The sequence below is a fragment of the Falco peregrinus genome, chromosome 7, assembly GCF_023634155.1.
Source record: "Falco peregrinus isolate bFalPer1 chromosome 7, bFalPer1.pri, whole genome shotgun sequence".
In the NCBI taxonomy this organism is placed as follows: domain Eukaryota; kingdom Metazoa; phylum Chordata; class Aves; order Falconiformes; family Falconidae; genus Falco; species Falco peregrinus.
The window spans coordinates 37,632,849-37,776,329 of NC_073727.1; the positions used below are offsets into that span (position 1 = coordinate 37,632,849).

Sequence of the window (143,481 nt, forward strand, 5' to 3'; positions counted from 1 at the left end):
ATGGAGACATTCCCTCTCCTTGTTCCCAGATGGCACCACAGCAGTTTCTGTAAAAGTAGTGAAAGAAAAAAATATATCATTTTGCTGATGTGTGTATAGGCTGAAGACTGATCCAAGGAACATTAAAGTCCCTCTGGCAGGACTGCCAGTGCCTGCAGTGGGCTTTGGATCAGGCTCCGTGGGATACTCAAAAGCACTCAAAAGGAAATTATTTTCCCCTATCATGCCCTCCTCGCAGCAGTTCCCACAAAGCGCACAGCTCACTGCCTATTTTGACAGAAGCCCTGGAAACAGCATGTATAGTATTAGAAAGCCAGATGACAGAAGGCGCTGTATTTTGCCCTTTGATACATTTCCAGTAGAAATGTGTTGGTTCCTTTCCCCTAAATGTTTTTGGATCAATTTCATGCAGAACTGGGGGCCTTTACAGGGGCAAGCAGCCCCTCTCCCTTTACACCGAAGGTGCTACAGCAGGACGCTGTGCTGAGCTCTGCTGAGAAAGGTGGTGGATGGTGCCGCAGGGACAAAGGCTGTGTGATGGCAGGGGCCGGGAGGTGCAAACTGCAACTCCACCCAGGAGTTCTAGAGACTCCCAGTGACTTAGATCAGAACACGACTGCCTCAGAGAAAGAGGAAAATAAGGTGGATGTAAAGAAGAGAGGGAAACTTAGATGCAGGCTGGCTTGCATGGGGGCCCCCAGCACATGAATACAAGAATTCCACTGGCCTTGTGATGTTTTGAAAAGTAAACTATGGAAGAAAGACTAGAAACTTCAAAGAAATTCCTGATTTGGAAATTGTCTGATGTAAAAGGTGTTAGCATAGAGGAGGGTAGAGAAATAGCCTGTTCTCAAAGTCACTCTACAAGAGGTCAAATGTTGGTCTGGCTCATATGGCCATTCTTTCCAGTTGTACAGTATATTGTGTAAACTAAATATAATGTAAAGATGCAAAAGCTTCCAGAAATGTCATCTTACAGACATTTGCTTGGATGCAATCCATGATTATGTGAAAACATTTACTTTGAGATCTAAAAGCCATGGGTTACGTGGGTGTTCTGTACATTTTGCATTGGAACTTACGCTATAGAGCCAGAAAAGGCTGAGAGTCTTAATTTGAAATTACTTGCATTGGTATACTGCCCTGTGCTGTACCCCAATGTAAATGCAGGTGAGTATACGTGACAAAAAAAGAGGATAGTTCTTGACTTATTCAAAAGAACTGACAGAAATCTTTACATGGACCTCAGTCAAATGTCTGCTGCCAATCTCATGCTTGCAATTGCCCCCAAGAATGGGTTACTAAAAACATCTCTAAAGTAAGAAGATATGGGTAGATTTTTCAAAAAGGTTGATAGTTTTTGTCTGACTTTTGAGCTGGGTTTGCCAGTAAGTTCTCACATGATAGGGCATGCACGACATTAGGCTCAGATAAGGTCGTGCCTTTTGAAGAACAGAGGCTAGAAAATGCCTTCTTAGTGACCACAAATGAATAGCAGAGTTATTCTATTAAATCATTACCTTGCAGCTCCTGTAACAAGCACCAAAACAACCTGGGGTGCAGGCTTTGCTGTTTCTCAGTCTTGAGCATATACCTGTGATAGGCTGGACCAAGCAGCCGTGCTGCAGGGGCAGCAGGTTGCAGACAGCGATGTACATATGTGTCAGGACTTAGTGACTCATCTGGCTGTACTCTTGAGACTATTGAATTTTTCACTTATAAAGGTATCTCACTATCCCTTTACTGTTTATAATTCACTTTATATTTAACAAAAGAGAAAAGTTAAGGAGCTATCCTCCCCATGCAGTCAATACAGAGATGTCCTAGAGCTGACTGTACTAGTTCCAGAATTGCAAACTTAATAGCCACATCTTTTAAAGCTCAGCTAAATAGATTATGCTGTCATGGTTAAACATACTCTCTGGGGACCTCATCTAGTGTGATTATACAGAGTTGTACTGTTCTAGGTAATGAAACAGTTCTCTTGTAGCCAGCTAGAGAATCTAGAGCACCAGGTGTAAAGGTGCCCTGAAACGTACTCAGTAGTCTTCAGCGACAGCCAAAAACTTGTCCTTTATTCTCCCAGTGCTTTTGGATCTCAAATATTCTTACTATAATCATTTGAACAGATCATCTGTGCAAATCCTGAGAAGTCTGCTCCAATGAGTGAGAGTACAATGGGTTTGAAGCCAGTTTGCATCTCCCTGTCATCCTGAATGAATATCAGAGGCACTGGGGAAAGAGAGGTTATCTTCTAGTAAAATGTATTTCATCATTATACCCTTAGCCTGAAAACAGGCTGGATTGCTGTGAAGTCACTGTACCCAGCTGTGACGTAGAGAAGTAAGAGTTTAGGGTACTGGAAGTTTTTTGAAAGGCTTAAAATATAAATAGAATTCCCAGAACACGGATTTTGGGTGTGAAATGAGCACAATAGTAATTATTGAAAATTTAAAACAGTGAAAGAATTGAATTAATAAACACCCATAAAACCCCCAGAAATCTCATTTGGATGAGGTTTTGCAACCCTTAGTGCTGGTGCCAGTGCAGCTGCACGTGGGATAAGCTGCTACATAAATGGAACCCAGGGGCTGTGTCCTGGCCCTTGGCTATCTGCATTCACAGGGCCATGAAGTTTTAGCAAGATTCAGACTCCTCCAGGCATCTGGATACAAAACAGATTTAAAAACTGCAGTCTCAATATCCTGATAATCAAAACATGAAAGAGGTCACATTTAAGCTATTTATAGCAATAATCATCTAAAAAGGTCAGGAATAAATTTTGGCTCTCTTCTAGTCAAAAGATTCTTACCATTTGTGTTAGTAGATAAGGATTCACAGAAGGAACTTACTTCAATTTAAGAAAGTCAGTCACATGGCTTGGCCAGTGTATACTCTTTTTCTTAGTACTGTTTATGCCAAAACAAGAATCAGACAGTTAGAAACAGAAATGTATGCATTTTGTTTCTTTCAACATCAGAAAACATTTTTTCAAAGCAAAACCTGAAAGCCTAAAGAATATAAAATCAATGAGTCAATATCTTTCCTGATGTCATAGCTAGAATTTATGTTAGAGGTATGGATTTAGCCAAATAGCTTTTCTCAAGCTGATGAAATAAATTAAATGGCATGTGACATAGCAGAGAACTTTACTGCATAAAAATTGATCACCTCTTCAAATGCTGGTTGTCAAGAATTCCTAATCATGTCTTACTTTTCCCTTAAAAAAAAGCCACTGCATCACAGATCTCATGAAAGGCACCTCTGCACTTACTGGCAGTGCCTGTACTGTATTACAGATATCTGTCTGTGGACAAGAAGGTCAGAGTTAATTCAAACCCCAAAACCATCGCTTTAATGTGTTAACCACTTATCTTTGCAACACGCTGGGATGAAGTAAAATGCACATTTTTTACTTCACATCCTCAGAAACGGGTTCTGGATTTCCACTGGAGGCTGTGTGAAGATTTAATCATAACTGTGAAAACTGGCAGTGTAGGTGTACACTTGCATTTAGTGAATATATTTGTGACAGCGAACGGGATAAAATGGACCCAATTAGCACAAGTGAATGTTTTGATCTCCCATTATACTCAGGCATATATGGATTCGGTTTCTAGTAGAGCAGGCTAAAACTTGTACTGAGGCCTTTGGTTTATGTTCACTTTAACATTTTGAGCCAACATTAGTTGAGGTCACCACTGAAAATAACAGTACTGTTCTACTTGTTCATGCCCCAAGAGCATCTTCATGTTCTGCACCAAAGATGCAACAGAAATCTAAACAAAATCAAAACTTTTTGTTTGTTTGTTTATCAAGCAGTAGAGACAGGGCAGCACAGAACTGCTGGCTTCTGTGGTTGTTCTAGCTTGGTTTGGTTTGGTGTATATGCAGCCAGAGCCTCTGTTACACCAACCTGAAATCCCTTGCTGTCACAGTGCCTGCAGGGTACTCTCATTTGCTGCACATTCAGGTAATGACCCCTCCTATTTCAGGAATGGATGGCTGCTTCTCAAAATGGATATTTTCTGTGGAAAAGGTTCTACTTGGGGGGGTGGGGAAGGGAGAAATTACCTCTAGAAATTAAGAAATTCATGAATACCTGAAGCGCTCACTCATTCCCTGCAAGGAAAATGGGAAGCTGAGAAGTTTATCATTTGGACTGACACTAGCAACACTGCTGATAGACATAAATCTCAGGTGGAAGTTGCTGCACCTCCACGTCTAGTTGGCACCACTAGTAGAAACACAGGAAACAGCAGGGGGAAGTGGCTGTAATTAAAACCTTGATTAGTTGAGGGTTTGTTTAGTTTCAGTTTTCCAAAATCATGACCCACACTTAGCTTTGAAATTGCATCTGGATCTCAGTTCTGTGTAAGTTCATCGCTTCTCAATGGTGCCAACCTTGTGTTTTCACTACCTGTGTTGCAAAGCTTGGTACTGTTATCAAAACCCCGATCCTAGAGATAGCTTGCAATAAAAGCAGCTTTCATTAACTCTAACCAAAATGATACTTACAGTGGCAAAGAGTAATTTGTAAGTAAAATCTATCTTTGAGGCTCAAAGACCTCAAAGTACAAAAGGCAATGCCATCTAGTTATGACAGCCAAATTCCCTATACAATATAACTCCCCAAATAACTAGTAATGATTCCAAACTGGATTTTCTTCCTAATTTAAAAGGGGAGTAGAAAAATTACTCTTTATTTTGCAGTTTACCCTCTTAAATCCTAATAATTAGGCATTTTACAGTTTATTTTATAGTTATGTATAAACACTACTAGCTTGTGCTTTTAATGATCTCTTTGTAGTTTCTATATTTTCGTGCACTTTACAATTATAAGCTTTCATTCCTGGCATTTCCATCTGCTTCCAGACATACACTTCTAATACCAATGTTAATAAATCTTTCTTCTCCCACTGACAACGTGGAAAGAGGGCCAACCCAAGATGCATGAACCACTTCTGTTCCCTCATTTTAAGGAAGGTTTATAGGTTATGTTGTCTCGCTTTCTGCCTTGTCCCTCTGCCTAACATTTAGATCCACACCTAAAACAGTGCAAAAAGGCTGCATTCGTATCAGTCAGTGCAATCCCACCTGTGTCCGCACTGGCTGATGTATGTAAATGTTCCCTTTCTACGATGGCATCGTTTTGCTACAGAAACCCCCCCCAGGCTTCTTTCTTACTTACTCAGTTACAGATCTAGACATAGCTTATTGCAGGCTACTCAGCTGTGAGAGGTCTCTGAAAGAATGACTAGGCTATAAACTAAGCAACGCCTGAGAAATGAGGCTCCTGACCATCCATACTGCTTAATTGCTTGCTCAATCCGTAATTTTGGTTTTAGACTGCTCCAGCAAGCTTCCTCCTGGACTGTGCCCGGGTACAGTTGTGTCAGCTCTTCACTCCAGGGACCACTCCTAAATGCTTCAAGATGTACCATGTCTGTCCTCCCGTTCATGGTCTAAAGCACCAGGTTAGGTGGCCATCACAATACTTTGGACATCTGAAATTAAAAAGCCTATACAAAAGGACATTTGTATTTTAGGGCCATAGAGGACCCACAGAACTGTTACGTCACGGGGATGTGGTCAGTCTACTCCAGAGCAAGGAACTCTGAGCAGGGCAGACACAAGTCTGCTCATACTGCTCAGATCCCTGACCCTCTTTTACTTAGCGACATAGGTACAGCCTGCACGGTTCAGTGCTGAAGCTCTCACCTTGGATATCTGCGGCATTAAGAACTAAGATTTTTTTCTGTACCCCATGAGAAAACCTGTGGAGTTTTTTTCATTTCACTATTTTTTCCAAATAGAAAATCTCTCTATCTATATACTTACTACTCTTCTACTCCAAACGCTTTGTTCCCATTACTCTGATGGATCATGGTTTTTTCAGCTCTTTCCTGAGTTTCTGTCTTATCAGGCTTCAGTGCAGGTCATTAGTCTCTAATGAATTTTATAGGTATTCTGGAGAATGTTTCTAATATGTTACAAAGATTCTGATAAGCTCTTTATTCATTATCCATCCCAAAGCGTGACTCTCTGGGGGTGAAACCACTTCTCAGGGTCGTTAGGTTGTTTAATGGCCATGTATTTATTTCTTAAAGGTCAATAAGAGCAAACTAGCTAGGCTGTAAAGAAGTAACATAATTGTACCCATTGTTTAAAACCTGATGCAGTAGTGAGGGTAGTCAACAGAAAGATGGAAAATGCCAGTCCTTTTTTGCTGAAGATATTCTGAGAACAATCATGAGGACATGGAGCTTCACATAGTTACTGCGCTCTTTTCAAAGAGATTTTCACTTCCTTGTGTTACATGCTGTACAAAATGGACTGAAGCAGTTAAACAATCCAAATGACAATAGGTGATTTTTCCCTGTGTATTATTTTTCCCCAGAACAATCTACATCGAAGTGGAGCAGCACCACTTTTTTTTTCACCCTATCCAAGAAGATTTCTCTACGACTTTCCCCCCTCCCCCCGCCCCCCCCACCCCCCCACTCCCAATGTTCTGAAGCTTGGAGCTGTGAACTGGGGTAAAATATAATAGCAACAAAGAGTCTCTAACTGATCCTTGCTGGAAAAGGAAAAGTTTTTCAGAGTTCGTTCTAGTGAGACATCTAGCTGCTTTTCTGTGCTAGTATCAGTGCGAAACAGAAATAAAATGGTTGCATCCAGAGCTGAAAGATTCAGCTGCAATTAGGCATAATTATATTTTTATTTATCAGTATGAGTACACGGAATAATTACATCCCTGTTGGGGGCCCTTGTAGTCTAATACTTGCCTAAATTCAAATGCACAGGTTCTAGCAAAAATAATCAGGTTATTCTCATCCTTAAGAGTTAAGTGCTTTTCTGGAGTAGAATCTGTGTAAGAGAAAAAGGGCCAAGTCTATCCAGCTGCAAGCCTAGTGAGCTTACGCCAGGTTTGAATCTGGTCCAGGAAAGATAAATGGCTGCATATCCATAATTTACAGGACTATAAATATCAAGAACGCTGCTGATGTCATACCAGGGTGCGCAGCCCTCCATCAGGTAACATTTCCGTTGGCTATGAGATGAGTGCCTTTCAGAAAAGGACTACAGGACTGAGCTGTCACAGCCAATTTTAAAATTTTCTCCTTCAGACCCCGTATATCCCAGTTACTATAATTTTTTCCATTGATGGGGTTTGGTTTTTTAGCACTGGTTTTTTTATTACATGGTGGGACTGTATCAGTTTTAGCATTGGAAAGATTAAATGCTGTCTATCATGTTACCCACGTAAGTCTTTGCACTGGAGTCTTTATTGAGACTGCCAAGGGCTAAATTTTGGGCTGACCCATGCAGTTGTTGGGCTCAAAACAGAAGAGTGGCACCTGGAGGGGAAGAGAGACACAAGAGGGGCAAAGGGGCAAGTACTCATTCATGGTCTGAAGTTACTAAATCTTAATAGTTAACAACTGCTTTGGTTCCAGTTCTTAGCATGTTCAATCTGTGCCTCCAAAAGAGAATATAAAAGGTCAAAAACCTAGACACTGCTTCTTCATTATAAAGACAAAGTTTTAAAAAGTCCAGGGCTTTTATTCTGAAATTTATTATGCATTCTTTATTTTGGCAGGTCTGAGATAAACCAGCAAACATACTAATGAAGACAAGAACTGTCCTGAGGAAATACTTCCTATTAGTTAATAAGCAGAATAGTGGCCTGGATTAGGAAGGAACATGACAACATTGTTGAAAATGAAGATGTGTATCCTAAGTGAAGCCAATGGGTTCACAGAAGCCAGGACTGTAACCTGCTGCTGCACATCAAGATTCCGGGAGAGGAAATGAACATTAAGCGTGGTAAGAACAATAATACACCAGGGTGAGATAAATTCACTTCTTAACTGCATTACATCTCAGAAATTTTAAAGTAGCATTTCTGTACTGAGAGAGACTCCAGAAGATCGGCTGTCTGATGCAACGCTGCCTTCCAAATGGAAAGATGATTGTCAGCTCTCTGGTTCACTAGCTTTTATCTTTGCTGATAAATGAATGTTAAGTGGTCAGTTGTTGACAAAAGCCCTCTTTTTAATTGGATACGTGAACTGGACCTTACATAACCTGGCAACGTCCTATCATCCCTGGACCTTATCACTCAGATAAAACCATCCTGGCTTATTCAGGAATGTGGGTGTTCAGCATCTACATTTTTTGCTATTTGGAGGGGAAGATAATAGATGTATATGCTCTGATATAAAGAGAGAAAATCTTCCAAAGTTTTGGTTCAGTAGAAATTTTCCCAAAATAGGCAATAACCAAGAGAAACCACATTTGAACCCAACTAGATAAAGTTATTTAGCTCACGCTTTGTCCCACTGGAACTGATTTGCCCTCAGGTCTGGAGGAAGATATGATCAAGCACACTGAGAGCTGTTTGTGAGAGACCAGGGAAAGGCCAAGAAGCCCCTTAGCTGAGGAACACTGCTGTCACTCCATTTCTCCATGGGCCTCCTGGGGAAAAGTTGTTCAGGATACCACTGAAGAGACTATGCTAACAGCTGCCCAATCTTTCTTCACTTGTGGTGGGTCCACTAGTAAAAGGAACTTGCCAGCATTGTCTCTTTTTTGAACAGAGCTCCAAGATATATTCTAAGAGAATCTCAGCTGCTGTGAAAGCTCGAGTTCATGAACTGCATATTTTTTCTTCCTTTTTGTTTTGTCTTCTGGATTTCTTATTAGCTGCTGATTTATCTCTTGCTGGGAAATCTCCCAGTCTTTTTAAATACTTAAATTTTTGTTGTGGAATTGCTGCAGGTCTGTATGAGGTCAGTCAAAGTCTCCATCATAACAGATAATACTGCAGACACTCCTCCTTCAGCCTCAGGACAGCTTCAGCTGTTCTCTACAGAGATGACAGTTCCAACCTAGTCCCAAGTCCTTGCCATCACCCCACTGCTACCAGTGCTGTTCTACACAGGAGATGGCAGGCTGACCAGTGAACTCTCCTCACCCAGAATTACACAGGACAGCCAAAATAAAATTGGTGGTTTCACATATATGTCATTGCTAACTTAGCCCATTTCATGGGAAGTGCTCACACAAGATGGGTTACCAGAAGACCTGAAAGAAGCCTATCTTCTAGGAGAACGGTGATAAGCAGCAGGGGGACAGCAAGGGCAGATTCCATCTCCCTTAACATAGCTGGAACTGGAAAGGACCTTTCTCCATGGACAAATTGTCCCTCCATTTGAAACAATCCTAAGCATTCACTAGAGAATGAGGTCAGCCTGCCCCTCACTCACAACATGCTGTTGCCTTCTCATGCCTCGTCATGACGCTTTTGAGCGTCTTGGTCTTTTATCAGAAAGATAAACTTCCAATTTGAGAAGGACTGAAATAGGACCTGGTTTATGGTTTATGTTAATAGTCCATGGAACTCTGAAAAGACAGCTTCTGGGAAAGAAAAGTGACCAAATTCTGCTCATCAAGAGTGCTCTCCTGGTGTCTGTTGTGTAATACCATTGCTTGATGCCGTTCCAGATGACAAAATCATCATAACCAGAACAGAGTTCAAAGAAGAGAGACTGATAATTGGCCTGGTCTTGATTTGATAGCTGCATTGCTTAATTCCTAATTTATTTTGATGTTAGTTTTAATGGTCCAGACTGAGTGATAGTCTGGGAGTTCTTTCCTGGGTGTTAATGGATTTAAGTTGCTGGGTTTTTCTTTTTGTTCTTTTTATCTATTTTGCTATATTTCAGCTTGTTTTACAAACATAAAAAAGTTATTAATAAAGTAAATAATTTCTGTCATTGAACAAAACAGTCCAGAACCTTTAAAGAACTGAATAGATATTATCCAGCCAACTTAAAAGCTTATATTTAAATCTTACTTTGTCAACTCAATTAAATCACATGTTCTTACATGTTCTATTGCTTGAAAGTTGTTTCCTTTGAAACTTTCCTTTTTATGCTTCCATGCAGGAAATACGATAAACTTGTTTATTTCATTTGTCAGTTTTACATTTCTGAATTTCTTCATCAAATCTGTTATCTCCCTTAAGTAACCAATCCTTGCCCAAGTTAAGTACAGAGTGGGGAGTGGTTTTACTGCTGTACTTGCAGTGCCGGAAAGCAAGACAAGCAAAGAGCAAGCAGAGATGCTGGCTTCTGAGAACTACAGGAAAAAGAAGACATTAAATGAGCATTTTATTTTTGAGTCTATTCTGCAGAATGAGAAAGCCCAATATTTTTAGGATCATGGGATAATTCAGGTTGGAACAGACCTCCAGAGGTCAAATGGCTCAATTTTTCCAGTCCAGTGATGCACCACAGTCAAATAATTGCTTATCGCTTACTACTTTTCCTGGCCTTTTATTTCTTCATTAAATCTACCTTCTATCGCTTCTTAAATTGAACTGGTCTTGGCAAGTCATTAGCATTTGCATAACAGGAGTAAACTTTATTTATCGGTGAATTGGAAGCAGCTTATAAGAAACAAACAATCTGTAGGCTGGAGATCTGCTGAAATCAGCAGAAGGATAATTTTTTTAACGTGTTTGTGAAGGGGACCCTGACACATGTGGAAGCCTCTCTTTCTTTGAGCAGTGTGGGGTTTTTCAAACTCTTCAGCATTCACAGAGGGGAAGGCAGTGGTAGGACTCAGGCAGTAACAAGTCCAGATGAAGAAGAGCAACAACAGCTTTCCACAGCTCCAGTCTGAAGGGGAAGGAAGGCTGGAAATCCCCAGGATCTCTTCAAGTAAGAAGAGTTATGTAAAGAAAAAGTAGGTGATAACTGGTTGAGAAAAACACAATTTCAGGATGTTTTTATCATGCCATCATTTTCTAGCAATGAATCTCTCCACTTATTACCCTGAAGAGGAGAGACATTTTCTACTATGGAAATGCTGGTAGGGCTATCCATACCTTTTGTTCTTTGGAAAAGACAAGAAACTCTATGTATAGATTCAAAAAATTTTTTTGCTAATGCCTGGTTTTCATCATGCGTAGATGTCTTTTCCAAGGTCTACTTTGCTGGCATAATTTCTTCTGCTGTAATGCCTCTGGTGAGTTTTCAGAGATGAATACCAAAGTTTTCTCCATTTTCATTAAAGTAGCAGGGAGTGGGCACAACTATAGTGTAAATGAAGTTACTGAACTTATTACTGACCAATGCTAGGAAGAAACCTCCCAGAAAGTCTGTGCCCAAGCAGTCCATGAGCAGATGAAAGGTACAAGAAGTGTTCAACAACATGCACTGACCACCAACTAGTTAGTGAAGCAAGGCTGTCAAGCAAAACTGGGCAAACTGCAGCCCCATTGTTTTTTTTAGTATTGTGTAGGTAAGCCTTGGTGTTTCTGTTTATGTGGCTGCCAGCCAAAAGTGTTTAAACGGCCTTTTCAGACTGTAGCAAGGAAAAATATTTCCTTCCCTGCTTGAACTTGGGGGTCTAACAGATTTGCCCTTTCTATTTAGATGGCAGAAAAATTGGGATTAGGACTTCCCATTTCCTTAGCGCTTGCACAGTTTATATCACAAATACACACTGATTAATGCCTAGGACTCTACACACAGAACAAGTCCAGATTTCATAAAGATTGTAACAGGATTTTATCAGTCATTAACCATGAGTATTTCTTCCTACTATAAGTTTTCTTTCCCATGCAAAACATACATACACGTGAATGCATTTTTAAGGAGTTGGGAACTATTCAAAACAAAAGTTATTTTGAGGGTTAGGAAATAGCTTGTCTTGCAGCTGCCAAGTGATTTTGGAATAACTCTTTACATGATGGAGTGGAGAGAAAAATGAAGACAAAAACATCAGCCCTTTAGTTCAAGGAGACTAGATGCTTGGGGGTTGGGGGAAGAGAAGGGGGAGGGGATAGAAAAAGAAAGAGAGAGAGAGAAGATGAGAGGGAGAAAGCTTTTCGTCTTACGCTTCTGCATCCAGATCCCCCTTTATTTTCCATTCTGAAGCTGGGCAGAGGAGCTCCAGCCCATTCTGACTGTGCCCCTTGGCAGGCTAGACGAAAAAGGCGGGCAGCCCTTCTCCTGGATCTTCCCTTCCTCCACCTTGAGCAGATTTGACAGAGAGAAGGAACATGTTCGATGATGGGCATGTGGAAACGTCATTACTCATATTTAGATGTTTATTAATGTACAAAGTAGCTCTCAGTGCCAGACACAGGGCTGAGGTGAAACATTTGAGCTTCATTCAAAACTAGGGACCTTCAGCTGGTATAAATCAGGTATAGTGATACATCCCAGCTGAGGCTGCAGTGCCAGGACTCATCTCCAGAATGTGTAAAGTTCGTGACTTATATTTAGGATATTATAAAATGTTCATAAATAGCTGCAATATGTGAGCATTGAATAACACTGAAATAAAACTTTTCCTTTGATTTATTTTGTGCTTATTTTGTATTTTAAAAGAGGAAAAAAGGATCCTTCTCTTTACATTCAGCACACTACTGTTCTTTCTCTATAGGGTGAGTAGCTATCAAATTCCTCACAGGGACAAATGAGAGATGGAAACCCTTAGAATGGGCATAGCCATCCATGCTGAACACTTACTGTCTCCAGCCTTGCACCATGTGAATGTTGCATGCAGATATGAAAGTTTTTACAAGCCTCGATGCTGCTTTGCTGTAATATCTTGGACTACACTAGGGGATAAATCAACAAAAACAAGGCATCACTCTTCCTTTCCTTCTTCCCCTTAAAAACCAACAGGCATTTTTTAGAGGAGTAAGGATAAAACTTCTGCTTTAGTGGTGCTTACCTGAGGCCAGAACACCACACTGGAACTTCCTCAGAATAGTATCTTCATCTTACAGCACCTAAAAAAATATAAAAGATTAGACATTAATAGTTAACAGTATTACAGTATAAAATTGTTAAAAGTCAGTGTCACACTGTCTGTAAGTCTTCAGCTTTCCAAATATTATTATGTAAGCTGAACACCCTCCAAAACTTGGTGACTTTTTATCATCTCCCAAAATTATTCTTTTCCCCAGAACATTAGATTATACTTTCTGGAGGTGGATGATACATAATACATTTAGGATGGTTAAGCTGAGCAATCCTGTGGACGGGTTAATTTTTATGTATTTAGGCAGTCAGAGAAATTGGTTTTGAAAATACTTTCTTTTCTTTTCCTAAGCTTAGCAGGAAAATTAAGCTCTGGGATAAAGCTTATCAGTGTAAAGTTTACAGAGGAAAAAGGGAAGAGAAGGAAGGAGAAAGAGTACGGGAGTAAAAGAAAAACAAGGAATGAAGCCTTTTAAAATTGCTTGAGTATAAGGTGAATAGCCACTACTTCTTAAGCCAAACAACACCAGTCATCTCTACTCCTCCTTGATATCAGGACACACAGCTTATGGTGAAAATAACTCCTTTGCTTTACCCTTAATGTGAAACATCTTACTTGGGTGTTGCTGTAGAGCCAAAAGTCAGGGAGAAGAGATATATTCTGCAAGCAGGGAGGAAGAGGCACTTAGGGCTTGTCCTCAAAAGAAATCTCACCAAGTGCCTTCACCTTGGCATTGTCAGGCCAGCAGGAGATGCTACACTGTGGGAAGCCTGCTGTGTGGCATTTCATGTTATCAAAACCAGTCCCCACGTGTGATATCTGACCTGTGACAGACAAAGCCTTGTCAAAAATGGTGGGGACAGTAAGTGTGGGGTCTTGTTCAGGCCCAGCCTGCTGCTTACACAGTGAAGCACTCCTAACCCTAGCAGCTGCAGCCGATTTTCACAAATATCTGACAAGTTTCTTTGGCTCCCTGCCAGTTTGAGATGTACCCAACACTTCTTCTGTCCTTCCCCTAGCTCCACAATCCTTTCTAACTGCTGCTTAAAACTTAGACACGTACCAAATGAGGCTTCTTTCCTCCCCTCAATGTGCAGACATCCCACCCCAATTAATTAACCCACCAGTGGCTTCATCCCTACGAAGCTTGACTTCCCACACTTTATCCCCCTCACTCAGCTTAAAGACATCAGCACATTCCTGATTTCATCGCTTGTTAACTCCCTTTTGCTAATACCCAGTGCATCCTCTCTCACTGGCCTGCTCTGATTTGATATGACTTGAACTATCATGCAAAAAGTCTTGAAGGCTGTTTATGTGCTCGACTGCCATTATGGCATATAAAAATGTTTAAAGTTATGTCTTAGCACTGCTTCTGTATGCAGAATTGAGAGGCTTTCAGACCTTCTCAGGTTGTGTTGTTATGGTGTTCATCTTGTAAGCACCTGGTAAGTAGCTGCAAAGCCTGAGAGCAAGACCTCTGCTGTTTTGTGTTTGATTACCAAAAATTAATCCTTTGGCAAAGTGCCAGAGGAATTAATGACAGTGGCAACAGCATCATTATACAAAAACATCAGGCAAAAAGTGCTCTTCAGCAGCTATTAAAAAAAAAAAAAAAAAATAATCCCATGCAATGTAGCAGAATGAAGCATCTCCAAAAAGATGGTTAGCTATGCTACCAAACTCTAGAAATTATGATACTTTAACAAAAAATATGGGTTTAACTCTTTATTTAAATTTTTGAATGACAGAGAGTATTTCAAGAATCAAAGGGTTCTCCAGAGATCATCTGCAACATTCCCCTGCCTAAGTACAGATTCAGTTAAATCTGTTTCATTCCAGACACTTGCTTGTTCAACAGGTCCTTAAAAACTGTCACTGATGAGGATCCCCCGGTCTTCTTTTGACGTAAGTCTCTCCTTTTCTTGAAATAGGTTGCAAAGTGTTTGGCATTGCATTCATTAGAGAGAATTTAAGCTCTTTACTCCAAGAAGCTAGTGTAGAGGTAGACAGATAGCCGCAATAGCTGCCTAGAAAAGAAGTCTGGAGGACAGGAAGCTAGGAAACAGTAAAACCGTCAAACACTGAAAAAATCAAGGTAATAATATTCTACAAAGTGTCAGGCATACCCAGCCTGGAAATTCTCAGGAAGCAGCCAAATGTCTAGATGTTCATTTGACTTCAAACTTTTTTGATTAAAAGTACTTAGACGATCAGACAATAACAAGCATTCCCATAAGATTTTTTTAAGCAATCTTCACATTCAACTATAATAAAAATTACTTCACCTGAAGTAATATAAACTCAAGTTCCTGGATTCAGGAATGTTTTAAGGTAAAATGAGTTCTTGATCCTTTTCACGCTATGCAAAAATATTCCAATCATTTCTTCAACTGGTAAAATCAAACAAATTGTGCTCTGACTTAACATCTACATGATGCTATTCTGGCTGATTTTTTCACTTGTTCATAGGAAACTCTGAAGAAGTCAGTATTTGTTTCTAAATCAATAACCTTGAGTTGTTGAGTTAGCACAGCTATCCAACCCCATAGTCATTGATGGCCGCACTTAAACAAAATGTTTGCTTATCTCATTTTATCTTCTTACAGAACTAATTATATTCACACTTTAAAGTCACTTCAAAATCAATTGAATAAACAGCTTTTTAAAGCTGTTGCTAGACCTTATGTTTAATAAATATTTCAGTATATGATCCTTTCCTCTCCAAACCAAATGGTCCACACCACTCCAGTGCTTTTCATCACTCCCAAAGTTTAAAGGACTCTAAAGGACTCTTCGTTTCATGTGACATCATTCACTGTATTTCTTGGGTCTCGATATTTATTGCAATTTTACAGGTATTTATCATATCAATGTCACCAGCCCAAGTTGGTATTGTTATTAGCCTTCTTTTCTGCTGTGGGCTTTCTAGGCTGCTTGAGGGGGAAAAAATTGACTCTGAATAGGATCACCTCAAGCCATTCCCTTTCTTTTCTTTAAGCCTTAGTTTCTGCCAAGGGCTGGATCGGAAGGAGGAAGAAATACATATGGGAAAGCTAGCAGTCCTGCCTGCTGGTTGCTAAGACATCAGCAGACAACTGTAAATTAGAGCAGCCTCTGCCTGTTACATTTTACAGCAATGTTCCTTTGAGCAAGCCAAAACCCGAAGATGTGAAGTTGCTGCTCACTTTGGGTTGTGAATAGAGGGGCACCACAGAGCTTTAACACAAAGATCCTAAGCAATATTTTTTTTTCTCCCTTCTTTCTCGATAAAAGAATGCCAGGACAAAGCTGTGAGAGCCAAGTGATAAATATTTACACCTTTCACTCTGAAATGCCCTCCATTTCTAGCATCTGCTGTGACCTTTCTCAGAAATGATCACACTCACGCTGCCACCAGTTGTGACTGGAACTAGGACTGCAGGAATGGGTCAGCAGCTGCCATGCAGTTTGGGGAAAGCTTTTGAAATGGAGAAGATATGTCCAGGCTGAAGTCCACATCTCATCTCCTAAACACTAGTTTTCAGATGTTGAATGTGGATCAACTTTGTTTTACACTCCAGGCAGCCAAGGCATTTATCCCTCCAGCCATTTCCCTTTTGAACTGCTGCAACAATCAATTCTGTATGTAGAAAGAGCTGTTGCTAAAATCATATTTTTCATTAAACACTGCAGAGAGCACCAGCCAGAAAGCTTTTACTGACAGGCGTTTCACATCTACAGAGTGAAAATGAAGCCTATGCCTGCAAAATACTTACTTACGGTCTAGCTAGATTTTGCCATATGAACAGTCTTTCACATTTGTATTTCCTCTTGCTTCCTTTGAAACCAACACCAAAACTTCCAACTAAATGAGGGTTGTATACTGTTCATAACTTGTTGTGTGCTCACTGTCAGAAACCATTGTACTCAACAGTAAGAAAAGCTTTCAACATACCTGTAACTGACACATTTGTTAGAAAGCAAAACATGTGGTTGACTTCTGATGGTCAGTGTGTTGCCTCTTCATTGTAAAATATAAGTAACAATAACATAAACCAGCCTTGTTTAAACTCTTGTTTATAAAATTCAAGTAGTATTACTTCTTTTTTTTAATAGCTGTCCTAGAATAAGCATTAAAGTAGCTTTCATACAACTCATAATGCCAAAAAATAAATGCAATTCTGCACATTCTTTCCTAAGAGCATCCACAAATGACGTGCAAGGCACACACATTGGCTGGAGGCCATAAGCAAAAGCATTGTGTTAAAACTTTGTATGACATCAAGCCAAAAAACTACTTAGCATTTGTATCTCAGATCTCAATTGAAATATGAATTAAATAATCAAATCAAAACAAAAAGCATAAAGCATGCTACATCACACGACTTTAGTTACACACACACACACACGTGTAAGTGGTGTGGATCTGTGGTGACAGATACAACCTCGATGCGCATGTGTGTGCACATGCACACACAAATGTAGGACAGAGAGAGAGAGAAAAAGAAATATTTTGAGAATATGTTCAGAATAAAGCACATCCCTTTGCCAATATGTGGATGATATCCCAGATGGACTCCCTCTGGTGTTGAGAAGATAATGTATTTCCCCATTCAACCATATTTATTTGTGTCTATCAATAAGGGTGTTAAAAAGTGCCAAATGTAATCATGGCATTATGGTGGCAGAGTCCTTATTTTGCATAGGCCCTTGTGGATGGGATAGTATAGCTTTTCTATTATGTCTCATTCAGTGTTCATGAATACTATACATGACATATGCATACATATTTATATGTCATGTATACACACATTTATATGTATATGTAAATATGTACAGTTTATTATACTCAAACAGCTTTCCGTGCATGTAGAGATCACTTCTAACCCTGAGAGACACCGAAATGTCATAATGTGAAACTTGCCACCCATAAGTCAGCCATGTAACTATTTAGTTACAGATGAGCAATGAAATGCCCAGAGAGTGGCAGGCCTCCCAGCCGCCAGGACCTGAATCTCCATTGTGTGCAGCATTTTTATAACGCCTCTTAAGCTCAAATCATGCCAAGACTCTTGCTGAGACCTGTGCACTTGTGACAGTCCAGCCTAGGAATCATGTGTGGGACCCCAGCAAATGGGGGGATACCCAGTTATCTATTTAACTACTAGATTCTGGATTTTGGAAACCTAGGACCCACATTACTTAGGAGCATTGTGGCACAGGCAATGGGGTGGAATGGTTTTTGCCATGAACATTAACTATGCTTTTTAACCCTGATCTTCTTCCACTTTATTTGCCACCCATTTATATTAGCTTCTGCTACACTTAAGGCAGTCGTCCTGTAGACTAATCCCCTCCTGTGCTGCACAACTACCATTCAATCTGACAGTGCATGTACCATCCTTTTCCATTATTTCCCTGATGGCAAATGCTTAACTTTGTCACCTGGATGCCCTTTTGACATAAGTCTGTTTGTTTTTCGTGCAATCCCTTCCTTGGAAAAACATCACCTCCCTTCTTGTCCCGAGATGCCAGGAGGTGGAAGCAGGGTGACCCCAGCTTGGCTGGCTGGAAAAGCGTGACCCCCTTGCAGCCACAGCACACTTCTCCCAGGCTGAAGTTTGCTGTAGAGCTGGGACACATTTTGCAGAATGAAAACAGAAGGGAGAAGGAGACAAGAAACACACATCTCCAGTGGTTCTTCACAGGTGTTTACTGACAGCAGATGAGCAAGGAGATCAGCCTCAGCTCCCAGCCCAAGAGTATGTCTTCATGGTCCCAGACCTCTGATCCTGCTCCCAGTGTGCCCAGCTTCCCTGTCCTCCTTCTCAGATCCTGCAAGCCCTCCCTCTCCATTTTGTTCTTCCCTTCCAGCCCATAGCTCATTTATTGCCACCTATGCCCTGGCTCCTACCTCCATCCTCATACCCTGCACTAATATGTGCAATTATATAGATTTATATATATTTTTTGATGATGATGAGATCATTATTAAAAATAAATAAATACAAATATATTAAAAATATAGCAATACAATGCTTGGGCCAGATTCCAGGCCTGGTAAAAGCAGGAGAAAAACTCACATTCACTCTAGTGGCCTTCTTGGACCAGGTCCTGAATGCACAAAAGCAAAGCTGGTGTTAATTTTCCTTTCCCTCGGACAGCGCTGTTAGAGTTGGCACATTCTTCGACCGGTGAAATAAGAAGTGGGGGGTGGGAGCTGGGGGAGCAGGAGCAGGGGAAGAACAGAAAGTATACGTAAAAAGGAGAAATGATTGCACACATGTGCTGTGAATTCTTTAGCTCAGATTAATGTTTTCCTGTGAATTTAATTGGCTGCTTTCTGGTTTCGGCCAGATGACCAGTTACATTTCAGGACAGCTATAAAATTGAACATAAATGAAATATTTGGACAATGGGAACCAATGTCTGTGAACTATTCCAGAAAATTATTAAATAAACAAAAAACACTGGAACTTCTAACTGCAAAGCATAATAGTTATTATTGTTCATTCACATGTTATATTAATTCCTACTGCGTAAACTTGACTGACAAAAAAAGCCCCAAACCATCCCATTGTGACTTCAAAAAGTAAGTTGTCCTTGCATCCCCATCACATGGATGGCAACACAGCATTTCCAAATGAATGATCTAGCATAATTAGTTGGAACATCTAAAAGGTTGCACTGCAAATTAGCTAGATAAAAATTTGCTTGTTATTTCAATGTTCTCCTTCCCCAGCACCATGCTGTTGTCAAGTGGCACTGAAAGAAAACAGACTGTGCTAGTGGTTAGATTGGTAGGACTATATCTGAGTCCCAAAGGTGACAATAGACTTTTCACTGTTGTCTTCACTTGGATGTGGATTTAGTCCTTTTCACCGGTCTGTCTGCTCAGTTATGCAGGTGGATTAGCTCCGATATAGCCAGTTTGTCTTCATGGGATTTTCAGCATGATCCGCCTATGGGCCAGGTTCTCCCCTTCCCACCCCCCATGTGGGCTGATCTTAAATAGCTACCAAGTATTCATCATCCGCAAAGGAAAACTCCCAGCTGGCATCAGCCCAGCACAGCTCCCTCCTAGGCCAACTACTCTCCTTGCTCTGCGTGGGAGAGGACACATGGCACAGGGCATTTTCTCATGCCTTGCCAGTTCTTCACTGGCTTGTGGCACAATCCACCAGGGAAAACTTCCCTGATCCAACTCACAGTCTGTCCTGGCCTCATGAGCTAGCAGGAACACAGGAGAGTAATGCAAAACGCAGCTCTTCCTGCATGGGGACAACTATACATGGGAGTAAAGAGCTCTGAATGCCTACTCCTGTGTCTGGTATGAAACATCCTACCTACCCTGCATGCTAGGTCTCCAGAGATCTAGCAACCAGGGCAAGGCAACTGATGCCTGACAGCATTTTTGTCCCCACTCTGACCCTCCAAGACTCTGGTTTTTTTGATTAGGAAAATAGACTAGGAGAAGGGGTAGTGCCATAAGGAGTTATGGAGTTATGTTTCACCACTTAAATATTCTCACTACTGTCCTCTGAACATGTGTCTTCAGTTTCCAGACTCACCTCTCCCGGTGGAAGATGCACCAGTGCCTATAGCAGAAACGAGTTCAGGGATCAAGCGCACATGCTTTGTCCTTTCTCCTGGTCTTTGACCTTTGATTCCCTCTTTTTTTCAGATTTGTCAAGATCTTCCCATTCAAAGACTCTTAAAGTACGAAGTCTGAAGAAAAACTCAGGATACTCTTCTCAGAGCCAGTTCAGTTTCTGTTACAAAAATGACACACTGCAGGCTCAAAACTTTCTAGTCTTCCTTTCAACTCATCTGAAGACAGAAAGAAAGGAGACTTCCCACAGAGGTGATTAGCCAGCTCAGTCATCAGGCAGTGCAGGGCTAGATAAATCCCAGATTTCCCAGATTACAGGGAAAAAAAAAAAAAACCACCTGAGTATTTGTGATCAAAGGGGACAAGGCTCAGGAGAGAAGTTCTTGGTGAAAAAGATGCTGGCAGTAGCCAAATCCACAGCTGAGGAGCAGAGGCCAGGGAGCATAACAATAACTAGGCAATAAAAATATTGTCTGCAACCAGAAAATGAAAATATTATAAGTAATCAGACCAGAAAGCATCACCTGAAGTAAATGTGGTTCAATTATGGTGGATGTTCCCCTGGAAAAGGTAAAGTTACAGAATACTGTCAGAGAAAACAATTAAAAAGGCAGATTGTGGCTACTTGGCTGTACTTTATCATTTCAGTCTAGCTCTGCCATCTTTCCATGTTCCCCTGGGTCTGGACAGTGTTTGACAGAGCATCCTCTGGAAAGTGGTCATCACATCACAGAAACATCTTGTAATACCGTGAAAACACCTTTCAGAAACAGATCTTAAGTCCTTTTATCAGCTGTAATTCACAAGTTCGTAGCATCAAAAGTATGATAACTGAATTCACTTTGGCCTCTTATGCCTCTCTTTGCAAATAAAATATTTTGTTTTAAATCAGTTGACAACAATGGCATGTGTGGGTCCTCAGCAATTCTGCATAGCAAGCCACTTCTCATTTAAAAATTCGCCCAGTGACCCTTAAAAGCATCTAGTGGGAGTTACGTTTCCACAGGTATTGGAAAATCATATGCCTGTAATTCAAATGGCAGCAAATGTAAACAGTTGTATTTGGAATGATAACAAATTTTAATCTATTTCTCAGAAAACCTTTACGTGACTCTGTTCAGACTCTATTTCTGCTCAGGAGGCAAGCTGACTGAAAATATCTCTAAGTGATATATATGTGCCTAATTACTGCCCCATTCTCTGAGCTGACTCTTGATGGAAATCTAGGGTTACAAAGGCACAGCAAGGACAAGAACCAACAGCTGTGAACTGAAGCTCAGCAAACCTAAAGTGAAGTACGATGGAAATTTTCTAATACATGGGGTAACTGACCATAAGAACAGCCAAGGAGAGTTGTGATGAATTCTCTCCACCACTCACAATTCTTAAAGCAGGACTGGATGTTTTTCCAGTAGATAGACCAAACAAGAATTAAGTCAGAGAAAGCTAATGGCCTGGGTTGTAGCAGAGGTCAGACGAGAGGATACCAAAGGCCTCTCTCGGCCTTATAGTCTTTAAGTCTCCTAAATAAAAAGTTCAGGGTTTGCAGACCGTAGCATAAATCCTATTCTATTTCTGGCTGCTTTCAAACTTAAGCAACGAAATAAGAAGGAAAATAAACAGATGCTGCAAGACAAAATCATCCGTGTGATGAACAAAAAGCCCTATCCATGCATCAAGTGTGGCAGAACATCTTCCCAGGGGTCTGTCTTATCAGTGATCTGGTTTACTTTGGCCTATTTGTCAGTGGCAGAAAAAGAAAACAGCCCCAAATCCTGATAACTATATAGGACTGATTGTATCATGCAGTGAATTTGAATAGCTTTATTAGAAGAGCAGTGTGGCCTGAAATATTCCTCCCCTTTTCAGGGGTGGTGGCTTTTCTGGGTTGCCCCTTATCTGACAGAAGGGTGTTTTTCCAGGGCACGAATACTTTAAAAACAGAGAAGTGTTGTGGGATTCCTTCCTTGCTTGATAGGGGTTACTTCCCCTATTGGTTGTGCCAAATCAATGGCTGAACTCCAAACCAGACCTGGGGAATGGTCTGATTTTTAAAAGATGCAAGAAAAGAGACATCTTTCTTCGTTGTTTTGAAAGCAGGCACTATGACAAATCTGGTTGGGAGCACAGCCACCCAAACAGTTGACTCATCACAGCGGAGCAGACCATGAACTCCAGTGCAGCAGGGAGGAGGATGGGAAGGAGCAGCCAAGGTGAAGAGGGTGGTGAGGATCTCTTTGAGTGGGTCCACCACCACAGGGTTCAGCATATGGAAGAACCATGTCCAGGATTGCAAAATGCACCATTTTATAAGGGCTTCCTCGGCGGAGGGCTCATTTTCAAATTTTTTGGAGCCTTAAAAGCTGATGGCTTATGGCCCATTTCATTTGTTGTTGTTTTCCTGTCATAAATTTCCTGTCATGCATTTTCTGAATGAGAAGGACTTGCTCACATATGTTAAAAAGGCCAGGAGAAGATGTGGATGTTTCACCCGGCTCCCTGACATTCCCTGTTGTTCTGCCTCTTGCGCTCCCATCTCCACACCACCAGCATGCACAGCAAGGAACTGTGACATTTGTGGGGGTGTTTGGAAGGGGAGCTCTTGGAAGACAGATTTCAGAATGTCCCTTAAGTACCTGCTAGAAGATAAGAAGAAGAAAGAAGGAGACTGAATTTTACACTATTTGGAACTGCATTTTCAGAATCCTTTTCACTATTTCAATCCCCAAACATAGTGTATTCTTTGAACAGTGATGACATTCAGTAGGTTGGTGCCACAAACAGGCCAGGAGTACCTCTGAAAGTCTTGTAAAAGTCAAAATTAAATCCATTGATTGCATTGGAGAGTTTTGCATAAGTAAACCCAAAAAAAATTCAGGTTGCAAGCTGTGTCTTTGTGTCAGATATTGTATAAAATTACTGTAAGAGTCCTCATCTCGACAAGCTAAGATGGAATGGATGGGACAGAAAGATACTGGATGAATGAAAACCTATTCTTACACTCATTTTGAGGGGGGAAGCTAATGTATAATGCAGCTACGCATGATTTGTTTGTGATCGCATTGCAAATGTCCGGGCATTAGGGCATGAACCTATTGTTCCTTAAGTGACAACATAGTGCCAGAACCACAGCACTCACATTCAGAAAACTTTTGAGGGATGGTAGATTGACCTCATTACATTTTCGTTGCAAAAATGACAAATTACAACCCACTATTGGCACTAAACCTTCAGACATGTCTACATGAAGTTTGAGTTCCCATCAAACATTTGAAATACTGCCATGGTCTTTGGTGGGAGTAGACACAAGCAAATAGTCTAGTACCCTGTGTCTAATGGTGTCCTGTCTCTTAGGTGTCAGAAGAAGGATTAAAACCACTTATCAAATAGCTAGCCAATTATCCAGTCTTTCCTGTGTTCCAAAGGGGGTTTATTCTATGCTGTAAAATACAAGGCTGGATTACCATTATCATGATCTTCGTTTGCATAGTTACAGATGTTGCTAATGGTAATAAAATTATCTAGCTCTTTTAAGAGGCCAGCCACAGTATATTATCTTGATGACCACTTATGGCAGTGAACTCCACAGATTAGTTAAATGTTGGGGAAAGTGGGGATTTTCTTTTATAGGGACAAAATTTACTACCTTTTAATTTTATTGGGCAGGGGTATATACCTCTCACAGTTTAGATTACATGAAAAGGTATGTCTCATTTCTCTGCTGGATCAAAAATAGTTTCAGAAACCATAAATGCAGTTTGATACTTATCAGACTAAAACCTGCATTCATTTCCCGAAGTACAAACCAGAATGAGACTTAAAGCTCCTCACATCCTGGTGGCCTCCTGGAATGGGTTTGCATCTCCAACACCACAGCCCCCCTTCCCTCTCCCCTTCACCACCCCCCGCCTTCAACCTTTTGCTTGTCAGCACTAAGCTCTGTCCAATTATTCACCTTTTCAAAAGTGATTTATTTTCAGGATAACATAATAATGGCAAAACCCACACTGTTATGCTCTGTCACCCACCAGGATGGACCAGAAGGAAGGGGGCAACCATACTGATTCACTTTGCCTTGCACTTTTTACTTGACAGGCTGATGAATTGTACAGCCAACAACTTAGAAATCATTTGGTCAATTTATCGTAAACAACTCCCTTCTACTCCTTCACACTTCCTAATAACATCGCTCTACAGCAGTTGCAGGACTGTTCCCTACCTCCTGTTTCAGAGGTAATTATTTTTTTCATGCAATTCCATCTCTGCTGGTAAGGCATTATACAAGCTGGCTAACATTTTGTGCCACTGAAGCAATTAGGTGGAGTTTGTGAGATTGTTTGTTTGTCTTCCAAAGGTTTTTTTTACAAAAATGAGAGCCCTTTTGGAAAATTCTTCTCTTTCATCTTACAAAGGACTGGTTGAGTCTCAACTGTAAGACATGCAAAGTGGGAGTTTTACTTCCTAAAGAGGTATTTCAGGAAAATCGAGGGCTTGCGGAGACATGATGCTTTCTCTGCCCCTATTTTCTTCCTTGGAAGGAATAACTTCCACCACTGGCACAATCTCTGTCCATGTGTACCACATGCGTTACCTGGCTGATGTTGTCAGAACCTAACTCAAGGCTGTTTACTTCTCCTTTCTCCCTTTCTCTTTTTTTTTTGGCCAGTGCCCACCCAGTTGTTGAAGGGTCAGCTGCAGCACAAATGATGCAGCTTGTGCTCCCTCTGCTCATTTCCCACTTCAAATGTGGCACATGGAGGAAACTCTCGCTCTTCCTCTGCTCATGCCTGTGATAAAACCAGGCAAGACTCTGCACAAAGATGTGTGTTGCTTTTAAAAAAAATTTAACTGCATCTGAAAGAAGGGCTGGGAAAACTTGGTAATGTTACACTCATTTATATATACAAGCAAAATCTCATGAACTCTTGTTCCCTGACTTTGTTAATTCCTCCTTTGCTGTAACAGCCAGTTCACACAGTGGCAAGAGTGTCCTTAAGGCTGCATGGATATAAAGGCTTGCAGCTCCTGGAGAACATGGAGACATCCCTGTGCTCTGTTTTAAGTAGGAGTCAGCAGATGACTTGGGATAATCTAATTTGTGCAAGGAATATATTTCATTTACATTTTGCTCTCAGAAAAAGCGAGAGCACAGTAAACAACATTTTATCTATACTCATATATTCAGCTCAATTCCATGGAGTTTTGCCATTGACTCAATTGGAACAAGATCAGTCCTTAATCATTAAAAAAACACATTTTTACTCTTGTTCTCCTGCACTTTATGCAATATATTATGTTGGAATGGAAGAGAGTTTTTTAAGAAGTGAACAAGCACTCTGGCATATTCTGCAGGATTTTGGATGACAAATTTCCAGTGCAATAAATTGCCCACTCTATAGTAAAGTCTTACATGCAGTCATTTTGTAAAAATTTATTTTATGGTTGGTTTTTTTCAGTCAGAGACAAAAGAATATTTGTATCCTGGCATTCTCAGTATATTTTTTTAAAAAAGAGATTGAAAGGAGTAAAAAAATCAGCTGTTCCATTTGTTAAATTCATGAGGAAAATTTTAAAATATAAATTTTCTTAAATAAAATTTTAATTGCAATACAATTATAGGGACCCGAAATGAGACCTTCTTTTTTTAGCCTTGCACTTATCTTCATTAAACTTACACAAAAGGTAGGATTACCTATTTTATATAAGTAAATAATCTCAGCTGTTTTCTTCAATTGTCATCCTGGACATATTGCCCATGTTATGTATTAAAAGTCTAAATGAGGAAATAAGCACCTAAAATGTCACTTTAAAAGAGTGTTTATTTTCAGTCCTTTCTGAAGAGCTGCTTCTCATGTATCACATATGATGATTAAGAAAGCCTATTACATTGCAATACATTAATATAATTTGCTTAATATCACATAAAGTGTATGAACAGTCAGAGAACACAAATAAAACCAAAAGCAGAATGGGATGAAATGCCAAACCAAGAAGTTCCCAACCAAATTCCAACCACCAATCCACTTCTTATTGCCAACATGATTCCCTAAACAAGTGATGAGGAACCATCACAAATTAAATGCTTCTGTCTTTTTGTTTGCACAGAAATGATACCAAAACCTGCTTTTTAATTAACCGTTTTACCCAGAACTGGATCCTGATGCACTCACTTACACCCTATCACTGAAAGATGCTTCTTAATTTTATTAGGCCTTTGTATTAGGTATTAGCCTATCTGAAGATGTGTCACCCATCTGATCAGCATGAACGCATTGGGTCGGGTTAAATTATTCTTTCTCTCTCTTTGCTGAACTGTGAGAAGAGGTATCTGCCCAGCAGCCTGTTAACCTAACATAAATTATCGGATGAGGCTACCACGACGGGAAGAGGAAGCTGAGGAAATGTGTGGGTTAGCAATCACCAAGCCTATTAAACTGCTCCGAAATCCCACCCTTCGTATTCACAATTTCTCATGTTTTGGCTTGACCAAAAGGCAGGTTGGTGAAGCAAGAGGATCTGGGGGGGGTGTGAAAGGGATGACCCTGGAAACAAAATATTGGTTTTACATCGCAGGGTATCCGTTACAGGAGAATTTCCTCTGGCGCCAGCAGGTATTTGAGTAGGCATCTGGATGGATCCCAAAGGGGGGAAGGAAATGGAGATGGAAGTTTTTAGAGGGGATCAAGATGTTAAGCCTTAGAATTGTTTGAATGACCCACAGTGACTAACCTGCAAGGTTTATCTGTGTGATGACTTTGGGGGAGTGGGGCAGGGGGGGGGTAGGGTTGATTTCTTTTTTTTTTTTCTTTTATTTTCTTTTTTTTTTTTCCTTTTTTGTGTTGGTAGGGAGTTCCAGCCAAAAGTGCAGAAGGGCACTAGTAAAGGAATGCAAAGTTCATCCCCGATCACTGATGAGGAAAATTGTCTGATCCATAGAGCCTTCCTTTTCTCTGCACTGGACACACTGATCATGCAGCTGATCCTAAGAGCTCTTTGCTGCATTCCCAGTGGTTTGTAAAACAGTTAGTGGTATTGGTAACTGCAATCACAAAATATCATCAGTGGATTGATAGAGTTTTACCCTGGAAGCAAATTTTGGCACTTATTTGTTCCCCTTGGGCTTGGGAAAGAAAATCTTCCTTGGGGGTCTGAAGGCTGATTCATTAAATCTGAGCTGTCTGCTGAAGTGCTCAGTAAAAGTGACTCTGATTTATTTGGATTTGTCACTATAAAGGTCTCTGGAGACAGCTATTTATCCTATGGGATTCTTGACAAATTGGCCGATGGTCTGGGCAGTACAGAGGGAGGATGGTCTTCTCTGACCCCTCACATGGCCAAAGAACAGGTAATCACTCCCCCGATCACAAACACGCACAGAAATCACGTCCAAGCCTTCCCTAACCACACAGAAGCTGGTTATCCATGGCTTAGACGAGGACCCAAATCTATGCTTTATCTCACTGAAAGGCAAGTCTGAGATGAAAGGATAGTTTATAGCGATAGGAATAGGCAGGTAATGAAGAGCTCATGGGATGGATTTATGCTGACGAGGGTACGTCCTGCTGAATGTAAGGAGCCTGGCAAAATGTATTTTAACACCCTCCCAGCAATGCAGACTCATCAGGCAACCTTCTAACTACAAAAGAGATTGAGTATGGCAAAAAGAGGAGGAGGGAATCTGCTGCTGTTTTCTTACGATCCCAGCTTTTGTGACTTTCCCTATACCATAGTGTATAAGGTGGTGTAGTGTCTAGTGTCAGTTCTTTCCTTTAATTATTTGCTAGCCTGGCTGAGAGCTGTATAAACACATTACAGTCACTTGGCAGCAACAGATACTGCAACTGCATCCATCTTTCCCTTTTAACTCTTTCTGTCTGTCCTGTCTTTTGTGCTCCTCTGAATTTTATCAAACAGTTCCGTGATGTGCACTTCAGTCCAGTGTCTTTGGACTGACAAGCTACTGATACGTTTATAGTTGTTACAGTGAAATTCCATCACACTGTGTCACGGTGAAACAATTGTCACACCTTCAGGGCATGATCAAGGCCACTGAAGATGGTTGCCTCTCAGATGTAGATGGATGCAGGATGCCATGTCCAGAAGCATTGTTCCAAATGACTGGAATGGAGATGATGGGAAAAATACAACTAAAGGGAAGTGCAAGAAAAGCCTGAGAGAATGACAGCCTGCCTCGGAGTTAGCTTGCCGTTACTTAGAGATTTTCTCCTCTCAGCAAACAGTTCTCCCCATTCACACCCGTGAGGTGAAAGACAGATTTGGCTGATGCCACTGTAGTAGTGCAGGACTGAAATGTTCAAACTAGAGGAAACCAAGTTCAGTGGCAGCTGAAAGTAAGTTTGGGGAGGGTTAAACACAGTACGAGGGGGAATTCTGTGGCAGTGACTGTCATTTGCAAAGGATGCACGCTGATGACCTCGTCTCAGCCTGTCTAACAGTGGAGAATTCAGGCCCCAAATGAATAATTCCAGGTTGCATTCAGCATAAAAACGGTGTGAAAGTAGCTGAAGTTCATCTTATAACCTCAGGAAGAAACACCATAGACCTTTAAGAGGCACTTGGGGTGGGGGCGAGTCCTGGAAAGGTAACAGCACTGGTCTCTTTACTTGGTGGTTGGATGACTTCAACCCAGGGGTTTTGCCTGGCAATCTGTCTTGCTAAAAGTCAGGGTAAGATAAACTGTACTCTGTCTCTGATTTCTGCAAGAAAGAAAACAATTGAACGACTGGTCATTCATCACTGAGACACCCTCCCCCCTCTCCAACACCTTGTATAGGGTTGTATATCCTGGAGCTGTTTAGCTTTCCTCATCCATTTCTTAAAAAGAAAACAAAAAAATTAAATTACCCAGATATGTATTTTACAACTTTCCTGTAACAAAAATAGTTCAGAACTGGGACATATCAATAATGAAACTACTTGGCTATTGTTACAGTTAATATATTCTGAACTTGTATCATCACATGCCCTTATGTTAAAGTAAGTTTAGTATCAAAGGACCGCCTTTCTTAGCCCTGCCCCTACAATTGTGCTCACAAACACATTTACATCTTCATAAAAATTTGCATTCATTTTTGTGTACTAAGGAGCTCAAATTCAGCTCAGATGTAGTTTATGGACCTACAAATGTGTGTTTTTACCATTCAGCTGTGGAAAGCAGAGAATATTATTTGAGAAGTCCCTTTAGCAGTTTGAGTTAAACCAGCTACTTAAACCACTGAGAAACAACCCTGGACAGAACAAACTGCAAAAATTATAAATCTGCTGCAAGACAAGCAGACTGAAAAGTGGAAGGGTGGCATCCAAAGGTGGGAAACAAAAGTAGTCAAGATATATGGCTGTAGGAAAAAGCAGTACCTTGGGTGAGAAGAAACAGCTAGGCTTGCTTGGAAGAGCTGAGTGTATGATGCTAATCTCTCAGGGAAGGAAATGAAGCTGTACTCCTAACAAATCCAGCTTCATGCTGCTTGCGGTACAAAGTACTCTGCTTTGGGTGCTGAGCCTGACTGGCTGCTTCCCACACCCTTGCAAAGAGATGCTTCAGAGCACGTTGTCCTGCAAACGGGTAAGTACTGAGGGAGTCTTACAAACCAGTGAGGTGGAGCGGAGGAAATAAAAAAGAGAACACTGAAAAGAAGATGGGTCTAAAAGACGACTTCTCTGCAGCCCCATGGCACGCTGAGAGTCTGCATTAGCTCATGATCCAAGGAATTAAGACCCTTCATGGAAGAGACAATTAGTTACAAAAAGGCATAAAGCAGTCTAGTAATGGATTTTAACTCTCCTAAGGGAATCCTGTGTTTTTACTGAGGAAGGATTACAGGAAACAAAAGTAACGCTTTATTTTTCTTCACGGAGAGCTTGGGGACTTCGGAGTAATTTAGTCAATGGTGATTTGCTACTTGTGCTATAGTGTTACCAATGATGGTACTCGTCATCTGTTTATTAAACTTTTGGCTTGTCACTCATCACTAACAGGATCAAAACTCATTGTTTTTCTTCCTATAAAAGCAACTTTTCTATCTTTCAGAATTACTATGAGGTTGAGGGATGAGTGCTTTCATCTAAAATCAAAGTCAGGCAAGTATCCATTTTGTAGAACACGTGAGCATAAAAATGTGCCAATGTAAACATCAGGTATCTGAGTGAAAAATGTTAATTGGCATTTCAAGAAATGGGGAGACATCACAAAGATATTTTAGGCTTTCAACGTATTTGTAGTATCCCAACATCAATCATTTTCTTGCAACTAACTATCAGGTTATTTATCTTAGCTACCCTTGGTATCCATTACCATAGTGCCTACACCTCTCATAATGGGGCAGGGAAGTGTTCTCATCCCCTTTTTTACCACTGAGGAACTGGAGCAGAAAGGATCCCCCTTTTGTGGCCACCTAGAAAGCCTTTAACATAGCAGAAAATCAGCTCACATACCCCAGGTTTCTGGCTACCCCCTTAAAGAAAAGTCTGTCTCTTTTAAATTAGCCCAGTTTGCACTTCATTAATTTGTATCATAAATTGTACAAGCAAGGCTGTGTTGCACATATCACTGAGCCATTAGCTATAAGACTAGTTCCACCAACACTTAGAAACATAGGAACAATCCAGGGCTTGCAGCCCAAAAAGTGCTGTGGCTACGTGCTGCCAAGGAGAGGTAGAAGACTACAGTGAGCCAGGGCATGGGGAGGAGAAAAAGGAAGATGATGTGGTATATTGCTGTGGGTGCTGCACCAGGCAGTTCACAGAGACTTTCCCTGGAATTGCTTGTTCTTCAGGACAGAACACGGCTCCCATCCTGGGAAGCCCAAGCTGGCCCCAGAAGTCCTGTGTGCATTGGCACCCTATGGAATTTTGCATTGTGACTCCCCTTGCACCAGGCCCCTGTGCTCGAACAGCTTGGCTGAGCAGCTCCTCAGTGAGGGTTTTGTATATGCAGAAACCCTTTCTGAGGAATTCATTGGCAGTGTTGAGAGAAAACTTGTTGATGCTATGTCACACATATATGGCACCTTTTCCACTCTGTGGAAATTTCAGTCTACAGCGATCACACGTACATCTTTGTTCAGTCCTTACAGAGCACACATCACACCAAATTGTGCTATATGGTAAATGGCGTGGTATATGATGTCTGGCAAATTTGCTATGTAATCCAAATGGCCTGTGTGACAAAGACAGACCTGCCTTACTTTGGTGTAAAATTTGGCTAATAGAGATTTATTGTGCAGGGTAGAACAAGCTGAAATGATACAGAGGTTGAAATAATGCATCAAAATGAAAATCCTTCAGCTAGCCACAAAATCCTTACTGTTTTAGTTCAGGAGGTTCTGAATAACATATCTCTCTTCACACCACCCTCAGCCATCATCCCACCTGATCTTAAAACATAAGCAGATACATATCTGAGTCTCATATTATTCCTTCTGAAAAACAGGCTGCTTTAGTGGTTGGTCCCTTGGAATAGAGGCCTTATCTTGCCAGCGGTTTTTAAAAATTTGGCCTTTCTGCTTTGGATGGACTCAAAGCAGCTGTTAGGTGTTTTCCATTTCCCCTCACCAAACTGCACTAGCACGCAGGGCCTGCTAGTGCTGGCTAGCAGAAGGTCTGATGGCTCGTCTGCTTTCCTCCTTTAACCAGCTTTCCTTCTGAGTTAGTCACACCCCCAGTTAAGAACAAAATATTACACAGTCTGAGCATCACCCTGGATCTACACACACAAAGAAAAAGAGAGGATCAGGGAGGGGAAAGAGAGCAAGACTGCCTTCAGTCTTTTTCTCCCCTCACTTTTGTAGTTTCAGTTCTTTGGTCCTTTCTCGGTCTCGTGGGACTCCACTGCAACCCAGGTTTATGCTCTTCTTGTTCATTCTTGAAGCTATTTATTTCGTCCAAATCACTTAAACAGACTTTTATTATGTGCTTTTGCAATACCACTTTCTAAAACAACACCATTTTCTATATGTATCATGAACTATGATACGCACCATAAAACCAGAGGACTGCACTGTGGCAAAGTGCCATGACCCCACTTTGGGGATGTTCCAGGAGCTCTCAGAGTCACAGTTTGTGAGACATGTATAAGACCTGTCAGAGTCAAAAGAAATGCACAGTGACTGTGGTCTTTCCATGTCACTTGAGTGGGATGTGTAATCTGCTTTCTCCTTTGCCTTGCCAGCTAATGTTCCCATTTAAGACTTATACACAACACATACCATCCTCAGCTAACTACTGTGTTGGGTGAATCCCTATGTGGAACCACACATATGGATAGCTGAATATTACCAGTTTGATGTTTTATTATATCGGTATTTTTGGCCCAAATATTTTTCCAGCTATGTACAGCCACTCCTTTTGATGTCACTGCAGTCAGGTACGTGCACTTAAATGTTTAAATGGGGGCATAGTATAGCTGGTAAAATGCAAAGCCCCCATAACAAATGGAGTTCAGAGAGTCCAATATCACAAACAGTGGCCAACTCGATCTGTAATAGCACGAAGCAGCCACAAAGAGTCTGGGTCCCAGCATGCGATGTTTCATTTGGATGGGAACAGAGGACATAGGCTGACCTACTGCATTTAATGATGGATGCTGTGGGAACCCAACTGTCAGAAGCTGTGAGCACTTTAAGTGAACAGGAATTTCAGAAAATCTGTGTCTACATGCATGTGTATCATGCCATAAACTGTACAAGTAATAAAAGCTCACCAGAATAGCTGACATTCTTCCTGCCACTCCCCTACAAAGTGTTCTTCTTTTCCAAATTTCTCTCTCAAGCAAAAATCTCCTACTTTCCAAAACTTTATCCAATGCGCTAATTATTGGAAGGCAAAAGAGAACTTATTTCTTATCGACAAATTTCATCATGTCTTAAAGCCACAAAAATGCAAAGGATTAGCCAACAAAGAACCATCATGGAAAGAAATATTCAAAATAAAATAGTATGTCTGCACTTTAATCCTTCACCGATAATTTTGCATAAGACAGCAATAATTTTGCATAACATATATTGGCTTTTTTGCATATTTCTCTTTTGACTACTTCATAAAAGAGTCTGCAGTTTACAATGTCAACTAACTAGTAATATTTCAGAGATGCATCCTGAAAGCAGTGGATAGTAATAGTCCCAGCAGTAGAGATGGAAGAGGATACCTCTCCTCACTGTCTGTGAGTCTCCTTTTGTATAGGAATAAACATGCATTATAAAACAAACATGACTCCACCACTTAGGTTTGCTTCCTACGAGCATCCAGCAAAAGCAAATTCACTTGCATGTCTGTGAAAAATTAATTGAAAGTTTGAGCTCAGTGCTCACATCGAGGATTAGCTGTCTTGTTTCTGCTTCAATAACTTCTACAGCTTACATGCTTCTTGTTTCTGGTGTACTCAGGTTCTAGCTGACAGATCCTTTGCAAGACATTGCGTAACACAGCAGCAGTACCAGAAACCCTCATCAGAGACCTGGCATAGAAGAAGGAAGTGAGTTACACAAGGATTTGATGCATCCTTCATGATTAGGACATTGAACTTGTGGTCAGTATTGCTTTTAGGCATTAGGATATGTAATCATGACTCCATTTCTACAGAGGCAGCTTTTACCATTCTTGTTCGTATAGTGTGTCTTACTATGTGAGCAGCCCTGCTGATTTTTGTGAAGATACTCAAAGGAAAAGGTACTGGATGGCATAAATCAGTGGTAGAAATCATCCAGTTATTACATATACTGGTACTCCCTACAGCAGACAAGAGCACTATTTGTATGTGTCACAGATTTTATCATCAATGTGAAAAAAAGAATTAAAACATAAAATCTGAAACAAAATAATTTGAGTTTCATAAAACGTTTTTTTCAATATCCACTAAAAAAATTTTTTTGGAACTCCATTTCCCATTCTCAGAGTTTCAATGGTTTGGGGTCTGTGACATTTCAAGGTTTAAAAAGTCACGTGAAGTGGAATTATGGCTGCTGCATAACTTTCTACATAAATTTTCTTGAAACTGCAGTTTGTTTCTTTTTAAATATTCTGATCTATAATCAGTAAGACTGATTTTTTTTTTATTCTAGGTATCTGCAAAACTTTCAGGTGTTTGTAAATGAGAATAGAAGGAAATACTGTTAGATTTTTTCCCCACACTAAACTATTCTAGAAAGCAGTTTCTCAAAAAGCTCTAATTTCTTGGGGCTTTGAAGCAAGACACTGGGATTTCTTGGGGAGAGGTAGTGATGCTGGTATCACATACAAGTATGTACCTCTTGGGCCAGTTCTCCAGGATAGCCTTTTTACTGTCTTGGCAATTACATTATTTTTTTCTCTTTGTGTATTGCTTTATGTTATGTATCACAATGTGCCTTACCTTTCAAACCCAAACTGTGACCAGAAACAGATAGCACTGGAAAGGAGCCATGGGAGGGTTTCAGTGCCCTGGCCCTTCTGAAAAGCTACACCACTGTTAAAAACAATTTGGATCCATTTCCTCAGCACTGCCTGCCCCCTACAATGGACAAGACAGAATCCTATCACAAAAATATCACAGGTTTATTATATTGTTATAAGTATTAGTATTATATTATTAGTATTAGTTAGTATTAATCATATATAATAGTATATTGTTCATATTATTTCACTGAAGGTATGTAAAAGTATGCCCCTGAAGTCCCTCCACCATTTTACATAGTTTCCAGGTGGGACCAAGAATGAGCAAGAGAAACCTCAGTGCAACCAGATATTTTTTTAAAAAGTTGCAACCTGAAAACAGTAATCTGGTTGTACTTTTATTCCTGGCTATTCTCAAACCTGACTTAACTTGATTCATGATCAGGTGGCTGCATGTGGGTGACTTCCTTGGTTATTCTACAAATAATAGGAAAACACCTGTGTTATACTTGGGCGAGGAATTTTAAAACCAGCTACTGACTATGTTTTCCCCAGTTGTGGGTGATCTGACATTTTTCTTGGGTGGCTGTTCAATGCACGGTGAAAATATGGTGCCTTGACAAATGACACAGAACATAAAAGAAAAACAAAAAAAACCCACCAAAAACAAAAACAAAAAAACCCCACCAAGACATGCACGCAAAAACATGAGACACTTGCAGAAATCTTGGCCTCAAGTTCCAAAGCTGTTCTCAAATTACTGTGTTATTCCAGCCCAGGGGAGGGAAGGTTGAAGGCTTAAAAAATGGGGCTTTTTTTTCCAGGACATCTGTAACTTGCTATAGGCCAGCACAAGCCTGTGTGTGGCATGTCCCCCATCTGACACCCTTAAGACCGGCATCCCAAATCTCTGCCCCTAGCACCCCTGGCATGTCCTAAATGGCCTCATGGCTTAATGGGTCTCAATCAGAAGTAAAAAAGAGATACACTTTCCTGTGTAGCCAAAGCAATGCAGAGGAGTCATCTACAGAGCAAAACCACAGATTCATGATGATGTTCCCCATAACAGCATTTCAACTTCATTTTTAAAATATGAATGAAGAAGTGAATGTGCTGGAAAGGCCAAAAGGACTTTAGCTCCATCTGTCTTTCCCAACTAGCTATTAACCCAGTGGCTGGTCTGTTGTCCCAGTCATTTAACTGGAGAGGTGGCCACACCATCGCTGCAGTGGCTGCAGCCATCCCAGCTTTACCCTTCCCACAGGACTGGGTTGGTCTCCACCCCATCAGTCTCTACCCCAAACCAGGGCTGCAATTCAGAACAAAAGTCAGGGGGACTGGGCAAGCCAATTCAGGTTAAGGGAGAGGGATTGAAACTGGGAGACAGATTAGGGGGACAAGCCCTGGACTTGCCAGGAGGGACACAAGGAGTAAGAAGATTGGAAAAGGAGAGGTTCAATTCCTCTGACAAACAAATAAGGAACTAAGAGTTACCCAGAGATGAGAGGATGTTTTCTAGGTCCCCCCTTTGGAGAGGGAAAAAGGGACAATTATGTTGTTAAGAGAGTGTGTAACAGTCTGTACGCTACATGTATGTCAGTATATATCAAACACACACAATAACCTCCAGAAAGTTAATATGAAAATGTGTCCTGTGTCTCCACAAATGTGTGTGGTCTGTATTAGATCAAATTTGCTGGCTCTGAGGATTCAAAAATGTATGTCAGTTAATAAAAGCTACAAACGTATGGCGATTCTAAAGGCTCGTAACACACATGCATGCACACCTTGATTTTCAGAATGCACATATAGCAGCATACTAAAGGCAATTTTAAGAAGCCAGATCATTCCTTCTGCATTTTACAACAAATTTTTTGAAATTACTGAAGTTAAAAATAAGTGATAGAAAGGATGTGAACATATATTTTTTCTGTTGTTTTGTTCTTCTGGGAGCTTCTGATGATGAAATTTTCATGCGTTTTTGTGCTCTCTGGTCATTTGTGCTTAGAGACACATGCAACTTCAACTTGGTTTTCTATCATCCTTGATCCAGTAAGAGTCCTGTAGCTCATTTCTAACATCAGTCACTTGGACTATAAATCTCTGCAATGGATATGGCCATTTAAATCTCCACCTGCACAAACAACAATCAGGCCTAGAAAATAAGGAGACTCATAAATCTCCGTGATGGTGATTAGTAATATTTTGGATCTGCAACAAGGATGTTATAAAGAAAGAAAAGAAAAAGAAAAGCTAATTCATTAATTAGGACTGATATGCTGACAATCTGTTTAGTTTATACAGAGAGAAAACACAAACAGGGCACAGTTAACATAACATGAGATTAGAAGTTGGTGAATTCCCAAGAGCCCAGGACCTGGAGATATGATATCTTAACGTACTTATCCTATTGTGAGTGGGAAGGTGTTATCTTCCAGCCAAATGGTAAAGAGCTGGTTTAAAGTTTAGGCTTTCCCCTTCTCTTCTGGTTTATGTGAACCAAGATGGATCAAGAGATAGGAAAGACTTCCTTGCTAGTTATCAAAAATGACACTCTTGCCTCCTACTGAAACTTTAATCTGCAGCCAGTATGTAGCACTTGGGAGACATACCAGTTTGGCCCTCCAGTTTTAGGTTGGTTAGTTGTTTTTTGTTTAGTGCGTGCAGAAAACCCGATGTGATGTTCACACAGATCAGTAAGAGACTTTCCTGTGGCTCCAGTGACCTTGGATTAACTCTGAAGTCACTGTGTGCCACAGTGACATCTCAGGCTGTACATTTTTGTCCAGAGCTATCTGAATCCTCAGGTAAGCAGCTGAACAAGTGGAATTGCTCCTGCAATCAGATCAGTCACTGTGTCCAGAAAGGTCACATGTGCAGATCGTGCCCAGTTCTTCAGTCCCCTGTGTTCAAAACCCAGGCTGCCAGGGGACTGGTGAGGTTTCAGGAAGCATGTGAAGAGGGAAGGAGCTACAGGAGCATGTTCATGCTTCACTGGCCTCTGTGGGCTCCACATGTGCGTTTAGGAAAAGATTTTATATGGAGAAGAAGAGCTAGGCCAAGGTTAACTGCTTTAAAAAGTCTGCTCTGCAGAGACTGAATACACATGTGCATAAAGATCGTAACTGCAGCATAGGTCTGCTCGTTCAAACTACACAGCAACCTGCACAGTCACACTAGTTGCAAAAAGATGGGGAGTGTTTGCAGTGGCTGCCGAGCACGGCCTAAAACCCCCACTCCCACCACTCCCACAGCAGGGGCCTTATCTTGCCTCTTCATTCAGGCTGAACTCCCTGACTTTTGGGCATGCACAACTCAGCAGATGAAACACTCCGCGAGTACAGCAGAACGAACCACTGACGTCTGCCCTGCAACAACACGCCAAGAAAAGGCGTTTCTTTTCTGTGCCACCTCTACCCCCCAATAACCCCCCCAGATTTTCCTTCATGTCAGCGCACACCCTCACCGCCCCATCTGCAGCTGCACGGACCCTCCCCAGCAGCACGGTGCTTTGTCTGGGCTCAGCGAGGCTCCATGGACCGCCAGGATCTCGGTTGCCTGGCACACCTGCAGGCTGGGCAGTCTATGGGATGCTTACAGTTGGAGGGACTCAAAGAGCAAGAGGGGACTGGGACTTGTCAGACGCCACCCCGGAAGGCTGGAAGAAGTCAGATCCTTCTGCCTCCAGCTCCTGGACTGTGACAGCAAGGTCCACACTGCCGGCCAGACAGCAGAGCACTCCCTTCCTGGAATACACTAGTAGCTGGACAGGATACGTTTGCAAATATAATCATCCACAAATCTCCCTCAGATTAGGTTACAGGACAGCGTTTCGACGGCATGCATTACAAAGCTCCCTGGAAGGCTTGGCTGGTGGATCTGCTGCTCTCTCTGCTCATGACCCATTTTGGCTTTCATCAAGAATCATGACACCAGCTGCCTGGGTCATCTAGGAGGCAGGGAGGGGGAGAGCAACCCTGGGCTGGAAAGGGAAGTGGGGAAGGAGAACAGGAGGAGGAGGAGGAGGAGGAAGGGGGAGGATAGAAAGACAGTGCGGGGGGAGAGCCAGTGAGTTGCTTTGCTCCAGTTGTGAAGATTTGAATCCCAGTTCTGAGCTCTCGGCAAAGGCTTGCTGGGATACCTCATTCCCTGTCCTGTGCAAAGGTCTGTGATTGGGGATGTGGTGTGCTCAGTGGGCAGGGCCCCTCCCCTGGGCTGGATCCGCCTCTCTTATCCCCCAGATAAATTACTAGTGTCCTCACTAAATTCCTCGGCTTTCTCTCTCTCTCCCTCTCTCTCCCTCTCTCACACACGCTCACTCCCTCCCTCAAACACGGGCAAAGCGGGGTTGGGGGGCGGGAGGGTGGGAATCCTCTCTGGACTGGTATTGCGCCTTGGTGCTGGCGGGGGGGGGGGAGGGGGGGGAAGGGAAGGAAAATTCTGGCACCCCTTCTCTCCTCCAACGCCTTGAAGTGATCTGAGGAGCTTCCCTTCCCCCCCCCCCCCCCCCCGCCCCTTCCCCCCTTCCCGCTGGTCCCTTGGCATCTTCCAGACCATGTCCACTGGGTCCCTCAGTGATGTGGAAGATCTGCAGGAGGTGGAGATGCTGGAGTGCGATGGCCTGAAAATGGATACTAACAAAGAGTTTGGGGCGTCCACCGAGAGCAACGAGGAGGGATCCAATGGCGAGAATGGCTCCCCTCAGAAAGGGAGAGGGGCCTCGGGCAAGAGGAAAAAAGCTCCCCCCAAGAAGAGCCCTTTAAATGGAGTGAGCCAGGAGGGAAAGCAGGTCCAGAGAAATGCTGCCAACGCCAGGGAGAGGGCGAGGATGAGGGTCCTTAGCAAAGCCTTCTCCAGGCTTAAGACCACCTTGCCCTGGGTGCCCCCAGACACCAAGCTTTCCAAACTGGACACCTTGAGGTTGGCCTCCAGCTACATCGCTCACCTGAGGCAGATCCTAGCCAATGACAAGTACGAAAATGGCTACATCCACCCAGTCAACCTGGTAAGTCACAGCCCGCTGGGGCCAGGCACTCTGTGTGCGTGTGCGTGGGGAGAGGCGGGCGAGGAGCTGGGATTGGGGCATGTGCAGGGAGGAACCTTCACTGTACTTCTCATGGACAGTCTGGTGCCAGTGGGGTGGCAAGGGATACTGCATGAGGAGGGGACAGGCTCCCAGCTGTCCTCCCACCCTGTGCTCTGAGAGCTGAGCCGCCCAGGCCCCATCCGCTGCTCCTAGCAATCCCCTCCAGGAGACGGACAGGGGCCACACTGGCCACAGACAGGCAGGGACAGGCTTCACTGCCCCAGAAACGCCTGAGAAACCTCCACAGGTTGATGATAGCTTTCTAACTGCAAGCAGGTGGGTATAGGAATTTGGGTTAGAGAAAGGTATGTTTTAAGAAGGATCCAATGAGCCAGGATTTATTCTTAACCCTCCTCTCTACGCTAACGCTTCTTGCCGTAACAGTCCTCTCGAGCCCTAGGTTTTTAAAGACAGAGCTCGCGGGGCTCTGCGCTCAGCCGCTTGGATTAGCTGGGTCCAGGACACTTCTACGTGCGTAAACTGGCAAAGGAGAAATAAGTACCAGTGCGGACTCCCCAAGGAGGGTGGCTGCCCCAGGCACGCTCCGCAAAGCCTCTCTGGGCTGTGCGATGTCGCTGCTGCTGCTCCCACCACCCACAAAAATCTTTCCCGAACAGCCCGGGGTCTCCCCGCCATACCTGGCTGCCAGAAAGATATAGTTTTCAGCTCTAAAAATACATGCAACTGATGCAAAGTGGGGGTGGGCAAGATCTGCCTGGGCTCTTTTCAGAAATCCAGCCTTTACATTGCCCACACGTGCAGACGCCACCAGACCAAGGGCTCTCAGAAGGGTGATCTGGGGGGCGTTTCACCAGGGTCCGGCCCTGCCTTTTGAGTGCTGGACGCTGGGGGAAAGAACGTTACCTGCTGTTTCAGCTGATAAGGGCCTGGGAGAGATTTTTAGGGCTAAACCCAAAATCCTCAGTGCAGCAACACGGGATAAGAAACTATGAAATAAACCAAAACCAGCACCCAAGGCAGACGCAGCACGCACGGCCACCCCCGCACGGAGGCACACCAAAACGTGCCCCCCGAGCCGCGGGAGGCCAAGGAGGGCAGCCGGGCGGCTCCTGCCCCCGGGAGCCCGGCAGCGGCGGCGGGGCGTGAGGCGGCTCCCGTGGGGCAGAGCCCCCACGCCGGTCACGACCAAAGGCGGGGTGCGGCGCGGCGGCGGCGGGGTGCCCGCGGCGGCCGTGCCGGGGAACGCGGCTGTGTCGGGGCCGGCGCGGCTCCCTCCTCCCTCTCTCCCTCTCTCCTCCCTCCCTCCCGCCCGCTGCGGACCAGACGGGCTCCACCGCCCCGAGGGCGCCCGGGGGATGCCCGCCGCGGCTGGGAGGCGAAGCGGCACCAGCCTCCGGCGAAGGCAGCGGCGAGTGCCCCGGCCCGAGCCGCGCAGAGCGCTCCAGGAGCAGGCTCAGGCGGTGGATGCCGGGCTCGATCCCCCGGGGCGCTCCCGAGCTGGACCCGCTGGCGCAATCGGCGTTACAGTGTGCATTTTTCCGTATGTAACCCCCTTCCCACCCGTGTCTTTTCCCGGCTACAGACTTGGCCTTTTATGGTAGCCGGCAAACCCGAGAGTGACCTGAAAGAAGTGGTGAACACAAACCGCTTGTGCGGCCCGACGGCATCCTGAGCCCCGGCGGCCGGGCCAGCAGCGTCCCGGCGCGGCCGGGGAGCGGGCGGCGCGGCGGGCAGGGACACGCCGCGGCCCCGCCACTGCCCCGGGCCCCGTGCAGGGCGGCGGGGAGAGCCGCTCTCCCGGCGCAGAGGAGACCAAATGTGCCCTAGCAAAGACTCCACCCCGAGAGATCCCGACTCTATTTAACTTTATTAAACGCGTGTACAGTCGAGTGTCCTGCAACAACAGCCTTGCTGGTTCAAGCGCTACTAGAGAAAAGACAGAGATCAAACAAAACCTACCATGCGTGTATCTTTTGTCTGAGACCTGTGAAATATGTAGATGCCTAGAAAAACTGACTTTGACAGTCATCTCTATGAAGTAATTCACCCGAAAGATATATAGATATATTTTCTTCAAGCAGGTTCTGCTCTGTTTCTGTGAATAAATCTTCCTTTCCACTGAACACAGAGCGGTGTAGTGTTCGTTTCCGACTCTCGGGCTCGGCGGGGAAAGACCGCGCCTCCGCCGGCCCCCGGCGCTGCGCGCAGCGGCCGCGCTCGCCCGGCGCCCCGCGGGGAGCCCGCCCCGCCGGCCCGGCTACGGGAGCGCCGCTGCCCCGGCGCCGCAGACCTGGAGCAAACGCCCGGCGGAGGAGGCGGCCGGGCCCGCAGTCCGGCTTCGCCGCGGGAGCCCGGCCCGGCCCCGCCGCTCGAGCAGTTATCTGTGGATGAAGCACAGTCGGACGGAGGATGCCCCTCTGGCCCCGGTCCTGCGTGCCGGGAACTTCTAATTTAAACAACCGCCTCCATCGATCAGCGCGCCCGTGGGAGATGTGGCTGAGATAAACAGGGGTGCGGGGCGCTCCCCCTGCACCGGTCGCGGCCGCCGGCAGCTGATGCGCCAGATCCCACCGCGCTGTTTAATGTTTCAGGGTTATGACCGCACTGTTTACAAGACGTCTTCGGTTATTTATACTGTTATTATTAGCAGAGGGGCTTTAAATTTCCGCTTCACTTGCTCTTTCAATACCGTCCCTCGGTTCCGTTTGATACCTGGGTACTTTCTGGCCGAAAGCAGGAGTGGGGCAGCGGGGGCTGCGGGGCCGCCCCGGGGCCGGGGGGGCATCGCTGCCGCCCCCCGGACCAAGCACCACCTGTCCCGGCCGGGTTGCGGGGGGCGGCGGTGGGGGCTGGGGGACGGTCACAGGCAGCGCGGGGGCTACGGACCCCCCGGCAGCTGCCTCCCGCCGGGCACCCCGTCGGGCAGGCACTGAGCTGCCCCGGGCATCCCTGCGGGCTGGGTGTCGTCCGTTCCTGCTCATAGCCCGCTGCCCCCCGAGATAAATGGGCGAGGAGGCAACGCGGCCTCCGGGCGACCCAAATTCACCAGTCGGGTTCATGCGCGGGCTCTGTTTAATTAAAGCAGCTCGCTGTGCGCCCGGGGCTAAGCAAACATCTCGGCCCTCATTATGGAAAGGGACGGGGCCTGCTGCATCATCCTAACGGTGTCGAAGGGAAAAGCTGTTGTAACTGCACTTTCTCACAGCTTTATCTCCGTCCCGCACAATTAAAATCAGACCTCCTTGCCTGGCTGACCCACACACAACTGCGCTGTTGTGAGTGGGGCTGTGCCGGAGGAGACACGCAATTACACACAGGGGCTCGACTGACTTCACTGCCAAAGGATCACCTTGAAAAGCCACAGGTCTTGCTGAACAGATGAGCAGTTCTGGTAAGCACAGTTGAAAGGGCTGATCTCTTCGCCACAGGCATTGGGAAATTCAGTGGGAATTGCTGTTCTCTTTAAGGGAAACAGAATAGAGCCCTCCGACCTTAGGCTAACTGCAAAGGACTGATATATCAAATGCACAAATACCACTGAACAACTTACCTACCAAATGTAAATTAACCATTGGGTTTAACCGCTTAATCTTAAATTAACTTAAATCTATACTAACTAATGTGTGTTCAGGACTCATAGCAAGGTGCTGTTTTCCTTCTAGAAAGCATAAACTGATAGGCATCTGAGATATGCATAAAATTAAGAATTAAATTCTGAATATTCTCACACCTGCTTCTTTGCCACCTTGCTTTGCAATTCTTATTAACTGCATGTAGCACCCTTCCCTCCTTTTTGAGTTAGCCATGTTCAGTGTTCATCCGCAACCTGAAACACAGCATGGAGAAAGAAGGGAGAAATGCAATAGTCCTCTGTGAAATGTGAGGAACACAGCTGTAACCGTGTGCCAAAAGCTGCAATTTAAGTGGAATGGTAAGACACACTGTTACTTCTTGTGCTGCTATTCACTTTATCTAGTGGTATAGATTGCAAGGCTCTTAGGGACTAAACTATTCCTCAAGCATCCTCCACCCTTCTCAGTCTTTGCCTCTGAACAACAGCTCAGCAACAAACAAAAAGGCAAAAAGCAACAAGCAATAAACGAAAGCAATCAGCAGTACACAGGAAGGTAAATAACAGCTTTACTCTGTAAAACAATTAGCGGCTTTATCTCCATTTTGAAGACAACAAACATATTTTCCAGAGTTATTTATGTGGCTGGGAACCCTTGGTCCATTGACTTCTTGTGTAAGGGCATAGTCCTGACAGTATTGGCAGCTGGCTTCAATGGCCCAAGATTCTTTGATTGATTAACAGTCTAACTGTGTATCTCAGGAGAACAATGAATGAAATCATTCCTCCCTCCTTCTGAGTGCCATTTTACAGAAAAATATTTGCAAACAGAAAATATATGTTTGGTCTGACTGAAGCAATTGATGATTTTGAAAGGAACTTGCAATGTGCTAAGGGAAACCGGGTAACTGGTTTAAATATTGATTTCAATGATTTTAAAGAAAGTATTTTGTTTGCCTTCTTGTTTTTCTGTACAAAGTGATGCATTTTAATATTAGCCGAAATATACTTATACTTCTTCTCTGTGTGGAAAAAAAGCTGACTTGATTTATCTTTCTGTATCTACATGGATGTAGATGCAGCTGTGTGAGTGTCTGTATACATTTCCTCCTAATAATGTCTGAACTCATTGCCTGATTTCAAGTGAATTTGACAGAGGTCTTAAAGATAACTAAATTGCCTTTTTTTTTTTTTTCTGAAAACAGGCAGCTGAGTAGAGAAAAGAAAAAAAAATCTTTAAATTCTTCAACTAAAGGAAAGGTTTTAACATGAACCCAGCCCTTATCAGATACCAGAGCATACAGAGCAGGGTGCCAGCTGTAGATGAAGCCTCAAACACTGCTTCAATCACAGGATACAAGTTAATAGAAAACCTGCTTATAGGCCTATGTGTTGTAAGATAAATATAATTCTATTATAAATTTATATATTATAAATAAGATAAATATAACTATCTATAACTGTAAGATAAAAACCTCTAAAAATAGTTTAGTCCCAACTGATTTTAATTTTATTTTTTTTCTAAATGGAAGGAAACCCAGTTCCACCCAACTACTTCACAACCATTTTTCAGTTCAGCTAGAGATTAGAAAAATCCCTTATTTGCAGAGCTGCACTCAGTGCTCAGACTCCCAAGTTCGCCGCTCACATTGCACTGTTTAGCAGCAGTTTTCACAGTTTTTAAGGTCTTTAGAAGCAAGCATTTTTCCATCCCTTACAGAAAATACATTTTAGGCTTATCTTATCCTCTCTCTGGGATAGAAATTTGCCATCCTAAAACATCAGCGTAGCAAGAATGCCACTTTGCAGACACCTGCACAGTGCCTTGCTGTCCTGGGCGCTGACCAGGATAGCAAGGCCACGGTGATGGTCGTGCCCCCAGGCTGCAAGGTGCCCAAGGAGAACATATGCTAGACAGCTTATTCCTTGAAGTGCCTCCAAGGCTGAAACTCCCAGCTCACCTTGGAAATTAAAAGACTTAGAAAATCTGTGTCGTTTCTTCTGTAGGTAAGCTGGTTTGAACCCCTGATACAATGACGGGGTCACAAGCACAGGTTTGTTTGAAGCATTTGTACTGGTAACTCCACAGCTGTGTCTGCCCGGAAAAACGTGCTTCCCTGTAAATGAACTGCATATATTTTTCAAAAGGTAGTATTTGCTGAAACCCCATTGTCATTGCGATTCATTATTATTTGTAGTAAAAAAAATAAATGCAAAAGACATTAGCTAATTGCAGGTAATAAGCTGTCTAAAAGAGAATAAAACTCAAATGTATCTGGTGTACAAGTGGAGGGTATAATCTGATGAAAGTGCAGAGGATTTCTCATTTCTGTATGGATATCTGAATGTAGATAATCACTCATAGTCTCCCAAAAGGGACAGGTTTTCAAAAGAAATTTCAATGATATTGAAATGAAATTCAGTTTCAATGAAATTGAAATTTGTGGTGGCAAACAACAGAGCATTCTGTAACTTCCATGTATATATACACCTAGAAAACCTCCATACATAATTTCTCCCAACAGCCAGCAATTCAAATGGTCCATGTTCATTGCTGGCCCGTGTAGCACTGACAATTTCTGTATTGAGGCTGAAGGTGCTGCAAATGCAGCCCCACAGGATAAATACAGCTTTGTGCTTGTTATTCAGCTGCGCATTGCTTCATGCTTTTCAGCCCAGCATACTTTATGGATGGGAAGCGGCACAACCAGTATTAACGGCTTTTTTCTTTCTACTGCAAAGCTACAGGTGTGTCATGGCTTGGTGAATTTCTTCAACTCTGAGATGTCATAGGTCTGACCTAAAAGTTATGCTGTGGGAAGGACGGCAAAAAAGCATGTGTTACCTTTGCAAGGACGGCTGCCGGCAGACTCCAAACCCAGCAAAGTTCTGCAAGTAACTGATTTTTCTTCAGTTCACTTCAGGCACTGGTTTATCTGAGCTAGCTGTATAAAAACCACTTAAAGTAGGTTTTTATAAAAAACTACTTAAAAGTAGGCCTAGGCATAGAGTCATCACACTTCCCAAATGTGGCGTGGCCATACCCTAGGGTCACAACAGTCCTGAGATGACGCATTTTCTTGCCTTAGAGTTTTGCCCTTAAACTGAAACTTGTAAACAGATGAAATGCATTTTCAAGCCGTTGCACATGCGTGCAAACAGCTACACCATCCTCGTCCTCGCATGGGGAGTGGAAAGATCCAAACCTCCTTGCAAGGAAAAAAAGATCATAACAAAGGCAGGAGAATAAAAACAATGCAAATCCTTCCTTCACTTTAAATTCTAAAAGGCTGCTTTCCACAAGCAAGGAGAAAAACCCCAACCCTTACTTACATCTCAGGCTGCTGTGTAAACTATAAGACTGTATCCGACTGTAAATATGGATTATCTACACACTCAAATTTTCTCTCGATTGTTTACATACACGCTGATTAAGAAATGGGGATCAGAAACACTAGGGGAAAAAAAGGAAGGGTACAACTACACAGGAGACAGGAGGAAAGGGGGAAAAAGGCACAGAATAATTCCTCTTCCTCTGACTACTGCTCCGTCCTGATGAAAGGATGGGCTGGGGAAGGCACGAACTATCAGCAGCTCCATCACAGCCCAGTGGAGCCAGACCACCGGGGAGATGGAAACCGAGAGGTTGAGAGCTGCAGCTGCCTTCTCTGGGAGGAACATCTGCAAAATCCTGCACGGCAGCAGCAGGGGAGGAGGAGCAGGCAGAGGCAGCGAGCATTCCCAGGGATGTGCTCACATAGATAACTGGCCCACTGGATGGCTTCCCAGGCTGCTGCAGCAGCACTTCCCTCCCCCATCAGGAATGAGGCAAAGACCATCGTGTGCAACAAGCAATCCAAGTGTCAGCACGGCCTCTTGCTTCAGCATCCTGTTTCTTGTGATGCTTTTTGATGGCTGAACTGACCAGAATGGGGGCAGTTCTTCCTCACTGATAACACAGTTTTGTTCTTATGTAGGAACTTTCATACTGCTGGCACCACAGAGTCAATGCAGAAATTAAACAGAAGATGGCAGTTACCTCGGAACATTTGCTGTCACTTCATGACCAAATGGTTTTCTATAGGAGGTCGCTATCATTGGGAAGACAAAGAGGCACAAAGCTGACAGCTGACCGGCTGAAGGTTCACACATAAGCTTGATATAGGCTCAGGGCACCAGCTCTTCTGGTGCACAAACTTATGAGCTGTTCTCCTAGGCACGCTGAAATCGCCAGGGATCTTTGCTCTTTGAATTCAGTATAAAGATAGGAATAAGAAGAGTGTAGGGGAAGGATCCTCTCTTTCAGGCTATGTGTCTGCATCTACGCTTTCTAGTACAGACAAAACAGGCTATGGACCATTCTCTGGCTCCAACAGCCAGTGCTGTGGCCAGGGTCACATCCACACATACCTGCATTTTATTCCACTCTCACCAAAGGGCAAAGTCCCTGGCACACACTATTCTCAAACCGTGCTTGGATATTTTCTGGGAGGAAGTTAGTCAGACAGGCTGAAGGCACGCCAAGGACCCTATTAACAGCCAAGCACTACGAGAAATAAGCCTTGGCCCTGTTTTATTTATCTGTGTTACTGCAGCCTTAGAAGCATGAGCAGTAAAGGTACTTGATACCTTTGTCTCATCCCAGCCTCGAGCTCTTCTCACTTGTTTCCTAGATCAGCCTGCTATCTTCTTTTATGGGCCAAACATTCTTAGTGAGGACACTCTTTGCTATTTGTATCTTATAAGTAATATACGTTAGGACTAGAGGTCACTAGAAGCAAGGGGCCAAGTTCAAGGTGACATCATATCCTAAATTGTGACATTGAAAACCCCTGTTTGTTTGTTGCCCAACTCTACTAAGCTCTGCAGTACCTTTTCTACCTGAGCTGTGAGTTCCCTGATGCCAAAATTTGACGTATGCCCTCAGTATCATTTTCTTGCCATTGCCAAGCAGCAGCAGCATGTCAATCTCACGCAAAGATCTGGAACTGAGATATTCCCCTACTTAAAGTCCACAGGAAGGCTTCAGACAGTCAGTGGGTGCTGTCTGTGCATGCCTAACATCTTTCTGCTGGGCCAGGATGTGAGCTGGCAGGGCGAGCTGAGGTCAGCTTCCCCAGATTGTTTGGCTACAGCTACCCGTAGCACGGCAGGGAGACTGCTGAGGAGCCAATGTTACTATCTCCCCGTAAACTTTCTCCCCAGCTTCCCTCATACTTGGTCTTCTGATTTTACCAATTTCACCGTGATTTTCCATTACTGCCAACAAAGGTTGGTATGCATAGTCTGTAAATACCATTCAGTTGTAGAGGCTGAAACTACAGGTGCATATTAAATTATTGTAAAGAAATGTATCCTAAAGAAAAACTTTACCCTGATCATTTGACTTTTATTTTGGGGTACTTCACTACCATGTTCTTCATAGGCTTATATTTTATTAAATAGTATACCTAGCTATATCTATTACATAAAATATACATATACACTAGGTAATATATATACTACAGATAAATATGGCGTAAATATTTACATACTATATAGTATCTATATTTATTAATTATGTATATAAATACAAATATATAAAATAATATATTATAAAATTAAACAGATTTTTTACTATTGTGGAGCTGGTTTAAGTGCCACTTACAGAAGGGAGGTAACAGTTTAACAGTAATGGCATGGGTTACCATACTATACATCATCAGAAAAGTGTGAGAAGGCACAGCTGACTTTACAGTTTCACCTGATAAACCAAGCCCTGGAGCGAAGGATTTCTCCCTGGCTGATCTCCTGCCATAGGTTTACGGTTGTTCCCTGCTGCCTGCCAGCTTGGGAGATGTCTCATAATTAACCTGTTGTATCATGCGCATGTAGCTGATGACCAGTCCATACAATATCATTTCTATGGAATGTGCGAAAGACAGGTTGCTCCTTGGTACCTCCCCTTCAAATACTTCAATATAGTCTTCTGCACAGAGCCCACAGTACTCTAAGACACAGCTGCATAAAACGCTTCATCTAGCCTTCTCTGTGGGCTGCCTCAGAGGGCCATCCAGCTTTCTTCTCTGCCCCCTACACTACAGTTTACCTTGCACTGGATGTTATCCAATTGAAAATTAATCCTGTAAAAATAGAAAATCCAGATAACCAAGCATTTGCTTCAGTTTGATGTGTGATTTTTTTTACAGAAACTTGCAGTTACAGCTGATTAACAACATAATTAAATGGCATCTTCATTCACTCTCATTGCTGTAATTACAGGGGAAAAAAATATGGGCAGTGTCCTAAAGTTCAGTTATCCTTATTTTTACTGTGCTAGTGCTGGTGGTCCCAAGAAGCCCATGATTTCATGCTGCAGAATGTCCAAGCACAGGGAACAGCCTCCCTATAACTCCATCTCCTCTTTACGTCCCAAACTAGGGACTGAGAAACAAACACGTAGGAAAATGAAGTCACATGGTAAGGAAGTAACAGTGTCAGAAGTGGCCTCTGTGCCTTCCCTGTTTGATGTCAGTACAGCATCTGCTAAGTTAGAACAAGCAATAGCAAGAGGCAGATGAGGACACAGTTCGTGCAGGTGGGAAATCCTTAACATCTCAGTCATACTAGTGAAGGAAGCCACTTGAATTACACAGAGGGATGGAGACCAGGAGAGGGGGAACATAAAGACCGGATAATCAGTTATGTAACTATATAGGTGTGGAATAAAATTGCAGGCACAGCTGATAAACTTACATGTCAAATTTGGTATGTGCCCAATCCCCTTCTTTGCATTCCATGTTAATGTGATCATAACTACTTGCATGTATTTGCAGATTTTCCAAATAAATAATTAAAGATGAAATCTTCAAAACATGTTGTAGTCTAAACAGGAAAAGCTCACGCCAAAAAGCAGCCGAAACTTCAAAATGGTAAGGTTCATCTCTTTATCAGTAAAAAACAATTTTCTTAATGTCCAGTGATGACTGCACATTTCTGCGGAACACCTGCTAGAAAAACTTATATCCTGAAAAGAGCAAGCGTGTGAAGACAGAAAATGGATGTGTATTTGCTAGAAGGCATTTTGTGTCAGATTTACGTAGACCTTTATGAGTATACTAAAAAAACAGAAGCTCAGTCAGAATTCAAGCAAAATCAGGGTTTATAAAGCTTTTTTCATAATTTGCCTATGCAATCAGTTATTCAGAAAAAAAAAATAATCTGCATCTCTTGTGATACAACTATATAGAACCTTGAAAGAACTGTCAGGGAGAAGACATCGCAACAGTCTAGCCCACATTGGCACTGTTAATTGTAATGACTCAGAGCCTTTAAGCTGAAGCCCACAAAGAATTAAAACAGCCTTAAGACACTCCAGGAAAATGCTGCTGATCTGTGCAGAGTTCCAACTGTTGTAACAGTTGCTCTAAATTCAGAATCCCTGTTTCGAAAAGGTCACCTCACTTGACTATCTTCACCTGAGGGTGGTAAATCCTTTTCTGTCAGATACCACAGGCTGGCAGTGCTGCCGCAGGCTGGTGCAAAGCCAGCCTGCCAGCAGGGAAGCAAAGCCGGCCTTAACAAGCAATACTGTCATTCATGTACTTGCAGCTGATTTGAAGCAAGAATCTGAAATGAATATTCTTGACAAGTGAACCTAGTAATGGATTTCAAGGATTAGATTGAATCTAGCAGAGGAGAACATCCCAACTCTGAAGACTTCAAATTTTAAATTTCATACTGTTCCCTATATCTTGAACTAAAGCTATTCTTCTATCACTTCACACATGGGAAGCACATAATTACAACCCCAAATTTCAGAAAACTGTCAATACAGTGAATACTCTGCACTACATGCATATAAACATACATACATATTTATAGAGATATATACTTTTCATATAAAGACTGATGTGTCTTCATAAATCTAAAGTCAACCTCACAACTTTATTTCATTCTTCCATCTGGGTGGTGGGTCCTTAATTGGCCACACTGCAGCCACACCCATTTGTTTCTGGCTTCCCAAGGCAAGCACACCAAACAGCTCTTCCCAGAGAAAATGTTAAGTGTAGCTGAAAGGCAGTTCAGTATAGACTCTGCTCCCTACAAACACCATAGGTGGGACAGTGCCCAATTTGGAGGACTGGCCTGGACAGACAGAACCAGTGCCATCCCAACCACCCCCACTGTGTCCCCATGACCCCTTCCATCTCTCCTCAAAGCATGCCCCATGCGCCCACTTTGCAAAGATTAAATAAGCTGCATATTGGAAAAGTACAGAGCAGCAGTCTTACTTTAGTCATTTTAACATTAAAATGTCAAAAAAATGCTGAGGGACACACAGTCCTCAGGGGACTTGGGAATATTTGATTTGAGGCTTCTCAGTTGTCTTTGTTTCACTTGAGGTCAGTAATCCGCTCACACACCAAGATACCACAGTTTGCTGCTGTAGACTATCCCTTTGGTACCAAACAACATTGCTATAAATGCTTTAAATTTAAAACAGGCAGCGACCAGAACCCTGCCGCAGTGCAACATGCACATTATGCAGCAGCAGCAGCAGTAGTGGCAGCATGTTGTTGCTGAGTCTCAACTAATGATTGCTGGATCACATCAAGACCAGCACTGACCACACAGTTTGGTCAGAGAGCACACGTGGAGCTGCCAAGCCAGCGATCAATGTGTGCGTAGTGAACTACAGAGGTCTGAGGGCAAGTAACCTCACAGAAATACATGCTGTGAGCATTCACACCATCTGATCTGCAAACTGGATCAGATCTGCTGGTTTGTTGGCAAAGGTGCTCAGACGATGCGGTTGGGATCAAGCCTCTATCAGCTGGCCAAAAGCTGTGTACCACAGGCCCACTGGCAGCAGGCAGGCAGTGGCTCTCAGAGCGGCCCACAGCGAGGCCTCCCGCTGCACGGCCAGAAAAGTATCTCCAGAACAATTCCCTGCCCGCTGGGCGGCCTCGGCAGCTCCCTAGGGACCGCTGAAGCCACGCGGCTGCTCAGGGGCGTTTCACGACGGGAGCCGCGGCACAGCTGCGGGTAAAAGCCTCGCTGCGCCAGCCTGGCCCGCTGAGGCAGCGCCGGTACTACACCAGGCGGCAAGCGCGCCCCAGCACCGGGGAGCGAGGACCGGCGCGGTAACTGCCCGATTAGGCCACAGCGGGGCGGCCCGGAGCCGCCCGCCCGCCTTCCCCGCCCAGGGCGGTGCCGCTGCCCTCAGCCCGCCGCGCCTCGGGGGGCGGCAGACGAAAGCGGAAGTACGCCGCTAGCGCGGCCCCGTTCCTCCCCGCCCGTTGTCGCGACTTCCGGTGGCCGCTCTAGCCGGCGCCGCGTCTATGCCCGCGGCGCTGGGGAATGTTTATTGTCGCGGGGAGTCGGCCCAGGACCCGGAACGCCGCCGGGCGCCAGCGGCGGGGCGCCTAGCAACCGGCACCCCCGCGCCGCCCCGCCCGCCGCTGCCCGCCCGCCCGCACGGTAACGGCTGCCGCCCGCCGACGGGCCGCGCTCCTCCTCCTCCTCCCCCTCCTCCTCCACGCCAGCGCCTCGAGGGGCCGCGGGTCGGCGGGCCCGGCCCGGCCGCAGCCCCTACCCTGGGGGACGCGGGTAGTGCCGGGGGTGGGGGGGGGCCGTTGGGCCCCTGCGCGCCCCCCGCTCGCCCGCCGTCCCCTTCAGCCTGAGGTGAGGGGGGCGGCGTGGGGCCTCCCCCGCCTCGCCGCGGCCCCTCCGGCTCCTCCCGCCGCGGTGCCGTTCCCCCCTGGGGCGGGCGGTGCGCTCCAGGGGCCGCCGTGCCGGGAAGGGGGACCGAGCGTCCCCGGGGGGCAGCGGCCCGTTCCTCGGCAGCTGCCGAGCCTCCCCCGGGGGGCTGCCCCGCGGCCCAGTCCCGAAGCGGCGTGCTCGTCCCCGGGAGCTTTGTACAGCCCCGTCCCTGCCGCGGCGGCCGGCGCTGCTCCAGGTACCGAAGCGCAGGCACAGCCCAGGGCTGCCGAGCGGCGGGGGAGCGGCGTGGCTGGGCCGCCGCCTTCTTGCGCTTTGTTTCTGCTGTGCTGGCCGCAGAAGTTTTCGGCTGGGGTTAAAGGGGGAGAAAAAAGATACTTATTTGTTAACCTGAGTGGTGTGACACTGGTGCGTGTAGGGCTCTGGGTGAGATTCCCAGCAGCGGGAACAGGAGGAGCGGTGCTGTTTCCTCAGTCGAGATGCGCAGATGGTGAATGTTTGACTGGGAGGGGGACTAGAGCCTTGCCTGTTGTGTTAAAATACTTTGTAACAGCAAAACAGACTTATTTTTCTTACAATGTTTATGAAGTTGTAAGGGCCACCTAACCGGTCAGTTCTGACTTCTGTCATACTTAGAACAATTTTCCATATATCATAAAGACTTAAAGGTTTGTGCTTGATGCTTGGCATTCAGCTGTTACTGGATGGTATAAGGAAAAGATGGCACAAAATTGGATGCAAGTGAATCTTGCTTTAAATATGAATGGAGCTTTTCAATGAGAAAGAGTTGAGGAAAGTGGCCTGTTATGAATTATTTAAATACATTTCCTGGTCTTGTTCTATAAACTGTTTGGCTTTATTCCTGCAGCTGTATTTGTGTTGGAAGACCCCAGCTCCATGGGGGTGCAGTAGGTTTATGGAAGAGATTTGACAGCAGGATTGGGCATTTGTAGTCTACATGCTTATGGTATAGCTGGTCTCATCATTCTATATGTTGGTCTAATTGGACAAATCACTACCTTGACACTGCTTTTATTCTTATTTGGAAACTTTCTTTCTCCAAAATATATTTATTTCGCTCTGTAGGAAATAGTGATGACTGTGCAAATCTTGAAGGGTGAGAATATTAGCTACAACATGGGCTTTTTCTTTAGGGACAAACTAACTTGCCACTAGAGACAACAAAAAGTAAAACCATGCCCTGCTAGCTCAGTGTTTAACTAAGTTAGTTGTTCAGACCAGAGGATTTTTCTATACAGACAAGTAGTAGCTGTTTGCTCTCAGTTCTGGGTAGTCACCTGACACTGTGACTGTATCGTATCAGAGAATTCAAGCGTATTTCAGAGGTCTGTCACTTCCAGCATTTCATATAGACCTGTTTCCTGGGGGGCTGAACACAAATCTTAAAAAAAAAAAAGGCACCTTCAGTGGAAGGATGCAATTGAATCTCCTCACTTGTTCCTGATGGGTTTTATTTTGTGCGTTCTCTGTTCTCATATGGAGATTCCTGTTAACTTCTTCAGAAATGTATTTCAGGCATTAGTTTGACAAATTGTTTACTGGCACAGTAGTGACATACCCCTTCAGCTGGGCTGTTGGAACTGTTTGTGAGGTTGGTCAGTTGGTGAACTGTTTTGGAGCAAGGTTAAAAATAACCAGTAGAAGTTGCTTATACTTAGGCTGCTGGTGGAAAAGGTGTTTATTAAACAGTTCTGACATTAACGTAACCATTGTTAGATAACCCCCATCTACCTTCATAGCTCTTGAGTTTCTTGGATCAAAGGTAGCCAAAAGCTTAAAATAATACTTTGTTTATATACCCTGTCCCAAGTGCCTTTCTTCTCTCTTTGATGATGATGGCGTGGTTGGTTTGTTTTGGAACTTTTTGAAGATTGTAAGATTTCAGTGCAGGGTGTTTGTCTTCATAATTGTTTATATGGTATGTAAAATAGGGTTGTGGGCCTAACAGGGGATGTATGGGTAATTCTTTGTTTAAGAACTTAAGTGCTCATTCCTTCCTCCCAAGTATTTCTTATTCTGGGAATTTCTCTGTTTTCAGTGTAGAATATATTACTTTACAGTGTCAAATATCCTTGAGTTAGCTTTTGTTGTTGTTTTTTTTTTATGTGCATTATCATGCTTTGCCTATCCACTTCCCCCACCTCTTTTTTTTATTTCTTAGGGTAATATTCCAGATGTATCCCTGAAATCTATGTTGAAAAGAAAGAATAAACTTTTAAGTTTTCCTTTTTAAATAAAATACAAACTTTTGCAGAGATATATTTAAGGTTTCTTTCTGTGCCGGGGTAGATTGTGTTACACTGGTGCAAGAGAATTTGAAATCAAATTTGGCTAGTTTCTTGGTGCTGGAGAAAGCTGAATGAAGTACATAATTCAAAAGAAATGCTGCACGTATAGACAAGTAAATGATTTTATTTTCAATTTTAGCCTATTATTTAATTAGCATTAACTGGTAAAATATAATTTTAGGAATGAGATTTAAGCTGCCAGAATTCTAAGGTTCAGATGAGAGAACCTTTGGGCAAAATTAACCAACAAAACCTAAGCTGGGGTCAATAAAATCAACTTAGGCATTTGCAAATGCAGAACTGGGAAGAACCAGATGTTTGGTTTCTACTTAGTCCCTCTGTTCTGCAAGTGTAACTGCATAAATATGGAATAGTAATGGGCTTATATGTAAGGCTGTTGCTTGATCTCAAAACATATTTGTAAAAGCATGGGAGCATTATTTTCCCCATTTTGCAGATAGGAGACAGAAATGGAGAAATTCAGTTTTTTGTGAAATAATGTAATGGGGTCAGGGCTATGCAGCAGGGATACAGCGGTGTGTATCAATAGCACAGAAGACAAGACAAAACTGGGAAAGAGGAGAATCCAAGTGGTTTTTAGGACTTCTGTGTTCCAGCTAACCATGCAACTGGAAAGATGTATAAATAACGACATCTATCTTTCTTCTTTTATATATATATATATATATAATTTTTTAGAGAGAACATTGTTACACTTTTTTTATAAACATGTTCTTCAGATTTTTTTTATATAGTGGATATATTACTATTTTTTAAAAATGTTTATCTTGCTTTTGTTCATATGGTTCCTATTTGGGTTTCTTCGAGACTTTCTAAAGAAAGGTAGCAGGACGTCTTTTCTCTAGATTTTCTTCTTTGTTGTCAGTACAGTGTGTGACATTCAAATGAACACTTAAGGCAGAGAGAGGTTGTAACAGGTTATGTTTACTGCTTGGACAGAAGCATCCAAGTCTAGAAACAGTTTGGTTTAGCTGCTATTTCTAAACCATGCATTGTAAGAGGTTAACATTGTATTTATACACTGAATGGGAATGGATGTATTCAGAATTGTTGACACTTATGATTCAGGTTTTCAAAGAACACAGGTGGTATTTAACAGCAGCAAATAAAGAGTTTTCTCAATATGAATGAGAAACTTGGTGATTAATATTTGAAATGTTCGATATTTGAGTGAAAAGTTTAACATGTTTCTGTTAGATCAAGTAACATTAAAGCAGAAAAAAGGCAGTTTTCAGTATTTTTATGCTGAAGTCAGATACTACTTCTATAACAAATTATGTCCCCTTTTAACTGAATGTCACAAAATAGTCTAGAATATTAGCTACAGTTCAAACGAAATTTCAGATTAAAAAGCACCTCCCTAAATATCTGGGAATTTTCTTTCAGAAACTTTCAGAATTTTCTTGAACTTTCAGAACATGGCTAATGAAAATGGGGACTACTGTAATATTGTATAGTTTTTCTCCCATTAAAATCTACGTGAGTAGATTGTACCTCTAACCAGAATACACCATAATTGCTGAAAACATCCTTACTGACAGCTCCACAGCATATTAATGTTCTTTTTTCCTCTAGATCCCCCTTTAATGATAGATCTCTTCCTTTTAAATTGTATTTTTCTTCTTTCAACCACTTTTTCCTTTGTTCTGAATGAACACATGACTTTTCTCCTTAGATTTGCTTAAGACAAGCCATCAGGGTTTTATGGGGATGTTATTGTACAGTGTTATGGTTTGCTTAGAGGTTAGCAACCTTTCAAGGCCGTTATGCACGACACTGGTATTCTTTCAGAATGTAGAGATTGAGTTTCCCAGTAAACACTTGCTGATAATTGGTCAACGCTGCTGATTAGAGGTATCTTGTTTTCTTACATGGCAATAGTTCCTGGGTTCCAGTAAGTGAACTTGGCGAGAGCCAGGAGTTGGAGCCAGGGTGGAAAACAAATGCCTGTCTGAAGATGCCACAGCTTCCACCTCCTTGCTCTGAGCTGGCCCTGCCTGTATGCATGCCATTCAAAATCTGCATATGTGCTATCTTTGGATATGGTGCCATAAATTACTAACCCAATCTGTAGTAGTCCGTCAAAACCAGATGGGATAAGTCATTTCTAACTTTGAGGATTCATATAATTTTTGGTGTTTAAAAAAAAAAAAAAAAAAAGGATCCGGGAATGCTGATTAGTTACTGTTTGTTCTCATCATTCCCTGCTTCCCTTCCCCCTCCTCCCATCCCACACACACATCCTTTGGTTTTTCTGGTTTTCTCTTGCTGTTTCTTCATCTCTTTTCTGTGTTATCACCCATCTTGCCTTTTCTCATATTGGACAAGCCAACAACTACAGAATAAGTCTTTCAGCCATGAACAATCCGCACAGTAGAAACAGCAACCATCACAGCAGTTGACCCAGTACATCATGCACATCTGCTTCGTAGTTTATTACTTCTCTATTGTCAGTAAGTTGTAGTCAAATATGCACCTTGAGTGAGCTCTGGATTAGAGGCTATGGCATGATGTTTCATCACAGTTAGATGAAAATACTGGTAATGTTAATTTTGTATTTTGAAGATTTCTGATACAGAATGTAAGGCCAAAACATATAAAGTGATATAAATGTGTTACCGTGTGTTAGATATGTATATGGTAGTTCTCGATGCATGGTCTTCTGCTTCTTCCATGGCAGTGACCATGTAAAGCATTTCATATATTTGACTATTTCTCTTTGCTTTTGCTCTTTGCTTTCTGTTGTGTTCATTTTGGATGAAATACTGCTAAAATTTTAGATGAATGGATTGAGATAATATTGCCTCTATCTCAGGCTGTATTCTACTTAAGCTACTTCTGGAGTTAAATGTAAGATTTTTACATTCTTCTACAAAGAAAAATTCCGTAGTGACCTACAGTATTTTGATGTAAATCCTTTTCACTATATACCAGTGTTCTTGCTCTTTTCCCCTCTCCCCAAATGCTTCACCTGAGACTTGAAATGTCTGCTGTCTTGGCTTTGGTATGCTCCCAGAAGAGATGTCAGGGAGTTTCAGGCTGGGTTGAGCGGTAGCCCAACTCCCCCCGTCTTATGATCCTCCTCCCCCTCTTGAAGTGTGTGTTAGGAATGTCACCTTCACAGTGCACAGGCAGATTGGATGCTTCCTGGCTGCCTTAGTTTGCTGCGCGGGCATGGGGTGGGCATCCTGTGCCTTCAGTTACTCATGCTTTTCCTCAGCAACACTCAATTTTATTCTGAATGTAGAATTTGTTCGTTCTCTGCAGTTCCTGTGGGCGGTGCAGAAGGGGGTGAGAGGCCACTGCGACTCAGCCCAGGCTGTTGCTGCCACCAGGACATTCTGTATAGTTTCTGTTATGGTATTATACTGGGAGAGATAGGCCAAGAGTGCTGGATGAAGATGGGAAAGCTGTAGTAGCAGGCTGTCTACAGGCTGCAGTTTGTGTAACCTGTGTTAGTTCGGAGTTATTCAGCAGGCTCGTCCATTCCAACAGAAATGTGAAGCTGTTCAGAATTATCAACTTCAGCAGTCAGAGAAGTGCTTTTTCCTGAGGTGTCTAATGACATCCTCAAATGAGCTGAGGAAAGATTATCCACTGGGGCTATGGAAGAAGTTTCAGTAATCTTTACTGTGTCCTAATATAGTCAGTAGAGAGTTGTAACATATTTAACTGGCATATATATTACACATATATACATATGTGCATGTGTGTATATACACTATTTCTGTTAAGTCTGGCAGCATGTCTTCAAACAAGTAACGTATTTTCTAGCATACAGGATGCAGACACTCCCCCTCCCCACACAAAGTTAACTTAAATGAGTCAGAGTGTAGTCACTTCTGCTTCTTGTCTCATTTAAGGGCCGGATGTATACAGTGGTATTAATAGGCAATTTTCTGCTGGTATGTTTAATTTTGTTATTTTTGTTTCTCAGGATGTGATCTTCATGGTGAGCTGGTGGGAAATTGAGTTGTAAATCACCCCAATGGATGCGGACAGTGATGTTGCATTGGACATTTTAATCACAAATGTAGTGTGTGTTTTTAGAACAAGATGTCATTTAAACTTGAGGAAGATCGCATTAGAAGGAGCAAATGTGATATACAAGCGTGATGTTGGGGTAAGAGATCCAACATACCTCAAATACCTGTTTTTACAAATGTTTCTTAAGCTAGGCATCAATATCTCTGTAGGGTGGATAAAGAAAAGCATAGTTTTATTTCTGTATTTCTGTCTTGACAGGCATTTAGTCTGTCATACACTAAATGCACATTAAGGGGAGTGGGTAAATACTGTCTCAGAAGACTGTAGCTAGTGAGGTGAATATTGGGAATAAGGTATGTGTTGAGACCTCTTACACCTCAGAGTCCATTTTGCCTCTCAAAATTTGATGGTTTTGTCAAGAAAATATATCCTGATAAGGAGTCAGTAATGTGGGAGTCACTGTAATAAAAAATTAGCGCAATGCTCATGGCTTGCAGCTTTTTATTCAGAAGAAAATACCTTCATTTAATCAATTTTGTGAACACTGAATCACTAGCTGCGATATTCCATGCTTATTTTGATCTTCTTGGGAGCTAGGTTTTTTTTAATTACTGAAAGAGATGAAGGAACAATTCAAGGCTATCAAAAAGAAAGAACTAGTGTAACAGTCAGCTTGTCTATAGCAGTTGATTTTTTTTTCCCCCAGTATGAAACTAACTACCACTAATTCCCAATATTACACTTCTATTTCTCTTTTTAGAAAGTATTAATGAAGCTTAGGAAACCTAGGATTACGGCCACAATTTGGTCCTCAGGAAAAGTTATTTGCACAGGAGCCACAAGGTGAGTTCATGAAGATTCTTTCTCTAGCTCTAAGTTCTTGTGTATTTTAAAATACAATGTTGTAAATTAAGATGGCAAGAGGCAGTATTTGCCACTATTAAGATTCACTCACACTGGATCACACACAGATCTTTGCCAAGCTGTGTATCTGGGAGGAAGTTTTCTCTGTGAAGTGGCTATTTCAGTCTGAGTTGAAATCTTAAGCAACATTAGCTCAGCCTTATGGGAGAGAAACAGAGAAGACTACTTTATGAAGAAAATCCTAGAGATTTCGTTTGAGAGCTCTTCAAGATTTCTGTGCTTTTAGCCAGAACTTGAAACTTGGGAAGGAATGACCTTTTTTGAGGGATATCTCTTGTTCTTTCACAAAAACCCACCTGAATTTGATCAAGTTGTGCGATGTTGAGGGAGTGGAAAGAAGCAAAAGCAGACTATCAGCTCGGGTACATCTGAGACTCACTAAACTCAACAGCTAAATTCCTTTAAGATATGTTTGTATTGTGGAGTAAGGATAAGGTACAACAGTAATTTTGCATACTTTCTGTATGGGAGATGATTGTTCAGTATGTTAAATCCAGGCTACCTGTGATCGTATTTGTATTGTAAGGGTATTTAGTATAATCTAATACATCTCCCACTTCAGGTGGAGCCAAGTGCCAAGATATGCTTTAAATGGGGCATAAAGGACTCCCATTTGAATATCTAGATAGTTAAAATGTAGCATGTACAGTAGGATAAAATGAAGACTGTTCATGTGATCACGGTTCATGTACTACATGATACAACTGTTCATTTTGTAGTCTAAGTAGCTATTGTGGTATGTGTGCACTCAGATATATGCTTCATTTCTTTTAATGCTAGATTCTTTTCTTTCTCTATAGTGAAGAAGAAGCTAAATTTGGTGCCAGACGATTAGCTCGTAGTCTACAGAAACTAGGTTTTCAGGTAATTCTAATGAAAAAGAACTTGTATGACTCAAGCAATGCTGGTAGACCACTTTTCAGAAAGAAACAAAAATGAGGGAATGTAACAATTTAGCAGTGAACATGTTTTCACTTTGTTGTGACCTGACAGACTTCCCACTCCTGTTGTGACCCAATGATAGACTTCCTGCCCACCACTCAGAGTGGGGAATCTGGTTCACCAGTTATGGGCCTGAGTGGTACAAACAAACACTAGGACTCACAGTGTGATTCATATGATTACTTTAATAAACACCATAAACCAGTGCTCACAAGCAAACCACTACCACTCAATATAATGGAGGCAGTGATCATATGTTGATCACCCTTGATAGTATTATAATAAGCAACACACAGAAAGGTAGGAAAAATAGACTACAGAGTTGATTAAAACATCATAGTAAGCTACAAGTGGAAGAAAGTAAATAAGACATATGACCTGCTCAGGGAAGGCACAGTGTGATGATGGTAGGGAATCTCAGGCCAGCTGAGGGGGAGTTCCATCAAGCGCGCTCTGAGTCAAGATTTTATACCCTTGCAGTCATGTAGGCTTTTTGTGTGGATAATTTTGATAAGCAAGCCTTTTTTATCAACTTAGACACAACATGAGGTACTACAACACTGGATGTGTGCTCCCCCTGAGCTGGTAGACTGTTTTTATCTCTGGGGTTTGTTCCCTTTGAGGCGGAGGGTGCAAGCAAGGCAGTGTTATCACATATGCACACTAGAGATCAAGAGCCTCAGAAAGGAGAAACTACCCAGCTTACATCCGATCGCGCTGCTCTGTTATGGCTTCAATGGCAATTTCCCTTCTTCAGTACACTTCTTGTTTTTTCCAAACATCAGCCTGAACCTCACATACTGGGATGCCCTTTTTGTGTCAGCATACATTTTCCAGATGCTGGTTAAAGACAAGCAGTTTTATTTTGTGGATTTCAGTTCCATTTGGTGCCCTAGAGTAATGCTTCTTCACTGGCTAATGAACAACAAAATTTGTTTAATAGATTAACCACTCACAGATGGAATAGACAGAATTGGATAGAATTTACAATATCTTGAAAGATTTATTTGGAGGGAGTGCTGAAGAATATAAGCCTGTCATTTGAACATAATTTTCCCTCATTTCTGATGGAATAACAGATACGAGCTCATCTTGTTAAGGGCAGATTTGAGGTTCTTTAATTGGAAGAGGGGAGAAAAAGCACTTCTGTGCTGTCAGGTTGCACAGCAGGAAATAAGCCAAATAAAATACTTGTGACGTGACACCCTTCTGTTTTCTGGGTTTGGGTTAACGTTACCAGTCAAAAACACCACTTGCATTTCATAGCAATGAAACAACAAAGTGAATGGCTTAAAATGACACATTTTAATAATCTAAAACTTCCTGGTAGTCAGTTGCGCTGTTTACCCACAGACAATTAGACACAGTGGCTGTCCTTTGGCAGAGAGAGGCTCCCTTTGATTGTAGTACATAAAGGCAGTGGTGACAGACGATGTCAGTAATGCTGCATCAGACCCAAGCAGAAGTTAGACACGCTTACTGTTACAAATGCATACATTAGACCCAGCCTCTTAAAGTTGGAATGGAACATTAAATTAGTGAGGTGAACAGTGCTTCCAGGGGGAATGCACCAAGTTTTATAAGCAATTTTAAGTGCAGTGTATTTTCAAGATTAAATCGATAGTTGACTTTTTATAAGGATAAGTTGTTTCTACTGGCAAGTCCTTCTAAAAAGTATTGATTGAGGAATGGGCATTTTAAGCTTAGGCAACCTTGGTAAATGAACAAAAGTTTCTTCAGTGATGCTGGCAACACTGACTTCTCAGCAGTGCATTTGTTTGTTTAGGAATTGTCTGTTGACTATTTTATTGTCATCTAGAATGGCTGTGGTAAAAAATAACTGAAAGCCAGTAGTTTGAGCTGGGTTTTGGAAAGTAACAGAGTAGACGAACAGCTTGCCATACTGGCCAATGGAGATTTGAAACAAAGCCATTTTCACTTTTATTCATATGCTTCGCTTTAATAAAAATGGTGTATAATGACAAGGCATTAAAGAAGCTTTCAGGTTGTGTAAGATTTTTGTAACAATTAATTTTAAGCTTTTTCTCTGTTTATTTTGGTGTTCAATGAGCTGCTTAATTTAGTTGATTTTCAGTTTGGAGGTGTTTAGTACAGCAATGTGAGTCGTTTCTGTGTCTCATTCTTAAACTGTATTATAACCATATAATACAACAGTGAAGTACCTAGTTCAATGGTTACCGTACCATAGAAGGATAAAGCAAGAGATTGAGTCCATTAAGCATTGTTTAGATTCCTATAAGAAATGCATCAGTCAGAAGGGGTTTTTTTTGAAATCTCATCAAAATATTCTGATTAGTATTCTTCTAAATTTATTTTTGCTACCCATATATCTGCCTTGCTGGAAACTGAATTTCTAATATCTCTTTTCCTCTCTTTTGAAAAGGTTATTTTCACAGATTTTAAAGTTGTGAATGTTTTAGCAGTGTGTAACATGCCCTTTGAGATCAGATTGCCAGAATTTACGAAGAATAACAGACCTCATGCGAGGTACGGTGGGATTTTTAAAGAATTGTTGTCTTTGTATGCTTCTTAAGCTTTTCTTTTCCAGTTTTAGATCTATCTTTTTTACCTTTTATTTTGTTTTCTAGTTATGAACCAGAACTTCATCCTGCCGTGTGTTACAGAATAAAAACTCTCAGAGCTACCTTACAGATTTTTTCCACAGGCAGTATCACAGTTACAGGTATTTTGATGTCAAAAATAAATACTTAACTTGTTGGGAATATTTAACTTCAGGGCTAGTAGGTTTAGGAAAGGAAGACATTTAAAACAGTCAGAAGATATTGTGAAGGCATTTTGTTTCCCAGTGCTGGCATCTAGTTTGTTTTTTAGTGGAAGAGCCAGAAGAGTTGTAGAGGAAGTGTTACTATTGGTAGGCTCAAAAATTACTTTGATTGAATGTATGTAGTCTATTTTTTTTATAAAACCAGAATTGAGATAGGACTAGAGAATGCAGGTATTATTTGCCTAAATATATTAATTTTCTTCCTTTTTTTCATCTTCATAGTGTTGTGAACTACACTGCACGTAGCATTAACATCCCTTTCATAAATACTTGCTTCCAAACTGGAGATTTATGGAAATGTATAGGATAGGATAGCATTTTGTCATAACTGAAGTTGACCAATACTTGCAGTTCTTGAGACTTGTGTTCTCTTCTGTTAAAGCTCAACTGAGAGAGAACCACCACCTGAATCACAGGCATCAGTGATTTTTCCGATCTAATCAGAGATGTCATTGTCCTGGGTCTTGGAGACGCCATGCTATGTTTTTTCCTCTTTTGCTAATTTTTATTTTCCATTTTTTGTTATGTTTGCTTGTGAGGTGTCCACCACAGGTTTCCAAATGCGAGAAGCCAGGTTTTTGAGAGCATACTTGTTAAAATGACACAGAACTAAAACCATCACTTTATATCACATAAGCGGGAATTGTCTTGCAGTTGTTAGAGCTCAGCTACTGATTCTGAAGTTGGGTAGGGATTTTTACTTCCAGATCTTCCTTAATTAACAAATACCTAGGTTTTATGGGGAACATTTTTCACAAAATATCAGAAGTGTTTTTTAAAGAAGACAAACTCCATGTTTGGTAATCTGAAAATATAGGGCTAAAAAGGATTTCAAGATAACAGTAAATGTTCTGAACAGAGCAACTGGTCTAGCCAAAACTGGAAACTAAATTTAAAATACGTAAGAAGCTTGAGCATCACTGCAGTAATAAAAGGCTTTCAGTGTGTCTTGCCATCCTCCTAACAAGATTTAGCCTTCCTGTAAGATTATTATTACTCTGTAGAGGGGACAAAATCACTTTCATATTTACAGAATTGCTCATTCTAATATTAAGGCAAATATGGTAAACATCAAAGTTTTACTTCCTTCTGATCTACTTGTTAGAGTGAGTTTGAAATATCTCAGTTGGGTTTTAAGGCTTCTGTTTTGCCTAGGCCTGCCTTCTAGGGGAAAAAATGTGCACGGTCTTACCCTTCTTGTTCTAAAAATGTTTTAAATTACTTTTCAGCCTTGCTGTACTCCCTCTCAAGTACATTCAGATGAGCTTCCTTTTGACCATTCATGTTTCTGTAGTCATAGTATTTGTCATGCCACTAACTCTTGAGATACATAATTAGAAATGCTATTAAAAAAACCAGGAACGTGGGTTTTTTAATGGAACAAGTATAAAAATATTTAAGAGTTACATTAAAAAAAGAAAAGAAAAAGAAATTATATGTAATAAGAAGTAGTATTAATTTTTCCTCTAAAATGAGTGATGAGAGGGTTGTTTTGGGATTTCATTTTGGTTTGGTGGGGTTTTTTTTCCTTCTGTTACCCTCCCTGCAATGACGATCCAGTTTTTACATGTCTTAAAACCTAGAGAGTAGCTTTTTTTTTTTTTACAAGAACTGTTTGCCTACTCCTGCAGCCACTTTCTGATGGCTTCCTCTATAAATTGCATTTCTATAATAGCAAACAAATTTAAGGAAGGTGCAGTATCTGCCCAGAAGGCAGGTAACCATTCACCAGGCTTGTTTTAGGTGAGTGCTTAACTTGAGAAGTTTGAAAATACAGAAAGAATCCTATTCCATTCCATTTTCTTTCTGACTGAGCATGTAAATTTAGACAATATTTCCATAATTACTTAGATAAGTAAGTTCTGACTTGTTATTCATGATTTTGGGGAACCATTTTGAACAGTTCTCAATACTTGGAAGAAACTTTTGAAGTCTAAAACGAGGTTAAAAAACCCTGAGTTCACAATCATCAAAGCACATGAGAAATTGCTGATTTCATTCATCAGCATCACCAGACTTCTGTCCAGAATGGATTTCTTCTGGCTGTTACTGCTTGCTTATTTGCAGTTGTAATTGTTCATTGCATTATGATCTAGTACTGTTGGAAAGCATCACTAGCTCATTTTTCTTCTTTCCCCAAATGCTCATAGATCATGATAGTTAATCTTCATATGCTTCATCCTGAGACAGTAACCATTTCCTGGCTTGCAGGTTTTGACCTGAGATCAGTGGTGGGGCTGTTTGCAAAATCCAGGAAGTAATAGACCATAATTTTCAAATATAAACTTGCTTGAAACATGCGTGGGTTAAATCCAGTATTATGTAGTGGTAGTTTTTGTTGGTAGTTTTTTAAAACAAGAGATAAAAGTGGCTAGGCTTGGAGTAATACAAATTCCTAGAAGACTAGCATAAGTAAAATAATTTCTTTTGCCTTTGCTGCCTTCTCTGGGCTGCTTAAGCCAGTAAATCAAAAAAGCTATTACAAAATTAAATGACAGTATTATTTGTAGTCCAGCCATTGACCATTGTAGAACATCTTGCAGATTTCATGTGAGACTCTCTTCTAAGTGAAAGCGGTCAGAGGAACACCACATTAAATTGGGAGAAATGAGGGAGAAATTATTGTTGTCTACAGTATAAGGTTGTGGTAATTAAAAATATCAAGGCTATTTTACAGATATTATGATTGTTTTAATTTCTGATTCCCTGACTTTTCTCTCCCTACTGCTTTGTTGTTTTTTTTTTAAATATGTCTCAGGGCCAAACGTAAAGGCTGTTGCCAGTGCTGTGGAACAGATTTACCCATTCGTGTTTGAAAGCAGGAAATAAATTTTATAAATCACCACTTGATGGTTAGGTTCCCTAACCAAGCACCTTTAAAGACTGCTGCACATTGGACTAAAAGCAAAAAGGAAAACTGGACCAACCATAGCAGGGGAATACAGACTCTTTTACTTGCTCGTGGCCACAGTATAAACTCCAGTTCTTTTGGATTTTACTCTTAACAGTGCTGTATTGTAAAAACGGAAGTTTACAAGATATGAAATTGCTGCTTTTAAAAAGACATTCTATTTATTTTTGCAGTAATTTCTGTGTATTCATAAGCAAAGCTGTCACGATGTGCACTACCTTTAAAACATAATTATTTTTTTTTTTTTAGTTTGAGCTTGTGTTTTATTTGTGAATAGTCTTTTACATTTTTGTATGCTGAATATTGGGCACCAAAGAAGCTGTAAAAGTTACCTTTTTCACCTGATGAATGTGCACAAATAAAAGTTTGGAAAATATTTCTCTTCATACCTGTTCTGTTATATTCCTTTCCCTTTTTCTATTACAGTTAAAATTGTATAGTTGCAAATTAATTTGAAACAATGTAAGAATAGTCTTTTGCTGATACCTTCTGTTTCTATTTGTAGTACGTGTAAAACATTGTGCGTGGGTTAGATTGAAATCTATAGTAGTTACGTATGTTTATCCGAGGATGAAATTTGGTTTGTTCCCTTAATTACATGTCAGACTTCAAGTATTTTCTTGCTGTTACATGAAGAAAAGACATTTCTAAATATAAAGTTCTACAGCAAGTGTTTTCCTGTAGATGATGGGGAAATCTTATCAACTAAAGAAGCTACTGTAGAAATACCAACTGCCTTGTCCAGCGACTGGATGCAAAAGGAAGAAAGTTACTATGTGAGCTTCGATTTTCAGGAAAGTTGTGTTGTGCTTCAACTCAAGAAGATGGTATGGTCACGCTAATCCAGCCCCAGGCTATTGCTGAATGATTAACACAGACCTTTTCTACACTCTTCTTACTGTATAACATTTTCATGACAGGAGCTGCCAACAAGCAATGAAGCTTGATTCTGGCATGTATTGTTATTGGTGTTAATCTTGGACTTGGAAGCCAGTAGATGTTTCTCTCAATAAGTGCACATTTGAAGCAGAAGAGAGGTGAATGCTTAAAAGTAACTGCAAATGCTACTTTTTAAAAAGACACAATAAATATGTATAAATGTATGTATGTCTTTTTTCCCTATCTCACTGAAGAGAAATGTAACACTGCTGTTGTGTGCTGCAGGTAATATACAGTCTTGGTGCTACAAATAGAAAACCATGAGCTGTTACTGTACCAGAAGTCACAGCTGTGAAAGAAAGGTGGAAGAACATCCTGAAGAAGTAAATACCTAGCATAATGTATTTAATCTGGCTGAGGGGATGGTATAGAAATGGGGGCCGTCTGTAGTGACTTCATGCAGAAATTATGGAAGGGAAGGAATAGCATGGGAAATGCTCAACCAAACCCCTCAGAACAAAAAGAAAGAAGCAATAATTTGCTTTAAGTGATATATTCGTAAAAGCCCTTTTAAGCTCAGTGTAGGCAGGAAAGAGAGGACTTGTAACTGTGAAATTACTAAGCTGAGTCCAGCAGTCATGGAGTTCATGATAAAGAGCAGGGAAGGAGATGCTTGCTATATGCAAGCTTTCCAGTTTGCATAGAAGATAATATGGACTCCAGCACTCCTGACACTAATGAGGATTTTGTGAAAACTTATAGGGAACAATGACCAAACCACCATTAGGGAACACTAGTGTATTACTACAATTTAAAAAAGAAAAAGCAGAAGGTATTGTAACAATGAACAACATTATAATGGGTTTTCCAGGACCGAAGTGTAGTCCTTAGCTGACAGATGAGGATTTGGCCATTATAACTATAGTAGCTGTCTTAAATTAGGCTTGCCTCTTTTTCTTTTGATCAAATTGCAAAGCACTTGACTGCTACCAGTGAAATTCTGGTACTTTTATGAAGCATATGTGTCTCCTAAATTTATCTATGGAGAAAGAGGAAAGTTTTGCTTTTTTGTTAACACTGTCATGCAGTATGAAATCTGCCTGTTAGAACAAAAATGAAAGGTAATAATAGGCTGCAATGTGCTAAAATGGGAACTGTTCCTTTTGAAGTGCGGCTTAGACCCATGCTAGTGGTTTGAGGCCTTTGTAACAATCCATAAGGGAGCCAAAAAGCACGCTACTAAACTTGTGGGGTAGTACTGAGAATAATAGCAAGTAAAAGATCCCTTGAAATGTGTGCTTACCTATGCTTCTAGCTCCAACGGAGCCTCAAACTGTTTATGACAAATATGCTTTAAAACCTGTGATGATGAAGGGCACTGGGCAGTGCGCTTACACTCGGGGATATCGTGCTATTTCCAATCGCTGCTTTAAATCAGCAGGTCCTCAGTCTGCAGTAAGTCTTGCTGCTGCTTATTTCTCCATGTGTACATACACACACCCCTTCCCCTTCTTCACAAGTTGGTCTTTATTTCCTTTGCCATATCGTGCTGCCACCCCCTAGGCTCTCGCTATTGACTCCTGCAGTCGTACTGTGGGCCCTAGGGCAGACAGCATGGCCCAGCATGCTAGCTCTGGCCTCCAGTGTAAGCAGTGGTGCTTTGAATTAAACTTACCTGTCAGTCAATCAGCTCTTCCTTAATGGCCATGTTTTATAGAGCACTGTTCATCTGTCCCTGGATTCTCCAGGTGGATCCCATTCAAAACTCCACATGGTGCTCAGCTGTGGCACTAGCAGCACCATAAAAAGTTTATTTCACATTCCTTAGAAGGGTTGGTTCTATTTATACAACCTGCTAAGGGCTCCTTTTTGCAGCAGAATGATAACTCTGACTCATGCTAGCTTGTGAGTTGTCATAGCCACTACATCTTTTTCTGCAGTTTCTAGCTTCATTTTATCATTCTTTCACTTGCAGTTAGCGTTACCAGAGAAATTTGCACTTGGGCTTTCAGAATCGTATCCTGCTTTTTTCAGACCCTTCCCCCAAATTTGCAAAGCTCTGAATTCCAGCCCAGTCCCTCCCAGTTTAGTATTGCCTGCACATTTAGTCAACATATTCGGTTCTGTAATCCAGTCCATTAATGAAGATACTGAAAAATTTCAGATCTGGGACACTTTTTTTTTTTTTGGTAGAATGCTTCAGAGAGTCAAGGATGTGATTTGTAGGATATGTCACTTTTATATCTTGTATTTTCATAGTTGGATGACGTTGTGACTGCCAGTTCTGTGTCATCAGATGTGCAGGCTTTGTTATAAAAGACCAGTGCAATTTGGGCCACATATATAGGGCTATGTAGGGCTAAGTCTGTAGGGCTACAATTAGGACTATAGCTATAATGATTTAAAAAGCCCTTGTCTACAGCAACCTTTTGGAGGTATCTGAAGCTATTGGGGTTTCAGCAGTTACACCAGAGGTGGGACTATGCCTTCTTCAGAAAGATGGTATTTTTACTTACTTGTTCCTGCACTAAGTAGGTTGCATGGGAAAGTTTAGAAGAGCTTGCTGTGAACCAAAAACCTGTAAGGCGGGGAGACAATTTCCATGGTATTTTCTGAGTTAAATTTATTTTTGTAAGAACAGTCATAAAATTTATTACAGCAGAGGTTTGTTTGGGAAGCTGCAATGCTGAGAAAAATTTCGCAGAAGCTCCTTTCACTAAATGTGATGTAATAGAAATTGTAAACTGGTATGGGCTTGGATTGCATGTGCAAAGGTCTGCTATCCAGAGGCAACTTATCAGAAACAGTACCAACCAGAGCAAATGGAGATGCTATTGGAAATGCGGGTAACCCACTACCTGGTAAAGTCACAGATCAGGAAATGGATGAATTTCCTGCAACAGTCTTACTAAAAATACATTTGACTTAGTCTCAGGCACTCCTTAGTATAAGAATGATGTTGATAAACTAACAGCATATTTGGAAGGCTGCCCAGAGTCACGTTCGTATTTCTTGTTATGAAGCTGATTTACTAGAAAACATGATACTGATAACCATCCTCCAGCATAAACATGATGCAGATGGAGAGATTTCAGTAGACATGAATGCTAAAACAATGAGGAAGGTACTAACATGCAGAAACCCAGAAAATGGTGGGTTCAGACTCCTTTTTTTGACAAGATAATTTTACAAGTATTCAGAACTGATAGTGTAATTTGTAGGTTTTATAAAAAGAAAATATCACTGGCGAACTAAGAAAAAAGCTTTATAGTACTAGCAGGTCCAGCCTGCAGCCCATTGGTGGCACTTGAGAAGTTCTTCTGGATCCTTTGCTTTCCTTCAGCAAATGCTTGCCAGGCTTGACACATACCCATTAGGCAACACATGGCACTGACCATGTGTCCCATATTTTATTATTCTTGCCATTTGAGTAATAGAATGTGGTGTTTTCTCTAACAAGAAGGCACTGATATTTTTCAAAACCATTCTTTGCAAAAAAAAAAAAAAAAGAAAAAGAAAAAGAAATTCAGGCTGTGTATCACTACATGAGGCAATCCCAAAAGTGCAAATATCAGGATGCTGAACAGAGCATTCCAAATAAAAAAAAAATAAAACCCAGTATATATAAAAAAAAAATCCTGTATTCCTCACGCAAGCATGAAAATGTAAGGTAATTCAGCCTTCTATGCATGAAATATCTATGCTGAAAAATTTCATGTGCCCCTTTTCCCCCAGCTGCTGGGGTCAATCTCTGACTTCACCTCTCCTTGCATTTTGTGTGCCCACCTCATCCATGGCTTCTCTCCCACTGCTCCAAATCCCGCTCCAGCTCTCCCCATTTCACACTGCTATGTTAGCTTTTACATGGCTGAGCTCTAATGCAGTTTGCATCTTCTTTCTGACTTTGCAAAAGTTACAGGAATACTCTTACCTTTGCCAGTTCTTGCTGCTGCAGTGCAGAGTAAACTCACTGCTCAGGTCAGGGAAACAAGGAGGCTTTGCTATGGGCTGTCTCCCATGCAGGGGCAAAGGATCCTCTTCTAGCCTCCTGTGGTCGATACTGGAACTGTAGACCTCAAACAAAATCTAAGCAGATATCCCAAAGTTTTCCATGTTTGTGGAAGCACCCGAGATCCAGGGTGGAATTTTAGCTTGGGATGGGAACCTGCCAATTCCCCATAGGGAATAAGAGCAAAAGGCTGTCAAGTTTACTGCTTCTGATGGGGCCTTCAGTCTGAGTCACCCACATCTCGGGTGCACAGCCCCACTGTCCATGTGTCCTGGGTGTGCTTGGTTGCTTATTATGTCAAAAGGGCTCGCATGGACCCTTATGAGAAGATTTTACTTAATCTTTGGTACATTGTGTACACCAAAACCCACATCTTGCTGAGCCTTATGCATACCATCTTATGCATCCCTGAAAGCAGCCCAGTCTCACTGGCACCCATGAGGTTATTTTGAGGACTGCTGGCTCTAGGATCAGGACAGAACAAATAAGGCAGCCGTAAGCTGAGCAGCTAGCCAGTGGCCTAGCAATTCTGAGTTCCGCTTGGTTTAGATGACATGGGATCTGCACGGTCATGGTTAAAAATCCTGTATTATGATAACTATTTAACCTGACCTTTATAACAAAAGTCCATCAGGGTTTTGGTATTGATTCCCTTAAGTCTCACAATGCAGGAAAGCTGTGGTGTGGATTTGGCCAGTAGGTTCCCACCCTGAGGTAGCTGAATTTCCAGTAACTTCTGGCAAATCATGCCCTTGGCTTCAATAGTTTATTTTCAGGTTTTGAACACGTGCTCACTGTCTGAATAGATGTGCTCCTACAAATTTACGATGTCAGTATCTATTTAGAAGTGTGACCATGTGAGAATCTGATCAGAACTGGTCCGCTCTTCTCAGAAGTAAAACTTTAGCTAGATCGGTGAGTCACTGTTCCTTCAGTGCAGGACACTGTCAGGTGGTTTTAGTGATATGAGGCAGCAAATAAAGTGGGATCATGTGCTTAGTTCGAAGCAGTTATCTGCAGTCCAGCTGACAGTGTCAGTCTTGCTTCCTCAATTAAATGCTGGAAGAGCTGCTGTTGTGTGGCTGCTGAGACAGCCAGCATGTTTTTAAAGCATTTTTTTTTTCTTTAAACAAAGAGCCATTTATTTGTCTGCTAATAAATATTTATCTACTGATCATTCTAACAAAATCTATTAACCTTCTAAGAAAAAATTACTTGTGTTCTCTTATGGGAGCCATATAAATAACCCGTTGTAGAGGCTTGTTGAGTATCAGGATACACTTGCTAAGCAATAAACAAGAATTTGACGTAGTTTATTATTTGCAGTGATTATGGTTTCCTAACTCCCTTTGTGCTGCCCTGTACCACACAATTTTTGCTTTCTGAATCCAAAAGTCAAAGTCTAGTGTGCCCCATGTTGAGAAATAAAATTATTTTGGCATCAACTCTAGTACTTGCAGCTTCCAACTTTTCTGGGACAAAGAAATCCTATCTCCTCTTCTGTTAGGTCACATTAAATCAAGCATAATTGATTATGGAAATTCCACCCCTACCCCCAAACAATTTGACTAGGTTTTCTGGGGCGTAGTGCCTTTTCCTATGTCACTGAATCCTGGCCCTCCTGGGAAACTGTGTGTAAAGCTCCTCTTACAAGCTGAACATGCTCTGTGTTCTAAATAATTAAGTTTTGATAAACAAGATCCTTTTCCAAGTATTATTAAGCTGAAACCTAAATTAATTAGTAAACAGTTCATACCCAGCTGTTCTGCACTACCATTATCCTTTACACTCTAGAGTTGTCCATTTTTTCTCTCCATAGTGTTGTCTTCCCTAAGGTACTGCCCTAGTTGTTAACCCTTTTCAGTCCCTTCTTTGCTAGACTAAACCGACCTGTCTTTGGTGGGCTCCTCCTGTGAGACCCTTCTTTCTCCTTGGCATCTCAGTTGTTCCTTGGACCTCTGCCAGACCGAACTCTTGTGGAATATGGATAACTAGAATTGTGCACAATATTCCAATTTCCATTCACCTCCTGTCTGTAAGAGGTGGGTAACCTCTGGGGCGATGAGGGATGGTGGTTTGAAACAGAGAGAGCCTAGCCTTCCAGTCAGTTATAAACTACAACAATCTTTAATGTTGGCTGTAAACTGCCACTGAAAGACATTCTACTAAGAAATGAAAAAGAGAATATCTCGTGTATAATAAAGATACCATGTGTCCCATCAGAGTGTGAGCATCACTGAACTTTTTTTCCTTTTTATCAGTCTTTTGGTGAAGGCTGCTCTGATTGCCCCGGGCCTAGTAGAGCTGCTCTTTCTCTCTCTTGGCAAGTTCCACCGGCACCAGCTTCTCTCTGCGCTGGCTCATCCAGCACAAGGGGGTCTTCGCGTATTTCCTGGAGAAGCAAAAAGCCCCGCAGCGGTTTGCCATGGCAGACAGTGCGTGCGCCTGCCGCTACGGGCCCGGGGCCCCGGCGGGACAACTGTGCCCGGCCTGAGGGCGGGGGCGGCCCCGCCGCGCCCTCCTCCAGCCGCGCCCGCCGCCCGCTCCTCCCCGGGCTGCCCGCCCTGCTCCTCCGGCTGCTCCGGGCCGGCTCCCCCGCTCCGCCTCGGCTGTGGCTGCCCGCCCTGCTCCTCCGGCTGCTCCGGGCCGGCTCCCCCGCTCCGCCTCGGCTGTGGCTGCCCGCCCTGCTCCTCCGGCTGCTCCGGGCCGGCTCCCCCGCTCCGCCTCGGCTTGGCTCCCCGCCGCCACCTCCGGCAGCCCCGGGCCGGCCCCCCCCGCTCCGGCCCGGCCTGGTGCCGGTCTGTGGAGAGGCGGGAGCAGAGGGCGCGGGGGGCAGTGCGGGCCGGGCCAGAGGCGCGTTTCTCGGCCAGTGAAGCAGGGACAGGCCGGGGCTCCGGCAGCTCAGTTAGCTCCGGGCTTTCTGCACTGGGGTAATCGCTCATCATTAGCCCCTAAACAACCTCTTCCGAGCCTGGCCGAGTTGCAGCATATCCTTTAGAAAAAAAAACAACTCCCTGGTAATCTAAAAAGCCCAAATACAGCATGACCCACCTCACAGGGCTGTTCACACGTTAATAACTTCCACTGTCAAAAAGTTACGTGTCTCATTTTCAGCTTGAATATTTCTACCTGTACCTTCAAGCCTCCCTCTCTGGGTGTCACCGGCCTTGCCGAGGGGCAGCAGGCTGCCAGCAGCCCTGTCACACCTGGCCGTGGGGACGCTGGCCTGTACCAGCCTGCTACCAGCTGTGACAAGGCCTGCCTCTCACCCCAGGCCCTCAGCCTCACAAAAATGTCCGCTAAATTGTTTCCTCTGACATTTCTTTATCCTTTTAATCATTATGCTGGTAACTTCTGAGGTTAATCCAAAAGAGCAAGTAGCTGCTGTAGAGCAGCTCTTTGAACAGATCAGGAGGGTGCTGCATTTTAAAAACCAGGGCTGCTTAGCTTTTTCTGTATTTTTTTTATAGCTAAAAACAACTGAAAAGAATGGGAGCAGCGGCAAATTGATAATAAAAATTGCAAGTTGATTTATGGTCAACAACACCTGCATTTGGAGATTGTAAATAAACAGCATGTGTACCAGCAGGCCCTTTAATTCTGTTCTCTGAATTGATGAGCTGCTTTCATTTGAATGTATGTAATTCCAAGGGCCACTCTACTTCTGAGGGATAAGAAAAAACAGAATCAAAAGACACAAAAAATATCAGTATGAGTCATACTAAAGGAGGAGGCACATAGCATTCACATCACCAACATTCTCCCTGTTGTTGCTCTTCTACCCTTTCTATGTGGTGAGCTGGGGTCACAAAACTCATGCTGGAAGAACCTTTTTTGGGTATTAGCTCATAGAGTTTACAGAGCTACAGGACTCAGTAAACGCACAAAAAAATGCTCATCTAGAAGAGGTATCAAAACCCACATGGAGCCTTGAAGTATCTGAGATAGGGCCTTGCTCCTTCCCTTTTTCTGCATGCAAGCCAAGACGTGCAGCCCTAAATTTAAGAACACAGTTGCCCTCCTCTCTGGGAACACCAGTCAGCAAAAGTGCTGGGGAGCCAGGCCCAGCTGCAGGTGTTCCTCACAGGTGCACCTCACAGGTGCTAGAAACCAACATCCCTTTAGGGCCAGTCCTTCAGCACCACTAAAATGTTTCCTTGGCCACTGAGATCAACATGTGTGAGCTCTAAACTTGCATCTGTTTTTCCAGAAAAAAACCCACAAAGTTTCCTGTTTTTTAGCATGTGGCATTGAAAGGCTTTGTCCTGCTGGTACCTAGGGGATGCAAGCACACACTCAGTACTTACTGTTTAGCTAGTTCCATAGATATCTGTTCCAAAGAGCATCCTTTTGTCTCTGGTATAAATACAATAACAAAAGCCAGGGATGCTAGGCTCATTATTGTGTAAATGAAGCACACCCAGGACAAGCCAATGAGCTCTACAAAGGAAGAAAACATGTCTTTTTTAATTTTAAAATATTACAAATTTTTTTTCTGATGCTGTTTTTTTAATAGGATACAGCCTCTAATGCACAGGAGAAGTTAGAAAGAAGCTAGGCTGTTATTCTTAGCTCACTTATTTGTGCCTGTCCATAATTTGAAAAATAAGAGTGGTTTAGCTTTTTCTCATACTACTTATGAAAGAAAATTGATGACCCCATATTGACCCATTTAGCATGAGCCTGTTGATTTATTTTGCTTGGGTCACTCTGGATGAAAATCATGAGTAGCCATTGTTACTGGTTTGTGCAAAGGCACTGGGGGTCACGAGTACCTCAAATCTCTGCCCCTGTCTGGTTTTGTTGCACATTCTTTCATGGAGCAAACCCAAGCATTTTTCACACTGTTGCAGTTGTCTCCAGCTAATCCTCCCCACCTGTTATCTCCTAGCATTTCCACTGCAAGTCATGGGTCCTGCACCAGAAAGGGATCTAAGTTTGAACTCCTAATGGGGCCAGTCAATAACTGGTGGTTTGCTGAGCTTACAGTCCAGGGGCCAGCAGGTCCTCAGCCTGAGGGATGCACTCTGCAATCCCTGGGAAGCAGACCACATACAAACCCAACAGGCTGCTGCAGCCCCCTTAGCCCCTTTCACTGCTAAAACAAAACCCGACAGTTGAGACATCTGTTTGTTGTGTTGTAAGCTAAAAATTGCAGCTGAAGCTGCTAATCCAGACATTATCTTCTGCATCAGATACCTACGTGCAGGTACTGCTGGCCACCGTGACCTCCACATGTATTCATCTGAAGACAGAATTTCCAATCCCACCCTTCTGCTGCAGGCTAGGAATGCCTATTTGCTTGTAGTTACAGTTCCATAAATCCAGATCAGATCCAGCTAAACCAATGGAGTTACTGCAGCTTTACATTCATTGAAACTGAGACAAGCATTATGGCCAACAAGTAATGCTGCATGATAGGAGGGGACCTTCAGGTGGAACAGTTGATGCTGAGGACCTGAGGTCTGCACTATCTGGTTTTGGGGACATATCCTTAGGAATAGCTCTGATCTGATCCAAGGACTGAGCAAGTGTTGGCAGCTGGAGTGCATTCACTGTACGTTTTCTGGGTTGGTTTTGTCCAAAAGCTTACGTAGTTCAGAAGTGCAGTTCTGTAATGCAAACCTAAGTGTGGTGTATGGGGGAAACTGGGTGATTTGCTTCTGAAGAGGATTCTTCATCTACCTGAACTGCTAGTGTGGACACAATGAGTTTGACCTGGCATATGTTTTCCTAGTTTTAATCAAATAGTACTTGGGTGGTTTTTTTCTCTCTTTCTCTTTTTCTTTTTTTTTTTCTTTTTTTTTTTTTTAAGAAAAGAAAACGCCATGTGAAACCCATTTTAGTCACAGATCACACGCATTTTCAAATCCGTCTCAAAATGCATCATGCATCTAACAGGATGAAAACCACCTCAGCTTTTTGTGGACTGGTTGCCTGCCTCCAGTGGAGAGTAATATAAAAAGAGACCTGGAATTTCTGTTCCCTTACATATTTTGATTTTCAGCACGTTTTCCCCAGAGTAAGACTGCAAACTAAAATTTGAAAAACTTCATATGAAATAAAATTAGAAAAAAATCAATTTGCCAATCAATGAATTTTGACATCAGCATTTAACCTTTTCCCTTATTTATCATCACATTACAAGTTACTATATGGTAGTCTGCTTTCTCGCATTAAAACATGAAAAATTTTCATCCTACAAAGACACCTTTTTCTAAAGGAAATTTTTCAAAGCCAGACATTCCTGTGAAAAGGAATGATTTCAATGGTATTGTTTTTAAAAATGTTTGATCAGAAAAGCTGTGGTCTGATATAGAGCAGAACTTCCACTGACCTTAGAAGATGCAGTACTAAATCCTAAATACTATGAATTTTCAACTTACTAAGGCAATGGTGTTTGTAAGAGCTGGGGTTCCCAGCCTATGGAGTTGATGTGCAAGGTGCTTTGATAGCCAGCACCGTGAGGCTGTAATTACTAGCAGAAATTTAGAAAGATGTGGTGGGAACAATGGGGTTACGCTAACAAACAGCACCTAAATGGAGATCAGAACTTGGCACCTGGGCCATCGCAGCTGTAATTTTGGTGATGTTGCTTGTATAGGAAAGATTCATTTTGCCCACTATGACAATATCAACTTGGAAGGACACAGAAATCTTACCAGTTACAGTCAAAAATGTCAAGGAGATGAGGAGATTTATACCCCAGTTCATGCTAGAAGTCAAAGCCATGGCTCGTCCTCTGATCCCACCAGGGAAAATTTCACTCAGGACCAGCCAGGACACTGAAATAGAAGAGAAAAAAAAAAGAAAAAGATTATGTCTTTGAAAGAGTGGCTTTCCTTCCTGTAAATTTAGGTCAACCATGAATTCAAGTGAGGCCACCAGGAAGAATAAGGTGATTTTCAGGGATTTCAGCTTTGTGTGGGCCCAAGCCCCAGAGGACCATCCATGCTCTGCAAGCAGCGTGCAAGCAGTCAGAATCACCCTGGGGCATCATCCCTGCTCAGTGCCAGAGCGAGTGGCGAGTGGCGGGGGGCACCAGGGCAGCACCAGTGCTCATGGAGCTGGGGAAGTGAGCTCTGGCTGCGCATCTGTGTGTGAGAGGGACCTCTGACTAAAGAGCTCTCAAGTGACATAATGCTAATGGAAGTGGAGCAACAAACCAAAGCAATCTTCAGCCTCAAAGCGGCACTGTGTGTTTATGCCACCTTATAAATCAACTTGCCGCACTGAAGCAGGTTTGCTATTCCAGCTCTCCACTCCTTATAAATGAGATTGCTGAGGTGTAAATGAAGAGAAAGGGCCTGATTTTTGACTCCTTCATACCACACTGCACTACAGTGATCTAAATGCTAGTCTGCTAGCCCACAAAACCCGATTCAGATGTGAAGAGCTGGCTGTGTAACCACCTTGATAGCAAGAGAAAAAAAAAAGAAAGGGAAAAAAAAAAAAGGCACCACATTTCTGTACCATTCCTGGTTATTAGAAAACCAAAAAGAAAAAAAAAAAAAGAAAAAAAGAAAACCTCCACCCTCCTTTTGTTCATAAGCAAGATGCATTAGCAAGAGGCTGCTGTGTGGAGAGGTTATGGTTTGGCATTCAACCAGCACAAGAGCAAAGAGGTACACACGGATGAACTGTGTCTTCAGATCCTCGGAGACTGCCATTATAAATTGGTTCTCTGTGATGGTGTTTCTTCAAAATGATAGATGAGCGTTTCCTCAGGACACTTGCACTGGGCAGTCTGAAAGTTACATTTTAAAAATGGTCTCCTGTACATGTGAGTGTGTGTCATGCTGCACTATTGCTTTGGATGCTTGTAGGATTCGTGTGTGACAGTATTGGTAAAGCAGAAAAATAAAATAAAATAAAAAAGTTCTGTGGAAGGAGACTAGAAAGGACCAACAGAAAGGGAAAAAAGAATCCCTGAGCCTTGAGTCGACAGAGCATATTTGACCAACCTCTAGATTTATTTGTAACACAGATTTGAATTCCATATTTTCTGGAGCTGGCTCAGCTTTTTTTCTTTTTTCTTTTTTCTTTTTTCTTTCTTTCTTTTTTTAAGGAATAATATAAAGAGCTTCACTCCCACAGTGGGAGTGACCTGACAGAGTGGTGGTTTTATTCTGGAGAATCAAGACCATACTGCATAATGGCCTAACACTGTTACACATACTCAAGTGGCACACAGTCATAACACAGCTGCCGCGTCTAACAGCAGCCGTAGAGAGGCTTTTTGTCTTTTTTTTCTGACTTGGATCACAGCAAAGTTTAATGTACTCACCACTGACAAGATAAATGTTGCTCTAAAGAAATGGCATGTCATGTGGGGTGTCTCCACTTGACGGGGGAACAAAGAAGAAAACTGGCTTCTCAAGCAGATGTTTTTCCCTGCTGGGCCAGCTAGCCCTGTGCCTGAGCAAAACCAGGCCCTGGCAATGCATGGGCATCTTATGATTGTATTTTGCTCCTCCTCAGCATCAAGGCTGTTGAAACCAGTATCACTAGTCACAGCTGATACGACATGTCACAACAGGGAGCGCTAGCTGAAATGCAAAGCAGCAAGAGGCCAAGGAGCCCTTTGGATCAATGTGTGCACAGCCCTTGGAGTTCATCTCCATAGGATGGCCTGGTGCTGGCAGCCCAGCTTGGCTGGAAAAATGATTGTACACTGTGACTGGCAAAGGGGATATTCATAGTCACATTAGGCAGGATTTAAATAAAGTTTGAAAGAATTCAAATATGCTTTCAGCCGGGCATAAACCAACCTCCAGGAATAAACTTTTTCTTTGGGTACTTTGAGCTGTTTTTGCTTCTTCTAGAATCTTCTTGTAGTCAAGCAACTTGTAGTGGCTACTCAGAGAGGCACGAGCAACGAGCATCAAGCCTTACCAAGCTGGAGGAGCCCTGAGCTAGATAAGCTTTGGCAGCGTTACAGGCACTGGGCTGAAATGCCCATACAGGGCATTCTGCCAAAGACAGACTGGCCCTTTCAGGCTACAATTTGTCTGGAGGTTTGAAGCATACTGTTTTCCTGTTGAGAAACCAAAATACTTGAGGATCTGCATCAGCTGCAATACTGTTTAGCTGCTCTTATTTCAACCAGTTATTTAGTTCAGACAGATCCCACCAATGCAGCAGATCTGCTCTTCATATCTGCTAATGGTAGCTGCTTCCTCTGGCATGGCCCTGACCTCTGCTTAGCTGGAGAGGAGTGGATAGGCTTATTCCCCAAGAAGAAAGTGCAGTTGTAGAAATCTGACACTTATTACAATCTGTTTATCCCTCACCCCAAGCTGAGGCAGTGATAACGATCAATTCTTTGCTTTTAGCACCTCTCTGGGATTGGTTTTACTATTTGTACCTTGGCCAAAAAGCAGCAGCTGTTGTAGGTACAGCATGGATGTGGCTTTCTCTTGGGGAGCCTGGAAGTAGGTTTGGGCTCCCACTCATAATGACTGCTGCTACCTCGTGCGTCGTGTGCATGCAGTGCTGCAGAAATTTAACCCGCCTGTTCTCAAAGTCACTGCAAAGTCATCTACACATCTATGTGTTCTGCCTTCACCAGCCTAAGCAGTAGCACTTTACAGGGCAAATCAGCTTATCCATGAAAAGAGAGACCAAATACCGGCCCCCACTGCCTGCCCCCCCCACCCCCCCCACCCCCCCCAGCTCCATCTGCTGTGCAATCTTAGCATTATTTCAAAAGGATGCTGTGATAGTAACCACGTTGCACACACTCAATAGCTTTCACTGTCTGCTTTGGCTACCCTTGGCTGCTGTTTGTGGAACAGATGGGTAAAGAGCTGGGGCTCTCCATGTCAAGTGTGGGTCAGAGATGGGGCTAAGGGCTCAGCCTGAATCTCTCTGTTAGATTCAACAACTGCAGGATTTGTTCATGCAGTGGCTGCAGGTAATGACTCACCTTTGCTGACCTGCAGTGTGTTGTATGTTGACAGCAGTTAAGAAAAATTTTACAGTTGAATGGTCTTTTGTTACGGTTCAATCTAGAGAAAAGAACACCCACTGCAAATGCAGAAGAAAATATTGCATTGGTTCAAAAACTTAAATGTTTCATTAAATATCACAGAAACTTGATTCCTTGCCCAAGTAGGAAGAGTGGAGGATTCAGGTGTACAAACAATCCCTTGACCAGGATGGTGACATTCACCTCTAAACAAAGTCACAGGCTGTAAAGGCAGAAAACAGAATAATAATGGAAGAGTTCAGCTGCTCCCATTAAAGCTGAATAAATTGCATAATGGAGTACAGTGCTGGGGCTACATTTTAGATACCATAGATGATGGCTTCTTTTAGCACTTTGCCTGATATTTAATGAGAGGGAAAAAAAGAAAATCTTGCTTCAGTGCTAGCATGAGTAGTTCAAGATATAACTGTCACAAAGATACTTCTATTTGTTATTTCAAATTCAGTATTCTTGTAGAAATGAAAGAGCAGAGAGCCTATCACATTTTGCTTCAAAAGGAGAACAATACTAGAATAAACCTGCTTTCTATAAAGTAATTAAAAGGAAAATTAGAACAAATGCTTCAGCAGTGTTATGGAGAATGCTTACATTACCTGATTAGAGGCTTAAAATACACATACAACCGGATAAAATAAAAAATGAATAGCTCAGCACAGATAAACAACTGAATGAAGAAAGCTGTTAGAAAGAGAAATGTACCTTCCATAAAGGTGTACACTGTGTCCAAACAAAGAAAATACAATATAATTGCTGAAAAGTTACTTGCAGTCCCATCATCAGGCAGCCAAGTATTTTGCGAGTCTGCTAGCTGAGAGGGTGAGAGACCAGAGACGGAAGAGGTGACACATGCCAGCACTGAAGAAAACGTTCCATGGGGGTGCAGGAAGGGGACACCTTGGCAGGCTTCTGTACTACGCTGCTGGCTGGAGCTAGGATAATCGCAGTTGGAATAAGGAAAGGAAGGTATTTATAGTGTCTTGAGGAAGAGCTGTCAAGTTTTTGCTGAGGAAAGCCATGTCTATTTGAAAGAGTTAAGGAACATGGGGATCAAAATGAATGAGCCACTGTGCTTTTCAGTTTCCAAGAGCTCTGGTGAAATGTCATGGGATACAAGAGAAGATATCCATGTAGATCAGTAACTGTTTATAAAAAGAAACAAAGGACAAGGCCAGTTTTAACAGTGGAAGGAGATTACTAGATCTACTCAATATATTTCCATATCTCTCAGGAAAGGGAGGTGAATGCACGAGCAAAACTAATTGATGGTACAAATTATTCAGAGTAATAAGAATGAAGAAGGATCATAAACACAACAGGATCTCAAAATATTAAGTACTTTGAAAAAAATGAACCATAAAATTTCTTACCACACATACAAAGCAACATGTAGGGAGAAAACAAGCCACCAGTACCCACCTCAGCATGCCAGCACTGCTCAGGGCAGGAGTGCTAGAGCCTCCGTGGGCAGTTTGGGGACAGCATCAGCTCCTGCGAGGCAGAGGTCATGGGTGCAAACAGGCTTGGCAATTATTAGGAAGGGAACACTGTAATGTGCCAGTGAGAATGCTGTGCCTCTGTATTTGCCAACTTGCATGCAAATTTGGTCAACTCAGAACTACATGAGTCATGGAGAAAGGTGTGCAATGGGCGCTGCAAAGAGCAATTAAACAAACAGGGATTCTTCAGCTTAGACAACATAGAGCAGAGGGAAACAGTTGAAGTGGAGACAAATAGAGGAGAGGTTTTCAGTACATTTTTAGACACAAACTAAGAGAATCCAAGTGAAGTTATTAGCAACAACAGTTAGGCAAAGTGGGAAGATGTGCTTTTTCAGACAATGCATTTCAACTATGGAACTCACTTTCACAAGATACTTCAAATGTGAAAAACATTAGTGGGTTAAAATGATTAAAGGTTGGATGTTAAAACATTATTTCTCTGTATGTGTGGAAAAAGATCCATCAAGAACTATTGTTCACAATAGTAAAAATAAATCCCTGACATTTTTCGTGAAGTTTTCTAAACTACAGATAGGCAGAAGAACACACTGTGCCTGCTGCATGGGCCTTTTCTTATGTATTTCCCCCCAGCATCTGCTCCTGGCTGTTGTTGGAGGCAGGGTAACAGATTGATTGAGTGATCCTTTTGTTTGAGCCAACATGGCCAACTTAATGAGCTTGATATTTGGGCCATATGCAAAGAAATGTCTCAGACCCTCCTGTGATTTCTTCCTTACTTCCTTACTTTACAGCTATGCAGTAAATAAAAAATAATTAAAAAAAACCCCAAACAAACAGATTTACATCAGAGAAGCAGAAAAATCTGACAATATCTGAGAAATACTGGGAGCCTGAGGGTACTCAACATTCAAGTGAGGTACATGAATGACAATTGTCCTTGTTTTGACCTTATTCCTGCCAGGCAGCAGAAGCAAATTGGAAGCTGCTCAGCAGCTCTTATTAATGAAATATTAGATTCCCTTGGTATTCATTTGCTGCTTAGCATTTTTTTCTTTCCTGTACCTGTATTGTGTGAGATCAAGTTCTTTATGGTGAGATTTAGAAAGCAGCTGTTACAATACTTGAAAGAATTCAAGTTTCTGAGGTATAAACTCTGGAAAGAGATTAAGTGGACTTACAGCTTAGTAGGGAAGTAGGCAGAAGTATGTAAGACTTTGAAAGGAAGGACTGGGTTATTAGCAACACAAGGTCCAAGGGAAGATAAGGAAGGGATTATCCCACCAGTAATGCAGGCAGACCATCTAAGAACATGTAAAAAATGATCAACACTGGGGACGGATTCAAGTAAGCCACTGAGAAGCTGCCATGAGAGGAGGGAAGTCAAAGGACATGGCTAATACCTGGCTTTGCCAAGATCAGAATTTTTTCCAGACTTATGAAACCCCACAGATTTTTGATTTACCTGGTTTCTGGCTCTGCTGAGTATTAACACAAATAGCCAGATAGCAAACTACTTCTCACAAAAGGCCAGCTTCAGCGCTGGTTTGCCTTGTTTTCCAAGGTAATGCTGCAGGGGAGGGCACAAGCCTTCGTGGTGTGCATGGTGTGTACCTGTGAGGGCACACAGCTCTGGGGCAGAGCTGGGATTTGAGGTAGGGGGACCCACTGCTGTAACCTGCACTGTCCCAGCACCCACGCAATGCAACTCCTGCGAAGGCTTTTGCAGCAGCCCCAATGAAGGAGATTTGAGGGGCTGGAAAAAGTGAGGGATGCTTAAACTGGAAAGGAGAGAGGGTGAGAGGGGGTTTATCCTTTTCCAAAGCAGGTAAAAGAGGTATGATGCATGAAATGTGGCCTGAAACTCTGCCCATGGTTTTGTGCAAGAAGCCAAAGCAGATGATCATGACTGGCATTAAAAATCGGTGACTCTGCTTAATGACAGCTATTTGTCTCTCTGGCTCTGCCCCATAACATGAGACTGAAGTGGCTGCTCAAAATTAATAACTAGCAAATATGGAGCTGATGAGCAGCTATATTGCTCTGGAGAGCGTGTATGCTGCCAGCCTGCTAAGGGTCAAGTCTGACTTTGTGTGGACACATTAAAAGCAGTGAAATTGCTCTGTTGCTGAGAGGGGAGTCATGAGAAGCCTCAGCTAATCTCACGCCTCTGGCTGCATCCTGATCTCTGGGGGGCAAAGCAATACGTACCTCATTCTATGGCTTCCGAGGTGCTTCTCTCTGAGCAGCTTTATGACTACTGGTTGCAAGATACCTGATACCATTGATGATCCAAAAGGAGCAAATCTTAAATTCTTTTTCTTTTCTTCTGGTGCTCTACATTTCTGTTTCTAATGGTTAATCCCTTAGGCTGATTCCTTGAAGTAACATATGTTGGGACCAGTGGGATTTAATCCTTTTATCTCTTAAACTGTATCAGACTATATAAAAATTTTTGTCCAGTGTTTGTACTGTTTGCATCACTATCTAACAGACAGGCTGAACGCTCACGTGCTTTTTTAAGGAACCTTGCAGTGGAACACGGAAATCACCCTTCACTCATGCCTGCTCCAATTTACATTAGAGCAGCAGAAGGGTTTGGGGGGAAAAGACCGTGAGACCTGTGCATTATGTCCTTCCCCTGTTTTCTGGGCCACTTGAGAAGGAAGGCAGTGAGATGTACTTCACCTATGATTTTCCCCAGCCATCCTTCCTCCCCTAACCTTCTCACCATTGTGAGCCTGCATTTTAACTCTTTTTTTTTTTTTTTTTTTTTTAACTATTGGAATTTTCATCTCCATGAACTTGAAAAAAATTTAATGTCTGGTATGCGTTTTCCTGTTTCATGCAAGCTATTCAATATATTCTTAAAGCTATTTTCAGTAATCTTCAATTACCATCCATTTTCAACTTGAAAGAATAGTCACAAACCAGAACAGCTTTCTTATAGACAGTGATTCCCCTCTGAAGGATTACTGGGCAAGAAGTGATAGATGTATAAAGATCTAGGAATGGTAGAATTGTCTTAGTTAATGTGATTTGTGGCCCATCTTACCCAATAACACTGCTCAGCAGCAAATATATTAGTAGGATATGTCATAGCTTTACTGTAGGCAGGTATGTAATAGTCTGTACCTCTTTTCAGGTCCCTTAATAGAAGCTGATTTGAGCTGATGTATGAGATGACAATTCTGTTTGCAACTGGATTTCACAGCCACTGTCTCTCTCGTCCTTTGTTATGTAGACACTCAAACTGTCCCATCAAGGTAGAACAACAAGCAGAGTATGCAGAAAGGAAAAAAAGAGAGAAAAAGAAAAAGGAAAACAAGCTTTCAAGGGAGAAGGTGCTTACTATAATAAACCACATACTGCCATCCAAAAAAAGGCCTTTTAATCAAAACCTGAAATGTGTATTCCTGTTTGAAGGTGTTTATTTGTTCAGAATATTGAATCTGGGATAATCCTCTGAGGCATTTGCAGAGGAATGACTGCAGAAGCCAGAGGCTCTAATTCATGGAGAAGTTGTGCCTGTATTAGTTCAGATTATCACATATTTCATTTCTAAAAAGTATGGAGAGGAGAAATTATCCAGCTGGGTGGGGCAAATAAACCTGTTTTTCTAGTAACTCTAGTAAATTTCCAAGGGCTAATGTTCGTCCTTGAGGGGGTGCACAACAGAGGAGTGCAGGACACTGCAGTTGGGGGCAATTTAAGTCTTTGTTCTTTCAAAATAGAGACTTGTGCCTATGCTTTACAAAACTGCCAGTGGAAGGGATAAGCATCCTTTTACAATAGTGACTTATTTAGTGAGAGGCCTGCAGTGATCTGTTTCGTTAAGTCCCTCACTGGTCACTGCTGCTCATGTTTTGCTTTGGTTGCTGCTGGAGGGAGGCAGCCAGGAGGAAGGTGTGAAGGCTCTGGGTCTGTTTGCCACAAAACATCTTTTAGTTCTCCTTTCATAAGAGTTTTCTGTGCTTAGGGTTGCTTTTCAAAGGCCATAGAAGCTTGTTGCCTTCCTGTGCCCCCTTTCCTTTGAGAAAACCTTCCTGGCTTTCCTCCCAGAGCTCAATGTGACATAGAAACTCAGATGCCATGGGGAGAAACAGTCTCCTGACTTCATACACTGACTTACCATCCAGCCACACTCTCTGCAGTTTGGCTGTAGTTTACACCTTTCTCAGCAGCGGCGATAAGTGATGTGATTGCACATTTTTACCTTTTTGGCATAATTATTTTCTCATACTTTATAATGCATGTTTTAGTGTGATGATCTTTATGAGTGAAATAAAATACTGTCTTTGCACTTAAAGCTCTACTGACAGTCTAGTTTTTGTACAAAGCTGGGCAAAGATCAGTTTGCCTGTAAAAAATTCCTCCCAGCCCTCTCTGCCAAAGGAAACGGGATTTTGTAGTACTTGACATAAGCCCCATAAACTTTTTCACAGATTTCAGTATCACAATGATCTTCTCTCCTAGAACATGGTCAAGGAAATGAATGTAAAATCTTTCATTGTCTTTAATATGATTATCAAAGGCCATTGTTATTTACTGAATGCTTAAATAGAACACTCGACCTACAAAGTAAGAAGGGCAAATTTGGCTAATGATAGGCAGCCTTGATTATTGTATGAAAGCTGGCTGGAGATGGTATGCTAGACTCACTTGACAATGCACCACTTTACAGAAGATAATGTCCCTGTGGAACAATAGAACATTGTTAGGCCCAATTACTAGTTAGAATCACAGCAAAACTCGTTCTCTAGATTTTTTTATAAAGTGGGTCTGGAGGTAAAATGTTCCATTTTGGCCAGTGGCTACTAACTAAGCTGAGTAGAACTTCAAAAAAATGCCTAATTTTAAACACAGGAGATCATTTCTCTTAAGCAGTGCCTTTGTGTCAGTAGATCCATTAACATAAAACTATCAGTATACATATATTTATATAATGCAGGATATTGACTCAAATAGCTGTTTAAATGGAGCACAGTATGGCAAGACACAGACACCTTTTCTGGGCAGTCCTTGGAGGGCCAAATTTTGTGCTCAGCAACAGCAGATTGAACCACCATCATAGCAGAGACACAGAAATATCAGCTGGGGCATGGTGTTGTCACTCCCTCTTTTCACAGTACCTCTTTTAGAAAGCAAAGCCCTTGGCCTGATCTGCCAAGACTTCCCCTCATTCGCATACTTAAAACTACGAACAGGAACACAGATGTCAGTGAAAATGATGTCCCAGATTGTGCACCTCAGTATAGTTTAAGTTCAGCCTCGGGGCTGAACAAGGCTATTCTGCTCTTTGCAAAACAGAGTCCTAAAATAATTAAGGAGAAGCTCCCACTGACATTGCCATGTGTCATTACTGCAAAAGCATTTTTTTTCTTATTATGACCTTTTTAACACCTATAAAAGCCTCCCAAACTTGTAGGTTCTATCAAGTTAGACAAGATTAACATATTTGGCTGGTATTTTAGAGAACACCTCCTGCAATTTTAAATACTGTAATTCAGCGTCCAGCTATCCAAAAATACCTTAAATTGGTTTGCACTTCACTACTACCAATCAGCCTGTGAAAAGGCAAACCAATACCTTTGTTAGCTGACATGTTAACAAGGGGCTTCAGATAAACCTTGTCTGGGACAAGGAAATAGGGAGAAGCAGGCAATTCACAATCCTTGCTTTATTTTTCAATTTGACATGCCTTGTCTTTCTACTGCAGCGTGGTGGTACAGACACAGTGTGAAATAAAGGCCACATGAGGTACCATTTGAATAGCACAGGAATAATGAACTAAGATACTAGGAGTGTCATATTCAAACCACATGGATGCATGCATTAAAAGATGATTCAGTACAAATGAACAGTGCTAGGAATCTTGTCATAAAATAAAGGATCCAAGATCATTTTTTAATTAACTGAAACAGGACTTTCTGTACTGATCCTCAGTGAAACATACACATTTCCAAGGTTTATTATCCTGGTTCAGATCCAACAAAGCATTTAAGCACTTGCTAGTTTTTGAGCACTTGATTTAATCCCCACCACTACCTCCTTTTCCAGAGTAAACCACAAAACAATGTAAAACTGATGCTGCTCATTTCTGTGAAATTTAAGGCCAGGCCACAGCTGCTCTGCAAAATGTAGAAATTAAAAAATAAAACATTGCAAACAAATGCTGTGCAAGGCAATGCTGAGCATGAATGCTTGCTAACATCAAATTCAAGTGCACTATAAATTAATACAATAACCATGTTATGTAAAAGCCTGAAATATTGCTCCAACATCAAAGTAATTGAAGTGAACTCTAGACAGCCCTATCTTTTACCAGTGTTTTCCAAGCTAGCACAAGGCCATAGAGCTAACAGTATTTCAAAACACAGGAACAAACAAGTAAATCCATGGAGGGTCAGAAATTCCAAACTAATAGTTTTCTTTCCCACAAGGTTTACCGATTTCTGGTAGAGCATTTGGTGGCCAAGTTTAAGTCCAAGAGCATTTTGGGGCAGAGCAAAAGCAGTCCTATGCAATCTGGATCATAAGGGTGACAAGAGACATGACCTCTGTGATTTGAGTCCCTGGGCTGTTCAGTGTCGTATGTGAAAGCAGCTGTTTTGCAGTTTGTTACAGATGCATTTAGTGACTGAGGTGAAAGACACATAAATGGTTCTGCGTTTAACTGTGCTAATGAATCATGCTTTAACTCAGGTAGCAAGTTCATCTAAGAATCACAGGAGCAAAGTCAAGAAGACTAAATTTGTCTCCATTGTAATTCTCTGGGCTTTAGGGGGGTGTTACAGCTTTTAATTTTGGCTTGCTTAATCCAATAAAATACATAAAGAAAGACCACCACAGACCAGATAAGATTACCTAAGGACAGTGATGGATAGAAAGAGGGACTTACTTCCTTCCTTACCTCCATGGATTTCAATTTCCATGTGAACCCTGGAGCTTTCTTCCACCCCCCTTGATCCTTCTTGCCTGATCCTTCTTCCATCTTCCCCAGTGTCCCCAACATGGGTTTAAACCTGCATTTAAATGACTTCAAGAACTCACAATAAGATGTAAACAAAGTGAGGGAGTTTTTGCATGGGGATAGAATAGAATGGAAACTAGAAACAGACATCTCTTCCTCCCAAAGTAGTCTTTCATCAGTAAAAATATGCTCCTAAGATTTGTCCTCACTAGAAGTTTGCCTTCATTGACTTTCCTGTGTGGGTTTTGCTCCTCAGAGGGCTGATGGCCCACACAGCTCTTGCAGCAGAGAGATGGTGCACTGCAGCAGGGCTTTCTCGACAGCCTAGTCACTGCTCCTTCTTGGGAGGACCCAGGCTGGGGTGCACGAATCCGCAATTCCAGGTTCCTTATATGGAACAAATTTAATCAGTGTGAAACTAAGTAACCCAAGGGGGTTTGGTGGCCTGCTGCCCTTCCCTGTGCTAGGATCATATGGGTGCTTAAACCTGGGGCTCAAGCATCCAGGTTAAAGCTGAATGGAAAGCAGAGACAAAAAAGTCTTTACCAACAGGTAACTCAGAAGGGAAGTAGTTTCATTTATGGGAAGACATAACCTGGCTGTAAGACCAGGTTTCCTGATGAAGAAAGTAACTGTAGTGACCACAAGGTTATTAACCTGTGTGGAGACAGGTGGGGATTTCTCCGTCCCTCTCTTGTGCCTGCCCCAACAGCTTTGAATCTGCCTGCTAACATCAGTCAGGCAGTTGTACGTGCCTCTGCACCCACACACTGAGAGCAGGGAGATGTGAGGGGTCCCCAGATGCAGATGGCAATGGAGGGCATAATATCCCAGTCTGAGAAGGCTTCCTATGGGGGCTTAATTCCACTATTTAACAGGTTTTAATCAATATCAGCTGGAAGTCTTACAAGAACCCACTCAGGGGAGCTGTGCTTCGATGGGGCTGTAACAGCTATGTGGAAAAGTGGGGTTTGCCATGAGTTCTAAATACCTCCTGCAAGACCCCGTTATGCACTTATTTATCAGTCACAAATATATTAAAAATATTTTTTAGATTTTATGTCTGTGTGGGTGGGTATGTGTGGTATTTTTGTGCCAAGCCCTGAAACTCAGAAGACATTTCTCCAGCTGCAGATGCTGATCTGCTTTGGGTGTGTTGTGGCCACAGCTGTGGGTGTACCACGTGGGCTCTGAGCACTTGGGGCTGGGGAATCCCTGTGGCTCCAAGAAGTCCCCTGGAAGAGGAGCATGTGATAGCTTTCAAGAGAAGAGCTCTGAGAGTTTGGTCCTTGGTTTTGGAGAGCCACACAATGCTGGCAGCTTCTCTAGGACATGAAGAACATCTTCAGTCCGAGATAGGCAGAGACATAAATACCTTTGGACTTTATGCATCTAAATGGTTTTGAGGATGATTCATGTCATGAAACATTCCCTTGGTGCCACTTGTAGGTGCGTTTGTTGATATACATCCCTGAAATCAGCAGACCTGATATGATTTGCACCAGCAGATTATCCAAAGCTCACTGGCCAACTGCCTAAACACTTTTGCAGTTATACAGAAACGTGTTTGAAGGAGGAGAAAGAGATCTTTTGTACAAGGCACCAGTACCATACATGCAGTCCAAATGCACACATTCAACAACTCTCTCTCAATAAAAGTGCTCCCCACTCCACAGCAAAATATCCCTGTGATGTGCATGGATTCCCTTGAACAGCACTACCACGATATAAGGAGGTACTACCCAAGCCTTGCTTTGCTCACTTGCTTTTTGTTTCCTAGAACAAATTCAGACTGGGAAAACATATGCTGTGTTGGGTGCAGACTGAGTTTGCATTACTTGTTTCTCAGCCTAGGACTTGTTGGAGCGCCTCTGATTTTGTTGGACAAAAGAGGATTGGCTGCAGACCACGCTGCATCCCTGTATTACTGTGTATGGTGCTACTGTCTCCTTTGGCTACTTATTGGTGAGATCACTCAGTGAGAGAGACCCCCCTCACTTACGGGATATATAGGAAAATATGGAGGGAAGTTGTCCCTATTTAGTCTTTGATCCTAAATGGTGCAAAAGGAGATGGTCAGGGCAGAGAAGCAGATCTTTGGTAACGGGTGCCGCCTGACACCTGAATCTGAATTTTGTTCGTCAGGTCCGCCAATAAAGCAGCAGGGCTCTGGGCACCCACTCCGTTTCAGAAGGGCTAGAGCTGCCCTGCAGTTGCCCTATCAAGAGAACTCTCTTGCACATGCTCCATCCAACACAAAGAGCCCCACATTCACAGCCTTATTTTGAAAAATGTCTGACACTCCACAAGTCTGGCTTTCCTGGTCCCTGCATCTCAACATACCGTAATACACAACAGTGATGACTGAAGGAGGTGACACCTCTTTATAAGAAAGGACCACTATTTTTTGCCCCTCAGGTTGTTTGAACAGAGCATCTGGCAAATGAGATGCTCTGCAACAATTTTGGTTAACTCTGTGTCATTTAGTAGGTAGGTGGTCATGCGTGGTCACGGCCCTGACTACAATGTCTCTGTGTGTCCTTCATATTAAATCGATTTCCAGGGACACATTGAGCTTTTACCTTGGATGACAAATTGGTGATCTACCTCCACACTGCACTCATCTCATTAGCCTGCACTCACTGCTCCCTGTGCAAGGCATAGCAGCATTTCTGCAAGGCTCCTATTTTTCCTGTCCCCCCTTCGACATACAGCAGGTTTGACTGTCTCTCTGTACAAACATGCACTGAAAACAATGAAGAGCCCCTCTTGCACTCCTCATCCTTCACCTGGCAGCCAGAGAGAGGTCTCTTTTGGGCTCTTGGGCTCACCAGGGCTCATTTCCCTGGTGACAATGGTTGATCCTCATCTGACCTTTCTGATATACAGACAAAGGTAAGTCAAGACAAAGGTGACTGTCGGGTAAGTCCCCTTAGCTAATAACTGCCTTGAAATGCCTCTGCAAACACACCTGGAGAGACAGCATGTGCTGTTCTGCAATGTAATGCAACACTGATTTGTTGCACCTACAAAACGTCCTCATAATTGTGTGAAATTGAGTGTGAACAAGCAGTTGAATCACAGTTCATCAAACATAATTAATCCAAAACAGAGCAGCAGAAATACTCTTTTTATCTTGCATAAGGGTTGATGATATAAATATAAAGCATCTCAGAATCAGAAAAATTACTAAGCAGATGCTTGGTAGTCTGTGAATTCTTTTATAATGCAAAAATGGCTTTTATCTCTCGCTGTCTATTTTTGAGTACTCATCACTGTGCTGCCTGGGTGCTTTGATAAATTGCAATAAATATATTTAGCATATGTTTAGTTCATTAAAAAATCCATCTACTTCATGTAATTTGGAGACAAAAGAGAATTCATGGGAAAATACAATATTTATAAACGTCTGCTATGCAAATGTGGACTTTAGCTAGAACTTTAACCAGAACCCTAAAAAAGGCAGGGGGAAAGAAAAGGACAAAGTAATTAAAAAAAGATGATAGAGCTGAGGTTGCATGATCTGCCCAATGAAGAGTGTGCTATTTTCCTAATGGTGCTACACAGACTCTCCTTTATCCCCACAGAACATAATGCAGCATGGACTCAAAATAAAGTGGGTGAATTTGCTCCAGAAATGGCTTTGTGGAGTGGAGGGAAAAGAGCAAGATCCCTTGTTCTTTGTCCAAAAGAGGCTCATTTGATGTCTAAGTTACAAACAGACACATCGCCAGCACAGCCTTCACCTCAGCCAGCAGGACAGGAAGACAACGCGCCAAGTGTGAGATGTTCACATTGAAAATATAGTGGTGTGGGGATTACAGTGCTTGTTGCTAGGTGCCTGGGCATTGCCTGGCCACAACAGCCAGCGAGTGCAGCCTCGATGCCTCCCTCCTGTTGCAGAGTATCAATGGCTAACAGTCTGGTCCAGACCACAGACCAGATTTAGAGATGAGTATCTTTTTTTTAAGAGTAGGGATAATAAACATGTTAAAACTGTTTACTTTATATAAGCAGAGGGGCTTGTCTTTTTCTTTACACTAAGAAAGGCATACTGAGGATAAGAAAGGTAGACTTTTAAAATATATTCAAGGATTTGAACTCCAAGCAGCAGATACTGAAGGCTGAACATGTGACACAACTCATAACCGTGCCTCCCAACCCAGATTATTTAATTACAATAGGTCCTTTGCAGATTCCAGCAATCTCTTGAATCTCTGACCTTTGCATTTTCTATACATTGTCCATTTTAACTGAATAGTGTACTTTTAAAGGCACAAAAATGTCTTGAAAGTACTTATCTGCAATTTTAAATACCTGTATCTCTCCTAGACCTGACCATCACTTGCTACCCAAACGCATCTGTCAGTTTAAATTGCCTGACTGTGGCTTTATCATACATGATTTCAGCATGCTGGAGCTGAGACATGTCTGTTCTGTCGCATATGCTGTTTGAGGGTATTTGTGCTCTTAGTCAAGAATGAGGTCAGAAAACAAGCATGGGCCTCAAAGACTTCTCAGACTAGTCAGTTTCTGTAGCCCTCAAGGAAGTAGACGTCGTTATCATTAACTTCACATTAGGCCAACTCAAATGACCAGGACCCATTTACAGTGAGGTCAACGGGAAAGCAGCTTTCAACAGGAGGCCAAGCCTGAACGCATGCCCCTGCCTTGAGGGTCATTAGATGTGTGTTTGAAACACTCCAGTAAATGCTGAAGTAACATTTTCTCTTCAGGGCTGCACCCCTTGTTTTGAACCTGTGTCATCAAAAGCAGAATCCAGCCCCAAGATGGTCTGCAAGGGAGGGAATAATGCTGCAATAACACAGTGAAGTTCGCTGCCCTGGCGATGAATGCTTATCTTACGCTGCTCTTCCAGTGAGTAATGTTTAAAATAAATAAAAACTGCAGGGGAGTTGCTGTTAGTGCAATTCTTGGGTTGTATTCTTCTGGCAAGCTTTTAATCATAATAGTGCAGCAGGAGTACAGTGTGTTTGCAAGGCAAGTTTGAGCCAGGGCACAAAAGCACACCAAGTCTGTTAATAAATAATGGACTCTGTGCATGTGGGTTTTGCAGTGTGGCTTAAAAAACCAACCCCTTCAAAATACAATAATATGCAAGTGCTATTGAAGCAAAGCAAAACAAAACAGAGAGGTTTAATTGCTAGTCTCTGGGAATGGCAGACGTTCTCCTCTGGAGACAGTGGGAACCATGCAAGTGTGGTGGCAGCTGCAGCAGTACCTTGGTTGTACAGTGATGTGCCCTAGTGTTTTTCCACTTGTGCTGTTCAACAGGTAGTGGCAATGACACTATAGTTTACTCATGAGTTATACCTTTAATATCTTTCCTATTGCCCTGGTTTCAGCTGGGACAGAGTTAATTTTCTTCTTAGTAGCTGCTGCAGTGCTGTGTTTTGGATTTGGTGTGAGAATAAGGTTGATCACACACTGATGCTTTTGGTCGTTGCTGGGTAATGTTTGTACTACGTCAAGGACTTTCCAGTTTCTCAGACCCTGCCAGCAAGAGGGCTGGAGGGGCACAAGTAATTGGGAGTTAACACAGCCAGGACAGCTGACCCAAAATAGCTAAAGGGTTATTCCATACCATAGAACATCATGCTCAGTATATAAACTGGGGGAAGAAGGAAGGGGGGGATGTTTGGAGTGATGGTGTTTGTCTTCCCAAGTAAGCGTTGTGTGATGGAGCCCTGCTTTCCTGGAGATGGCTGAACCCAGGCCTGCTGATGGGAAGTGGTGAATTAATTCCTTGTTTTGTTTGGCTTGCATGCACAGCTTTTGCTTTACCTGTTAAACTGTCTTTATCTCAACCTACAAGCTGTCTCACTTTTACCCTTCCGATTCTCTCCCTGACCCCACCAGGAGGGAGTGAGCAAGTGTCTGGGTGGGGCTTAGTTGCCAGGTGGGGTTAAACCATGATGCCTGTATCTGAAGACTATTATATAGTCAGGGGTCCAGGCCCTCAGCAGGACTCAGGCATTCTGGCATTTCATGGATTTGATGGTGTCATACCATACAGAGGTCTAGAGCTCATCATTATCTTGGGTTTATGAGTTAGCAGCAGCAAATGCCTACATTGTAACCTTCCCAATGTAAGGACACAATAGACTAGGAAGAGAAAAGATAACCAGGGCTCCCATAATTTTGCTTTACAAAGCTCACAGCAGTTCTTAACTTCACTGAAGAGGAGCAGTTAATTTCATTGAACTGAAAGGAGATCAGGCCCTTGATCTTAATGAGCAAGACATATTCCTAAAAAGTACACCCCAGGTCACAACCGGGACAGCCTGTGACAATACCAGTGCATATTAGCAGAAAACACTGCTTTGCTCAGCTTGGAAACTGCCTGTTGCCAAGCTGGGCATGTCATCCCAACACTTAATCCACTTGTAAGTAAATCATTACAAAGAGTTAGAAAAATGAAACACTTACTTGGTCCAAGACCTATGGAAAATGCAGCAACATAAACAAGGAGGCTGGCCAGTGAGAGCCATTTCAGGACAGCAGGAACCTCCCCACTTTTCAGGTGAGACCCTGTTGTGCTTTTGCCTCCTGCCAGGGCAGTCCTGTTCAGTTCTCCTGTCCTAGCAACATCTGGGCTTCTCTGCGCATCAAATGACAATCTTTCTGGTGAAGCCATGCTAGCAAAGAGGTCCTTGAGACTCCCGTTGGTGACACCGCTGAGGTTTTCTGGTCTCTGGAGAAAGAAATCCTCTGGAGATTGGCTTCTACAGACATTAGTAAAATTCACATGTATGTTATGGTTCACTAAGCCCATAGTGACCAACGACAGTGCCATAACAGAAGAGCCAATACATAGAAAAGTTTTACTTCCAACTTGATCCACAAAAACCGTGGCTGGGACTGTGCTGACCACTTTAACCACTCCAACTCCAGTAGAAGCCAAACTGGCAGCTTCATTGCTCTGGAACCCAACCGACTTCAAAACAGTCGATGCATAAAACAAAATGTTGGGTTGCCCAGTTGTTTGCACAAAAAAGACTAGAGTAAGTCCTACCAGCATTCGGGCCCTCATGTTGTTTTTTGAACGAAACAGGTCCAAGAAACTATATTGATGTTCATCTTTCAGGGAAGACTTGATCACAGTAAGTTCTTTAGTAGCATCTGATGTTTCCCGTAGCCTCTCCAGTACTTTGCTTGCAGCTTCATCGTTATTTTTCATGACAAGAAACCGAGGGCTTGGAGGAAGGAAATACATGGCAATAGCCTGCAAAGCACCTAATGGAATCACAAGGCCAAACATGTACTTCCAGCCATGAGATACACTGGCAAACGCATAATTTGAAATATAGGCAAAGAGAATGCCTATCACAATCATGAGTTCATTCAATGACACGAGGAGACCTCTTCTGTGCTGCGGGGCGATCTCAGCAATATACACGCATGTTGCAATTGATGATAATGAGATGGAAATACCTATGGCAATCCGTCCCACAATAAGTATCCCGTATGATTCATAGGGCAGTAAAATCAGACTTCCCAACACAAGTAAAGAAGATGCAATAATAATAGCAAGTCTCCTTCCAAATTGGTCTATCAGAAATCCACCCGTAAGGGATGCAAATAAGGCCCCAAAAAGCAGGGAACTTACAACAATTTCCTGCTCTTTGCAAGAGAGTGCTAATATGCTGCTCATCTGAAGGAGAGCTCCAGAGATAAGGCCCAACTCGTAACCCATCAGAAGTCCACTTACGGCAGCAACAGCAGAAGATAGAAAAGTAAATGTTCCACAACCTGAAATAAGAGAAAAAACCACAAAAACTAGAAAGTGTGACTTCTGCAACATTCTGATAACTAATAATAACTTTATTTGATATGCCAGTCAAAAAAATCTTTTTGTAACTTTTAGGCAAAGGAGTTAGGTGTGTACAAACCCAGTGGTGACATAAAAAGCTATTTTTGAAAAGAAAAAAAAATACATTTTTTAATTCATATAAATGCCTTTGAGTTCCTTGTCTTACTGATCAGAAGTCAATAAGGTTTTGATCAGGCTTTAAATAATTAAACCTTCTACTTCAGAATGTCATTGCAAAAGGCAACACTGACAATAACAACCTTTTGGTAAGAAAGCAGTTTTTGCCTTGAGATGTTCTCAGTTTTATTCCTGTATTGAACTGAGGAAGTCATGTCCACCCAGCTAGTGTACCATGGGCCAGGAAGGCAGTAATTTCCTAGCCAAACTGCTTCAACCCTGACTTGAATAAGTAACAAGTTTTCCCTCTCCATTTCCTAATTCCGGTGCTTCACCTGATGGAAAATTACCCACTGAGCATGAGGCTGATCCAGATAGCTGGGATATTCTAGGAACACCAATCTTTGAGGTAAAAATTAATGAACTTTCTGGGCTTTGCCCATGACTAATCTCAGATACTTCAGAATATCAGGATCAAATATTTTGCATAGTTTATGATGGCAACAATGTCAGGAATAAAAAACAGATGGTGAAAACATAAACCAAATGGAGATTATATGCCTCTGAATGTCCACTTTAAAACAAACTCGTTTTATCCAACTGTGATTCATTGTTTATTGTTGCAAGATAGATTTGACTGTTCATATTCTACTAACTGTGAAGCCTTTTGCACCCTAAACTTTGAGGAATATATCAGTTTGTTATTGTTGGTCTTGTTCTTTCTCTCGGCATGATTTTCCTCTCATCATGATGTTGGCTGCCACACAAATAGGAAAAGAGTAAATTGACTTCTGATTTTCCGGTTAGTTGGAGAGATTAGGATGTGTCTGAGGAGAGGTAGCTTTTGCAGCATAAAAGAGTCTGTATTTCAGTTAATTCTCTTGGAAAAAGTACTTTCCAGCTTGGCTGGAAAGTTGTATATGGTCTGATTGAAAATGATACATAGACTTTGTTTATTTTTCACTTATTTTTCTAAGGCATTAAGGTTCTTTGATCACGCTGACTGCCTGGAGTTCCTTGCCAATAACTTTTGAGCACACTGGTAAGGATCAATCCGGTTTGACAGAGGATATTACATTTATGAAGCAAATTGTGAAAAGAGAGGAGGAGGGAAGCCCTAGCAGAATGTCTGCACTACTAAAATAAACAATGCCAGTGCCCAAGCCTGGACCCTGGCACATGGCCATGTATTCCAATAAATTGCTGGTATGGTCCCTGGCATGGTTGTGCCCCAAGCCACCTCTTGCTCTCCTAACAATTCCTGGAGGCAGTTTGGCTCAAGGCGTGAGCCCACCATCCCACCCTGCAACCTACTCCGCAGGAGTCTGGGTTATTCTGGAAGGCAGCAGAGTTTAACTGTGTGAGTATAAGCTCTGATTCCAGGGTCAGGGGAGATGTGTAAGCCCATTAAGTCTATTAAGATAAGTATTGCCTATTAGCTCTCCTACCTGGCTCTGGGTTTGCTCCCTTTGAGCCAAGCAGAAGCCAAGCAGCAGCAGCCCCAAGTTGCTGAGTGCACCCAGCACGCCTCAGCCCACTCTGCCTCTGGGCTTGGGTGGCTGGCAAGCCAGAGGTAGACAAGAGATGGGCAAACCCCATGGTTTTGGTATGATGAGCCGTAAGGTCATGGAAGAAATGGGAGTACTGCAAGAAGTCTTTCAGAAGGTGGGGGTGGATGGTAGATTTGTTGTGATGAAGGTGGGGACAGCTTGGAGAAAATGTCAGAAGCAAATTTGCAAAATGTTCCAGTGATGAAACAATATTTTTTTAATATTTTTCTTGTCATCCATGTCTGTATTATGTCTAAAGCTTTTTCTTCCTTTATGTCTGCAGGATCCGAGATCATTGCACTTATTTTAAACAGAGGTTAGTGCATGGATTAGGGCAAGGTCCTGCTGTACTTCCTTCACATGCTAAATAGCACTTCAGTGGAAGTACTACTGTCTCCAGTTAAGCTGCTTTGTGCTACATATGCTCCATCCTCCAACACATGCATGCAGTATACACTCTATCATTGCAAAACCTAATTTCTCCCTCCCCTTTATACTTGTGACTTGCCTGCTTGGTGTATATTACTAGATCTGGGAGATATACCCCTCCAACGAATCCTGGCTGGAAATCAGGGCTGGTAACAACACGGTGTTGTGCTGAATGAATGATCTTTGGTATCGGAACCACACTGATAATTTGATCACGGTGCTCTGCCCAAACTTCTGCTCAGTGCTGATATCTGTGCTTTCTTGGATACCTCTGTATTTTATGTCATTAAGCCATGTAGATTGAATCTAAGATTTTTCTTTACATATTATGAAGGCAAAACAGACCATTGTGGTCATCCAGTCTGACACTCATAAACAGCACAACATAACCCTTCAGACATGTTTAAATGATAATTTATTTGAACTAGGCTATTGAAAATATTCAGCTTTTATTTTAAAATTGCTAGTGATTGAAAGCCAATGACTTTAAGTCACAAGCTGTCCCAGTGGTTCATTGCTTTCACTGTAAATTATCATAAATTATTTGCAGACTTAATTTCTGCAACTTCAGCTTCCAGCCACCAGATCCCATTCTCCATTTGCCTGCACTTAGCTGTGTTCACTAAGTACAAAATTGTATCTGTCACTGAGTCATCCCACAGACCTCTCCTTGATAAGCTACACAGCCTGTGAGTGAGGCTTTACAAGTTTACCAGTCCCTTAAGTATTCAGAGCCTGTTCTCTGAACTCTATCCAGATTATCAACTTCTTCAATAAATCCTGAGCCAGACCCAGTGTTCCTGCAGTGGCTGTACAGTGCCAGATAGGAATTTGACATAATTGTCCTGCTCCTGGTGGATATTCCCCCCTCTACTCATCTAAGGATTGTCACAGCCATGTACAGGAGCTCATCTTCTGCTGGTTATCCTCCAGGACAACCAGCTTCTTTTCTGACTGGGTTCTTGCCAAGGCATTGCCTTTCCTTTAAATATGGCCTGCCTTCTTGCATCCTAGCTAGGGATGCAAATCACTTTACGTTGTCTGTATTAAAACGCACAGGATGGGTTCAACTTACCTAACTGTGAGAGGTCTACAGCATCTCTAGATTTCTTCTGTAACCACTTGTGAAAAATAGACACTTCTAGATAACTGAAGTAGGTCAGATGCCTATTTCTTTCCATCGCCTATAAAAGGAATCTGTGCGGCTTGCTCAGATGCAGATGTCTAAAGTTAGCAGAGAGGCACCCCAGACAGCACGTTAATTTGCAGTCAGCAGGCCAAGCCATCTGAATTGAATTCAGCCAGTGATATATCTCATTTATTAATCACCTGTCACCTTTATCACCTTAAAATAATCCATTATTATCTTCCTCCAGGCAGTTGAGAGAAAATGTTAAATAACAAAGGGACAAAACCTGAGTTTAAGGCTCTCCAGCAGAAACACAACAGTGTAGGCAGTGTCTCTTATTGATACTTTGAGGTCTGTGTCCTGCTCCTGCATGGCTTTTAACTCTTTAAATGTGTGACTGTCAGTTTTGTATGGTTCCAGTTTCTGGTTCAAAATGGCAGTGCCAACTCAAATATCTTGATGGAGTCCACCGTCAGCACTGTTCTTTACAATCCAGACTCTGCTCTCCTCAGCCTGTGCTCCTCAGATCAGAGCCACCGAGGTGATTATTTATTTTTAATCTGAGAGGCGTACAAGCTGGGTGTGGTGGAGCTTGGACACCTGGGAAGTTGCGAGGGAAGTACTCGAGCCTATATATGTCTTTCTTCTCCTAGTACAGCAGCTTGACCGATGTCTTAATGTTTCTTTTTTTTTTTTTTTTTTTTACTGGGTCAACTGGTGTCCTTGTTCATGTGTCCAGTGACAAACACCCACAGTCATGTAGAAATAGCAGAGGGCTGTAATTAAAGCAGACCCCTGAATGCAAGGCAGGTTCTGATGTGATGCAGAGGGAGACACGTTGCCTTTCTGCATTAGCAGGAGCAAACTCAGCAGTTAACTTGGTGTCTCTAGTTCCGCACAGGCCCTATTCTGCTGAGAAACATCCTTATATTACTATGAGCTTTTGTTAACTGCTGTAACTAAGACTTGCCTGCTGAGAACTGCCTGCTGAGTTAAACCCTGAAATCTCTGCTCGGTTCTCCTTTGTGGTCTTCCTCCACACAAAATGCCTTCTGACTTCAGCATATGTTTTGCTTTAACATTTCCAGATAAAGCCTGTTGCAGTAGTTGTACTCACGATCCTTTTAAGTGTCACTTTTAATGTTGTTGCTGGCAGTTCTTAGGCATTCCTTTTCAAAAAAAAAAAAAAAAAAAAAAAAAGCTTCTTTAAAATATATATTCCTTTTATTTTTATGAGATGCCTGCAAAATACATATGAGATGCCTGCAAAATACATGGCAGTGTGCAGCCCAGGGGAATAAAATATTTTAATGATGACTTCCAGAGAAATTTCTCCTTCTGCCTGCAGCAAACTCCACGGCTAAGGAGTGTGTGGCTGTTATGTGACAAGTGATTGGAAAGTCTATTCTCTAGTTTCCCCATGTAAACAAAATGCTTTCTCACAACTGTTACTCAGGTCAAAAGCAGCACTACTTGGCAAACAAACTTATCTTTAAGAACATTTTCTGGAAATGTTTATGCTTCGTTACTGAAAAGGAGACCAGGCACAGTGGTAGTATAGCACAGTGTACTGCTGCTGAGACTGGATGGGGCCAAGTAGTAAGGGAGTGGCCCTTTACTATTTTCAAGCACATATTTGGGAAAAATGGTTCTTCCAAAGGCAAAATATTTGGTCTGTGCATGTATTTTATGGGCATTACAGAGAAATGATCTGTGCCAGGAAAGATCTGCAAGCAGGCTGAGCTGAGAAAAACACCATGTTTCCCCCGCTTCATGTGCAGGAGAGCTACAGGGAAGGCGCCTGGGAGCCCTTTCCAGCTCATCTTGGCAGCACCACACTCCACATTAGTTCAGGCACTGAGATTTCTGTGATGTAGTTTTTCTTTCCTTTCTCCTATGAGAACATGCCGTGTGCATACAGGAAACTAGTGGGATGGGTGATTACTTTATGTGACCTGTGCAAATACATGTCTTGATAGGAGGGGACTCGACAGTCTCTTCCAGCATTGACTTTGGTTTAATCTGGGCCGAGAAATGTCTCATTTTGGGAGGGAAGAAAAGTATTTTCCTGGAAGGTCAAATAGATATGTTCTTTAAATCCTTGGGGATTCTTTGTTCTATTTAGACATTTGGCAAGTGGAATCAAGCTCTGGTTCCTATTGGTTAATAAGCACAGCTTAGAAAATCACAATGAATTGAGTGCATTGCATAGGCATGAACCCACAGCATGGAATCTCCTTTTTTTCAATTGAACAAGGTATCTATCCATGATAAATTTTAAAACTCCAGCATCTGTATCTGAAAATTTTAAGATATCTTTAACAACATATTTCTTCTCTAAGTGCTGTCTGACATACAAGAAGTTGGCCTTTACAGGGAAACAGCATTTACAGTTCCCCAAATTGTCTTTAGAGGAGCATTTTGCTAAACTGTATAGCATGTGGATCACATGGGTTTGTACAATAGATATTTAATGGCCTATTTTGGGAATTGCTGCATAATTAAGTCAAGGGTTTGCTTCTCATAAAAGGTGATTATTTCATTTTCATGCCATCATGATCTCTGCTGCACTGTCACAGTTACTTTCTTTGTCTCATCCAGTTGTCTGGTATAAAGAGGTATGTGTTACCCTGTTGATCTATTCTAATGCCTAATGTTTCTTTAGATCCAGTAGCTGCTCAATAGGTGCATTTCTCCTATTAGCTAGGATACATCTGATCTAACTTGTCCATCTAGAGGTCTGGCATGGGATCCAAAACAGTTACTCAACAAGACCCTACGGGATGAAACAAATGGTGTCTTTGGGCAAAGTTATGTTGCAAGCAGAGCTGGAAAATATTAAATTTACCCAAAAATAGTGTCAGGGCCATGTGGGATCATGACCATTTGACAAATGTGACTCCTCCCACCCAAGTGTGAAAAGCAAAACCAAAACAAGTATTTTTTAAATTGAACTAAAACAGAAGGCAGAAGGAAGCTAATATATTGTGCATTTTCACACATCTGAATGCCTGCAATGGTGGGAAGCATTGTATACTTTGTACAGCATAAGCCTGACAAATGTGTTCTGTGAGTAATATTCAGATTTCGTGAAAAAAAGCCCCTTGGTGCTGATGGAAAGATGGGGAGTGTAGATCCTGGACAGACCCACCCTGAACATCTCTCCATCTCTCTTAGCGCTCTGCCATGTGTTTTCATTATGTCAGGAGGCAGCCTGCCCTTTCAATACACTAAATGGCATTTGGGTTTTGTTTTGTTATTTGCCAGTAAGAATCAACAAGTTCTTTTAATTCCTAGATTGGTAGTTATAAATTCCTCAGGTTACTGCTTTAATTTCTGAGGGTGAGGCCAAGTGTGTAATATGCAAGTACTCTTCTAACCGTAGCCCTTGTGCTGCAGTGACTTTTATTGTCTGTTTACTGTAGCTGCTGTGCTTCCCTTTGATAATGCTATCCTGTAACCATCTGCACTGCTCCCCCCATACCCTAAGGTAATGTTAAATATGTCTGTACAACAACTGGCTTTTTGTTCTCGATTAACCTCTGCTTCCAGGTATCAGTAAATGTTGCTGCAGTAATCACTATTACACCCCTACAAAGCATTTGCACCTGTGGTAACTGAACATTCGTGGGTTAGTCAGTTCACTGATTTTTAAATGAACAAAACCTGCTTGGGACATAGTAATTTCTGGCTTACAGCCATGCTTTCCTGTTTGGGTACAGCTGTCTTGTGGGTGAGAAATGTCATGATTGTGGGTCGTTTTCCCCTTGATGTTATCATCAGTGAAAGAGGCTCAAGATGCAAAATCGTGCTATAACCTAGAAAAACTGGCTGGGTAGGACAGCAAAGGCGAAGAGCTACAAAGTTCAGCTTCAGTACTCAAAAATCTTTTGCAAAAGAAATTATGCAGTTGATTTTTCAGGGAATCAGCACAAAAACCTGGTTTCCTCCTGCAATGCTAGGGGAAAAACGGCAAAGGAGATTCCCTGTTCCCCTACCCTGTACTTTGGCCCTGCGTGAGTAGGTGCAATGCTTGCCTGGCCTCCCTCCACTTCAGTGAAAAAGGCTGAATTGCTCCCAAGCATGCAAGGACCGGAGCACTGTTGTTATCTTAGATGGCAGTGGATTTTCCGATTTTTCAGGTGACCGATCTTCCTAAAGGACAAGGATATACACAACAGACAGCACATGCATGAACAGTAGGACTGAGGCCTTTTGGGAAAAGTATCACATAAACCTTCATTCAAAATTCAAGCTGGCATTTCCCTTCCTTACTCGCATTTTCCCCTCTCACACTTTTAGGAATCAAGACGGTGTGCCCTGAGAGCCCCTTGGCTTTGCAGGGCTGTTTTCCCCCAGCCCTGAGCATTAGCTACGCGGCCACTGCTGCTGGCTGCAGCTGGCATTCAGCTCCTGCCGCGTTACCTGCTGCAGCTGGGAGCTGGCGGAGGTGGTGGCGGCTGCTGCGGCGGCTGTCCTGGCTGCTCTTCTCATCCTCCCCTGCTCTCATCGTCCGGCTCTGCTGGCCGAGGTCCTCTGTGCTCTGGCCAGGTACCATTGCCACCCCCTTTGCACCTTGGGGCAGGAGCACGTCACAGGGCAGCGGTCCTTCCCTGGCCAGCGAGGAAAGCACAGGTTATTTTCCTCATGGCAACAAGTTGCTGAAGCTGGCTGAAACCAAATGCAGACCACAAAGTGGTTTGTGAACAACTTTGTTGCTATTTCAGAAGGCTTTGCCCTTTGCAGTGACACAGGCTGTTGCTATTCTTGGGAGCCTATTGCAGGCGAGGGGAGGGCCGTCTGTCGGAAGTATTGCTTTTGCTTTTTAACAAATAGTTGGAGACATCAGACGTCCACGCACAGCTCCATGCACATTCCTTACCCATTAGCTTAAAGGGTCTCTCTCTCTTTCCCCCTTTAACTTTCCTCTTTAACTCCTCTCTCTGGTGTTCACAAGCACAGGTTTTTAACGGAGAAGGCACATAGAAGGGGACGATTTGAAGTGTTTGCTGTGTCAGCTGAAGTTAGGGCACTGACACACACACGGCATTGCTTCATTCTTGTAAATTGTGAGCAAGTTGTGGTGAGAAACAGCAGAGAGGAAAAAAAGCCATGGCAGCCCATCACAGTCTGTGACACTAGTCAGGAATTTTCACGGCATAGATGAACATATTTTACCAGCAAATTAAAGGCAAGCCACCCTCTCTCCCATGACAATTATTTGTGGGAAAACTGAGACTGTCTGAGCTATATTGAGTCAAAAGCTTAACTTTGAGAGCTGCTAGGAGTCACTGCATCCCTACTAGCTTTCGTGGAAGCAGTGGCTATAGGCTGGACTGCAGTGGTGGGGAAAGCTACCATGGGTGAAGGCAACCTGCCTACTGGGGCTGCCTGCCACATCCTGGTCCTGGTCCTGGTCCTGGTGCAGGAGCCTCTGAGCACTCTCAGCAGACCCACGGGCCTCAGTGAGGCAAGTTGTCCAAGCTATCCCCAGTGGGAATTGCTGTTGTATAATCTGGCAATGTTGCAGGCTTCTTGTTTGTGCTCTTTTTCATTACTTGCTGTTTTATCTTGGTTGTTTTTGTTTTAATACACTGATGCCTGCAGATAGTATGGGAGCAAAGGCAGAGGTGGAAAGTTGGTAGCTTCTGCAGTATTCCCAGGAAGAATTCCTAAACATTTTTCCTTAAGTAGACTGGGCATGATACACCCTTTATTGGTGTTTGCTTAACAAGAAACATTTGACAAACGACACTGTAACTGCCCTGGCTGACGGCTGCCTTCACTGTCAGCTTCAGATGCTGGAGCACCAGGGATGCCGTGGGGGCACAAGTTCCAGTGAGGAGTTTGGTTTTGGCAGTGCCTTTGGCGTGGAGTTAAACGAGTCAGGCTAGCTCTACTCGCATGTGTAACATACTTTCTATGTGAAATGTCCACCTGTCAGGCGGTACAGGATGCTCTAAAGGCTGTTAACAAATTCTTGTGGCATCCAGACAGGTGTTGTTTCCTCATCGGGTATGTGCAAAAAATTATGTCAACTTATAAAGAAATTATTCAGATGTTTTGTGAAAAAATGAATGGCTGCTTAGGCTGGGGAAGGAAAAGAAATTTTTTCAAAGATTAAACTCAGCTGCTACAAGATTCCTCTGATACAATGTAGTGTGTAACTGATCTCCTCTAACAGCCCACACCTCAGATAACCCACAGCTCTGCCCAAGTGCCTGCTCTCTGGAAATGCAGCTAACTCCATAGCTACACACTTGTTCCCACTTCCCAAATGCCCTTCTATGTAATGGTCCTGCAGAAGTCAGTGAACTACTGAGACGCCCACAGCAGCTTGCTGGGGAGCAAAGCCAAAGCCATGCTCCCAGACACGTGGCCCTGGGGGATGCTCCGGGGTTCACTCCTCCTGCCAAGAGCTGCTGCCTGGGAGATGCTGACCCCGAGGCAGTGACCCACTGCCTGCTAAGGAGCTGAGAGAAAAAGAGAGTTCAGTTCAGGCTTTAGCTGAATGTCAGGTTCATCTTCACAGAGAGTGGATGAGAGGTCCTCCAGGCACTCGGCGAGGTCTGGCAGAAGGAGGGTATGTTTGTAAGGGGGAATGCCTGGTAGGAAGTGAGGCATCCTGAACAGCCTGCACTGACGATGGACTTCCCCCATCCCATGCTCTCTTTGCACTGAGGTTATTCAGTTATTCTCAACTGTTAGGTTTGTACATGTAGAGTTGCATAAGGTTCCATGGGGAAAATCTGTCTCATCCTTAGGTAATCAGATATGCAAGGATTGAAAACTTGATTTTACTATTAGCTTTTGCCACCCAGCTGACAGGAGGCCGCTTTGCTGAAATAGGGACCACTGTGTAAAATTATTGAGACAAGCTTGAAGTGCAGCATTGGTGGGACTGGAAGTATCCGTCACTCCTCCTTGCATTTGTGAAAAACGTTTACAGCTTTTATTTGTCCCCTCATTCCCCCAGTTCCACCCAAAACTGATTTTGTAAATCTTTTCAAAGACAGCCTGGGTAGGCACCTCCTCTCTTGTCATACTTGCAGAGTGTCCTTCTTCAGCTGTGACCTGATTCGGACTCATCAGCTACAGGGTATAATTTTGATGGAAGTAAGTGATGCAATGCAACTGCAGCCCTTTCTGTTCAAAAACCCCCTAAACTAAATGTAGTCCTCCAACTAAATATACTGATTATGTATACTATATGTATATATGTATACAATAAATATATGATTATGTATAGCTGCTGGCATCTATATGCTTTGGGAGAACTTAAAAGCTTGTCAGGAATGGCACCTTCCCTTGAACAAGCAGTATGCTACGCCCAGGAGTGAGTAATAAAAAGAAAAGGCTGCTTTTCGTCAAGTTCCCAAATCCTGTGATTTTAAGTGATGAATTTTAAGTGAATGCAACAGTGTATTTAATTCCTTTTCTTTTAATAGGAAAAAAAGATATTTCAGACAAAGAGTAGGATTTCTTTTAACTGTGTTTAAACCTGGCATTCAGTGCTACCTACGTTCCCTTCAGAAGCCAGAGCCTAGACTGATTTTTAAATGTTCACCTACTTGTTTACTTAGAAATCCAGCAGACTAACCTTATAAAAATAAAGGCCAAATAACTCATTTTTCTCCCTAGTTCTGCCTTTATTTCACAGTATCTCCGCCAGCTGAAACAGAACAGTGGTTTAACTTTGCCCCCTGTGGTAACCTCAGGAGGTACCTGGCTTTCATGGATGGTAAAGCAACCAGTACACAGCATAAACCATAATGGCCAGACAAAAAATGAAGGAAGACATCGTCATTCGGGAACTTGTGTTTGGGCTGCCCAGAGGGCAGTGCACCCTTGTCGTGCTGTGCTGCAGGTGCTGCAGAGGTACCAGGGGGCTTCCTGGGCTTTGACCTGCTCCCTGAGTTACATCCTATGCCAAACACACCATATCAGCGCAATAAGGTCTTAGGGAAAAACATTCCCAGTAAGTGGAAATGTGCCATATTTTATCCTGAGATCTGCTGCTTGGCCTGGCATTGGTTTGAGGGGTGTTTTGCAGCGTCATCAGTGGCCAGGTGATAGTGAAAAGCCACAGCTCAGCAGGTGCGAGAATCTGTTTCCACAATTGTGGCTGAAAAACTGAGGCATTGGTGTTATTGGTATTAACTGGCATTAACTGGCATCCCAGAACAGGAAGGAACTGGAAAAAAGCTGGTTCCAGCCAGTGAAAGCAAACAGAGAGAGGGAAAGCAAACAGCCTGTGCTGTTTCTGCTGCCAAGGCAATCGTAAAGGGATCTTGTGAAACGCAGCAACTGTGAAAACCTTTACCTGTGGCTGGTGGCCACAGGGTCCTGGTCCCACAGCCCTGTACCCTCTCTGTTTTCCAGCAGAAATAAACAGGCAAGCAAACAAGCAAAACTCCAGTACAACAGACATGAGCAGAATAAGGAGAAAGAAAAGGGAGTGTACTTCACTGCTTTTCAGTTCTCTGTTCTTTTCCTCTTGCTGCCCTGCCGATGTATGCTGTTGAAAGCCTCCTGGCTCATGCTGGGCCTGAGAGCGAGAAGTGTCAACGAGAGCAGGGGCACGGGGGCTGCTGGAGTTTGCAAGGTGGGAAAGGCTTGCACCCGCTCTGCCCCTCTCGCTGCTGCCTGGGAAGGGAGTCAGTCCTGCTGAACCCCGGGCGGCAGGGGGAGGCGGGGGGTGGGTGGGTGGTGGGGGTGGGAAATGGTCCAGAAGGCAAAAAGTCCCAAATGCCGCGATAGGTAAATAGCTTTGTGACGTTCCAAAGAGTATAAGCCCAAGCTCCACAACTGTGCCATGTGAGGCTGGGCAGGTCATGCACTTCAGGAGAAAGAAGAGTGGAAAAGATAAAAAAGCCAAAAGCAGGAGAGGGTCGGGAGACAAGGCAGGGCTATGAGTGTAACACCGTCGTGGGATTCTCCTGTCAGTTTTGTCCACATGCAGTTGGCAAGAAATAATATTTTCTGATATTTTCTCAATTCCTTGCTTTCAAAATTGACCAAAGAGTTTACAATTAAAGGCATGATTAGGCTAGAAAAAGAAGGTAAGATATTCAATGAAATTGCTGAATAATCTGCCTGGAAAATGTGTGAGGCTGAGGTGGGCATTTCTTCTAAAATCTCTGGTCTGGTCATGATTTCTGTTTGTCTTTGTTTCCAGTGATCTAATAACTCACATTTGAGCCTGTGGAGAGACAGGAAAGTTGGCATTAAGCCAATAGGAATTAATTAAGAGCTGAAGGGCTTTCTCAATAAGTTTTCTTAGGCCATTTTTATCAGAGTTGGAGTAAAGAAGGACTTATCTCCCTGTAGATTTTATGACTCTCAAAAGAAGATAGTGGAAATCTTGCAATTAATTTTTTAAAATATGGAAATGCAAAACTATGGAGAGGATTTTCTTGACGTGTCAGCTGAAGTTATGTTTCTGGCATCTATGATCCCCAAGATTTGCTCTCAGAACTAGTAGTTCACCATTTGCAGAAGAGGCTCATAAAATAGCCAGCCTGGGACAACATGAGGGAGGCTGGGAGGACAAGAGAAGGAAAGAGACATGGAGAGAAAAGAAAAAAATGGAGCAGGTGGTGGTTTAACCTTGGCTGGACACCAGGTGCCCACTACGGCCACTCTGTCATTCCCCTCCTCAGCTGGACAAGGGAGAGAAAATACAATGAAAAGCTTGTGGGCCAAGATAAGGGCAGGGAGATCACTCAGCAGTTACCGTCATGGACAAAACATGCTCGACTTGGGGAAATTAATTTAATTTATTACTATTCAAGTCAGGGTGGGATGATGAGAAATAAAACCCAAATACTAAAAAACACCTTTCCTCTCACTCCTCCTTTCTTCCTGGGCTTAACTTTACTCTTGATTTCTCTCCCTCCTCCGCCCAAGATGTGCAGGGGGACGGGGAACGGGGATTGTGGTCAGTTCATCATACGTTGTCTGTGCTGCTCCTTCCTCCTCAGGGGGAGGACTCACTCCTCACCTTCTTCACCTGCTCCAGCATGGAGTCCCTCTCACAGGAGACAGTGCTCCATGAACTTCTCCAAGGTGAGTCCTTCCCACAGGCTGCAGTTCTTCACACACTGCTCCAGTGTGGGTCCCTTCTCACACAGTTTCACTCCTCTCTTCCGCTGCAATTTGTGCCCAGGTATTTTTTTTTTTTTTCCTTCTTAAATACATTATCCCAGAGCTGCTACCACCATCACTGACGGGCTTGGGCTTGGCCAGCGGTGGGCCTATCTTAGAGCTGGCTGGCATCGGCTTCATCGGACATAGGAGAAGCTTCTAGCAGCTTCTTATGGAAGCCACCCCTGTAGCCCTCCCCGCTACCAAAACCTTGACATGCAAACCCTCTGCAGAGCAAAAACCCCAAGAAAAATGTACCATTTATTCCAGAAAAAAGTACCAATCTAAAAAAGCACAAGTAGCCTTTCCCATTACTGTTGATGCATTGACACCCACACTCAAGGGGGGAAATGTGCCAAAATTCCAGTCACAGAGCAATGAAAACTAGATGAAAAAGACAGAGAACTATCTCAAGAAAGTGAAATGATCCATCCTTGAGGAACTATGAATATAGAGAAGATAATTGTTATTATTGTTGTGCAGCAAATGAATTGTAATTTAACAGTCAGCTTTGCAAAGATGCTTTTTATAAATGCAAGATAAATTTCGTAAGCGCAATATTTAGGCTATGCCATTTGTGTAATTTTGCAAATGAATAAACTCTAAATACATCAATAAATGGATAATACTAAGTGAATAAATAATATGGTCTGATGTCCTATAGCAATGTTATGACAGAACTGAGAACACAAGTTTCCTCATTTTGAGTCCTGTGGTTTCTTACTAAGTCATTCTCTTTCTGTTTTGTTCTTAGTTTTTGAGAGGCACTGATTTATAGCAATGTATTTCATCTGACTTTAAAAAACTCTTTTAGAAAAGTTCTTGACCCCTTCTGACAGAACAAATAATAGATACAGTCCAGAGCTCATTGCACTTCACAACTCCCTCCAGGGTCTGAAAAACACCTGCTGACTCACTGCACAACCATTTATTCCTGCTGCTCTTCTGTTGGCATCTTCTTTAAAATACTCTAGGGTCAGCAACATTAATGTTTTGGCAAAAACTTAAAATCAAACTGAAGGTAAGAATTGGAGGCTGGAAAGTACAATACAAAAAGAATTGAGCTGTGAAAACAAAATAAAAACTCAATTTCACTTCGGGTATCTACTTTCATGTCAGTGTAGCCTTTCCATCAAAGAAAAGGAAAGGTCTTCTACTCTCTGGGTAACCTGAAGGGCCACTTGTAATAGTTACTCAATAATCTCTCTGGGTTTGCCATCACACACCGTTCTTTCCTGTTTGTTTCAGATATTTCATGTGTACCTTTTTAAAATAAACCATAGAAACAGCAGCCCCATACATTTTAAAATTGTCCATCTGAAATAAAATCGGGAGGCAGTGATAAATGAGAGCCACAATGTTTAGTAAAAATGCCTGTACAAATTTTACTCAGTTCATTATCTTGTGGGAAATAGCAAACTAGTTTCAAAAACTGAAGGTTTTTATGGGATTGATTTCTTTCTTACCTGCCTTTGATATAACTTTCTGGAATCAGTGGAGAAAACCCAGTATGAACCGGTAAGAGGGTATCAAAACTACATTTCAAATGTCTTTATTAACACCCAGTACACTGCTCTGTGTGATTGGAGTAATTTCAACCAGCTACTTCACTGGCGCAGGCTGAACTCGAGAAAGCATCTCAGGAAGATGGAGGGAGGGAACTGTTAGCGCATGGCCCTGATTTCTCACTTTGCTTCCACCATAAGTGCGCTGTCACCTATATGGTGCAGCGCCTGCCAGCGCACAGTGCCAGGGCAAGGGCTGGGCCTGGAGCAGCCAGTTAGTAATGTCACCCGCTGCCTGAGATCAGACAGTTTTTAGGAATTTCCAAACAAGGTGCCAAAAATGGAAGCCCTTTAGAGCACTGCGCAGTGGAAAAGGTTTTGCTCTTTCGTCATGTGATGAATTGTTAAAATTGTGTAGGCTGAAATTCCTTTTGCCTGTTCCAATTAAGAAAATGGATGTACATTGCTAATAAAAATGTGAGCTGCTGAAGTGGTTTTTTGGGGTTTTTTTTGTTGTTGCTGGGAAACATTTTCTCCTGCAAGGAATATGTCAGTCACACAGGAAATGCAGTCATTCTCATGGTTTTAATTATTTCCACTGAGAAAGTGTTTTGTTTTCTCCTGAAAATTGTGTTGTTGCAAAAATAAACAACTAAATGTCATTATTGCTGTGCTTCAAATTCTTGCTGTTTTTTGACCACAGCTGGCAGCCTGAAAGCAGTTTTACATGCATTCATTAATACCAAATGTCTGGGTAAAGCTTTCCAAAGTCCATCAAAATTTTCAGATCACTGCAGGCAAGCAGCAAATGAAACCAGCCTCCAATGTACAGGTCATTTTGTGTTCACCCAGTAGGTGTGAAAAGATAAGCAGTGTACAATTCTGCAATGCAAATGAAAACTTTAAGACATCCATTCTCAGAATTGTTACCTGTGTTCACTAACAGTCAGCAAAGACAGTCTTCAATGGACGACGTATGTCCAGAGGTGTCCAGGGGAAATTTGGTTTGACACCATCATTCCCCTTCACAGCAGGAGACACTGAAAGCTCAGCAGGTGGAGTGACAGGTCTGGTATCACTCAGGACAACACAGGAGAAGCTCTTTGGAAGAAACAAAAGATTTCTGCCCCAGAATCCTTCCCTGCCTCTGTACTTACCAAAATCCCATCTTTTGAAATACAAGCAGGGGAAATACTACACTGGCAGTGCATTGACAGGGAGGTGGCAGCAAGGTTTCCTTTCCCCACCACACCAGCCCTGCAGGGCAGGTGGGCACTTTGCTGGCAGAGAGAGGCCGGAGAGGAAACTGTTCATTTGCTTTCCACTTAAAAAACCAAAAGACATTTTCTCCCAGTCGCTATGAGGAGGGAGTGAAGGCCATTTGGCCACCAGCTCTCCAGCCCCTTGCACCATCCGATACATCTCCTGAAGGAGATCCACAGGCTGTGCCTGTGTGGGCAGTAGCCGCTTTGCTATCAAACACAGACTGGTTGGGTGTGCACATGTGGAACATTCAGGACCTCCTTGTGGAGGAAACCCTCAGTGGGGTCACGGCCTCAGAGGCAATCCCTGACACACACCCTCCAAAAACACTTGGTGCTGGTTGCAGCCCACTGCAGTTCAGGGGCTGGCATTTGCTCTTCAGTTGTTTGCGGTTTTATTTGCTTTTTTAAAAGCCCAAGGTACATATCACCTCTGGCAGAGCTGATTTAGTGATCTCCAGGGTAGAAGCAAACCCTCCCCTGTAATTTTCTGTTTAGTGTACCAGCATGATTTTTACAAAGGACTTCCCCGAGCTGCTGAGGACTACAGCCTGGGGGCTAGCACCGCCTCCCTCCCCTCTGCTGGCACAGGCAGACACAGCCTTGCGAGAAGGCAGCTGCCCCCTCGTCACCAAGATCCCTGTCATCCCAGCACAGCTGCTTGGCTGACTTCTGTGAAACAAGAGACCTTAGCATCAGGACTTGGACTTCTCCAAAGATTACAGAAGTCCTGGTGCACACATTTGGCTTCTCCATGGTGTAGACTGCCAGCCTATGAGCAACCCCATTCAGCAGACACTCTCCTCTCCCCATTCTCATTCAGATTCAGACTCCATGCTGCTCAGTTTGGCTTAGACCTCTCCATTTCAGACTAATCACTGAAGGATTAGTTGTTTAAGTTCACACTGATGAAAGAGGCATTGGCAGAGGCCAAGGGGCTGTCAGCGGTACAGCACATGCTATGTGGGAGACACACCGTGCCCTGAAAAGCAACCGCACTGCCTCTGAGCAGAAATGCCCCCGAGGAAGGGGGGTGTCTGAGATTGGGTTCACAGCAAGCAAAGTGCACACAATGCTTTAGCCTTCCAACTTCAGCAAGTCTTGTCAAAGCAGCGTGGACAAAGCACAGTTTTGTAGTTAGCTGTTGTAAAGTTTAGCTCTTGGTAAGGACTTTTATACTGTGGACATAGTGCACAAGAAAGTTTTTTGTGTGTGTAGAGTCATAGGTAGGAGTTACTGACTCAGCTGAAGGTTATTTTCATACCACAAAAAGTAATCAGGAACTCCAGAGTAGCACTAGGGCAGCTGCTTAGTTGCAGCTACTTTTATGAGAGCAAGGGAACTTGCTAGTTTCTTCCTGGCTCCTTTGTGAAAGTAAAAGACCCATTTTCCTTCTCCAGGATCATCACAGAAAGGTCACACCAATCTCACCAACTTTCGAGGAAGCTGGTGAGTAGTTCTGGCACTGCCTTCAACTTCTACCGCTCCAGACAGGGAACATTTCCCTCATGCTCCACGTTCTCCACATCTTACCCTCTCCTAGGCAGTGATCAATACACACTCCACCACCTAAAGAAAAGCCACTTCTTCCCCATCTGTGGTTCTCTTGAATTGCACCTTGACTTTTTGCAATGGGTCCGCCCTCCCCTGAAGGACAGCTCTGAAATTTCAGTTGTACTCAGTGAACATCTTCAAAAGCCCCATCGCATACCCACTCATACTTTCTTACTCCCAGTTCTCTGACCATGACTTCTCCTCTCCCTGAGCCCACCCAAGGGGGCAGAGCAGCTTCAGCAGTGAGGAGGGAAACACAGACCTTCTGCCCCCTTCTGAAGAAAGTTGCAGTTTGCTGCAAGACATCTGACTTTGAAACTGCTCTCCCTGTAGTTTTGAGGTTTTTGTGACTAACAACATGTTTAAACATATATATCCATATTTATCATTGTAGGGTTTGGCTCCCTTGCCAATTCTAAAAGCAAATACACTTGAGCCAGCTCTCAAACTCTTGGACACATGCCACTGAAATCAGAGGCAACAGGTTAAAGTGCCTAATTCCTGGAGTCTTATGGTTATCATGTCTACACACCCCACCCTCTCAGTTGTAAAAACTTAAAAGCCTGGGTTAGTTGAGCTTCATTCATAGAAATTCAAGAATGACAATATGAATATAAATAACTCAGCATCTTTTATTTTTAAAAAAACATGTTTTCTAAGCCAGTCTTTTGATTTTGATTTTCTGAAAGGCATATGAAGTGTTTTAACATTTCATCTTCAGCTTGAATGTACATGACGTTAAAATTGCAGAGGAGGAGCAATTTTATGGATAGAGGAAATTTAATCCTTCAGGATTGTGACTGCAGGATGGCTGGAACAGTCCAGCCCTTGCACCATTGACATGGGTGGGGCAGCAGTGGGCACATACCCTAGGGACCGTGCTCGCATGTGCAGCACCTTTGCAACACCCCCCTGAAAGTTGGGGTTTCAATTTGCCAGTGAGAAGGGAGGGCCTGAGCACAGCCTGAAACCACTTCATTCACCTGAAATCCTCCCTCCAAGTGACACCCATGCCAGTAGCAAGCTAGAGCAGTGAGGGCTGGGGGGGACAGCTGCAATGGTGTTCCACTGAGCTGATATCCTGCCTATGTCTGTTTGGAGGTGTTGAGGCCTTAGGGCAAGAGCAGAGTCACCTTCATCAAAGTTTCAGCCTCTTCTTTGTTAGATTCTGCACCCTCCCAGGTAATAGGTGGCATGGAACAAATGGAATTTGGAGGGAGCTTCTTGGAGTAAAAGCAAAGCAGCTACACTGCACTGCGTTGTTCTGCACGGTAATTGCAGGGGGCCAGGCTTACACCCAGGGTATGGGCTCTTCAGCCTGCTGGAGCTGCACAGGCTGCCATTGCAACAGTACAGCAGTGATTTACTCTCAGATTTGGCATGGCTGCTTTCAGAGACTTCCTGCATCATTCCATCCCTCCAGCTTAGTTTCCAAGTGACTGGTGGATCAAACTGAGGTTTCATTGCTGTAGGTTGCTGTGAGTTCAGAAAGCAGAGACCTCTGGGCAGCCCACCAGGCCAGGAGCCACCTGGTTCCCTGTAACCGTGGCTCCTGCCTGGGCTGCACCACCCTGGGAAATAAGAAGGTGAGGACCAACTCACGGCTGTCTCAGGAACAGCTTGTGTTGTGCCTCTCCCCACTCTGGTCCCCTTAACTGAGCAGGGAAAGGAAACAAACAGCTTCCCCTGTTTAAGCTGAGCATCCTGATGTCTCTCATACATGTGTTCTTCATGTTTGAGTACTGTATGGGTTTATTTCATGCACAAGGGCACCTAGAAACACTATTACAAAGGACAGTTAGGTGGAAGTTGGGAAATCCCAGAAACAGACAGTATTCATACCTCTGTAACCCAGCTCTTTTGTGTACATGCACAATACATTGTTTAATATCTTTATTGTATAGTTGCTTTTGCATGCGCTCACCTTGTTCAGTACACAGAGCAGATAATGTTTAGTTAATAATCGTTAGGAGGTCTGTGTTACATCAGAGCTCGACTGCAAAACCACAGACATTGCTGCCGCCCTTTTAACCTACAGTGCTAGTCAGTATTTTGATTTTGTTTGGTTTTCTCCAGTCTAAGGTACTAACCTTGGAAATTGAGATAATTGTCATGGAGACATGGTGAACAGTTTCTCTATAAAATGCTAGATGGTACTGTAATATATAAGATTTTCATAAGCCTGAATTAATCTACCCTCACAACATGCCAATAAGATGAGTGGATAGCATTATCTCTGCATTAGGGTTGAGGAACTGAGATGTATCATTTTAAGTCCAAAAGCTTCTCTTGAATTTGGATGCCCAATCTGAGAAACCTAGGATCTGTCCTTGTCATTTAGTATTAAACAAGTGTTAATACATATAAAGGCAGTTACCATCGACGTTGTTCACACTTGAGAGTCTTAAACACAGATGAAAATAAAGCTTCAGGATGTCAGATCATGCAAAGAGGAAAAAATAAGTCTGACAGCATCCTCTGTAGGCCATCTAGCCCATCTTCCTGTCCTAAGAAAAGGTCAGCTATCTCAGTCTTCCCTGGGTGTCCCTATTGCTAAATTGTTCCTGTAAAACCTGTTCTTAAAAATCCCTAAAACCAGAGATTTCACTGTCTTCTGAAACAGCTGTGTTCCATCTGCCTAAATTATGTTCATTGTTAGGCTGGTGTTTAGACTAAGCCATCTGTATAACCACTAGTCCATCTTTCACTGTTTTGTCCACAGGGGACATGAAGAACTTTATATTCTTCTCTTCTTTGAAGATGTTGGATATCTGCTTCTGGCCCCTGGAGTCCTCACTGGCTCACACCTCTCTTTGGGGAACACTACCCAAAATGGGGCATGAAACACCAGCAGAGGCCTCAGGGGTGCTGAGTAAAGCAGAAAAATTTCTTCATACCTCTTATGTGCTACTTTTTCTGCTTATATGTCCGAGACGTGATCGTCAAATTTCTTCACAACAGTGTCAATGTTATTGCACATAAATAACTTGGGGCACACTATAACCCCAGTTCCTTTTCTGCAGAACTGTTAGTCAGCTTGCTAGGTTTCATTTCATAATTTTGTAATAAATTACTCTTACTTAAATGTAGACTTACTGAATGAATCATTTCCCACATTTTTTCAGCTCGCTACACAAATTCGTTAGTCTTCTGCCCTCCAATGTGCCTGCAGCTCCCCTCCCAGCTGGTGTTGTTTGTGGTCTCCCACACAAATTTAATATACACATCTGCTAATGACATGAGTGATGGAGCAGAAAGCACAAAAAAGAAGCAGACCCAGGATGGACCACTGTGGAAGCAACAGCAGATTTTCTTCCAACTTGACAATTATTTGTTAATAATTCTTAATTAATAAAAGTAGAACTCCTACTATAATTATTTTCCATGCATTTAAGAAACAAGGCATCTACAAATGAATGAACTACTGAGGAAAGTCTGGTGTAAGTGACTTCCCCTGCAGCAGGTACCAACTCTGTGTCACAGGCTGGGTTGGAGCTTGACTTTAATCTGCCTCCATGATGGGGCACGTTTTTTGCCCCTGTTCAGTTCAGAGCTGCCTGGGGTGTCTGGATGGGGGCAGCTCTCTCCTCCTAAGGAGAGAAAAAGGCAAGGTGTAGCCTTTTGGGTACCAGGAGCTGGGAAGGAAGGACGTGCTCACTGATGGTAGCACTTTTAAAGACTTCAGCTTTTAAGATCTAACATACCTATACATGTTCTAACTCCTGATTCAGCCAAACCTAGAGAGGTTTTTGCAGGAAGAGGAAAGCATATATTCTTGGCACAAAGGTTACCTTTGCTAAGTTTCAAGTGATTGGTATGAGGCAGAATGGGGGACTAATTACAACAGTAATGTTTTTGAAAGTAAATATATTTTTGAGCACTAGCAAAAGAACATTTTTCTCCTAGCATTGTTTGTGGAAAGAACACTGTTTGCACTGAGCTTTGCTGTAAGCAGATTTTAAATGCAGTGGACCTGCTGATCACAAAAGCTGTGGCTGCAGTGAGGTTTTCAATGCCAGGGCAAAGGGGTGTCAGTGACTGGCCAAGCTGGGTGTTGTACCAGGCTGCCTTTCTGTCCAGGAAACAGGGAAGGGACCTGTACAGACAACCAGAGAGCCCAGGACAGGATGCTCAGCTAGAAGGAAAGATGGCAGGAATTAGTCAGTGCTCAAAGTGCCTCAAAAATCAAGGGACAGTCGTACAGTTACAATCAAGGAGCATTTTTTATAGCCATGGGCAACTATGAGATTAACTCTTACAATCAAGAAGCATTTTTTATAGCCATGGGCAACTATGAGATTAACTCATACATTTACAAATGGAGGGAAGATGGCAATCCTTAACTCTTCTGTTAAGTATATTAACTGGGTTGGTACGTATTTAGTTGTCAAGGAGCCCTGCCTGTCACCAGCTACATGCAGCATGGGTGCTCACGACAGCTATTGATGTTCACCTCAGGACAGCTCTTCTTTTACTTTTTTTACCCCTTAATTTCAATGAAAGCTGTTGAAGTTAGTAAGATGAAAACCACCCCGAAACCATGTACCTAGCCCAAAGCAGTGGGCAACTTCATAAATACCTAGTGCCACTTACTGGGTGCCCATTGAGGGTCTGTCTTTGAGAGACCAACTGTCCTCATGTTCTCCACCCTCTGGTGACATGGAAAAACAACAGCAGACCCGGGCTGGGATTGAGAAGAGGGTGGAGGGCTCTTCCCCTTCGCTCAGACCCCAGGGTTAAATGTGCTACACTGATGTCACATACCTCCTTAGCGTTAACAATGATATCACAATCTTCACCGTAACATAAATCCATTGGAGCTATGAGCTCACAGAAGTAGGTTTTGTATTGTTGATTTAGGTTTCTTGAGCACAGACAAGCTAAATAAGTTCCTGTTTTATGGGGTTCAGATTAATACAGTTTTTTGGGGGAAAAAATCCGCTACTTTTAATTTTTTGGAGCTGCCTTAAAAGAATAAAAGATGTCTATTTTCATTCCACTAGAGGTCACCAGCACGATATATTTACAAAGAAGACTGCAGGAAAGAGCAGGATAATTTCAGTTCAAGAAGATCACCTGGAATTTAACTATGTGATTAATTTAACCAGCTAATCTGGACTAATGGTTTATACCAAACTACTTTGGAAAAATTTCTCACACAGATTTCTGCTTTTGGAGTTAAGCATTTTTTCTGGAAAAAAAACCCAAACAAACCAGTTTTGTACGAGAGTGTTCCCACTATAAAGGATAGCTTAGAAAAGTTTGGTCATACCAAAATAAGTACACTGAGCAGTTATTTTTTAAGTGGTTAGGCCATAATTTAAAAATGGAATATTCACTAATAAAGGAGCAAATTAAAATAAGGATTTGAAATTAGATTCTGTGTCCCTACTTTCCTGTGGCCAGCTCAGTAAATGAGGACCAGAGAGGATACCTGGTGGCATGATGCACTAACCCAGACTTGGGACTAGCCCCATGGTTACTCTGTACCGCTTGGCAGTACTCTAGCAGATACTCCTGCTTGCTGAATTTCTGTTGCCTCCTTGCTGCAGCCTTATAATGCTCTAGTCTGTGCTCACAGCGACAGCTTAACTCATTAGGGACACACTCAGTCAGGCACCCCTTTTGCTGCAGTTCTGTGTCCTTGGTTACCCTGCCTCTTCCATGGGGCTTGGAGGCTGTGCTCAGCAAGTGGTTGTCACATCTCGATTGTGAGTGGTATTACAGCCGGCTAATATCAAATTTGTTGTGATACGCTATGCAACATAGAGATAATCAGAGCCAGAGGTGGAAGCAGCAGTTGATAAATCGACCCCATGTCTCTCACATATCTAGTGACAGGAGTATCCCAAAGGGAGCACTGAAACTGCCTTTCCACTGCAGCAGTTTGTGGCTTCTCACAGCTCCCCCCTTGTTTCCCCACGACAAAGTTGCAGCCCACTTTTCTTCCCACAGAGCTGCACCATGCGGTTATATCTCTCCATGCTGTTGCAGCAATGTCAGGTTGAAGCCTTACTTAGCCCATTATCCCAAGGTCTTAGCATGGACTTGCCTTGACACCTCATCCTATAAAAGAATCAGGTCATACAGCAGAGCCACAGGCTACGTATATTGGTTCAACTGCTGGAAGGTTGTATTTTTCCATGAAAAATGCAATTGCAGCCCTCGGTGTGCTTTTCCAGAGGGGAGTAGGGCCATCACACATCCTGCTGCTCCAGGAGATAAGGGCACACAATAGCCCAGAGCCATGGTGCACAGCCCCTAGCACACTGCCAGGAACTTCACCTTTGCTGACAGACCTGGTCAGGGGCCAGGCAACAGGAAACTGAAAGAGCCTCTTCCCAGAAAATCATGCATTGCTCATGAATCACCTGATATCAATGGCAAATGCAGCTGCCAAACATTGTGCAGCTCCATGACTGATGGCTTACACAAACCATTTACTGAGTTCATATGCACCTTTGCAGATAATTTCCTCTTCATGGTCTGCCCCGAACTCTTTGCAAAGCCTTACCCCAGTTATCTCCTTGTTCTCCTGTCCACTTTTGGGTCTACCCACCTTCCTAACCTTCACCCCCTCTATGGGCATTACCCTAGCTGTGCTCCACCAAAGGAGGTCAGGAGACAAGGGGCCATCCACTTACATGAAACTTAGATCCACTGCAGCCTCTGTCAGCCATGGAGAAGTTCATCTTCCACCTGTGAGAGAGCAGGAGGTGTCAGGCAGTGGGCAATTCATGACAGCACACCACATGTGTTGGCTGTGTTGTCACTGGGCAACTTGAATGTTTGCTAAAATGCAACAAATGTCACTCCTTGCAATGCCCAGCTGTGAGAGGAGTATGGCAGAGAGATAGAGAAGGTGGCTGCAAAACTTCCAAAAGCTTCTGGCAGCAAGTAGTGGTTTAGAGGTGTCACAGACAGCAAAAGCCCCACCTGCTTAGTTGGGCCACTCACATTTGGGATGGCTGGAGCAGGAGCTGAAGCAGACTCTTAACAGTGCTCCACTATGCACCACAATTTTGGAATAAATAGCTAAGCCACTGTATGTGTGAACAGTTTTATTCCTCTCAGCCCTTGACAAGCCTTTAATCCATGGCAGATAGTGCCTCGTAATGAAATCTGTAGTTTAGGAAGAGCACAATGCTTCTCCAGTTCTCCTCTCGGTTCTTGCCAACATCACTTTTGCCCTTTCTTGTTCAGGCTCAAAAAACAATGTGCATAACTTGAGTAAGACTCTGGAATGGAATAAAATTGCCCTTTCACTAAATCATGGATGTTCACCCCCATGGTAATTGCTTTTGCTCTTTTCTAGGTCACTGTCTTACAAATCAAATCACAAGTGACATGGAGAAGGCAAACAAAGACTTATCATTCACCACCCTGTTAATACAATAATTCTAGGTCCTCAAGGAGAAGAGAGATCTGGGAGAAGAGATAGTCCATGGCCATAGTCAAGCACCACTGCTGTCCTCCCACAGCAGGAACTGACAGGCCAGACATCACCTCACACTTTTCTCTTGCTTATCAGGAAGGGTGGGAAGTCTGTTGCCATCAGAAGGTGTGATGACAGGACAGGGAAATGCATTTGGTTGAAACTTAATCTGGTGAGCCTGAATACAAGTGATAGTAAAGAACATTACACATGGTTTCTGCACAGGCTCACTGCTGAAGTGATCACCGTATGTCCCCTGTGGGTCTGCTGAGCCTAGACTGAAAGCCTGGCTGTCACATCTTGCTTGCTGTTGCTGTCAGTTAACTAGGATAAGCATCGATCAAGCTAACAATGTTTCTGCAGCAGAACTGAGTGCAGATTGACAAACCCAGCTAAGAAGCACAATACATATTTGATCAGTCAAGCTCCCTGCTAGTAGCACCCCGCATAGGGTTGGGGATGTTCACATCAGCTCTTTCAATAGAGCAGCCTAGAAGTACCTTAACTCTAGTTCAAGGATGCCTGTGCATTTGTGCGGGTACACTCCGGTTCCAGGTTGTACGTGATCCCAGGGGCAGATTCAAGGTTTGGCTATGGTTTAGGAAACAGGTTTTCTAAGATGCAATACCATGCATGCTGCCTCCTAAAATGGTAAGCATGGCAAACTGGTACTTTTGTCATGTTGTTTTGGATTAATCCAAATGGGAAGAATTTCTTGTATCACTTACCTGGAGGGTAGAAAACCTATCCTATTGCACTCTCGATCCTATTGAGGTAAAAAGGCTGAAGATAATTAGATAATCTTCTAATTTCAAGATGCACCTGCTCTCAGTGTTTGGTTTTGTGTGTCTACAAACTCTCTTTTGTTAGATTTGGAGTGTAAACTAATTTGTCATTCAAGTCATTAAGAAGACATCATTAACTTTTCATAGTCATTAGTTTATTTTCATAGAATCATAGAATCATAGAATCATAGAATGTTTTGGGTTGGAAAGAACCTTAAAGATCATCTAGTTCCAATCCCCTGCCATGGGCAGGGACACCTTCCACTAGAGCAGATTAGGGATGGGGCATCCACAGCTTCTCTGGGCAACCCCTTCCAGTGCCTCACCACCCTCACAGTGAATAATTTCTTCCTTATAGCTAATCTAAATCTACCCTTTTTCAGCTTAAAGCCATTCCCCCTTGTCCTATCACTACATGCCCTTGTAAAAGGTCCCTCCCCAGCTTTCCTGTAGCCCCCCTTTAGGCACTGGCAGGCTGCTATGAGGTCCCCCCAGAGCCTTCTCTTCTCCAGGCTGAACAACCCCAACTGTCTCAGCCTGTCTTCATAGGGGAGGTGCTCCAGCCCTCTGAACATCTTTGTGGCCTTCCTCTGGACTCATTCCAGCAAGTTCATGTCATTCTTATGCTGGGGGCCCCAGAGCTGAACGCAGTATGCCACATAGGGTCTCACCAGAGTGGAGTAGAAGGGGAGAATCACCTCCCTTGATCTGCTGGTCACATTTCTTTTAATGCAGCCCTGGATACAATTGGCTTTCTGGGCTGCAAATGTACATTACCAAGTCACGCTGAGCTGTGAATGGCTTCCCTTCCCTCCAGTGTGCTGACCGCACCACACAGCTTGGTGTTGTTGGCAAACTTGCTAAGGGTGCATTCAATCCCACTCTCCATGTTGCCAACAAAGCTATTAAACAGCACCAGTCCCAATACTGATCCCCAAGGAACACCACTTGTCACTGGTCTCTACTTGAACATTGAGCTGTTGACCACAACTATTTGAGTGTGACCATCCAGCCAATTCCTTATCCACCAAGTGGTCCATCCATCAAATCCATGATTTCCCATTTTGGGAAAATCAGTACAGAATATTTAAAACAAACGGAATTAAAATGCTTTTCTGATGAAGAATTTATAGCATGAAAGATCTATAATCCTAGCTCTGGAGTATGTTGGCAAGATGACACTATATTCAAACGAGGGAAGGGGAGTAGGTTTTGCATTTGATGTAATCAGCTAGCTTCTTAATTGACTCTTCATTTTAGTAACGGCACTTTTCCAGCTGCCTTTTCAGAGTGCAGATTTATTTATAAATAAATAAATAAAAAGGGAACATTTATAGAGAACTAAGCTTCCTGGAAATACCACATTTGAACTCACAAGCTTCTTAACATCCTTTTTATATCCTGATGGTGTAATCCATGTATTTTCATCCTTAGCCAGCAAGTAATTTGGCATTAGCACCTCACCTTATTTAGGGCTGTTGCAAAAGACTCCTGCTTTATGGCGAGTGTTAAGAGGAGAATCTAAACCTGTAAAGACAGACGGTCTAAATTTAGTAAGAGTAATGGAAAGCATTGTGCTTAGAGCTAAAAAAGAAAAGGGATAGCATCGTGGGAACAGATTACTGTCAGGCTATTTGGCTCTTTAGCAGGACTTGCCTATTTAGCAGTAATAACCATGATGACCAAATTTTGCTGTAACTATGAAAACCCATATGACTCTTTGGCCTTACTTATGCTGGCATAAATAACAGCACATTTTTTCCCCATTTTTTAAAAATTATTATTTTAAATTTTACCCTTTTTGAAAACTGGCCTGTTTAAAAAGGAATGAAACAAAGTTTGCTCTCTTTCAAATAGGAATTAATTCCTCCTTGGATTTAAAGCCTCCAGGACTAATGTGGAACCTACATACTCTGCGATGAGTATCTTGTGAGTCTACAAATTAAAAATCTCAGGTAGGATAAAAGCTGTCCTGAAAAGAAAAAGTGGACGATAGATGCAGGAAAAGCTGAGATGTACAAGCCCTTACTTTTTAGATATGATGGTGCATTGTTAGAGATGTCTACAATTTCAAAAATTTGGGATCAGTCTGTGGGGGATTGCTAGCCCATGATCAGGGCAGAAACTGAAGCAAAAGACTTGCAAAGAAAGCTGTCAAAAGTGCACTTCAATGCCTTATATAGGAAACTAAGGTACCATCTATGGTGGCAAAAGAGAAGATGTGAGATTTCCTGGTCACAGAGAAAATACCCGTGTCTGAATCTGACAGGGACACAGAGACAGGGATGTGACAAAAGGCAGACAAATAGAGAGGGTTGTGGGCAACTGGGGCAATGGGTTTTCAGCTGTCATCTGTGTGAAACCCAATTGCAATTACAATTTGCTACTCAGTGATGGATAAATAGAGAGATATAATGCATCCTATTTTTAATACGTGGTTACTTAGATAGCTGCTGGATTTTAAACTGTAAGCAACGTGTATTTTATCTCCACGTGTTTTTGGTTTGGGTCCTGAGTGTGCCTGTATGACTAATGCAGTATGCTAAGCGTCATCCATCAGCGAGGAGCACTGTGCCAGGAGTGCAAGAGCACTGAAGACTGAGTTCTTCAATTCTTGTCCAGGGAAGGGTATTGATCTCTGTTTTTTAAATGGTTTCTTCAAAAAGGCAATTCTGGGACCCATGCAGTGTTTTAATTTTTTTTTACTTGAAGAGGACTTACAGGATGACATAATAACATAAAGGTGCGTTTGCTGCAACAGATGGAAGACCTTAGCTGAAATGGAAGCACTGAATAGAGACCAGATACTTGGCTACACATGGGAAAAATATCCACTGTTTGGTTCATGTGCGCCCATAAAATGCCAGAGGATAGATGCAATTAACCTGTTTGCAATTCCTTATACTTTGTAGATATTCGCAAAGTGTATCATTTAGAACCATCATATAAAACTATCCCCAAAAGCAAAAAGTTAAAGGTACATTGTAAAAAATGATTTTAACTATAAAAACCTGCTGGTAATTTTAAAGTGGTTCTGGGACTAATTTTTTTTTTAATTGCACAGCAGAAGTTCAGACTAATTTCAGTAGAGTCAAACTTGCTGTGCCAGAATTAAACCGAGAGGTGAGAATCAAGCTCACTATTTTTCCTTACTTCACAATCAGTGATTTCAAAAACAGTTTTAGAAAATCATATTTATCGAATTTATCAAGTTCAAATGGGTGAACTGCATTCAGACAATATGAGCATTCCTGTATTTCTGGGGTGACTGGAGACCCGACTGCATAATGGGAAGAAGAAAAACACAGCTGTGTGAACATACTGAAGACTATCTGGATTCAGTTTATGCTTGTCTGGAAGATGGCAGTGCTCCTCTCAGAGCCTTCATGTGAACACTATAGTTGAAACATAAGACCCTTTTAAAAAGGTTACACAGTTCATGAACATTGCAAGTCCATGCCGGAACATTGTTGTTGTGGTCCATAGCCCTGGGCCCTGACACATGGGGTTATTAGACAGGCAAAACAAGAAGGAGGGTCCGGTTGCCCACAGCTAACAACCCACCTGCAGCCTCAAGTCACCACCTATACCTTCTGGTTGCAATCACATGACTCAAAGGGATCAATTTTCCATAGCCCGGCTGAATGACTGTCAGAGGCTGTGACACATGTCTAAGAGTTCTGAGCCAAGTTAAAGTCTCACTTTTACCAGCCAGGTGGGGTTCTGCTCCCCCTCACAGCTTCCCATCTCCACCTCTGTGCTGGGCCCTTACACTCTGCCAGCCCCTGGGCAGGACAGAAAGGAGGGAATTATGGGACCCTCCTGTCTTGGTTAAATCAACTGCTATTTTTGCTCACTGGTCTGTGAAAATACATCAGCGCTGTTGGCCTAACCCAGCTGTGGAGTAAAACAGGTCTTATGGAGCTTAATCCTGTAGGTTTTACTTTGCAGCCTCCAGCAGGGACAGAAGGCACCACAGCTGATGGGCAACGGCTCATGAAGGCAAGGGAACTCACAAGCTCTGTAACCAGTCTTTCTTACCAGGCTGCTCCAATCAAGGTGACATGGTATATTGTATGTTTGGCTTGCTTATTGCGACAGAAGTTGCATGGTTGGAGTGGAATGAAGGACAACACGCAGCGGTAGAGCAGGTACTCACTGGTATTAACTTCTATTCATGTAAACAGTCCCACTGAAGCCAAAGGGAGACCTGGAGTGAATACGTTGTGCATGTTGTGTGTTGGAAGGTTCTATAATCTGGTTCAGAGTTGATTAACCATAGCATTTTAGCATGAGCATCTGGAGAACTATTTTTGACCCAGATGGTAACAGGCCCTCATCAAATGTTTGGTTTGATTCATGCTAGCTGAATGACTCCACTAACAATGCTCTCATGTTTGAAAAATGGTTTACAGGTTGATATGACAGTATAACTCTGTAGATTTTGGCGCCGTTTGACACAAGAAGTACTCTTCTGGAAATGATTTTCTAATGGAGTGTCCCAGTATCTTATCTATTGCAGATCTTTGCCATTTTTTGCATGATGGCAACATGCCAGGAGATGCAATGTCACGTTAATAATTGTTACTATGTCATGTATGTTTCAGGGCAGATAGCCAAAGTGATAGGTGCTTTAGAAACAATTAAACTTTTTTTTTTTTTTTGCTTTTCATATTTCTTGTTCTCCAGAACTTTTAATTTTATAGGCTGCTTGTTCTTCTCTCCTTGATCTGGGTTGCTGAAACAGTTCTTTTTAGTGACCCCAAAATAAGGCATAGTATATCACTAGTCATCTGTAAACTGTAATTTAGAAATACATGCTTTGGAGGTATGTTAATCATCAAATCTGTTAAGCCTTCTACTGGCTTGCAGTGATGTTTTAAACAAATACAGATTTTCTTTGCTAAATGTTTTTAATTGCTTGCAGGGGTTATCAACATCTGCAAAGGTAAAATACTTCAACTCCCTAGCAAACCGCATGATTTCCAGTTAGTTCCACATCTTTTGATACCAATCCCATGTGCCTATGATGTGATCTGCTAAATACACATGTGTTGAGCAAAATATGCACATGTTGAATGATCACCTCCAGGGTGGGGGGTGTGAAACTGTTTTTAACCGACTGCATTTATCAGTCATTGAAAACTCCCTTTACAGGCAATGGAAAGAAACCATCCTGTCCAGAGGGCCCACCATCTCTGTTTAAGACAAGTGAGATCAATGGCTCTTCCTGGATACCTGTTTCTCTCTGTAAACTGTAGTCACCGTAAAGGAAGACTAGGTGGCTGGCTCAGATCTGACCCATGCTGATAAAGCGATATGGTTTAATTAACTTAGTCATAGACTGTTAACTGAAGTGTGTCTCAACATATCTCAGTGAGATGATATTCTATATTCAAGGTTGAATAAAATAGTACTCGGATAATCTTTTATTAAGCAGGAACAGTTCTCACAAGGTTTAGTCCAAGTCTGAAAATTCATCATTCAAAACACAACAGTAAATTATAACCTTATAACCAACCTGATGGCTGAAATGGCATTTACCCACACCATTGACCTGTTTCTTGAGTTTAAGGATGGCATCTAGTCCAGGCTATGAGTGTGATCCCAGCTCTGAAAACAAGTGATCCTGGAGCGCAGAGAAACTTCAGACCCAAACCTGGAAGCATAAGTCATATTCGAGACCCTCTTTACCATTAGTCAATAAAGTGTGTTCCAAAGCTTGTTGTATGGTCATCACTTAAAAGAAGTGTGGGGGTTATTTTGTCCCTTCAGAAAAGCTAGGTTCCTGTATACCCACATATCATCTCTATTTCTTATTTCAGTGTAGCCCACAGCACAGTCAGTCATTAACTGCAGTTATATGGTATATACTAACTTCCGTTCAAATCCATACAAACGCTGTTTTCAGCATATATAACTGAATTGATACAGCACATTTCTCAGCAGGAAAGTTACACATTGTACCTGGGGAGACAGTAGCTGCACAGCTGTCTTCAGAGTAGGGTGTGCATTTACCTGAACTAGCAAGTTGATTTCCCTAGGAAAAGCAAAAATGGTAGCTGACTGAGTGACAATACATTTTTGAAGCCATATAGGACTCTGTACTAGACATCTACTCCACTCTCCGATATGCTATAATGGAGATCACTTCTTTACAAAAGTAAAGATAGATTTCTATAGATTTCAAAAGTGAAGATATAGATTTTCCATACTAGTTCAGAATTTCTCAATAACAAACCACTAGAGAACAGTCGTAGCGCAGAGGGAAGGATGTTTAGGAGTACTGATAAAGAAGGATAAAGTCTAAGCAGGCTTAGGTCTGATCCTATAAAACACTTGTTTATGTGCTTTCATAATTTATATTATCAATATATGTATTTATACATATAAAATATATTTATATATAAATATATATTTTAAAATATATATTACATTCATAAAAGATGGCCTGAACTGTGGCTTGCCTTCTCTTCATCAACGTGCCAGAGACCATTTGCAGAGTGCCAAGTCCCTCACCCCCGGCCGCGTGTCAGGGAGCGGTGGCTCATGAACAGACCCCTACTGCACAGACGGGCCCAGGCTGCCGCTTTCCTGGACAGTTACATCCTCCCGAGTAAATAAGCAGCTGCTGAGGGAGCCCCGGGACGTGGTGCAACTGCTGTGGCCTGGTGCGGCCTGCCCGGGCCTGCTGCGGGGCGGCGGCGGAGGCAGCCCACGTTGTAGCAGCCGAAGATCCACGCACCAAAAACGTTATCTGGAGGAAACTCTGGTGTTAGCTGGGTGCATCACAGAGGCAGGTGGACCCGGAGGGGGACGTGACAGAGGAGACCGCATCCGGCAGAAGGAAGGGTTTGTCAGGGCTGAGGGAGGCGACGGCAAGCTCAACTTCAGGAAAGCTGCCCCCCTTGTCACCCAGCGGCGACGCCTCTGTGGAAGAGCCACGGGAGCTGTGAGATCGCTCCTGCCCCTCACTTAGCAGCAGCTTAAACCGCTTGCTAACGCAGGCGCGGGAGGACAGCCCTGCCCAGCGGCGCGGGCTCCCGCGCCCGCCGTTTCCGAGCTGTCGGGCCGCCCGGGGCTCCCCCCCCGCAGGCCGCGGCGGGGCGCGGCACCGGCCACGGGGTGTCGCCCTCGCTCCAGACGCAGAGCGGTCTCCCGGGCCGGCGGCGCGGCCGGCGTGGAGGGGAGGGCGGCCCGGCGGGAGCGGCTGGAGGCTGCGGGCGGCGGCCCTTGGGGATCCAGGGATCTGGTGGAATCACCGTCCCTGCAAGTGTTTGAAAAGCGCGTAGATGCGGCGCTTAGGGACAGGGTGTAGTGGTGGACTGGGCGGTCCTGGGTTAATTGGTGGCCTTGGTGATCTTGAAGGTCTTTCCCAACCGAAACGACGCCACGTTCCGTGGTGTCCCACAGCCGAAGGCGGGCGCTGCTGGTGGGGCGGCTCCAGGGCGGCCGGGGCCGGGGCCGGCGGGCCCGCACTGCCGGCCGTGCCCCGAGCGCCGCGCCGGGTCGGTGGCACCGGCACAGCGAGCGGAGAGGCCGGCTCCCCCGCCACCCCCGGCCCGGGGCGGAGGCCCTGCGGCAGCGCGGCCCAGGCCGCCCGGCTCGGCGCTCCGTGCTCCACCGCCCTGTGCCACGCACGGGGGGCTCCGCTCCACCAGCTCCCCGCACCCCTCTTTTCTTCTACTCCAACAGATGGAGCAGGAGGCAACTCCTGAGTGAACGGGAGAGCCCTGCTCTCTCCAGGGCTTGCAAACATCCCAAGCTGGGAAACACTTAGCACAGCTGCGGGTGACCAAGCAGAAAGGTGCAGTGGTTACACAGCCTTGCTGTAGTGCCCGTCACTGTACGGAACAGCCACAAACTGCAGAATTTCAGTCTCCCAAAGAAGAGAACTGTCATTTAGTCTTACCTGACACTAAAGCAATCTGATGGCCTTTTGCCTCTGATTCCAAATGTAAATGTAGTACATACCTGTATTAACTGTTTAAAAGTTTTCTTTTTCAAATAGCAAACTTTGGGTTTTTAAACCCTCAGGTTTTGGCAAGTAGTTTTGGAAGTGTTTTTGCAGAAACTTTCCATAGACAGTTCCAGCCAGCATGGAAAATTTTGTCCTGATCTTTGTTTCTTGGTCTTGATAGCAGAAACTATAAATGTGGGGAGTGTCAGAAACCATCTTTGCTATAATCAATCTTACTAGCTCTACTGGCATAACCATAGCCACATGGTGTTGCATGAACATCTGTAGAGCTGGTACTGGAGTTAAATAGGGAAGTAATGTTGTGGAATATTTCATTTCACTTCTTAGAAGAGTACAGATGGGCCAGAATTCATCTTGCCTACCTTTAGGTACCCCAGATAAGATGCCCAACTAGGACCAGCCCCCCAAAGCTCTTTTCTGAGCAGTGTCCTTCATTTTTTTCAGCTATCCATAGCAATTTTTCACTGCAGGTGCAAGGCTGTACTAGAACCTTGGTTTTCTTCATTAATGCCTCCAGGCTCTTTATGAGAAGTGTGCAGAAGATGGGAATACACTGCTTTTTTAAAAGCTTTTGGGGGAGAAACAGGCATCTCCTGCTTAACTTGACCAGACTGCCTGCCAGAAGTAACCGCCTGCTGAGTATAGAGGGAGCACGAGTAACATACTGTCACTGAGAAGGTTCACTTATCTTTGTAAGGCTCATGAGACAGTACATGGCTTGTGGTACACAGAGATAAGTAATACAACAAAAACAACAACATGAAATGTCTGAATTTATGTGTTTAAATATTTCTGTATCACCAATACACTCCTTCCAAGAGGTGTATGAAAAGCCCAGGCACACTCACCATACAAAATACAATATAATTAGTGTTTTAAGGTTCATATGGTTGACCATTCTGCTAAGTAAAGGAACCCAAGCTGGTGGAAGTGTCGCAGAAAATTTGGGTGATTGCTTCCATTTTACAAGTAGGTGAAATTAAACCACAGATTCAGCTCGTAGTCAAAATAACACACAGCATCTATGTCAGCTGGGATTTCAGGAGTCCTAGCCCTTTGCTTCTCACTCCAGAGACTTTTCTCTAAAGGGAATATAGACCTTTCTGTATAACAAACAAAACAACAAATAAACTCAAAAAACAGCTGACTGCCATAGACTCCCTCCCTTCAGGCATGACTGTAATACATCAGATTTAGGGACATTAAAAACATGGAAAAAAATTTCACCTTTTCTACACTAAAAAATTGAGGTGGCATGTGCTGAATATTCATTGCTCACAGTTGCAGACTTCTGCACAAAGCAGCAGCCATATAATGGGCCTACACAGGGCAGAACAGTCAAAATTACAACCAGACATTGTTTTTTAAAAGTAACCCATTAAAAAATGCTCTGCATCTTGGAAAAGATGAAAGACACCCAAGGTACACCTCTGAGTCACCGAAGTTCCATACTTCTTCATATTAATGACTCCAGTGTTTTTTTACTTGAAAACAAGAGATACTATTTAACGATGTATTACCCTAGGGCTGCAGTTCTCTGCTTGCGTATCTGCACATAGCACCTTGCTAATGCCTGGGGAATGTGAGACAAAGATAATGCATAAAGCAGAACTTTGTTGCTTAGCAAGTGCAGTTTCATTTTCTATAGGAGCAAATTAGCACTATATATTTAAACATCTCTAGCCTACGCGTCATCAAAAGGTGTTGTGGGCACTTTACAGGACTGGAAGACTTTGGAAGGCCTGTCAGGACACTATTCAAAGAGTTACTGAATGCATGAATTTGGGATTGTTGGGAGTTTGAAGGGGAGGTGGCTGCACCTCTTCCACATACTAACATGATCTGAAAGAAGTGTTTTATTGGTTGCTATAAATTAGCATTTTCAGCTCTGAGTGCGGTCTCCCAGACATAAGTTTATAGCTGAAGCCATACAGGTTTTTTTGTTCCTACATCTAACGGATAATAAAAGATGGAAAGTTACTGCGTGCTTTTATTTTGGAAATATAATGAACAGAAATATCATCCCTATGAGAGCTTTGCTTACACTGCTGTTATCACAGTGGCCTGAGCAACAGTTGACTCTGTCCAGGTTTTTCTCAGCAACTGCTCATTCTGATTCTCTGAATTGCTACCACCACCGACTGCAGTAACCAGTGGGTAATGGGAGCTGTAAATAAGCTGCAGACACCCAGTCCCTCATAGAAGGAAGCCACCCATCCCTATGCAAAAGAAATTGAATGGGATCACCCAAGAAGTGGTTATCTTAACACTTAATTCTTTGTTGAAAGTCCCTCTTGTAGGCCACCCAGCAGTACTCAGTAATAAAAACCTGTATTTGACACCTCAGTTTTAGATGAATAGCCAGTTGTACATCACCCAGGTGAGCATATTATCAGTTGTTGAAGTCTACCCTCCCCATACAGATTTAAACACACTGGTAAACTGGGTGCATTACACTCCCCACATCCTAGTAGCAATGTTCGATGCTCCAGGATGGACTCCCAGGTAGGGAGTTTCCATCAGCCTTACAAAAACCTGCTGTTAGCATACGCCCGCAGCATAGTGCTAAGTCTTTGTTACACAGCTCACCTAAGGACTTAATTCTTTATTGTGTAGTTATGCTTTGTCCACACCAGAGAGCAGCATCTTCACTTTCCTAGAGAAAAGTAATTTTGAGGAAGTGTGAACATTTGTATCTCCTAAGAGCACCCACATTGATACACACCCACTTGAACACCCACAGTTGGAAGACCAAGTATTTTGCCAAGGTGTATCCATGACAGGACTTGTATGGGCGCAGTCTGATGGAATAAAAATCACACCCCCAAGCAAAATTACACGGGTTATCTTAGCTGATGACAGCTCAGCCTTATTCTTAATTTTTATATAAAAAGCTCGCTAAATTTTTTCAGAGAAAACCTTTGTTTTAAAATAAAAAATGACAAAGTTTATGGAAGTATTTTTCAGGATTTTACTGCAAACCAATGGGTTTGGTCACAAAAAATATGATACATATAACCATGTTAATTATATTACATTACAATGATGGTATACATTACAAGTAAGTCTGTAAGTTTAAATATACATCTAGAGTTACAACTGATGTACAGATCTTTTTTTACAATACATACAATCAGGAATGAAAAAAACCCAAACCCCAAAACCATAAATAATGCCCATTTTACAGATGACACCTTTAAAACTAAAAAAGACCAGAAAAAAAAAAAAAAAGAAAAAGAAAACAACAGCTTTGACTGACTGCAGCTGGGGCATTTTGGTCCATAAAACCCCTTTCTAAAAATAGAAATCTTTTTTCATAGCAGCAATGCTTTCTTCAAGCATTTGGATACAAGTAATTGAGAGCCCATTTCAATAATTTTAGTTGACTGTATAGATTTACAAAAGAAATTTCAAAATTACATTTAATTTATCTTCCAAATATGGAAGAAACAAACAATGCCCCACATTGTGGTATCCTGCAAGTGTCACACTGATGCTTTAAACTAAGTCCATCTGTAGTACGCAGACCACACACATACCATTTGTTCACATAGTAAACCCACATAAATGAACTGAGAAACACACTCTGCAACAGGGAAAGCTTTGGAGCTCACAAGATCTCATCAGAAAAAGGCACATTTCATAAAATCCTTTTCACATTCAGACAGATCTTCAGGCAAGGCTTTTCGGCGCATGACTTCAAAACAGCTTGTTCTTACTCCTACGATCTGCTGTAGCAGTCTATGGCAGCAGTCACTCTTGTTTTTCTTTCCCAAGGAGACAGCACCACTTTGGGGGAAGAACGAATGGAAATGAAAAGCCTGTAAAGCTCATTTAGAGAGTGATGTGCTCTTCAAAAAAAGCTTCCAGCAAACAGTATAGTTGAAATTAAGGCTGCAAAGCTGCCATGGTGGAAATGTGCAAATTCTCTTTCAAGATGACAGGTCAACTGGCAGTTCCACCAGAAGGCCAAACAAAAATAAAAATAATAGTTGTTATTATTATTTAAAAAAATAAAGAAAAAATGTTCACAAGAAAGAGTCCATGGGTGGGGCATACGAGAAGCCCAAAAAAGCCTCAGCGGCTTCTTTGACGCTGGCAGTGATGAGGATGCTGTCTGGGGACTGGCCAATGGAGTTGGGGACTGGCTCATCTGTAAACTCCGGATCAAAGTGTCGCAGGTCACTGGGGCCACTCTGTGGAAAGGGCAGAAAAGGAAAGACACAACATTTAGACCCAAATGTTTTGTGGGTGCACAGTTCAATTCAAAGTGGGGACAAGTACTCCTATGTAGAGACTCACAGCATTATGACCTCAGGCCCACTGTTTAACAGCTATTGCCAGTTGTAGTTTGACCTTTTTTTTTTTCTCCATCTTGCTGGATATTGTCTCACTAAACCAAAGATTCAATTTAATACACTATCCTCCAACTAAGCTCATGCAACATAAGCCAAACGCAAACATGCCACTCTTCCATGTGGCAGTTTGCAGGGGAGGACTTTGATTTCTGGCGTAGTTATTAAACTCAGTTTATAAAAAGTTCAGAAAAGTGAAAGAACAACCTGCACAACCAGATCCCTCTCTTTAGATGTTAGTATCTGACACACCAAATGTAACTCTGCCCTGAGGAAGCTACTTGCATTTCACACCTTACTTCCCGTTAAGTACAACAGGGATGCCGGGGATTACTTTAAAATAGCCATGCAAATGAAGCATGTAAGAGGCCGGAAAAAAAAAAAAAAAAAAAAAAGAGCTAAATTTAGATTTTCCATCAGCGAAAAGTCAGCTACTGCTTATTTCTAACCTTGCCTGGAGAGCCACAGGGGAAGGAAAAGCCATGTTCCCCAAATACAGCCATCCGGCCAGTTCTGCCCACCTCCTGGGCACCCCACAGGGACAAGGGGGAAAAAAGACACTCTCCATACGTTCTATAATTAGAAGTGATACGTACCACATTTGGGTTAAAAGGGGGTGTAATCTTCTTATTAATGAGATCATCCCAGTTAATTGGGGAGAAGAAGATGTGATTCTTTATCTCCATCTGTTAACAGAGAAAAACAGATTAATTCAGACCCAAGCTAGTGTAAGCAGTATGGCCTAGTCATCCTCCCATGCTGCCTACAGGCACTGGCTGGTTTGCACTTACAAAGTCCTCCTTGGCGCCAAGCCTCTTTGTCCTGTCTTTCTGCAAGAGGCCTTCCAGGAGATGTCTAGCTGAGTTGGTAATATTTGGCTTCAGCTGCAAGGGTTTGTTCAAGATGTTGTCGTACATTTCTGCCGTGTTCCTGCTGTAGAAGGGTGGCTGCGGGAACGGGAGAGACCCAGGTTAATGACACTGACAGGCAAGGCAAGGGGTTTCTTGCAGGGAAAGGACAAGGAATCTAGTTTTATCATTCATGAAGGATTCACTGCTTACCAAGCCATAAAGCATCTCATACAGGACTGCTCCCAGGCACCACCAGTCCACAGTTCGGTCATAGGGCTGCTTATGAAGAACTTCAGGAGCGAGATACTGTGTAAGAGAAGGAAGAGAGCCACGTTAGCCAAAGGCATCTTTATAGTTAGGAAAGTCTCCCCATTCTCGAATGAAAGAAGCTAACTGAATCCCAGCAATATCTGAGCTACCAGAAAGCTACAAGCTCTTTATAAACAGGGAGATGTCTCAAGAGCTGTTCTCTCCTGATCCACAAGCTCTCTGTGTCCTGCATATCCTCACTGGGAGCCTGGTATTCCTAGACCCGTAATACCCCCTGGTCGTCTAACCAGCCATAAATAAACACGGGAGATGTCAGTTTTCACTGATGAAGACAGCATTTGCTGCCGCTCTGCGAGTGGCGGGCTGAGAACAGGCCATACCTCTGGCGTGCCGCAGAAGGTGGAGGTTGTGCCGTTGTGCTCTATGTTTTCTTTGCAGAGTCCAAAGTCAGTCAAGACAATGTGCCCCTGCGAATCCAGCAGGATATTCTCTGGCTTCAAGTCACTGTAGGAAGAGATCAAAGATGAGTGTTCATTAGGGGACCTACAGTGAGAATCTTAGGTGCAACTGTTTACAGAACTTCACTAAGTCACAAAATAACATTAAAAGCAATTTTGAGCTCAAACTGAGATCCACTTTTCATGCTGATTCAACAAAGCACATTTTTTTCAGTCTGACAAACCAAACAAGGTCACTTACCGATAAACAATGTTCAGGGAGTGCAGGTAGCCCAGTGCACTGGCAATTTCAGCAGCGTAAAAACGGGCTCTCGGCTCCAGGAAGCAACGCTCCCTCTGGAGATGGTAGAACAACTACAGGAGACAGAAAGAACAAAGTTGCATAAATGGTGCCAAAGCCTGTTAACAATGCACTTAATTAGATTCAACATATATAGGGAGGGAGAACAATAGCAGGAAATGGCCTAACGATCCTTTGGTAGTTCAAAACTTGGCAGGCTGGAAACACTCAATCCAGTAACTTTTCCCTTATGACTTCTCCCCTTGCAACTTTTTTTTTTATTTAAAAGGAAGGGTGAAAAAGTCTACCCTACCACCGTGCACATGATAGGAAATACTACTTGATTTTCTTAGAGCTTACCTCTCCACCATTGATGTAGTCCAGGACAAAATACAATTTGTCTGCAGTTTGGAAGGAAAAGTGAAGCCCGACCAGGAACGGGTGTTTCACATTTTTCAGCAGGACATTGCGCTCTGACATAATGTGCTTCTCCTGAGAACATAAGAAATCATCAATGTTTAGTACACTCGTTTAGTAATAGCAGTGAAAATATATTTGATTGACATCGCAATGGCATCATGAAGAAGCAGCTTATTACCTCCTTCTTCTTCAGGATGGCTTTTTTCTGCAGGACTTTAACAGCATAGAACTGCTCTTCTGCCTTATGCCGTGCAAGCAGAACCTGAAAGGATAAAATCCCAGAACTGAGCAATACTGAAACAGAGAACAACCCATAAACACAACTGGAAACGAGCCTTTATGTTAACTGTAGAGCACTGCTACATCCCTCTGGTTCAATGTACAATCCCTTTGCTGGAAATGCCTAATGCTATTACCACCCTGGCAGATTTAATCTAGCTCAAAGTTTTTACTCTAGTTCCCTTCCAAAAACAAAGCACGCATTCTTCTCGGCAGCAGTGCCCCACACTCCCTGGCTCTTTTACAACTCGAACACAGCACCCTGCTCCCTCTCCCACAGGTACGCAGGTAGCCAGGCACTGGGCAGCAGGACACGCGGTTTAAGTGACCACCATTTACCAAAGCCAGTACAAACCTGACCCTTGGGCATTACATACAAGAGCTGAAGAGTATATAAATTACAACCAGAAAATAAATTAAATTTACCTTCCCAAAACTGCCTTTCCCAATCACTTTTAAGAAATGAAAGTCTGATGGTTTGGCATGTGGGTTGGATGATGGACCAAGATTGATCTGCTGTGAAGGACTCGGCTAGAAAAACAGAGAGAAGCCACATTTATTAAAACAGTTTTGTTAGTAAAGAGTCTCAACAGTATCTCTTTTAAAAATGTAAATAATGACTTTGAAAATGAAGACGACGCTTTTACCACTAAGAATTTAATATTGACCTCTACCAAATATCTTAAACTACTAGGAACTGCCTCTAAGATGACTATTACAGCCCTGGCTTACTTTAAAGTTCTTGTTGAGGTCCTAGCCACATTCCATACTTCAGTAACAACTAATAAAGCTTTTTCTAAAATTTCTTCTCTATGTCGGGAAAAAGTTTCAGTTTATTACTGTTTTTGCCAGTTACATCAGTGTGCTATGAGCTGAACTAAACAAAGTACCACTCGTTATGCTAATTTTGCTACACTTCTATTACCGGCCGATTTGCTGTTCTAAAAATGCTTCACTGGGTGAAAGCTACTTACCGGAGGGGAAGGATTAGCATTCATAAGTTCAGGCTCCTGAGGCTGGGAGATTTTCAAGATAGACTGAACTTCAGGGCTGCAAGGATAAGAGCGTGCATGATTAGATGAGTTACCAGAAGCGTCAGGCAAATCTTTCCACCAGAGGGCAAGCATGTATCGCGAAAGAGGAGTTTTGGTTTGGGCTATTACAGAAGGCAACTGAAACAACCTCTTTGATGCAAGGAATAAAATTAATCTAGAAAAAGTAAATTCCACCATACAAATAAATGTATTTATACTCTAAGTACAGTTCAAAATAGGGACGGGTCACTAGAAATCCCATCTGATGTATTTCTCCCAAACCCAGCTCAAGATTGTTGCCAAATGAGTAATACCTCAAGATCAATTAACTCTTCCATAACAGTCATGCCAGAGGCATTACAGTAAACATTTTTTTAACTAGATCTCACAACTGACAGTCATATTTGTGACCGAAATCCGGCCAGAATTGCCGATACTTACTGCTTGCATGCATACGAGTTGGTGGCTATCTTCTGAATGAAGTCGTTCAGTCCCATTCTTCTCTGCTTCATGAAAGCTATAAAGTAAAAGGACAGGGAAAGGAAAAAATAAAATTGTTAAGCTATCCTGCCAGAAAAATCACAGCCCCGCGAGCATCCTCAGAGAAGCCCCCGGCCGCTCACCGATGAGGATGGCCACCATTCCCCTCATCTTCGAGTAAGTCAAGGTAGGACCAGATGCCTCAGCCGCTTTCACGGTCATTTTGGAGCAAGAGATGGCGGGATAAACACCGACAGCACGCTAACACCGGCTCCCAGCACCGCACTGCCTTGGCTAGGCACCCGACGGCCCTTAAGTGGCGACGGTGATGGGCGGGACCGGGGCGGGGCGGCGACGCTCGTCTGTGTGTCCGCCCGCCCACCCCCCGGACGTCCTCGCAGGCGGCCGCCGTCGCCGTCCTTGCCACCGCCCTACATGGGCCGCAGCCCCCGGGAGAGCCCCCCACAGCATCCCTATCGTGCAGAGCATCCACGAGCAAACGCTGGACCCCCCTTTTTTTTTTTTTTTTTTTTTTTGAACAGCAAACTCCAGCAGCCTCGTCTCTCTCTGCCCCCACCCCACCTTCTTTCCCGGCCCTTCTTTTTTGCGGTTCTATGAAGCTGAAATCTGGCTCTGTCCTGGCAGAGCACCTCTGCCTGCCTACAGCCTGGGCACCCACCGCCCCGCAGCCCGCTCCTGCTCCCGGGCGAGCGGCGATAAGGGCGGCTGACATTTCCTTGAAGGAGCTGCAGTGACTCAGGAGAATAAGACTTCCTGCCCAGTTTTCAATAAAACAAACAAATGTCCCTTCTGTGCACTGCCCTGATTCCGGCTCGGACATTACTGAAAGGGGAGGGGGAAAAAAAAGTCCTTTTTAATGCCAAAAAGGGAAACAAGGGGAAAAAATCCCAGGTCCCTGAACCTGGAGGAGACCGCTAAGATCTGCTTCTAGAAAAGGTGGGGAGATGACCAAGAACTGCACAAGTGCAGTAAGGGAGGGGAAACCAAGCAATCAAAAAAAAAACCCCAGTCCCGCTCCGCTGTTTTGCTCCCGCTGTACGCGGTCATTTGGGAACACCGTGTACCCGGGACTTCGCCGCTCAGGCGCTTCCGTGCGGGCGCACCGGGTCACGCCAGGAGCGCTGGTGCATGCACGAAGCACAAAGTGAAACGATGCTGCCGTGGGCCCCCGCCCGTGGGGCGCAGGCGGGCACGGCGAAGGGCACCGCGGCCTCCCCCCGACACTGCCCCTGAGGCGCAGCCCCCGCGGTGCCGGGCTCCTGCGCTACGGGCGGGTGGAACTTTCCACCCGACGGGGCGTTATTCATGCGCGTATTTCGCCTCGCTGTCTGAGCGAAGGGCGATGGGCTGCTCCAGCTGCAACATGCCCCCGTCCTCCTCCTGCCCGGACCCCTTCCCCCCCCCCCCCCCCCCCCCCTTTATTTTTATCCCTGCACCGGCTGTTGCTGCCTCCCTCCGCAACCACAGCCGGCCGCTGGGCGGCATCCCCTGGCAGCTGCCCGCACCGTCTGCTCCTGGGGGGGAGGTGATGGCAAGTCCCTCAGCACAGCAGCCGTCACAGGCTGCAGCGCACCCTGAGTAGCAAGGCGGATGACCTGGAGTAGAGAGATAACCCCCGCGAGGTGGGCGCAAGTCTTAAAACGCACTGCAAAGGCTTTGCAGCAAAAGAACCAAGAGGGATGCCTGCCGGCTCCGCTCGTCTTTACACCGAGCCGCCGGCGGCCGTGCCGGAGCGGAGGGGGGCCCTGCCCGGCCACGCCGCCACAGTGCGGGGCAGTGGAAGGCAGCCGGCGCCAGGGAAGGAAGGGGCGACGGGAGAAGAAAGGAAAAGCTGGCTGCGGCTGGCTGGGCCCTAGCTTCTCCCACTTGTTGCTTTCCTCACTCTGTTGCAGAAACTGCCGCTCCCATTAGTGGAAGCGGAGACATCCCCCCGAAAAAAAACCCAACAAAAAATCCTAACAGAAGTACCCGCAACAAAACCCTGGGGGGGGGGGAAAGGAAGAAACCCCCCCCCACAAAAACTTGACAGTTTGGAATAGCAGCAGCCAGTTTCTTCTGCCCCTTCTGGACTGCTTTCAGAGTGCTGCTGTTAAAAACTACTCAAGACCCGCAGTTTTGAGGGTCACCGCAGTTCTCGTCTCCGGCTCGCTTCTCCCCCCTGGCATCTCCCTGCGGGCTCTACGACGTGGCGCCCCGCAGCCGGGCGCCGGCGCTGCCTGCCCGGCACACTCCCGCCAGCTGTGCGCAGCGGGGACCGTCTGCCAGTCGCCGGGCCGGCTCCGGCACTGCCTCCCCTGCTCTTCTGCACAACCTGCCGGGAGCTGGAACCCACCCCTCTCCTCCCCGCTCCACCGCGGGCCCCCACGCTGCCCGCCAAGTGCCCACGGCGCAGCCCGAGCGCTGCCCGCCGCTGCCCCGGCTCCAGCCGGTTTCACCGGGCCGCTCGCCCCCGCTTTGCATCGGTCTTTTCGCGAAGGGCAGCGTTGCTCTTGTCAAGTCACCTGGCCCCTTTCCGTGCCAAAGGCTGCCGCGGCTGTACCCCGCACGCACCCCCCTGCATCCTCCGGTGCCCGGCCGCTGGAGAGGTTACTTCCCCCGTGGAGCGCAGTTTCCCCGCCAGGCAGGGCAGGCTGTCCCGCAGAGCGGTGAACCCACCTTTCAGCGACGACTTCTCCTCTTTGCCCCTCATCTCGCTCCCCGCCGAGAGCCCGGGCGCGGCGCGGCAGCGCTGAGGCTGTGACTGGGCTCCCGGCCGCCGCCGTAATCCCAAATAACTCCCCTTCCTGGCCGGGCGGCCCGGAGGCAGGAGGGAGGCGGCGAGGGCGGCGAGGCCGGCCACCGTTCTCGCTGACCCGGTTATGGACGCAGTATCGCGGGCGGCTGACATGCAGGAGCGTTATAAAGTTCAGCACGGGCCGCCCCGCACACTCTGCCCCGTTGCAACATCGCCCTCAAAAATTACTGTAATCAGCGCGCACACGCACAGACGCAACCCGGGCGCACGGGCAGCGC

The 143,481-nt window shown here is 43.3% G+C and overlaps 4 protein-coding genes across 8 annotated transcripts in view; 2 read left to right on the forward strand and 2 right to left on the reverse strand.

Moving 5' to 3' along the window:
- The first annotated feature begins 38,847 nt into the window (after nt 1–38,847).
- On the forward strand, nt 38,848–41,935 carry TCF21 (transcription factor 21). The gene is made up of 3 exons (XM_005230137.4): nt 38,848–38,929; nt 39,318–39,770; nt 41,395–41,935. The coding sequence occupies exons 2-3, from the start codon at nt 39,321–39,323 to the stop codon at nt 41,482–41,484; spliced, it is 540 nt and encodes a 179-aa protein (XP_005230194.1). The 5' UTR covers nt 38,848–38,929; nt 39,318–39,320; the 3' UTR covers nt 41,485–41,935.
- A 10,720-nt stretch (nt 41,936–52,655) lies between these two features.
- TBPL1 (TATA-box binding protein like 1) lies at nt 52,656–68,088 on the forward strand. 3 transcript variants are annotated; one of them, XM_055809589.1, is made up of 7 exons: nt 52,656–52,845; nt 59,353–59,538; nt 60,163–60,245; nt 61,127–61,190; nt 63,673–63,776; nt 63,878–63,972; nt 64,457–68,088. In XM_055809589.1, exons 2-7 carry the CDS (start codon nt 59,404–59,406, stop codon nt 64,498–64,500), a joined length of 525 nt encoding a protein of 174 aa, XP_055665564.1. In that variant the 5' UTR covers nt 52,656–52,845; nt 59,353–59,403; the 3' UTR covers nt 64,501–68,088. The 3 variants fall into 3 exon arrangements, with proteins under 3 accessions (XP_055665564.1, XP_055665562.1, XP_055665563.1); XM_055809587.1 differs by having other exon boundaries at nt 52,658–52,845; nt 66,833–68,088; XM_055809588.1 differs by lacking the exon at nt 52,656–52,845 and adding an exon at nt 52,914–53,049 and having other exon boundaries at nt 66,833–68,088.
- A 4,537-nt stretch (nt 68,089–72,625) lies between these two features.
- On the reverse strand, nt 72,626–106,107 carry SLC2A12 (solute carrier family 2 member 12). 2 transcript variants are annotated; one of them, XM_005230139.3, is made up of 5 exons: nt 105,779–106,105; nt 96,745–98,067; nt 78,536–78,658; nt 76,181–76,313; nt 72,626–74,265 (listed from the first exon to the last, which is right to left on the reverse strand). In XM_005230139.3, the coding sequence occupies exons 1-5, from the start codon at nt 105,909–105,911 to the stop codon at nt 74,169–74,171; spliced, it is 1,809 nt and encodes a 602-aa protein (XP_005230196.1). In that variant the 5' UTR covers nt 105,912–106,105; the 3' UTR covers nt 72,626–74,168. The 2 variants fall into 2 exon arrangements, with proteins under 2 accessions (XP_005230196.1, XP_027651850.1); XM_027796049.2 differs by lacking the exon at nt 76,181–76,313 and having other exon boundaries at nt 105,779–106,107.
- Nucleotides 106,108–134,978: 28,871 nt separating this feature from the next.
- Nucleotides 134,979–143,481, reverse strand: part of SGK1 (serum/glucocorticoid regulated kinase 1) — an 8,517-nt gene continuing 14 nt past the window's right edge. Inside the window, exons 1-12 of one of the 2 annotated variants that reach the window (XM_013304993.3) lie at nt 143,125–143,481; nt 140,410–140,485; nt 139,909–139,984; nt 139,361–139,465; nt 138,834–138,917; nt 138,596–138,727; nt 138,197–138,309; nt 137,878–138,001; nt 137,438–137,533; nt 137,168–137,323; nt 136,973–137,062; nt 134,979–136,217 (exon numbers count right to left, since the gene is read on the reverse strand). The exon at nt 143,125–143,481 is cut by the window's right edge and continues 14 nt beyond it. In XM_013304993.3, the coding sequence (XP_013160447.1) occupies nt 136,050–136,217; nt 136,973–137,062; nt 137,168–137,323; nt 137,438–137,533; nt 137,878–138,001; nt 138,197–138,309; nt 138,596–138,727; nt 138,834–138,917; nt 139,361–139,465; nt 139,909–139,984; nt 140,410–140,485; nt 143,125–143,356 (1,452 nt within the window). In that variant the 5' untranslated portion in view covers nt 143,357–143,481 and the 3' untranslated portion in view covers nt 134,979–136,049. Of the gene's footprint in view, nt 136,218–136,972; nt 137,063–137,167; nt 137,324–137,437; nt 137,534–137,877; nt 138,002–138,196; nt 138,310–138,595; nt 138,728–138,833; nt 138,918–139,360; nt 139,466–139,908; nt 139,985–140,409; nt 140,486–140,591; nt 140,930–143,124 lie in introns of those variants that run through there. The other variant, XM_005230140.4, reaches the window with a different exon arrangement.

Excerpts from the sequence above, each read along its gene's own strand:
- TCF21 (XM_005230137.4), top strand. The coding sequence starts at position 39,321 with ATGTCCACTGGGTCCCTCAGTGATGTGGAAGATCTGCAGGAGGTGGAG. Across the intron at positions 39,771-41,394 it reads ACATCCACCCAGTCAACCTG|ACTTGGCCTTTTATGGTAGC; the intron begins GTAAGTCACAGC and ends TCCCGGCTACAG.
- TBPL1 (XM_055809587.1), top strand. The coding sequence starts at position 59,404 with ATGGATGCGGACAGTGATGTTGCATTGGACATTTTAATCACAAATGTA. Across the intron at positions 60,246-61,126 it reads ATTTGCACAGGAGCCACAAG|TGAAGAAGAAGCTAAATTTG; the intron begins GTGAGTTCATGA and ends CTTTCTCTATAG. Across the intron at positions 61,191-63,672 it reads TACAGAAACTAGGTTTTCAG|GTTATTTTCACAGATTTTAA; the intron begins GTAATTCTAATG and ends TCTTTTGAAAAG.
- SLC2A12 (XM_005230139.3), bottom strand. The coding sequence starts at position 105,911 with ATGGTACCTGGCCAGAGCACAGAGGACCTCGGCCAGCAGAGCCGGACG. Across the intron at positions 76,314-78,535 it reads GACATTTTTGACTGTAACTG|AGCTCATTGGCTTGTCCTGG; the intron begins GTAAGATTTCTG and ends CTTCCTTTGTAG. Across the intron at positions 74,266-76,180 it reads TCTATGGAACTAGCTAAACA|GAAATACGCGAAGACCCCCT; the intron begins GTAAGTACTGAG and ends TTGCTTCTCCAG.